The sequence below is a fragment of the Staurois parvus genome, unplaced genomic scaffold, assembly GCF_062004578.1.
Source record: "Staurois parvus isolate SC_StPar_1 unplaced genomic scaffold, SC_StPar_1.0 ptg000184l, whole genome shotgun sequence".
NCBI lineage: Eukaryota > Metazoa > Chordata > Amphibia > Anura > Ranidae > Staurois > Staurois parvus.
The window spans coordinates 650,287-794,465 of record NW_028317980.1 but is presented as its reverse complement, the minus strand read 5'-3'; the positions used below and the strand labels follow the sequence as shown (position 1 = coordinate 794,465).

General features: G+C 44.2%; 2 protein-coding genes and 1 long non-coding RNA gene across 4 annotated transcripts in view; 1 reads left to right on the top strand and 2 right to left on the bottom strand.

Moving 5' to 3' along the window:
* SYT13 (synaptotagmin 13) overlaps positions 1-26,851 on the top strand; it is a 57,922-nt gene extending 31,071 nt beyond the window's left edge. The window contains exons 3-6 of the mRNA XM_089677327.1: positions 7,941-8,075; positions 9,763-10,076; positions 23,272-23,398; positions 25,946-26,851. Of these exons, the coding sequence (XP_089533453.1) occupies positions 7,941-8,075; positions 9,763-10,076; positions 23,272-23,398; positions 25,946-26,253 (884 nt within the window). The 3' untranslated portion in view covers positions 26,254-26,851. The remainder of the gene's footprint in view (positions 1-7,940; positions 8,076-9,762; positions 10,077-23,271; positions 23,399-25,945) is intronic.
* Positions 26,852-59,710: 32,859 nt separating this feature from the next.
* LOC149462142 (uncharacterized) lies at positions 59,711-66,579 on the bottom strand. Its single transcript, XR_016312704.1, has 2 exons — positions 60,770-66,579; positions 59,711-60,689 (listed from the first exon to the last, which is right to left on the bottom strand). It is a non-coding gene; the product is annotated as an uncharacterized LOC149462142 (long non-coding RNA).
* A 2,228-nt stretch (positions 66,580-68,807) lies between these two features.
* Positions 68,808-140,301, bottom strand: PRDM11 (PR/SET domain 11). 2 transcript variants are annotated; one of them, XM_089677325.1, is made up of 8 exons: positions 139,971-140,301; positions 112,461-112,582; positions 106,790-106,893; positions 100,475-100,737; positions 95,083-95,150; positions 89,907-90,094; positions 74,119-74,751; positions 68,808-73,698 (listed from the first exon to the last, which is right to left on the bottom strand). In XM_089677325.1, exons 1-8 carry the CDS (start codon positions 140,274-140,276, stop codon positions 71,537-71,539), a joined length of 3,846 nt encoding a protein of 1,281 aa, XP_089533451.1. In that variant the 5' UTR covers positions 140,277-140,301; the 3' UTR covers positions 68,808-71,536. The 2 variants fall into 2 exon arrangements, with proteins under 2 accessions (XP_089533451.1, XP_089533452.1); XM_089677326.1 differs by lacking the exon at positions 74,119-74,751 and having other exon boundaries at positions 139,971-140,298.
* Between the last annotated feature and the right edge of the window lie 3,878 nt (positions 140,302-144,179).

Sequence of the window (144,179 nt, the reverse complement as noted above, 5' to 3'; positions counted from 1 at the left end):
TATACTTAATGGTATAGAAAGGGGAACATATTCAGATGCAAGAGTCAAGTGTCCAGACGCTACTGCTTTTCCCTTGGTCTACATATTTACTTATATATTTTTTATTATTTACTTATGCATTTTTTATTTACATATATTATATGTTATTATTATTGATATTATTAGTAGTAATATCATTTGTATTTATATATTATTTGTCCTCCTTTTAATTATGTACTTGTTATAGTGCAGTTTTATTTTGGTTGTTTATTTCTTTTTTTCAGTCCATTTTTTTTTGGGGGGGGTGGTTGTTAGTCCTCTTTCGGTTGATAAAGGAATTGATACAAGGTAGGATATATATATATATATATATATATATATATATATATATATATATCTCAAAGTTCAAAATTAATAGGCATGTACACAAATGCTAGAAGTTAAGCAAAACGAAGGATCTGGAGCTGCTGATACACGAGGAGGACTTCGTGGGAATATCAGAAACTTGGTTGTGGTGGTTTCACATGATTGGTCAGCATCTATTCAGGCGTATGCCTTGTATTGGAGGGACAGGGAGGGTAGAAGAGGAGGAGAGGTTTGCCTGTATATCAAAAAATATTTGATAGTTATTATTATTATTATACAGGATTTATATAGCACCAACAATATGCTCAGCGCTTTATATTATAAAGGGAGACAATACAATTACAATACAGTTTAGTACAGGAGGAATAGGAGGGCCCGGCTCATGAAGCTTACATTCTAAAGGAAGGGGGAGGTGGTACAAAGGGTGATAGCTGTAGGGGATGATCTAATGGAGCTGACTCAAGTACAGTTCTTAGGTGGAGGTGGGGAAGGCTTCCCTGAATAAATGAGTTTTCAAAGATCGCCTAAAGGCAGACAGGGTGGGGGCTGACCGAACATACTGGGGTAGGGAGTTCCAGAGGATGGGAGAGGCTCTGGTGTAGTCCTTGAGGCGAGCTTGGGAGGAGGTCATGAGCTAGAGAGCAAGATGTCTTGGGAGGAGTGGAGCGGACATTTGGACGATGTCTGCGAAGTTGGCAATGTAGCTAGGGGCAGTGTTGTAGATGGCTTTGTATGTTGTGGTTAGTAATTTGAATTTTATATGTTGGGTTAGTGTTTGCCAGTGAAGGGATTGGAGGAGAGGGGCAGCAGTCGCTGATCAGTCAGTAAGGTGTATAAGTCTATGAACGTATGCTAGTGAACATAAGGGACAGCATTGCAAATGAGGCACGGAGTGAGGTGGAATCCCTGTGGGTGGAACTCCAAAAGGAAGAGACATGCTGGAAAATAATAGCGGGGGTATGATACAGGCTCCCTAACCTGAGGGATGAGGAGGAGTTGGATCTCCAATCAGTTAGAAATGGCAGCGAGGCAGGGCAATGTCATCACAATGGGGGACTTCCACTATCCAGATATTGACTGGGCAGAAGGAACAGCTCACTCATGTAAGGTTCATCATTTCTTATATGTCTTACAGGAGAACTTCATGTGCCATTTGGTGGATTCCCTGACTAGAAAGAATGCATTACTAGATCTATTAATTACAAGTGTGGGAACTCGCTTCAAATGGTAGAGTTTTTTTAAAGCACGCAGCAACTCGCTTCTTTTTTAAAGGCCTTTTTAGCCCATCTTTATTTAAAGAAAAAAGTTCCATAAAGCTTCCCACGCAGGGGTATCCACCAACCAGCACATGAAACAAAATTCAGCCTCCTGGCTCTCTCAGATAATAACAATCTTCCTCTTCAGGCTTACATCTGTCTCCTACAGACTGTTTCCGAAATGGCTTTTCCGCTAGCCATTAGCACACAGCTAGTCTGGATTCCACCTCTCCTTGGTGAAGCCCTCCTGATTCCAAGGCAGAGACCTCCTGTCTGCCAAGGTGGAGCCCTCTTGACTCCTGTCTGCTGGGATGGAGCCCAGAACCCTGGTCCTGACTCTACAAAAGAGCCATGCACACCTGAGCAATCAGTATCCTGGCCATTCCCAAAACCTGGTCCCAGGATTGGAGATTTCATCCCTCCCAAATCGCTTTGAAATCTCCAGGCTCCAGGTCCCAAAATGAACCTTACAAACAAATGAGGAAAGTGAAAATCCACTTTCCTCTGTATCAAACACATACCCCAGAGCCCCTCAACCTGCCTTGTTGAGAATCCTGGGTAAAATAACCTTTCCACATCGCGACAGATCGCCACACTGTCACACAAGTATAACAGATCTAGTCATAGATGTGGAAATACGGGACAACTTGGGAACCAGTGATCACAGGATAATTTCAATCAGCATAAATTATAGAAAAAGGAGACACGGGGATAGTACAAAAACACTAAACTTCAAAAGAGCCAACTTTTCTAAACTATGCTCAATACTACCAGATAATAAATAGGACCAAATCCTAGACACATTGAATGTTGAAAAATGGTGTTATTCAGTGCATTCCAATGGGCAAAAAATATAAAAGAGCAAAGGTTAAACCTGGGTGGCTAAACGTTAACGTAAAAGGACATATCAAAGACAACAAAATGGCCTTCAAAGAATATAAGGCAGAGGGGTCATTGGCAACATTCCAACACTACAAGGAATGCAATAAAAAGTATAAGAAGGCAATCAGGGCAGCTAAAATAGATTGCGTCGACACATAGCAGAGGAGAGTAAAAATAATCCCAAGACATTTTTATATATATTAATAGTAAAAAAGCGAGGTCAGAATATATTGGCCCCCTAAAGGATGATGAAGGAACGTTGGTTAAAAATGACAAGGAGAAGGCAACTATACTAAATACATTATTCTCCTCAGTTTTTACTAAGGAAAAGGAGGGATATAGTAACCATAACTGTATCTTTAGTAACACATCACAGAATGTACCCTTGTGGCTAACAGAAGACAGTGTCCGAAAAAGACTAGAAAATCTCAACACAAATAAATCACCAGGACCGGATGGCTTACACTTGAGAGTCCTCAAAGAACTCTGCCAGGTTATATCCAGACTGCTATACCTATGGGCAGCATACTGGCAGGAATAGTGCGAGCTAATTGGCGTAGGGCCAACATGGTACCAATATTCAAAAAAGAGCAGAGACATATACCTGGGAACTACAGACCAGTCAGTCTAACATCAATAGTATGTAAACTAATTGAGGGGATAACAAAGGACTATATACAATAATTTGCTGAAGAAAACAAAATATTTAGTAGAAATCAGCATGGATATATGAACGGCTGTTCTTGCCAAATCAATCTGTTAACATTCTACTAGGAAGTGAGCTGCCATCTAGGTAATGGAAGGGCAGTGGATGTGGGTTATCTGGATTTTGCAAAAGCATTCGATACAGTTCCACATAAATGCTTAATTTACAAACTGGGATCTATAGGTATGGACCATAGGGTTTGTTCATGAATAGAAAACTGGTTACAAGGACGCGTCCAATGGGTGTTGATAAATAGTGAGTACTCGGACTGGACTGAAGTGGTAAATGGGGTAGCACAAGACTCTGTCCTAGGACCAATTCTGTTTAATTTTTTTCATAAATGATATAGAGGTTGGTATAAATAGTTGAATTTCAGTGTTCGCTCACAATATAAAGCTATGTAGGGCAAAACATTCACAGCAAGATATAGAAACTTTACAAGAAGTTCTCATTAAAATAATGGGGTAGGCAACTACATGGCAAATTAGGTTTAATGTTGAAAAATACAAAGTAATGCACTTGTGGCTAAAAATATGAACACAAATTACTCGCTAGGCGGAGAACCTATGGGGGAATCCAGGCTGGAAAAAGATCTGGGGGTCCTAATAGATGACAGGCTCAGCAGTGCATGCAATGCCAAGTTGCAGCAAGCAAAGCTAGCAAAGTATTAGCGTGCATTAAAAAGGGAATTTACTCAAGAGCTAAAACTATAATCCAGTCACTTCATAAAACTCTGGTTCGGTCACATCTGGAGTATGCCATTCCAGTTCTGGTCACCAATCCTAAAGATGGAGGTGCTAGAACTGGAGAGAGTCTAATCTGCTTTAAGTCCTCCTCCCACCCTCCTCTACCCAATTTGGCATATTTTTTTTTTTTTGAGGGGGGGGGAGAGCAGGTAACTAGCTTGCCTAGGTGATCCGAGTGAAAGTTATTCTCTCCCCCTCCCTCCCAGCAGTCTTCTAGGACATGTCACAGGTCCCAGAAGACTGCGGGACCATTCACAAAGCATAGTGCTGCTCGCGCATGAGCAGTGGGCAGCCGGCTGTGAAGCCGCAAGCATCCCAGCCAACTGCCCATAGTTAAGATTCCGACACTTGGAACCCAAAGGCTGGTGAAGAACTAGCCCGGGTCAGGACAACGCTGGGTTCTTGGACAGGTAAATGTCCTAAGTGTCTATATTATTATTATTTTTATTTTACAGATTAGAAAACTGCTTTAAGCCTCCTGGCACCTCCTGTGCTCACATACAACTCTGTACCTCTCAGAGCTCCCTGCTGCTCTGACCCACATCCTGGCCTCTGGGTAGGGATCTTCTGTCTCCTGGGTGGAGCCCTGAACTGCAGTTATACCTTGATTATAAAGGGTGTGCATCCCTGTCCACTCAATCTGCTGGTCTCAAAAAGACCTGGACAATGGTTGGAGGTTTTGTCTCTTCCAAGACTCTTAGAAGCCTCTGAACTCCAGAACCCAATCTGAGAATTACAAAATCTAGGGAATGCTTGAGCTGATTGTAGCCATATTAGTGCACTTGCAACAAGAACAATTGAGTCCTGTCTGTGATAATTTTTTATTTGCACTAAAGCAACCCATACACAGAGCGAATTCATTTCCTGCAACCACGGGTTACAGGAAAGAAATTTGCTTGATTCCCATCAAAACAGTCAGTGTTGATAGAGGGATCCCTCCTGCAGATGCAATTGTATTCTCCTGGTGGTGGGGTAAGGGGGTGTGAGAAGAGTCCCACCACTGAGAAGACAGTGATTATTGCTAGCGGCTATAGCTGCTATCAATAATTACATGTAAACTCCATCAGGGTGGTCGTACCCAAGTTGATCAATCAACTTGGTACTTACAGCCTGCCCATATGTAACGTAGAACCTGAAGTGCAGAGGAAGGCCTCCCTTGCAGCTCTTGCTCAGGAGCCCTGGTAGAGTAACAGGGAGTGCTGGAGCACAGATGTGCACGAGTGACTGGTAGGACTTCTGTGGATGGATGTTGACTTGCGTCAGGAATGCAGGAGCAGCTGGTGGATGGCACACTGGCAGAAGTGCAGGAACAGCTTGGCAGATGACTCGCTGGCAGAGGTGCAGGAGCCGACTGGCACATGGCACGCAGGCAGAAGTGCAGGAGCAGGATACTGGCAAGAATAAGGCGGTTCAGGTGCAGGAGCAGAGTAAGGCAAGGTCAGGCAGTCTGGGTCAGCAACTAGCAGGCAGTGTAAGCAGAAACAGCAGGCAGAAGAATAGTCAAGGGGCAAGCCAGGGGTCAGTACAGGCAGCGTTCAAGCAGGGTCAATAACAGATCAGGTCAGCAATGGAATCACAGGTAACAAGATGCACGGGTGCTCAAAAGTATTAGACCAAATGGCACCAATGCAAGGCATTAGCCCAGTCTAAATAGCCTGCCTGGTGCCAATGTGCTGTCGCGCATGCGCACTTGCGAGCATGCGCATTTGCCAATCGGCCATGAGCAGGGCTAACAGGGGTTCTGCGCCTGCGCATTCTCTGACACCATACATTGTTGGAATCTCGGCCGGTTCAGCAGATTTGAACCATCTATGGGCAGCCTAACATCCAAATTTTCAGTACAAGCTCTTGGGATGTGTCTCATTGCTTCAAGGTCCAAAAGTTCTGCTTGGACCTTAAAGTAGAAAACACACCCTAAAAGCTTGTCCTGAAAATTTGGAAAAAACAAAAGACCAATTTTCCCAGCCATTCTGGAGTCTTTCAATCTGTCTAAATATATATATACTGTAAATATATTTGTAGCACCCTCTAGTGTGTTACTAGAGTAGGTCAGGTTACTGTAGGTCAGGCTAGATGACTTAACAGGTTGGGACTCTATCGCCTCTACCTTACTTTGGAGGACCATTGAACCTTCCAGAAACCAGTGGGCTGAAGGGGTGGAGACCTAATCTGCATGTTTATAGGAGTCTAACCAATCCCAGGTTTGAAGGCCCTGGTAAAGTGGTCAGGCCAGACCATAAATACAGTATGGGGGAGTCAGGCTGGAAGATGGAGTGCTGAGGAGGCTGTCGGTGGCCTGGGAGGGTTCCCCTAGGTCTGGTGGGAGGGGCCTCCAGGCTGGGCTCTGGCTGGCTCAGGAGGGTCCATTCAGCAGTGCGGTATGAACAAGATCAAGGCCCGGGAGCATTGGAAGCAAGGAGGACAGAGTGAGTACATCAGCACACCCAGGGAATCACAAGGGGAGAGACTGCCACATGTAGCAAGCTTTCAAAGGACCGTTCTGGGCTCAATCCTTTATCCTTGTCCTGGAAGATCTTCTGAGTAGCCAGCCAGGAGGGTTGGTAGTGTCTGCAGACTATGAAGCTGGGAGCAGTTCTACAGGGGAGAGGAGACATCTCTGTATGTAGTTTGCAACAAGCTAAGCGAAATTTCAGAGGGGCTGCGAGTCCCTAGCCCATAAGGGGCTTTTTCTACTGATACGTAAAGGCTGACCACATTCAAGGAGAAGAACAGTCCAGGATCTGTTTCTGTAAAGAGGAAGTTGTCCCCGTGCATTGATTCAGTCAAGCTGGACATCCCATAATCCCTATTACCCAATACAAGTTATTTCCTCTAATAAAATAACAAAAACAAAGCTCATGGACTGTTCAGAGGCTATGGATGCAAGTGTGGACAATGCGTTATGCCTGGCTGTGTAGAGTTAGGGGGAACGAGAAACACAGCGGCCTACATGAGGGTAGTGCTACATATTCTTTTTCCTAGAGTTGCTGATGGATGATTCAGTTCACTAAAAACATAAAACCCCAGGTCACAGTGGATTTGCAATATAATTGTTGTTTCTATAACAACCTCAATAAAGGATGAAAAAAGCGTAAATCATCATAAGTGTCCTCCACAGTCCTCTTGTTGTGGAGTGTTGGCTGTTTCAGTGTGTTGTATAGTGTCGGTGTGAGAGCAATGACTGTATAATCCGCCTTGACTCATCCCGGAGATGTCTATAGATTGTGTCACATGTAGGACATGCATGTCAGTAAGGGACCGTCATCACACATCATGTGCTGTACACTGGATGACAACTGTCACCGGGACTCATCTGTACCCAGATCATCAGAGGTTCATACCTACAAAATTTATCTATCTATCTACCTATCTATCTACAATCTGATCTAATTTATATCAACTTCTTTCCAATCTATAATCTATTCTTTCATCTTTTTATTGTAATCTATCCATAAATCTATTTATTTTTTATCAATCTATCTATGATCTAATTTATGCCAATTTCTTTCCAATTTATTATCTATCCTTTTATCTTTGTATCAGTATCTATCTATCTATCTATCTATCTATCTATCTATAATCTATCTCAATATCTATCTATCTATCTATCTATCTATCTATCTATCTATCTATCTATCTATCTATCTATCTATCTATCTTTCTATCCATCTATCTATTTATTTATTATTATTATTATTCAGGATTTATATCGCTCCAACAGTTTGCACAGCTATTTACCATATAAAGGGCGACAGTAAAATTACAATACAATTCATAGGAGGGGCTTGCTCATGGAGCATACAATCTACCTATCTATCTATCTATCTATCTATCTATCTATCTATCTATCATCTATCTGTCTGTCTATCTATCTATCTATCTCTCTAATTTATTAATTATTATTATTCAGGATTTATATCGCTCCAACAATTACAATACATTTCAGTACAGAAGAGACAGGAGGGCCCTGCTCATGGAGCATTCTATCTATCTATCTATCTACAGATCATTGTGGGAATACTCCTTCTTCTGACAATGAGGATTCAGAAAAAGCGAACAGCCCACTTCATGTTCCAAAGCTGCGTTACTCCCTCGGATACGACCGGCAGACAGCCGAGCTCTGTGTATCTTTCCTGGAAGGTAAGTCCTTCAAATTTTAAGCTCTGATTAAAGTTCTTATAAAAACTGCTAATACGATAAAAAAAATAGTCTGGAACATTCTTTTTTTCTTAAACCCTAACTGAATGTTAGGCTCCATTCACACTAGGGCATTTTCCAGCTTGACGCCTGAAACGCTCAACAAGCAAAATCCAATTCATTTCTATGGCCCTTGTTCACATATGAGCGTTCTGTCACCTATGGCAAAATGCCTATCGCTCAAAAAACTACTTGAGCTACTTTTCAGGCAGATCTGGGCAATTTGTCCCCATAGACTTGATTGGAAAATGCCTGAACAGTGGGAATGAGCATTTTTAAAGCTTTTTTTCAAGTGTTTTTTCAAGCGTTTTCAGCTCAAATGCAGCTATTTCGATTTCTATTGGCCACAGCAAAAATACCTGAATACAGAATGCCTGAAAAATGCCTATAATATTTGCAAATCTGCAAAAAAAAAAAACGCTCAAAGACACCTGAAAAAAAAATGCTTGAAAAAACGCCTGAAAAACGTTCAGCTCAGTGTGAATGGAGCATTAGGGAACCAAGTCAAATAAACAAGCAGTTCTGGGTGTATATTTAACCAATAGAAGAATTTACAGGGATCAGACAACTATCTCTAAAGTGTATTAGTCTGTCGCTTTATGCATTGACATACTGTACATCCTTAGATCCAGTCTGTCCAGACAGTATGGTCACTTGCTGACTTGACACCAACCACAGGCAGCTTAACTCCTATTTAAGATGCAGAAGTTAAATCCAATGCAATTTTACTTTAGATAATTGTAGTGCCGAGGATTTTTTTTTCTTCCGATCGTTTGAACTGTAAGAAAATGATAACTTTCCTAACCTCTGTCTTTGTGAATAAATTACACTGACTGAGGGAACCTTGAAAAAGTCGCATTTGTAAACAAGTTGCAGTGACCAGAAACCAACATTAGATGTCAGCATACTAGAGAAAAATGATAATCCAATGCAGGGGCGAACTGACCATTTGGAAACTCGGGCATTGCCCGAGGGCCTGGGGTCAGTAGGGGGCCCCATGAGATGCCCCGGTACCTTTTTCATAGGCTTTTTTGAGTTTGGGCAAGGACACAGGGGCCCCATGATCCCCTATTGCCCGGGGGCCCCATGAGTTGTCAGTCCGCCCCTGATCCAATGTAGTTCAATACTAGTGGGGAAGAACAATCAAAAATATAATATATTGTGGCTTACCAGTCTTTAGATGAGGTGGCTGCATGAGTTTTCTCTTTTCAGGCCAAGAATGTTATCAGAAAATGCAGAATATCTGTTGATCCTGCCAGAAATGTTGTGTCCGTGTCACTTCCTGTGAGTTGAAAAAAAAGCGCCAGAAGCTTATCCTTCCGGTGTAAACTACTAGTTCCATCAATCCACCATGTATTGGAGATGAACAAAGCCGGACATTTTTGATGCCCAGCCTGTGTAACCACTTTGGATCCCTCCATAGATACAGTGGAGAATTGAGTGTAGGGACAGGATGTGTGTTATTCTAAGGGCTACCAGGTGAAAATAAGGGGGGAAAAGATGGGGGGAAAAAAAGAAAATTCTTTATTTTGGGGTTTATAGATGCTCAAAAATCTCACAATGATGTAAGTGTAAAAGGTAATGGTGAGAGAACATGAAATAATGAAGAATATTTTGATCTGTGATTAAGCCGTAGGTGTGCTGCTGCCTGGAGAGGAGGATTCTGGGAGTCACTGCTACGTTTTAGGCACACTGAACACTCAGCGCGGACGGACGGAGGGCCAGACCGCCTTGGTGAAAAGATCGGCGCACACTGTCTGGGAGGAAGCCCTGCTGTTCCCTCTGCAGGAGGAGGACCGAGCCCAAACCACGCTGACCCTTACCCTGCGCAACTGCGACCGATTCTCCAGGCACCAGGTGGCCGGGGAGATCACCCTGAGCCTGGCCAATATTGGCATTCCATTTGGTACGGCGCGATGGGTGGACCTCAGGGCACCGGAAAAGGTGAGAGCAACAGCAGAGCGCAAAAGCAAAAAGGTCTTGACCAGTGGTGATCAACTGACTAGGTATGGAGGGTCTTAAGTGTGGCCCCTGATATTACTAAAGGGCCATACATAGTGAATGTAATGCTACAGAAAGCTGTCAGAGACTGCAGACATGATAGAAGAGATGGTCAGGGACTGCAAACATGATACAGAAGATGGTCAGGGACTGTAAACATGATACAGGAGATGGTCAGAGACTGAAGACATGATATAGGAAATGGTCAGAGACTGCAGAAATGATACAGGAGATGCTCAGAGACTGCAGACATGATAGAAGAGATGGTCAAAGACTGCAGACATGATAGAAGAGATGGTCAAAGACTGCAGACATGATACAGGAGATGGTCAGAGACTGCAAACATGATACAGTAGATGGTCAGAGACTGCAGACATGATAGAAGAGATGGTCAGAGACTGCAGACATAATAGAAGAGATGGTCAGAGACTGCAGACATGATATAGGAAATGGTCAGAGACTGCAGATATGTTACAAGAGATGGTCAGAGACTGCAGACATGATACAAGAGATGGTCATAGACTGCAGACATGATACAAGAGATGGTCAGAGACTGCAGACATGATAGAAGAGATAGTCAAAGACTGCAGACATGATGCAAGAGATAGTCAGAGACTGCGGACGTGATAAAGGAGATGTTCAGACTGCAGACATGACATAGGAGATGGTCGGAGACTGCAAACATGATACAGAAGATGGTCAGAGACTGCAAACATGATACAGAAGATGGTCAGAGACTGCAGACATGATAGAGGAGATGGTCAGAGACTGGGGACATGATACAAGAGATGGTCAGAGACTGCAGACATGATAGAGGAGATGGTCAGAGACTGGGGACATGATACAGGAGACGGTCAGAGACTGAAAGCATGATACAGAAGATGGTCAGATACTGCAGACATTATAGAAGAGATGGCCAAAGACTGCAGACATGATACAAGTGATGGTCAGAGACTATACAAATTTACTTGTGTAACAATTTATATTACTTTCAGTAAGATCCATTACAAAAGAATAGAGAAAAAAAACATAAAAAGCTAAGTTAGCGTGGAGGAAATAAACCAACCCGTTTACCTACGAGAAGCTAAGGAATAGTTTTAGCATCAGTCACAGAATGTTGTCTGCAGGGGCACTGAGGGTCACATAGCAAGGGGTCTATATTTAAAAAATTTGGAATGTCTCACACATCACAAATATTCCTTGTTATTTGCTTAAAGTGTCAGTAAACCCCGGACCCTGCATTCACTATATCCGGTCTCCCCAGACCCTGCATTCACTATATCTGGTCTCCCCAGACCCTGCATTCACTATATCCGGTCTCCCCAGACCCTGCATTCACTATATCTGGTCTCCCCGGACCCTGCATTCATTATATCTGGTCTCCCCGGACCCTGCATTCACTATATCTGGTCTCCCCGGACCCTGCATTCATTATATCTGGTCTCCCCGGACCCTGCATTCACTATATCCGGTCTCCCCGGACCCTGCATTCACTATATCTGGTCAACCCGGACCCTGCATTCACTATATCTGGTCTCCCAGGACCCTGCATTCACTATATCTGGTCTCCCCGGACCCTGCATTCACTATATCCGCTCTCCCCGGACCCTGCATTCACTATATCTGGTCTCCCCGGACCCTGCATTCACTATATCCGCTCTCCCCGGACCCTGCATTCACTATATCTGGTCAACCCGGACCCTGCATTCACTATATCCGCTCTCCCCAGACCTTCATTCACTATATCTGGTCTCCCAGGACCCTGCATTCACTATATCCGCTCTCCCCGGACCCTGCATTCATTATATCTGGTCTTCCTGGACCCTGCATTCACTATATCTGGTCTCCCCGGACCCTGCATTTACTATATTTGGTCTCCCAGGACCCTGCATTCACTATATCTGGTCTCCCCGGACCCTGCATTCACTATATCTGGTCTCCCCAGACCCTGCATTCACTATATCCGCTCTCCCCAGACCCTGCATTCACTATATCTGGTCTCCCCGGACCCTGCATTCACTATATCTGGTCTCCCCAGACCCTGCATTAACTATATCTGGTCTCCCCAGACCCTGCATTCACTATATCCGCTCTCCCCAGACCCTGCATTCACTATATCTGGTCTCCCCAGACTCTGCATTCACTATATCTGGTCTCCCCGAACCTTGCATTCACTATATCCGGTCTCCCCGGACCCTGCATTCACTATATCTGGTCTCCCCGGACCCTGCATTCACTATATCTGGTCTCCCACAGTACACAGAACATGGAAATGCAATTATTTTAGTAAATATAAGCTGCTAAATACCTTTTCTCATCAGCAGTATAGAGCAGTCTTGTGACTTCTATCAGTATCCAGCAGAGCACTGGTTAAAGCTTGTAGAAGTTTTTTTTCTCCTGTAGGAGGATGCAGGACCCCTGACCTCTTTCTGGACAGTGCTGGTTGGCTCTGTGCTGATCACATGCACTCTCCCAAGAAAAAAAAAACAAACTCTCTAGCAATACACACAAAACTGAGCATGTGCAGCTTGCCCCCGAGCCTCTGTTCTATCCAGGGGCGGACTGACAACTCATGGGGCCCCCAGGCAATAGGGGATCATGGGGCCCCTGTGTCCTTGCCCAAACTCAAAAAAACCTATGAAAAAGGTGCCAGGGGCATGTCATGGGGCCCCCTACTGACCCCGAGCCCTCGGGCAGTGCCCGAGTTTCCAAATGGTCAGTCCGCCCCTGGTTCTATCAGGAGATATTTAGGAGACACAGGAAGAAGGGGAGAATCAGAAAAGACAGGATCAAACATCCTTTTTACACAACGCAGAGGATTAACCCCTTAGGTCCCACAGTGAGTATAACAAGCATGCTTTACTGCATCTATAGACTGATTGTACTGTTGTGGGTTCAGTAACACTTTAATGTGTGCATTTCCTGTGATTGTCAGCTCCATCTAGTGACCATAATGCAGTACTTTCCTGAAATAACTCAGTGGCTAAATGGTTAGCACTTCCACCTGGCAGTACTAGGGTCGTTAGTTTAAATCCCAACCAGCACACCACCTGCCTGAAGTTTGCATGTTCACCCTGTGCCTGCGTGGGTTTCCTCCGGGTACTCTGGTTTCCTCCTACACTCCAAAGACATGCTGGTAGGTGAATTGGATCCTGTCTAAATTGGCCCTAGTATGTGTATGTATGAATGTGAGTTAGGGACCTTGGATTGTACACCCCTTGAGGGTTAGGGACTGATGTGAATGTACAATATATATGTAAAGTGCTGTGTAAATTGATGGCGCTATATAAGTACCTGAAATAAATAAATAAATCAGGAAAGGACCACATTATGGCCACTAGATGGAGCTGGCAACCATACAAATATTAGGCAAATTAAAGGGATTATTTGTGACAATGGTGCGAATGCTGGAGACATTTGCACAGCAAGGTGTCAATGGGCCACGTATGGTCCCCAGAACGCAGGTTGTGCACAAGGGATCCCGAGTTCCCCATATTATTCTGCATACAGCCTGTGCGGCTGTGATGGAGCGCAGAGATTGGTCACGCGTCATTTGTGAGGCTGTCAGGCTCTGGATTTGGATCAGCATCTCCCTATTGTGTTACATTTGTTGATTTCAGCAGCAAGTTGTTTGAAAACAAGATCCTTTGTTTCGGGGAAAATGAAGCTCTTTGTATTCCGAAGGAACCCGTCCTCATCGGGGAAGAGTTCACAATGGATGGCATATAAGCGTGCGTAGTAAATCCAATCAGCAGAGTTGTCACAGCGGAGAGAGGAGCGAAGGTGCCGCCATCACAGACAATAAAAATTCCGCCGCAGAATAATTACGTCCGATGCCGCCTATATTTAGCAACAGACGTCATTCTAGCAATTCCTAACTCCCAACTGCCATTTGTCACATCCATCTCCCTGCGGGAGACCGACATTTCTAATGCCAGGAACCATAAGGAAGCCATGTTTAAAAAGGAACTTCACCCTTTTATAGAAAGTTGCGTTCCCCGCCTCCTCCCCCCTCCTTTTCAGCGAGAACGCTGGGGAACGCATCTCCAGCACTGAATTTATGTAATGATGCTGGCTGCTGGGGGATTTAATTTTGCACTGTGGGGTCTATTGTTGCTAGTGGGGTATCTATTTATTTATTTTTGCTGGGGGTGGCTCTTATGTTGCTGGGGACCAATCACTCCTGGGAGAGATCTACTATTGAAGGAGGGAGCTATCGTTGCTGGCTGCTGGAGGGTTTTTTGATGCTGGCTGTTGGGAGTTTATTGTTGCTGTGGTGGATATATTGTCACTGGGGGGTTCCATTGTTTTTGGGGGGCCTATTGTTGCTGGGGAGATCTATTATTGCTGGCTGCTGGGTTGTCTATTATTGCTGGAACTAATCTATAGTGATGGGGGTATATTGTTGCTGGTGGGGGATCTATTTATCTGTCTTTGCTGGGAGTGGGTCTCATGTTGCTGGGGACCAATCACTCCTGGAAGGTATCTACTACTGAAGGAGGGATCTATCATTGCTGGCTGCTGGAGGGTCTATTTATGATGGCTGTTGGGAGTCTATTGTTGCTGGGGTGGATCTATTGTCACAGGGGGTTCATTGTTGTTGAGGGGCCTATTGTTGCTGGGGGGTTCCATTGATTTGGGGGGCCTATTGTTGCTGGGGAGGTCTATTGTTGCTAGGTGCTGGGTAATATATTATTGCTAGATAGAATCTCTATTGATGGTTGTCTATTGTTGCTGGTGGGGATATATTTATCTGTTTTTTCTGGGGGTGGGTCTTATGTTGCAGGGGACCAATCATTCCTGGGAGGGATCTACTATTGAATGAGGGATCTATAGTTGCTGGCTGCTGGAGCGTTTATGGATGTTGGCTGTTGGGAGTCTATTGTTGCTGGGGTGGATCTATTGTTACTGGGGGAGAGGGGTCCATTGTTGTTGGAAGGGGCCTATTGTTGCTGGGAGGTCCACTGTTGTTGGGGGGGCCTATTGTTGCTGGGGTGGTCTATTGTTTCTGGCTACTAGAGGATCTATTATGGCTGGAGAGAATCTATATTGATGGGGGGGTCTATTGTTGCTGGTGGGGAATAGATTTATCTGTTTTTGCTGGGGACCAATCATTCCTAGGAGGGATACACTATTGAAGGAGGGAGCTATCGTTGCTGGCCGCTGGGAGTCTATTGTTGCTGGGCTGGATCTATTGCTGATGGGGGTCCATTGTTGTTGGGGGTTCTATTGTTGCTAGGGGGTCATTGTTGTTGGGGGGCCTATTGTTGCTGGGGGGTCCATTGTTGTTGGGGGTTCTATTGTTGCTGGGGGGTCCATTGTTGTTGGGGGGCCTATTGATGTTATAGAGGTCTAATATTGTTGCCTGCTGGGAGATCTATTATTGCTGGAGAGAATCTATATTGATGGTGGGGTCTATTGTTGCGGGAGTGGTCTGTTGTTGTTGGGGGGCCTATTGTTGTTATAGAGGTCTATTTTTGCTGGCTGCTAGGAGATCTATTATTGCTGGAGAGAATCTATATTGATGGAGGGGTCTATTGTTGCGGGAGGGGTCTGTTGTTGTTGGGGGGCCTATTGTTGTTATAGAGGTCTATTATTGCTGTCTGCTGGGAGATCTATTATTGCTGGAGAGAATCTATATTGATGGAGGGGTCTATTGTTGCGGGAGGGGTCTATTGTTGTTATAGAGGTCTATTATTGCTGGCTGCTAGGAGATCTATTATTGCTGGAGAGAAGCTATATTGATGGAGGGGTCTATTGTTGCGGGAGGGGTCTATTGTTGCGGGAGGGGTCTATTGTTGCTGGCTGCAGGGGATATATTTTATTAAGAACTGTTCATAAAGTGACTATCAGTGCTCACAGGAATCCTGCGTTCTTCTATAATTCGGTGCTTGTGCAATCAGGTGTGGGAGAAATGCGCACTCACCGGAACGCATAATAAAATGCGCGTTAATAAATTAAATTGTGATGTCATCAAAATCTGGGCAGGAATGGGATTGAATCCCTCACAGAATGGGTATGGGGGGCCTCTGATGTGAATCGGAAGGGTGCCAGAGATCCCTTTAAGGGATGGATGGGTGCAGCTCACCAGGTATACAGGAGGCTCCCTCTCTGGAAACTGGATTCTGGGTTGCAGTATCTCTCTTTGCTCTACCTGGCGACACCTTCCATGCTCCTCTGTGACTGACCGGTGGGGCAGCAAAACACATGCCCTGAAGCCACCGGTCAGTCAGAGAGGAGCATGGAAGGTGTCCCCAGATAGAGCAAAGAGAGATACTACAACCCAACATCCAGTTTCCAGAGAGGGAGAGGTCGGTGAGTGTAGATCTATACGTTAAAAAAAAGGTTCGGAAACTTTTTGAAGAACCTTCGTATTTTCTTTCCTGAAGTTCTGGGATCCAGTGTGGTGCTTCTGTTCTGTGAATGTCCCCCTGGGATTTCTATGTCACTCATCCCAGTAGGCAGATCGTGGGATCTCGCACGTGGACTTAAACGGCGCGGACATCTGCCAGTTCAGGGGTCCATAATGTGCCTGTCCATGATCAAGGCATTCGGTGCATGGGTAGACATGTCACTGGGATCTACCACGTCCCATAGACCAGGCAAAGATCTTTGCGGCATGACAGCGCATGTGCCGGAAATAAATTAAAGATGGTGGTGCCGGTGAGGAGAAGAGTTGGGAGAACTTTCTGCTACAAAGTCTTCTGGCAGGTATAAAAATAGAAAAAAAATTCAAAGTTTCTTGCACTTCTGCTTCAGGAGGGGAGGGGTGTGAAAATGGAACCAGGGGCGGACTGACAACTCATGGGGCCCCAGGGCAATAGGGGATCATGGGGCCCGTGTCCTCACCCACACTCAAACCACACCCAAAAAAGCCTATGAAAGGTACTAGGGGCATCTCTTGGGGCCCCCTATTGACCCTGGGCCCTCAGGCAGTGCCCGAGTGCACGAATGGTCAGTCCGCCCCTGAATGGAACTAACTCTCTTTTGGGAGTTAAGTTCCACTTTAACTTTTTTTTCCATAGCCTTCTGCTTGGTCATGTGACATGCAGGCCCTCTACAGCTCCCGATCGGGAGGAGGTGTGTGGAACGGCACTCATCTGATAACATCAGCGACACACTCTGTACGAATACACTATGAAATAAGGGAGCCCCTCGGGGGCGGGGCCATGATCGCAATCTGTATTCTCAGTCTTCTGGGTTGGATGAGGCTGGAAGTGACCAATGGTTGTCCTTGAGGTTGCATGATAAGAAGACCGAGGGCATCTTGTGGCAGAACAGAAGTACTGTGGGGGGGGGGGGGTTATAATTGAGGTGAGGAAACTTTTTCAAACTTTTTAACATGGAGGAACCCTTGAAATAACTTCCAGGTCTCAGGGAACCCCTTTCAATGGCTACTATATCATTTTACTACTCTATAGACCAATTTTTTTTATTTAATACCATATTTTTTTACAAATAATATTTGGAAGCAGGGATTTTTTTTTTTGAGGGGGATACCCAGAATTTGACTTGTATCTAAGTGCAGAGTTCTGAGAAAATCAGTGAGCCAATCACACAAGCAGGAAATTATACTTCTGGGGGTAGGGGGGGCATTCTGTACACCATCTGTGTACAAAACACCTCCAGGTAGCCATATTACATTTTACAGAATATGACAGCGGCTGCAGATTGAAACGGAAAGGCCATTTTTAACCACTTGCCCTCCTGACGATTTCCCCCCCTTCCTGACCAGGCCATTTTTTGTGATACGACGCTGTGTTACTTTAACTGACAATTGCGCGGTCATGCAACGCTGCACCCAAATTAAATGTACGTCCTTTTTTTCCCACGAAAAAACACCTAGACGCCGAGAGGCCGCACATTTGCGTTCTATTAAAAAAGGACGTAGGTGCTGAGAGTGTGCGCCCTATGCGCTTCCAGCACACATATCCGGTACTCACGGAAAGGTCTCAATCTTCTCTTTCGATCGGGACCTTTCCCGATCATGTGTCACAGCGGTCACATGACCCTGAACCCCGCCTCCCGGAACCCTTAAAGGGCCGGGAGGCGCTGGTGGGAAGGGGTTAATTGGTTTACGTGAAAGTTACAGTGTTTACAAATGGCGGTATATATACTGGGATTTTTTTTTTACGTTTACTAGTAATGGCGGCAATCAGCGACTTATAGCGGGACTGAGATGGGCATACTGACACTGGGGGGGAACTGACATCCCAATGACACCAATACAGTGAACAGTGCTAAGAAAAAGCACTGACACTATACTAATGACACTGGGCAGGAAGGGGTTAAAATGTGGGGCGATCAAAGGGTTAACTGTGTGCTGTGTGTGACTGTGTGGCTGTGTTTGTGCTTCACTGCAAGCACACTGCTTTGTATGGCTGTGCTGAGCAGAGCCATACAAAGCAGTGTGCTGGAGCTGACCGGAGAGAGATCTGTATTGTTCACGAACAGTGCTCCCCCCGTTGTAGATGTTCGGCAATCAACGGGCGCCGGCGAGTAATCACCTGCCGGGACCCGGTGATTGATAGCCGAGGCCGCGAATGGCGGCGTGGGTAGGGCGTGCGCGCATTTCGTGTGCGCCCCCTACCCGGAAATGTAAAATCACGTATATATATGTGATTTTGCGCACCCGTGCCCCCCTTCTGCTATAGGGCGAGCGGGTTACAACGTGACGCAGTTGTATACGTTATATTATTATTTTTTATATTTGCTATTTTTTTAACCCACAAAAGTGGAGTTACCCTTTAAGTGAAACTGTGCTTTACCCACACATTGCATAACAAAAGGATTACTAACTGCCCTCCCCCATCTGCACATCATCACTTTCCCAGGGGCAGACTGACAACTCATGGGGCCCCCGGGCAATAGGGGATCATGGGGCCCCTGTGTCCTTGCCCAAACTCAAAAAAGCCTATGAAAAAGGTACCAGGGGCATCTCATGGGGACCCTACTGACCCCGGGCCCTCGGGTAGTGCCCGAGTTTCCAAATGGTCAGTCACCTTCCCTTTGTTCCTCCACCACCCTGCTAGGAATGGAAGGTTCCCCTTTGGGGCACAGTTGCCCTGTAATGTTCTGATGACAGGTGCACTTTAATAAGAGCTGTATCTCAGTGGCAGCGTATGAGCTGTGGTTAGAGAGCATAGACCTGCGGCATCTCCTCCCGGATCAGCCTGTCCTAGATTAGAGCGGAGATGGCTGTCTGCGTCATCCAGGACCCTGGAGGAAACGGCTGGTGCGGATCATTCCTGAATCACTTGTAGAGAGAAGGGGGGGGGGGGGGGGGGTTCAGGTGGCTATTTATAGATCCACACACATCACAATCTGTAGCATCCATATCATTCCCCGATTTAATATCCTGCTGGTGGGAGAAATGTCACTGATAACTCCAATCTGGAATTTATTATTGCAGCTCCATTTTAGACATCTAGATTATAGAGATTGATAGCTGGTGAGAAATAAAAAGAATATATTCCATACCTGATGTTTAGTTTCAGGGCCAGTTCACACTATAGAAACGCAGTCCAGATGCATTCCGGATGCGTTTCTGCATGCGCGTGTTTGGTGCGTTTTTGATGCATGCATTCCAGTTCATTTTTCCCTCTCTTTTCCTTCAAATTAAAGTGTTACTAAACCCCGGACCCTGCATTCACTATATCTGGTCTCCCCGGACCCTGCATTCACTATATCTGGTCTCCCCGGACCCTGCATTCACTATATCTGGTCTCCCCGGACCCTGCATTCACTATATCTGGTCTCCCCGGACCCTGCATTCACTATATCTGGTCTCCCCGGACCCTGCATTCACTATATCTGGTCTCCCCAGACCCTGCATTCACTATATCCGGTCTCCCCGGACCCTGCATTCACTATATCCGGTCTCCCCGGACCCTGCATTCACTATATCCGGTCTCCCCGGACCCTGCATTCACTATATCCGGTCTCCCCGGACCCTGCATTCACTATATCCGCTCTCCTAGGACCCTGCATTCACTATATCCGGTCTCCCCGGCCCCCGCATTCACTATATCCGCTCTCCCCGGACCCCGCATTCACTATATCCGGTCTCCCCGGACCCTGCATTCACTATATCCGCTCTCCCCGGACCCCGCATTCACTATATCCGGTCTCCCCGGACCCCGCATTCACTATATCCGGTCTCCCCGGCCCCCGCATTCACTATATCCGGTCTCCCCAGACCCTGCATTCACTATATCCGGTCTCCCCGGACCCCGCATTCACTATATCCGCTCTCCCCAGACCCTGCATTCACTATATCCGCTCTCCCTGGACCCTGCATTCACTATATCTGGTCTCCCCGGACCATGCATTCACTATATCCACTCGCCGAGGACCCTGCATTCACTATATCCGCTCTCCCCGGACCCTGCATTCACTATATCCGCTCTCCCCGGACCCTGCATTCACTATATCCACTCGCCGAGGACCCTGCATTCACTATATCTGGTCTTCCCGGACCCTGCATTTACTATATCTGCTCTCCCCGGACCCTGCATTCACTATATCTGGTCTCCCCGGACCCTGCATTCACTATATCTGGTCTTCCCAGACCCTGCATTCACTATATCCACTCGCCGAGGACCCTGCATTCACTATATCTGCTCTCCCCGGACCCTGCATTCACTATATCTGGTCTCCCCGGACCCGGCATTCACTATATCAGGTCTCCCCGGACCCGGCATTCACTATATCCTATTGCATTCACTACATCACTATTAAAGCTTGTAGGAGGAATTTTCATTCTGATCTAGGAGGATGCAGGACCCCTGATCTCTGTCTGGACAGTGCTGATTTTCCCTGTGCTGATCACATGCACTCTCCAAAGAAAAAAAAAACAACCTTTCTAGCAATACACACCAAACTGAGCATGTGTTAGTGACTACTGGTTCAGTCTGTATCAGGTGGCCATTTCAACAAGAGGAGGGGCAGAGAAGACAGGATCAAACAGGCTTTTTACAAAATGCAGAGGATTAACCCCTTAGGTTCTACAGTGAGTATACCAAGCACGCTTTACTGCATATACAGACTGATTGTACTGTTGTGGGTTTAGTAACACTTTAAATAGGAACATGTGCATTTTTGGTGCATTCCAGTGTGTTCCGGTGTGTTTTTGGTGCTTTTTACTGCATTCCAGTACAGTTCTGTGCAGAAAAAATGCAGCCTGTTCTACTTTTTTTTCTGCCACCGGAACGCACTGGAACTGCAAGCACTGATGTGAACTATGACATTGACGACCATATCACCTACTTTCTGTGCGTTTTGGATGCAGAAAACAAAGCAGCTGAAACGCATGGAGTGTGAACTGGCCCTTAGGGAAACTATAAATATATAGTACATATAGCTGTGATCAGCTGAATAGAAACATAGAAAAGTGCCGGCAGAAAAAAAAAACAAGCGGTCCATCGAGTCTACCCGTTTTTGTTTTTGTTTTTTTGGGTGGGGGGTGTTTGTTTTTGTCTTTTTTGTCGGAGTATAAATCTATGCTTGTCCCACACATATTTGAAGCTATTTACTGTTGCCTGTCTCACTACCTCTGCTGGAAGTTTATTCCAAGCATCAACTACTCCTTCAGTAAAATAATACTTTCTGAGATTAGTGTTGAACTTTCCTCCAGTTAGTTGAAGGTCACGTCCCGTGTTCTTGATTTTGATTTCATGTTGAAAATCCTGCCCTCCTGAACCTTATTGACGTATTTAACCATTAGCCGCCCGGCCAATGGCCGTCTGGCGGCTTCAATTGTGTCCCTGCATTCCGGGTGCACGCCATTATAATACGCCAAATAATTTTTTAAATTTTTTCATTTTCCGAAAAAGTATGACAAAAAAATACAACTTCAAAAAACTCGCCATTCCTCTTATGAAGTACGTCGGACTGTCTACTCTGCAAAAAGGGGTCATTTGGGGGAAATCTGTACTGTTCTGACATTCTTGGACCTCAAGAAATTAGATTGGCCGTCAAGCGGTGATTAAATACCACCAAAAGAAAGCTCTAGTTGTGTGAAGAAAATGATAAAATTTTAGTTTGGGTACAATGTTGTATGACCGCGCAATTGTCATTCAAAGTGTGAGAGCGCTGAAACCTGAAAACTGGCCTGGGCAGGAAGGTGTAAAATTGCCCGGTATTGAAACGGTTAAGTTCCTGAAGTCGTTCTTGATATGTTTTATCCTCCAAACCTTTCACCGTTTTTTTTACCTGTCTCTGGATGCAATATAATCAGTGCGTGATATTGTGTTACTGGAGTGATGGACTTGCTGCTTTTCCCAGAACTCTGAATTAAGATGCAAGTCAGGTTTTGGACATCCCCTGCAACAAAAATGTTATGTTTGGTGAGATGCTCCGAAAGGGAAATTAAGTACCACCCAACACGCACACTCCGCTCCTCACAAGACCTCCTTCTCTCTAGTTCCCTGGTCTCCTCCTCCCATGCCCGCCTCCAGGACTTCTCCAGGGTGTCACCCATCCTCTGGAACTCCTTGCCCCAACCCATCAGATTATCACCTACTCTCCTCTCCTTTAGGCGCACCCTGAAACCCCATCTCTTCAGGGAAGCCTACCCCACCCCCTGCTAACTTGCCGACCTCCTCCACTCTTCCTACCACCCCATCCCCCACAGCTATCTCCTCCTGTGCCACCATCCCTTCCCTCCTAGATTGTAAACTGGAAAGAGCAGGGCCCTCGATCCCCTCATGTTTTGCATTGTATTGTTATTGTTCTGTCACATGTTCTGTCCCCCATTGTAATGTACAGCGCTGAGCAAACTATCGGCGCTTTATAAATACTGTATAATAATAATAATTTCTAAAGGGATGCAGACTCTGCCACTTTCCTCATCAGAGCCCTGCAAGTGCAGCAGCTGACTGATCATTATAAAATCACTCCACAGACAAATAAATAGCTATTTCTTCAGGATAACAAAAGGTAGGAATCTGCAACAGCAATTGTTCAAAATCCTTGCAATGTACAAAGGTTTTAAAAAAAAAAAAATATATATATATTTATTATTGTTATTTTATTTATTTATTTTTAGTTTATTTATTTATTTATTTATTTTACTGTGCATTGAGTTGCTGGTCATCTTGCCTGGAGTTTTTATTACCCGGTGATTTTATATCTTCAGGATGTTGACTCCACCAGTGAAGTTCTCCTGTCTATGAGTTACTTGCCGGCAGCCAATCGTCTTATTGTGGTACTGATCAAAGCCAAGAACATACATTCCAATCAAAACAACAATCTCCTAGGAAAAGGTAAGGTCTATGCAGGAGGAAGAGAAACTATTCGTTATTCTAAAAATGACACAAGCCACTGATTGGCCACTCTCTCCTGCATGCCTGCTGGATTTATCTCTGTTCTCTCTTCCAGCAGTGACTCAGGAGCTCAGCACCCCCTGCTCCCCCCAACTAACAGTGACTCAGGATCTGGGATCACCCAGCTCCCCTTTTCTAGCAGTGACTCAGGAGCTCAGCACACCCTACTCCCCCTCCTAGCAGTTACTGAGGAGCTTGGCTACCCCTGCTCCCCTCTTCTAGCAGTGACTCAGGAGATCAGCTCACCCTGCTTCCTCTTCTAGCAGTGACTCATGAGCTCATCACCCCTGGCTCCTCCACCTAGCAATTACTCAGGAGCTCAGCATGCCCTGCTCCCCCTCCTAGCAGTTACTCAGGAGCTCATCACCCCCTGCTCCCTTCCTAGCTGTGATTCAGGAGCTCAGCACCCCCTGCCCCCCTCTTCTAGAAGTGACTCAGAAGCTCAGCTCCCCTTGCCCCCCTCTTCTAGAAGTGACTCAGGAGCTCAGCATACCTTGCTCTCCCTCCCAGCAGTTACTGAGGTGCTCAGCTCCCCCTGCCCCTCTCTTCTAGAAGTGACTCAGGAGCTCATCACCCCCTGCTCCCCCTCCTAGCAGTGATTCAGGAGCTCAGCACCCCCTGCCCCCCTCTTCTAGAAGTGACTCAGAAGCTCAGCTCCCCCTACCCCCCTCTTCTAGAAGTGACTCAGAAGCTAGCACACTCTGTCCCCGTCTTCTAGAAGTGACTCAGGAGCTCAGCACACCTTGCTCCCCCTCCCAGCAGTTACTGAGGAGCTCAGCTCCCCCCTGCCCCCCTCTTCTAGAAGTGACTCAGAAGCTAGCACACTCTGTCCCCGTCTTCTAGAAGTGACTCAGGAGCTCAGCACACCTTGCTCCCCCTCCCAGCAGTTACTGAGGAGCTCAGCACCCCCTGCTCCCCTCTCCTAGCAGTTACTCAGGATCTCAGCTTATCCTGCTCCCCTCTTCTAGCAGTGACTCAGGAACTTGTCTCACATCGTACCCCCTTTCTAGCAGTGACTCAGGAGCTCAGTTCCCCTCCCCCAGCAATGATATAGGAGCTCAGCTCACCCTGCTCTCCTCTCTTAACAGAGACTCAGCAGCTCAGCTCACCTTGCTCCCCCTTCCCAGCAGTGCATCAACAGCTCAGCTAACCCTGCTCCCGTCTCGTAGCAGTGACTAAGGAGCTCAGATTACCTTGCTCGCCCTTCTCAGCACTGACCCAACAGCTCAGCTCCTGATGTATGTGAATATTCCAGTATAGCAGTGTGTGTCATGTGTTGTCAACTAAGTTTCAGCAGTTCCAGATGAACAAAGTCATGTGAGCTGCTGTGAATCATTGCCCCACCCCCCATGTGTAAACCCACCAATCCACACAAGGTAATTTTGCAGGGCTATTTCACTTGGTGGATGACATTTCAAGACTGAGTTTCTTGTCATGCAGGATATGCAGCCAGCATACGAACAATAAAAGAAAATCCAGAGTGAGTGGAGGAGCAGGGTGAGCTGAGATGCTGAGAGAAAGACTTAAGAACTTCAGTACATCTACCTTGAAGATTAATTACTCCACAACGCCTACAGCTACATAGTTCAGGGATGACTGTCTTAAAGTGCCACCATTAGCGAGTCAACAATGATGGCTTCAATTTGTAACAGAAGTCATCAGTATTTATTGTGTGTGATGTCTTCATCATAATTCAATGGTAGCATGAATGTCAAGATGGACGTCATCTCCACATGGTTCCTATATGTTCTACAACCATGTGATCTAGTTTCACAAGAGACAAAATCACTTTAAAGGTGAATTCCAGGCAAATAATTAAAACAGTTTAGTTCACTTACAGTATGTGTTAAGAAATCATTAAACTAGTATCAGTAAGGAGACCCGACTCTAGTCCCTGCATTCAGTACATCTACCTTGAAGATTAATTACTTCACAGCGCCTACGGCTACATAGTTCAGGTATGACTGTCTTAACGTGCCACCGTTGGCGAGTCAACAACGATGGCTTCAATTTGTAACAGAAGTCATCAGTATTTATTGTGTGTGATGTCTTCATCATATTTCAATGGTAGCATGAATGTCAAGATGGACGTCATCTCCACATGGTTCCTATATGTTCTACAACAATGTGATCTAGTTTCACAAGAGACAAAATCACTTTAAAGGTGAATTCCAGGCAAATAATTAAAACAGTTTAGTTCACTTACAGTATGTGTTAAGAAATCATTAAACTAGTATAAGTAAGGACACCCAACTCTAGTCCCTGCATTCAGTACATCTACCTTGAAGATTAATTACTCCACAGCGCCTACAGCTACATAGTTCAGGGATGACTGTCCTAAAGTTAATTTACTGTTTAAGTACAACATACTTAAAATATACTTGAATGTCCAAAATCTGGCCTTAGGTTTGCTTTAAAGGTGGAATGGCAATCTGCAGAGTAGTATGTGTGCATAATGCATGGATCAATACTTTTGTCTCTCTGTAGATCTCTACATGAAGGTCACTCTCTGGCATAAGTCTCAGAGACTCAAGAAGAAACAAAGCAAAAGGGCAAAGCACAAAATTAATCCTGTCTGGAATGAGATGATCATGTTCGAGGTGCCATCGGAGCTGCTGAAAGAGGTCAGAGTAGAGATGGATATGCTCTGCCAGGAACCTGGTGGGGGCCCAAGTTACTCCCTGGGTACCTGCAGTCTGGGGTCAGATCTGACTGCTACAGGAAAAAGTCATTGGCAAGAGATGATTAACAACCCCAGGAGACAGATAGCCATGTGGCACCGTTTGCTTCCATGAGAGATGTCCTTACTGCCAGTCAGGTTATATCGATTCACAATCAGCACGTCATCCAGGGAGAAACACAGCACAAGCCTTACAGCACTTCACCATCCAAAAGTTTCATCAGCCTACAAATTAGACATGAAGATAACGTGGTAGATGCAGGTGAAAAGGAAAACAAATGCCACATCAGCGAGTCAACAACGATGGCTTCAATTTGTAACAGAAGTCATCAGTATTTATTGTGTGTAATGTCTTCATTATAATTCAATGGCAGCATGAATGTCAAGATGGACGTCATTTCCACATGGTTCCTACGTGTTCTACAACAATGTGATCTAGCTTCACAAGAGACAAAATCACTTTAAAGGTGAATTCCAGGCAAATATTTAAAACAGTTTAGTTCACTTACAGTATGTGTTAAGAACTCATTAAACTAGTATAAGTAAGGAGACCCAGCTCTAGTCCCTCCATGCAAGGTGGCTCCATAGGATGCTGTTGGAGAAAGGAGCCACCTTGAAAGAGCAGTGGTCATGGCTCCAACTTAAACTAGTACATACTAGGATTTACCAGATAAGCTACATACCCAATAAAGTGATTAAATCAGCTGCTGAAAGTGCTTAAACATTGAGGGTTTAATCCTATTTTAATTTATTTTGAAACAGAACTAGTTATTATCTGAAAATGTCTTTATATTATTTTCCTATAAAATGCTTAAGAGCAGCACTCACACTGGAAGAGGGAGGGGTTGCATTCTAAGCCAAGCAGGACTTGCGAAGGGACGATCTGTACTCCATAACTCTCAATTGTCCTCCGTTTGGAGAGTCAGTCTATCTTTTGAAACCGATGTCCTCGTTCCCTTGTTTTTCCTAAGTTGTCGCTCTTTTTGGTCAGATATAAAGACCTCTTGAAAATGTAACTACCAAAAGTTTTATACCATACCAGGGTTTCTCAGCCAAGGTGTCACAGAATCCTAAGGTTCCTGCAGAGGCTGCTAGGGGTTCATTGAGCAACTTCTGCCTCTCAAATAGGTTCCCACTGACACCATTGATCTTTTAGCTCTCGGTAAGGGGGTAATTCTTCCCAAGGACTATAAGTGTAAAGCCTAGTAAACACACGATCAAAAAATCATACAAAAAAATTCCGCTTTCGAAGCAATCGTATGATAACCTAATTGTTAATACAGCTTTCGCCTGAAATTATTGAAAGGGAAAAGCAAAAAAAGTTTTCTCATATGATACCAGATCATACGATTTTTCTTTAATCAGTACAATTTTTGTCCAAAAATACAATTACAATACAATGTATTACATCACTTCCAAATTTTATTTCTGTTCCATAAGAATTTTTGTAACTTTAGTAACCTTTTCATTATTGATATGAGACTAGCATACAAATATAATGTGGACAATCATTTGGCCAATATTCTCATCATCTGTATGGGGCTTTAGGAGCATTCTTCTCATTGACCATCACACTAATATTACCATGAGTTGTAGATATAGTAATTTTTAGCAAGGGTTCCCTGAGACCGAAAAGTTATTTCAAGGGTTCCTCTGTGTTGAAAAGGTTGAACTACACTAAGCCTTCCATCCAACCATGAGTCAAAAGTAGAGGGAGCTCTAGTAGGTATATATTATTTCTTCATGGTCATCATAGCTGGGGCGTGGAAGGGCATTTGTCCTATGCTATTCTTTGGGCTCTTTGTCTCTCTAGCTCTATAGCTCCCAATGACCCAGTCAACTGGAGGTTGTACTTTAACTAAGCTGAATTACTTTACTGCCTTTGAAAAAGTGAGTCCCAGAAAAAATGTGCAGCACTGGACTTTGGTCCTTTGTCCTTCAAGCAAGAGGTGTTGGTTGGGCTTGATGACCTAACCTTGTGGCTCTACCACAAAGCGGGTTCCCTCCAAAGGAGCCATGGCCTCCCAAATTGAGGAATCCCCCAAAAAAAGACAAAAAGAGTGCCAGAGGGTCTTCTAAAGAGTCCATAATCACTTATTAATATATACAGTATCCGGTCACCCTACATATAACAGTGTCAGTCCCTGTGAATATAAATCAATGTTCAATATGTTGGTTATTAATATAGGTCCATGCACCTTATTTAGATCTTCATATAGTCCCCAGCAAACCAATTCATCCTCATCTATTCACAGTACCTCGAAACAAATAGACTCAACATAGTGCATTATCCTTGAATGCAAGTATAATAGGTGCATGTGAATTATAATTCATGTCCCCATGATTAATTAATAAATACCTTCCCTAACCAAAATGAATAACCAATACTTAATACGCCACACTCCTCATACACAGTGAGTATGTGCCACGCCACACTCTAAATAGTGACTGTAATGGAAGCAACCCAGTCTGCACTTGGGTACTTCCATTAGAATACTGCTTCCCCATCTGAAAACTGACAACAGACACCACAGTTGACCATACAAGACTAGACAACACCATTCTTGAAGTAAACCAGGATGCAGACTAGTTTATTTTAACACAGATACAAGATATATACATTCAAGGGAACAATCCCCCCTCCCTGCATAATGACATAGGGCGGGGCAATCTACATTTAGTAACAAGAGACACACCAGCAGACAGTCCTATCAGGAGGGAGGGCTGCTGGAGACACCCCCCCCCCCGCACCAAGCCAATACACATAAACACATACTGTACATCCCATAATGGTTTACTCCCAAGCAAGACACACAATAGAACAATGGGATGCAGCCACATAACACCAAACAATCCACAACCCCCCACCCCACCTATACATATCTACACAATATTAGGACAGATCACCCTGTACCCCTAACAGGCACAGGGTGACTTACACATAAGAGGGATATGGGGAGCTGAGACAGGGGTCTCCCCACGTCTCCAAAGTGAGCTGGATTCCACCCAAAGTGACTCCTGTCACAGTGACCATACAGTGAGTATGTGCCACACCACACTATGAAAAGTGACTCACCTAAGGCAGTGAGTATCTGTGGTCAGAGGTGTACTGGAGTAAAATAACAGGTTGGACAGCTCGGAGCAGCCCTACGAGGACCTGAGGTGAGCATTGGTTATAGTACCCTGTGGAGACTATTGGGTCTGAGTCAAGCTTGCATTACCTGTCTTCTGGTAAGGTATATTGGTTGAGAGGTGCTTTAATAATTAGACCATGGAGGATATTGACCACTTTTTGAAGTTTGGCGTGGCACCAGTTCACATCACAGGAATAATAGCTGACCTTGTAGGGGCAGCAGAGTCCTGAAGCACTGTATTTGACTGACTTAGCCTACACCACCTGTTGATTCGGTAAGGTACATGGATTGACAGGAGATACCCCGGATTGATTGCACTTTATGATCACTTTTCATAGTGTGCTGTGGCACATACTCACTGTATGGTCACTATTTAGAGTGTGGCGTGGCAAATACTCACTGTGTATGAGGAGTTTGGAGCATTAAGTATTGGTTATTAATTTTGGTTAGGGAAGGTATTTATTAATTAATCACGTGGACACGGATTGTAATTCACACGCACCTATTATACTTGCATTTAAGGATAATGCAATGTTGAGTTTATTTGTTTTGAAGTATTGTGAATAGAAGAGGACAAATTGGTTTGCTGTACACAAAGTCTTGATTGAACGCCAAGTACTGGGGACTATACAGTTGCAAGAAAAAGTATGTGAACCCCTTGGGATTACGTGGAGTTTTGCATGAATTGGGCATAAAATGTGCTCTGAATGTCATCTAAGTCACAACAATAGAAGAACACAGTCTGCTGAACATAATACCACACAAACATTAGATGTTGCCATGGTTTAATTGCACATAACATGTAAACATCCACAGTGCAGGGAGGAAAAAGTATGTGAACCTTTGGACTTAATAAGTGGTTGACCCTCCTTTGGCAGCAATAACCTCAACCAAACGTTTCCTGTAGTTGCAGATCAGACCTGCACAATGATCTGGAGTACTTTTGGAAAACTCCTCTTCACAAAACTGTTTCAGTGTAGCAATATTCTTGGGATGTCTGGTGTGAATTGCTCTCTTAAGGTCATGCCACAGCATTTCAATCGGGTTGAGGTCAGGACTCTGACTGGGCCACTCCAGAAGGCGTATTCTGTGCTGTTGCAGCCATTGTTTTGTTGAATTAATTGTATGCTTTGGGTCATTGTCCTGTTGCATCACCCATCCTCTGCGGAGCTTCAGTTGGCGGACAGATGGTCGTACATTTTCCTGCAAAATGTCTTGATAAACTCTGGAATTCATTTTCCCATCAATGACAACAATCCGTCCAGGCCCTGAGGCAGCAAAGCAGCTCCAAACCATGATGCTCCCTCCGCCATGTTTTACAGTGGGGATGAGGTTTTGATGTTGGTGTGCTGTGCCTTTTTTTCTCCACACATAGTGTTGTGTGTTCTTCCCAAACAACTCAATCTTGGTTTCATCTGTCCACAGTATATTCTGCCAGTAGTGCTGTGGAACATCCAGGTGCTCTTTTGCAAACTTCAAACGTGCTGCAAAATTCTGTTTGGACAGCAATGGCTTCATCCGTGGTGTCCTCTAATGTACTCCATTCTTGTTTAATGTTTTCCTTATTGTAGATGTGTCAACAAAAATGTTAGCATGTGCCAGAGATTTCTGTAGGTCTTTAGCTGACACTCTGGGATTCTTCTTTACCTCATGCAGCATTCTGCGCTGTGCTCTTGCAGTAATTTTTACAGGACGACCGCGCCTAGGGAGAGTAGCAACAATGCTAAACTTTCTCCATTTGTAGACAGTCTGTCTTACCGTGGACACATGAACATCAAGGCTTTTGGAGATACTTTGGTAATCCTTTCCAGCTTCATGCAAGTCAACAATTCTTGATCGTAGGTCTTCTGAGAGCTCTTTTCTGCGAGGCATGGTTCACATCAGACAGTGCTTCTCGAAACCAGTAAACCCAAAACAGGTGTGTGTCTTTTAAGGGCAGGACAGCTGTCAGCAACACATCCAATATCATCACACTGATTGGAGTCAAGGTTGGCTCACTCCTGGCTCCAATTAGCTCTGGGAGAAGTCATTAAGCTAGGGCTTCACATACTTTTTCCTCCCTGCACTGTGAATGTTTACATGTTATGTGCAATTACACCATGGCAAAGTCTAATGTTTGTGTAGTATTATGTTCAGCAGACTGTGTTCTTCTATTGTTGTGACTTAGATGATGTTCAGAGCACATTTTATGCCCAATTCATGCAAAACTCCACGTAATCCCAAGGGGTTCACATACTTTTTCTTGCAACTGTATGAAGATCTAAATAAGGCACATGGACCTATATTAACCACTTCAAGTCCAGACACTTTCACCCCCTTCATGTCCAGGCCAATTTTCAGCTTTAAGTGCTGTCGCACTTTGAATGACAATTGCGTGGTCATGCAACACTGAATTCTTTAGCATTTTTTTGAGACAGATAAAACTTTATTTTGGTGGTATTTATTCACCACTGAGATTTTTATTTTTCTGCTATAAATAAAAAAGTCCAAAAATGTTGAAAAAAAGTGTTTTTCTTATAAAATTTTGCAAATAAATAATCTTTCTTCATAAATCTTGGCCAAAATTTATTCAGTTATCTTTTTAGTAAAAAAAAAAAGAACCCAAATTTAGTTTATAACCAAAAATTATAATTTTTTAAAAAAATGTTTACATTTTTAATTTATTTTTTATATATTTATTTATGGGGGGTTTTTTTTTTTACATACTGCCACAATAGCAGTACAGTGTCACCATAGTGACACTGTACTACTTGTGGGGGGTGATGAAGATTTTTTTTTTTTTTTTTACACTGATTGCTTTTACACCCATAAAGGCTGTAAAAGCAATAATTTCTCCTTCTCTCTGGCTGCATTCTTGCAGCCATTGAGAAATACTGTGAAAGCTGTGATTGGTCACAGCTTGTCACATGGTACAAGGCTGTTGTGAATAGCCTTGTACCATGTGACCTCTGTGATCATTCACAGATTTCACACGTAGTAAGCAATGATGTCAGAAGTGACATCTTGCGTACTAATCTTCATGTGATCACTGATTGGTCAATCAGTGATCACATGATTGTGACCTCACAAAGAGGTCCCGTACAGCAATCAGTGTTCTTCTGTGTCCGCGGGCACCGAATCATGGTGCCGCTCGCTCCTGGGGAGCATGCACAATCCAAAGTGGTGGGCGCTGTTTATGAAGGGCAACCCGCCCCTGGACTGCCACTGTCCAGCTGTTTATATACAGTGGCCGGATGGTAAGTGGTTAATAACCAACATATTGAACATTGATTTATATTCACGGGGACTGACACTGTTATATGTAGGGAGACCGGATACTGTATATATTATTGCTGACTTCCAGGATGGAAGGGTATAGTAGATGGTCAGAGGGGCTCTTTGTGTAGGGGTGTGTGGTTTAATACACATAATCATTTATTGTTGATATCAATGTAACAACAAGAAGATACAAGGTATCCAATGTGTTTCGGGGGATAACAATCCTCCTTCATCAGGGCTTGTATGATAATGAAAATGCTTCCTATGGGATTCAACCCAAAGACTCCTGAATGGTGTTCTATATCAGGAAATAACATTGGTAGTCAAAATAGATGAGTGCAGGACAGGGGCGGACTGACAACTCATGGGGCCCCCAGGCAATACCAGACCTGAGGCAACCAGCTCCCTCAGGTCCACCTGCCCTTGATCTATCCATTAAATGCATGTGCCTCTACTATGGGGACTCACAAATTTTAGAGTTAGGACCACAGATGATCAGGGTGCCGTGTCGTGGCTCTGTGGCTTACGTATGTATTTGCCAATGTGTGCTAACTAAACCCCTGTTATAAACGCATACTGTTAGACAGGTTAATTTGGTTGTTAGCAAGCTGGCTGGCAAGTTGTCCAAGAACATTGTTCTCTCCCCCTTTTTTTCACTATGTGATGCCTGTTTATGTGTCCTTGCTTCATAAGCCAGTTATAGACTTGGGCGGGTGGCCACTTTTATGCAAATAGGGGATCATGGGGCCCCTGTGTCCTTGCCCAAACTCAAAAAAGCCTATGAAAAGGGTACCAGGGGCATCTCATGGGACCCCCTACTGACCCCGGGCCCTCGGGCAGTGCCCGAGTTTCCAAATGGTCAGTCCGCCCCTGGTGCAGGAGACACTTGGTACGAAAATTGAGGTCATCAATCCAGCTCTTCTATCTTGGAAGGGTGACTGGATTACAACCAGCACAATAAATATTTTCTCAAAAATATATATTATGTATTTCAGTTGTGTACTTGGATGTCTGCCCGGAGTTCACCTTCAACTCCATCCAGAAGTAAAACTCTGGATCACATATGGATTCACTGTATTTTTGTTTTATGTGTATTTTTGGCGGTTCCTTATGACTTGCTTAAATATTCTCAATGCTGTTATTACTTTTAAAATACTGCTATAAATATCTAAAAACACAAATATTAATTCTAAATTTCAGCTAAAATTATGTTCCGCTGTCCAAGAAAACAAAAAAAAATGCAAAAAAAAGTATTATTTTAGCCAAACAGAAGAAAAGTCAAAAATGTGCTGTTTTTTTTTATCTTGTCTTCTTGATTAGCACAGAAGTGATCAATGTTCCTCCCGTCTCAGGAGACTGCCAGTGTCAGACTGATGTGACCGGTCATGTTTATAGCCCAGGTTTAAATCAGCTAAATACATTCCTGGTGCATAAAACTATTGTAAAAGTCTTGCAATTAATTTTCTTTAAAAAGAAGCCACAGCCTGAGTAGAAATGCCTGTCCAATGCCAACATTTTGTAGAGAAGGAGCCTTTCTGTGTGGAAGCAGTGGTCTCTCTACAGAGGTCTGAACCAGAGTTACAGCTCCAATCACTAGGGTGTAAGCAGGTGCAATTAGCTAGTCTGCCACTAGGTAGCTCTGTTCAAGAATAGTGTCTGGTTACAGAAAGCAGTGTCATCAGGTGCCCCTTTTAGTTAGAGCCCTCCTGTAGTGATGCCATAGATGAGTCGGGGCCCAGTAATAAGCTAGGTTTGGAGGAGCCCTAGTGCAGTTGGGGCATGGGAGCCAACCATCCCACATCTAAGCAGATGTAGCCAGCAAGTGTAGGCCCTGGCTAGGGAGAGGTAGACCTGCACTGTAGACTTCCTGACGCTTATGGAAGTGGGGGCTAGGGAGGGTTGCAAAAGGCCTTTTAGGCCAGGCCAAGAGTTTACTGGTGTGACGCTATCCCCCTGGAGAATTCAGAGAGAATTGTACCAATGGAGAAGGCTACTGCAGATCCCATATCAGTAAGTACTAATGACCCAGGGTGGAGAGAAACTGTTTAGGGGAAGGTGGTTACTGAAAGTGCTGTATGGTGCTTTCACATATGAATACTGCGGACCATCCACTTAATGTGATTGACTATGTACTGTCAAGTGACCCTGGATAGTATGTTCATGTGATATGACTGTTTATGCCATCTTCCAAGTACCACTAGTAAAGTGCAGCAACTCCATTTATGTGTCGATATTCCTTCATTTGGGGATATAAAGGTTAACGGATGTGAATGTCGCAAGGAGGCCTCTGACATGCAGTGGGCACAAAATGGAAGATGGTACAGTCTCAACAGGAGGGTCACTCTAGCATGGAGGGAAGTGGGACAGGGACTTGTATGCTTGGCACCAACATCTAGCCAATTGCATGTCCCCACTTACAAGGGGCTTAGAATTCTGTAGATTGGAGATCTTCAGCTCTGACTTAATAGGGGGTGTGTAGAGAGAGAGCAGGGGCCCTTCTCTGCAGCACGCTGGAAGGGGCAGGCTTGTCTTTGTTCAGACTGTGGCTGCCTTCTAAAGAAAAGTATCTGTAAAACTTAGCACACTTTTTGTTTTGATGGCCTTGGGATGTATTTAGCTGACCTAAACCGAAAGTTTCATTAGGCTGTATTTTGCTGAGCTTTGGTCCCTGTCAAACCGTTTGCCCTGTCAACTGTTTAACTGTTGTCTTCCAGCTTCAGAGTGTGCAGCATGGGAACTTAGGCAGTTGGCAGGTCAAAAAATGTCACACTTCAGATTAAAGGTAAAAATTGTAGATGAAAATTAAATTTTAGACCCACCTAATAGCAAGTTATTCACCAATTTCTAGCAATAAAATATGTAGCAAGGAGTGTTGGAAACCTTTCCTATTGCTCTGGTTCACTCTTATTGGCTTACAGTCTTATAAAAAAAACTCATACTTACATGTTCCAACATGGTTGCAGGTCAGGTCTGTCAGGGGTCACACCAAATACCTGTGGCCCAAATAAATTGAAGGTCATGGGCTACAAGGCATGTGATCCAGATAAAGAACTTGTCATTAACAGGCTGGTCAACCCTCCTTCTCATGGCCACCACCAGTTTCCCATTTGGGCCAGTCCCCATATCTGTTCCAACTATTGGTGACATTAAGATCCACAGGAATAAAAAGACTGAGTCCACCTACTGCTTGAACTCCTCTTTACTGAAGGTAGGTTTGCAACATGGTTACAGACCAGGTCCATTAGGGGTTGCACCAAATACCTGGGCCAAATATCTTGAGGGTCACAGGCTACCAGGCACGTGATTCAGACAACCCTCCTTCTAATGGTCACCAACAGTTTCCTATCTTAGCCAGTGTCTCTGCTTGTCCCAAATATCACCCAGTTTACATATCGGGGCCAACAATATAATATGTAGCAAGGAGTGTTGGAAACCATTTCTATATCTCTTGATCGCTCTTATGATTTTTGTCAAAAAATGGTTGCAGGCCAGGTCCGTCAGGGGTCGAGTCACATACCTGGCCCAAAGAACTTGAGGGTCAGGGCCTACAAGGTACATGTGAAAGTGGAAAACCCAAATACTCCTGAGCTTAGGGATGGACTCTATGTCATAGGGATCACACAACGAATGTCTTGGAAAATGCACGCCTTGCTGTCCTCAAAGAACCGGGGAGTCCAAAAGTACTAATAGAAAAAAACAGAGGGAGCACCGGCCTTGTGCATTACCTTTAAAAGTGTGCTTATTAAATTTAAAAGAAGGTATTCTACTCACAAAAGTACAGTTAGTACACAAAAGCTCAGTTAGGCTCTGAGGAAAAGGCTAGTCCTTGAAACGCGCCAGCCATTTTGGATGTCCATCATTCTCATCACCATTCAGAAACGCAGTGTTAATTAGATAGAGCGGTCTCATATGATGTGCCTTAATTCATGTACTTTTGTGAGTAGAATACCTTCCTACAAGGTACATGGTCCAGGCAAGGGACTCTTCACCATCAGCAAGCTGGCCAACCCTCCTTCTCATGGCCACCACCAGTTTCCTATGCATGCAGTCTTATAGAAAGGCTCACAATTACTTGTCACAACATGGTTGCAGCCCAAGTCTGTCGGGTCAACCCGCATACCTGGCCTAAATACCTTGAGGTTCATGGGCTACAAGGCCCGTGGTCCAAGTGAGGGACTCGTCACTACCACCAGGCTGGTCAATCCTCCTTCTCATGGCAACCACCAGTTTCCTGTTTGAGCCAGCCTCTGTACCTGTTTCAAGTACTGGCCACCCTATGATCTGCAGGAATACAATGATTCAGTTCACCTCCCACTTGAACTCCTCTTTACTCAAGGTAGGTTTGCAATAATCCAGCCTGTTTTCAGTATGGTTAATTTTCTCACCTCCAGTCAAGTCCTGGACTCTTGCCGACCAAAAGGTTTTCTCTCCATTGAGTTCACCAGCTTTCCTGGCAGTACCCATTAGGGAAGATGTAGACACCATTCCCCCAAAGGAAGAAGAACATTTCCCATGTTTTGTAAGATGGGTATTGGAATTAAAGTGGTTGTAAACCCTTACATATACTCACTGAAGTGACTAGCCTTGGGTGATGAAACAAATCTTCCTACATAAGTTGTACCTGTTTATCTAAGGAATTCCTTATCCCCAGCCATTCAAAGGGTAGAGTTTAGAAACCATTTCTGATTGTCAGAAATCTGGGTTGCTGGGAATGCATGTCAAACACAGCACAGCATAGAGCAGAGAGCTGAGTTTAATCTGAGACCTGAGTGTAGGGAGTGGAAACACCTCCCTTCTGCACAGTCTCATCAGGAAACTTCCATACTGAGGCTGACAATTACAGGCTGTGTGCTGGAGCCACCTTCCCCATCACCCTGGACCCATTGGAGTCAGCATAAGCTGTCAGAAGTGACTCATACAGATGGCAGAAGAAGGAGAAAGCAGACAGAAATCACACTAACTGCTTCGAACTGAGACATAAACACACTATAAAAGGACATTCTTTGTTCATTTTTCATTTCAGAGGTATACAACCACTTTAATTTCTTTATCTATTTGCAGTACAAAAAAAAACATTTGCAGTTGCCTGTAAGCAAGTGTCTAAAAAGTCATGGAACTGTGTGGTGCGGAGAGATGTATATAGGTCACATACAGATTGCTGCAGTCTCTGTGCTATGAGGGGAAAGATTGCGCAAATATAGTGTTATGACTTCAACCAAAATCCACTTTACATTGTTCCAGCGCAATAATGCGTGTTATCTTGCGTGTTAACGTGTGTTGCAATAAGGCAGCCTATTCAAAATAAATGGGCTGCCAACACACCCTAATGTGCTTAATGGTCCTTTTTTTTTTTAACACACATCCCTTCAGGCCCTGATCTAGGGGGGTGCTGAGGTGGACTGTGCCCCCTTACATTTTAATTGTGCCCCACTGGTCTCTGAGAGTGCATTCACTGACCCATGATGAGCCAGTCTGATTGGGACAATTGATGTAGAGGGGGACTCTAATGGAGAAATTGATGTACAGGAGACTCTAATGAGGTTATTGATGTAAGAGAGTACCTTGATAGGGCAACTGATGTAGGGGGGAACTCTGATGGGGCAGTTGATCCAAGGGGGCACTCTGATCAAGCAATTGATGTAAGGGGGCACTTTGATGAGGACAGTTAATATAAAGGGGCACTCTGTTGAGGGCAATTGATATAAAGGGGCACTCTGATGGGGACAATTGATATAAAGGGGCACTCTGATGGGGACAATTGATATAAAGAGGCACTCTGATGAGGGCAAATTATATAAAGGGGCACTCTGATTATTATATTATTATATTATACAGTATTTATAAAGCGCCAATAGTTCACTCAGCGCTGTACATTACAAAGGGGGACAGAACAACAACAATACAATGCAAAACATGAGGGGATCAAGGACCCTTACAATCTAGGAGGGAGGGGATGGTAGCACAGGAGGAGATAGCTGTGGGGGATGGGGTGGTAGGAAGAGTGGAGGAGGTTGGCAAGTTAGCAGGGGGTGGGGTAGGCTTCCCTGAAGAGGTGGGTTTTCAGGGTGCGCCGAGAGGAGAGTAGGTGATAATCTGATGGGTTGAGGCAGGGAGTTCCAGAGGATGGGTGACACCCTGGAGAAGTCCTGGAGGCGGGCATGGGAGGAGGAGACCAGGGAACTAGAGAGAAGGAGGTCTTGTGAGGAGCGGAGTGTGCGTGTTGGGTGGTACTTGGATATTAGGTTGGTGATGTAATTTGGGGCAGTATGGTGGACGGCTTTGTACGTCAGTGTTAGGATTTTGAATTTGATCCGGACAATTGATGTAAAGCTCCATTCACACTTATGCAGATGCAACAGAGCGCGCACGTAGTTTTGCACATTGCAATTTGGCCATTCATTTCAATGAGCTGCCCTACGCATTAAAATGCACTAAAGAAGTGCATGACCCTTTTGGAAAATTACAGCACACCAAAACGCATGGGACGGTGTTACTATGTATTTTGGCATGCACATGTTAGCAAGATGCATGGGGGTGCCATTGAGAATTATTGGCACCACTGCGTGTCTGCAAAATGGCCGCACCTTTTTTGAGCGTTGCAGGAAAGCGTGATTTTGCATTCCCACAACATACAAATGTGAACTTAAAATGTGAGCCTAGCGGAAGAGTCTGGTGGAGACAATTAATACAAGCGGGGGACAATGAAGGGGACACCTGACATAAATGAGGACTTCTGATGTAATGGGGGCACAGATTCTGTTGATCATCCTAATGTAATGACAGCTCCGTCCATACTAGTGTTCCCTGTTTACTCCTGCACCACCTGTGCACTACCCGATGATCAGATGTTACATCCGGGTCGTGACTCGTGATACAGAAACACACAGAGTAAACAGGGAATACTGATTCCTTGCATCTCTGTCATACTGTGTGACAATGACTCACATACCATGATGACAATATGGCCCCCTGACTTTTTTTTATGCATCCCCAGATCACACATCAGGGCTCTGTCCACAGCAGAGATACTCGGAGACCTGGCATTCCTGCTAGTACCTTGCATGGCCGCAGAAATGCATGCTGGTGAAAATCTATGCGCATTGGCGCACAGAGGCGAGCCGGAACATGCATGCGCACTGGCGCATAGTTACGCATGCATTAGCTCAGTTTGGCACCAGACGGCCTTTATAAGGAAGCCCATCACTCCCTCAAATTGCTGGTTGATCTCTGGCTCCCCATGACCTTTGTCCGTGTTCCCTTTCTACTGTGATCTGCTGTTACTGATTTGGCTTGTTCCTGGACCTGTCTTCTCTGCCTGACTCCTGATCTGACTCCGGCTTGGCTAATTCTCACCTGCTCTCACCTGCTCTCCTGTGTATAACTCCGGCTATCCTATTGACTACATCTGCTCCAATCTCCACCCGGCATCTGACCTTGGCTTTGAACAGACTACTCTCTGGTCCTCTGCTACCCTGAAGACCTGCATACCTCTCACAGGTTCCACCTGTCTGCAGACACCATTCTAGTGCATCAGCTGTGCTCCTCGGTATACCTCTGACAAGCACTCCTACAGGCGACCCGTACTACTTTGGACCTGACTCCTTCTGTCCCATATCCAGGGGAGTCTGGAACGTAGCCGCAAGGGAAGCCCTCTCTCCATTGGCCTCTAACACCAGGTACGTGATATCACATGGGTTAGATCCAGCCCTGCATCTGTTGCAAGACACTACAAACACAGGTGTGCATTGGGGTGCCATTCGAATGACGTTTGAATCCAGTCTTGGTGATAAAAGTGAAATGGCTGATCAGGGATGGGGAATATAATATTTACTTATTATTACAGGTATTATTAAGATGTACACTGCAACGTTGCTCCGGGATCCCTGTTTCACTTACCTGGTCCTGCTGTCCCACACGATGCCCCCCCTGCAGCGTACCCGACCATGTCCTCTGGCTGATGCCGGCATCTGTCTTCTGGGTTCCGTTCCCTGCGAGTGGCGGGACATATGGGGACGGAATGGCGGGAAATTAAAAAATGCAAAAATGTGACATTCACTAAATACACTAAAATCACATAGTATAACATTCCTGTATCAAACCATTTCACATACATTGTGTCCCGAGTGCTTTGTCCGGAGCCCTGCCTGCATTTTTACTGTTCTTTCTGCCTGGAAACTGAGAAACATCCATGGCGTCCAAAAAGCGTCCCTTTAGGTCAAAAGCGGTTTTAGACCGGCTAGAGAACAGCGATAGTAAATCAGAACCACTTGCAGAATTGAGTGATAATGATTCGTGGGGGAAATTCCTCATCAGACACTGAAAAAGATTTTGCGACTTTGCTCAGCGATGTGCGAACTTGGCGCTCTATTTCAAATTTCAGAGTTTTTGGTTTGATTACATTTTTGAATAAAATGTATTATTATTATATTATTATTTTTTATGATTATATATTATATTATAATTTATGATTTCGTGTTTCAAGTTTTATCGTACCCGGTAGTATGTTTACTAGACTCTTGTTCGGACAGATTTCAGTGAGTTATTCCTAAGAATTACAGGCCTACAATAAAATAACAACATATTTCCATGCAAAAAAATGTATCGCTTTGAGCACAGAAATACTGACATAATCAGACCGCTAGGGAGGTTAAAGAAGAATTCAAGATATGGCATTTTTTGTTCAGCTTGGAGCAATGTAACTATTTATATACCATACCTGTAGGATCCCTCTAGAACAGCCTCTATCAACCTTTTCTACACAGAGGAACCCTTGAAATAACTTTTCAGTCTCAGGGAACTCCTACTAAAAATTACTACATCTACAACTCACAATACATTAGTATGATGGTCAGTGGGAAGAATGAAAAGATCAATGGTGTCATGTCAGTGGGAACTTATCTAAGAGGCAGAAATTGCTCATTTCTTAAGGAACCCCTATCGAACTCTAGAGGAACCCTAGTTGGGAAACTCTGCTCTAAAAGCTGGAAATCTGTGTAGTAGACACTGCTACTCCAGTGACCTCCACTAGCTTCCAGGTCCCATGCCAAGCGGCTGCCAAGAAAGGCCAGAGAAGGTGGCTGCTTGGCATGATGCCATTCAGAAAATGTATTTTCTCAAGGACTGATTGGAGAAAGTTACCTCCCCACCTCGTCCAATCAGAAAACTTTGAGGAGCTCTGGTGGTCTCAGGCACTGTGTCATCATGAAGTACAAACCAAAGCCATTAGCCCTGCACTGTACATAGCATGATGAGGGACTCCCCACAAGCTGTAGTCAGAAAGGAGAAGTGAATGCGACTGCCGGGGAGGGATTAGGTAAGTAAAAGTCCTTGTTACTGCTACCCTAAACAAAGTCACACTTCAAAGGAGGGCTTTTCTTCTTCTCGAAGTTCAGCTTTGATGGACCCTATCACTAGTAGATTCATTTAAACCAAAATCCTCCCATAAGATTTGCTGATCGGCTTGTGCTGTAGCGAATAACAGCACAGCCAGGGTGGTGTTCCCCCCCACACACACACCTGGAAGAGCCGGGTCACGTATCAGATACATCATGTAGTACAGAACGGCTGCCATGTAGCAGAATATTTGTGTGGGGTGGTCTTGAGGAATATTCTTAAGGAATATTAATGAATATTCTTTTCACTGACCACCAATGTAAGAAGCATCGTTCTCACTGACCACCAATGTGAGGGACATTCTTCCCATTAACCACCGATGTAAAGTCAATTCTTCCAACTGACCACCAATGTTAGGAACATTCTTTCAATTGACCATCAATGTAAGGACCATTCTTCCCACTGACGATCAATGTAAGGACCATTCTTCCCACTGACAATCAATGTAAGGACCATTCTTCCCACTGACCATCAATGTAAGGGGCATTCTTCCCACTGACCATCAATGTAAGGACCATTCTTCCCACTGACCATCAATGTAAGGACCATTCTTCCCACTGACCATCAATGTAAGGACCATTCTTCCCACTGACCACCAATATAAGGGACATTCTTCCCACTGACCATCAACGTAAGGAGCATTCTTCCCACTGACCATCAACGTAAGGAGCATTCTTCCCACTGACCATCAATGCAAGGACCATTCTTCCCACTGACCACCAATATAAGGGACATTCTTCCCACTGCCCATCAATGTAAGGACCATTCTTCCCACTGACCATCAATGTAAGGGACATTCTTCCCACTGCCCATCAATGTAAGGAGCATTCTTCCCACTAACCACCAATATAAGGGACATTCTTCCCACTGACCATCAATGTAAGGACAATTCTTCCCACTGACCATCAATGTAAGGAGCATTCTTCCCACTGACCATCAATGTAAGGAGCATTCTTCCCACTGACCACCAATGTAAGGACCATTCTTCCCACTGACCACCAATATAAGGGACATTCTTCCCACTGACCATCAATGTAAGGACCATTCTTCCCACTGACCACCAATGTAAGGACCATTCTTCCCACTGACCATCAATGTAAGGAGCATTCTTCCCACTAATCACCAATATAAGGGACATTCTTCCCACTGACTATCAATGTAAGGACCATTCTTCCCACTGCCCATCAATGTAAGGACCATTCTTCCCACTGACCACCAAAAATAAAGACAGTTCTTCCCACTGACCATCAATGTAAGGGGAAGTCTTCTCATTGAACACCAATGTAATGGAGACCTTCTCCCACTGACCTGATTGTAAAAGGCCCCTTCTTGCAATTCCCACAAATGTAGAAGGGGCAGTTCTATAGTATACTTACTGAAAATGATTGTTGTATAGAATGGGTGTCAAAAAATCATATTATGCCACATTTCCATTTCCTAAATATATTTCTATATAGCAATTTACTGTTCATGCTATTGCACCGTGAGCGGTAGGTAGAGTCATTCTTAGTAGGGTTCCCTGAGACCTGAAGGTCATTTCCAAGGGTCCATTTGTGTTAATGAGCTTGACTAAGGCTGGTCTGCTGACACTCCTGGTATAATCATAGGGCCAGGAGTCCCCAGTATTGGGAAAAACTGATTCTGAAAAGTACAATTTGGTAGACTAATACAGCAAAGATCAATTACTGCGCAAACCGTCACATCTCCAAACCCGACAGCAGCTGTGGTCACAATGACGAAGGAAAACTGGACACAAAATTGCTTAAGCACAAATTAAACCTAACGAGCCAGGTATTCCGAATCACATTGCCTGACCCCTCGCGTACAGTGCAAGCACATAACTAGTGATGGCGATGAAGATTCGCGCCTGCATTGTGGTGAAAGGACGTGTTGCCGCGGTAACCATGATGCAAGCAGCAGCTCATTAAAAAGCCGAGCGCGAGCCATCAGCGCGACTACGGTCTGACTGTGCCCATCGGACTAGAGGTTTCATTAAGGGTCGTCGTTGTCTTTTATGCTCCATGCTGGGCTATTTACCATGAATTTTAAACGCGGCTCTGAAAACTAGGTCAGTCGAGGCGCGATTGTGGGGCTTAAAGTCGTAATTGCGCGGCTCGTTTTATTAAAGCTTAGAAGTGGTTTTACCTTGTTGTTGGTTAACCCTTGAGTCATGGAGCCGAAATGATGCAACAAAAGTACGTGGAGCTACAGCTTCAGGCGTCAACCTTAATTTAGGCCCAAAAAGAACAGGGCGCGCATGGAAAGCAATGGGCTGGTGGGGGGATGTCTCCCCTGATGGGCCCTGCATTCTGCACGCACTGCCTGGACCAGGTGGAGGGATTAATATCAGGCGCTGGGCGGGCAGTCCTAACCTAAGCCTGGTATTCGGCTTCTGTAGTTCTGTGTTAGGCCTCCGTGGCTGCACCCTTCCACCTCACCTCAGGGTGCACGGCCCTTATGGAAGCCAGATGCCGGCATGACAGCTATGAGATACAAAAATTGAATTTTGATTGTGATTCTGCTTGTCCACTTTTGTGATCCTTTTAGAGGAGCTCTAAACCTTGTGGCGATTTGCTGTACCCTTCAGGGGCGGACTGACCATTCGAGCCCTCGGGCACTGCCCGAGGGCCCGGGGATAGCAGGGGGCCCCATGACCCATGAGATGACCCTGGTACCTTTCATTGGCTTTTTCATAGGCTTTTTTGGGTGTGGGCAAGAACACAGGGGCCACATGATCCCCTATTGCCCGGGGGCCCCATGAGTTGTCAGTCCGCCCCTGGTACCCTTATATGTAGTGTATGGTCCTGGAGGCTGCTCACCCACCGCCCCGGGGTGTCCTACTGGACCCTCAAAGGAGACTGCTGGAAAAATTGGAAAGATGGTAGTGACACACTAGTTTGTACAGACCATAAGAGACTTTATTCTGCAAAACCACTTGGTTTCGGGAGGTCAACACCACCTTCATCAGGACTTGTAAAGCAATAACCATAAGGTGAGGGTTACCGCCCTGGACTGTAAGTTGGAACCCAAGTAGGTATGTGCAGAACATACACAGCCAGGGGGGTGACAACAATTCCTTCATTAGAGCTGGGGCCCATTCACACTTGCACTTTCTGGCAATGTGCATAAAATGCATACGTTGATAGACATTGCCAAAAAGCATGGCAACACACCTGCTCTACGGGCATTGCTTTGGAGTAACATTCATTGTGAATGGCACCTCAATACACTGTAAAGTAGAATGCAATGCATGGCACACCGCAGTGTGCCAAAACACATATGTTGTGCGCAGGGGTGGACTGACAACTCATGGGGCCCCCGGGCAATAGGGGATCATGGGGCCCCTGTGTCCTTGCCCAAACTCAAAAAAGCCTATGAAAAAGGTACCAGGTGCATCTCATGGGGCCCCCTACTGACCCCGGGCCCTCGGGCAGTGCCCGAGTTTCCAAATGGTCAGTCCGCCCCTGGTTGTGCGCTTCAATGCTAAGAACCATCCATTGGGGTGCATTGGCAGCCTATTCATAACGAATGGGCAGCCATAATTATTTATTTCAGGTACTTATATAGCATCGTCAATTTACGCAGTACTTTACATATATATATTGTACATTCACATCAGTCCCTAACCCTCAAGGGGTGTACAATCTAAGGTCCCTAACCTACATTCATACATACATATACTAGGGACAATTTAGACAGGATCCAATTAACCTAACAGCATGTCTTTGGAGTGTGGGAGGAAACTGGAGTACCCGGAGGAAACCTATGCAGGCACAGGGAGAACATGCAAACTCCAGGCAGGTGGTGCTGTGGTTGGGATTTGAACCAATGACCCTAATACTGCCAGGTGGAAGTGCTAACCATTTAGCCACTGTGCTGCCCAATGTAATGCTGTTACACAAGTGTTACCATGCATGCGTTATCTCTCTGTAAGAAATCTCCTAAGTACAAACAGGCACTGTTCACTCCTGAGGGATTTGAAGGGCTTTAGTGTCAATGCTCAACACAAGGATTCCTATTGTATCCTATAGTGTCCATTCATACCTGAATGTGGCATAAAGTGTGTTGCTCGAAGCTTGAAAAAGTACAAGAGATTCTTTTGCGCAAAAAGATGCGTTTTTGGTCCCTTTATCTGAAAATTGTGTGTAACATGAGCTTTTTGTGTGATTTCTAGTCTCTTCTTCTCTTAGTAAATAGCTTTCCATTGACACTGACAACAGCCAGTGTTGGTATTCACAGTAGAAGTGGCAGTTGCTGCTTTTACTAAGAAACCAGCACTGACTGTTGGCTCTAAGTATTGTTGAGTCCAATTATCATTTTGCCATTTTACAAACACCTGCTGAAGGGAGATTGTGTGGCCCCTGTGAACAGCAATTTTCAAGTCTTGCCACAGATTCTCAATTGGATTTCAGTCTGGACTTTGACCGACCATTCTAACACATGAATATGCTTTGATCTGAACCATTCCATTGTAGCTCTGGCTGGATATTAAGGGTCGTTGTCCTGCTGGAAGGTGAACCTCTGCCCCAGTCTCAAGTCTTTTGCAGACTCGAACAGGTTTTCTTCTAATTTTGCCCTGGATTTGGCTCCATCCATCTTCCCATCAACTCTTGACAAGCATCCCCACAACATGATGCTGCCACCACCATGTTTCATGGTGGGGATGGTTTATTCAGGGTGATGTGCAGTGTTAGTGTTCCTCATTTGCTTTTTGGCCAAAAAGTTCAACTTTGGTCTCCTCTGACCAGAGCACCATCTTCCACACGTTTGCTGTGTCTTCCACATGGCTTCTCGCAAACTGCAAACGGGACTTCTTATTGCTTTCTTTCAACACTGGCTTTCTTCTTGCCACTCTTGTATAGGAAGGCCAGATTTGTGGAGTGCATGACTAATAGTTGTCCTGTGGACAGATTCTCCCACCTGATCTGTGGATCTCTGCAACTCCTCCAGAGTTACCATGGGCCTCTTGGCTGCTTCTTTGAGGAATGCTCTACTTGCCCGGCCTGTCGGTTTAGGTGGACGGCCATGTCTTGGTAGGTTTACAGTTGTGCCATACTCTTTCCATTTTCGGATGATGGATTGAACAGTGCTCCGTGAGATGTTCAAAGTTGGGATATTTTTTCATAACCTAACCCTGCTTTAAACTTCTCCGCAACTTTATCCCTGACCTGTCTGGTGTATTCCTTGGCCTTCATGATGCTCTTTGTTCACTAATATTCTCTAAAAAGCCTCTGAGGGCTTCACAGATCAGATGTATTTATACTGAAATTAACTTGAAAACAGGTGAACTCTAGCTACTAATTAGGTGACTTCTGAAGGCAATTGGTTCCATTAGATTTTAGTTAGGGGTATCAGAGTAAAGGGGGCTGAATACAAATGCACGCCACACTTTTCACATATTTATTTGTAAAAAATGTTGAAAACCATTTATTATTTTCCTTCCACTTCACAATTATGTTCCTTTTTGTTTTGGTCTATCACATAAAATCCCAATAAAATAAATTGACGTTTTTGGTTGTAACATGACAAACTGTGGAAAATTTCAAGGTGTATGAATACTTTTTCAGGGCATTGTAGAAATTGTTCTGGCGTCACTGGGAGTAAAAAACACATCTTTAGTATTAGCGCGAGGAATAGCCTCCTGTCATTGGTGTCAGTGAGAGGAATAGTGCCCCATCGTTGGTGTCATTGGGAGGAATAGCTCCCCATTGTTGGTGTCAGTGCTGGAAATCATGCCCCATTGGTGTAAGTGGAAGAAATAGTTCCCAATCGTTGGAATTAGTGGGAGGAATAGCTCCCCCATCATTGGTGTCAGCGGGAGGAATAGCTCCCCATTGTTGGTGTCAGAGAAATAGCTCCTCATTGTTGTTGACAATGGGAGAAATAGGTTCCCATTGTTGGTGTCAAAGAAATAACTCCTCATTGTTGTTGACAATGGGAGGAATAGCTCCCCATTGTTGGTGTCAGTGGAGGAAATCATGCCCCATTGGTGTAAGTGGGAGAAATAGTGCCCAATCGTTGGAATTAGTGGGAGGAATAGCTCACTCATCATTGGTGTCAGCAGGAGGAATAGCTCCCCATTGTTGGTGTCAGAGAAATAGCTCCTCATTGTTGTTGACAATGGGAGAAATAGCTTCCCATTGTTGGTGTCAGAGAAATAGCTCCTCATTGTTGTTGACAATGGGAGGAATAGCTCCTCATTGTTTGTGTCAGTGGGGGGAATACTACCCCATCGTTGGTGTTATTGGGAGAAATCGTGCTTCACTGTTGATGTCAGTAGCAGGAATTATGCCCAATTGTTGGTGTCATTTGAAGGAATAGTGTATTGTATAAGTAGCAGACAAAGTGTCACAAGAGCCTGGAAAAAGGAAACCAAAGGGTCACATTCGGCCCCTTAGCTGCAGTTTGGAGGCCACTGCTATAGCTAGGAGCAGTTAGTCGCATTCAGATGGATTTGTTCTTTAATGTTGAAGACATTTGTAGCTTCTCCAGACCACTTCAGTTGCAATTTGAATCAGATCATTAAGGATGCCCATTTTCAAGTCTTTTTGTCCTGTCTAATTCTGGCAGTTCATTACGGCTTTAAAGAAAAATGTTTAACACTTGCTTTAAATATATGCTTTGTGGCTTCATTATTTAATGATAAATCCTCAACGGTGGCTTAGGCACAACGTAGACTTATTAAACATTGACAGCTAGGGGGGGGGGACGGGGTAACTGGTTTCTACAGTAAAGTGTCAACAGCTAAAAACAATTTTAACCTTTATTGGAAACGGAGAGTCAGGGTGGCAGGTATAAATCAAAACTATAGTAATAAAATCCAAATAATGCATCACATAAATCTTGCAGATCTTTAGAAATGACCCAGAAACTACAGCCAATATTCAAAAAAAAGATTACAAACCAATAGAAAGTGGACCAATCTAGTAGACAAATAACTTTAATAAAGATAGAAATCACTAATAAAATGCAATTACAAAGGTAGAGGATACATAGTGCCTATCTGTGGTCCAGAACAGTCCTTCATGTGAAGTCCAGGAACCCTCCTGCCTTGGCCAGTGGTGGGGGATTAACACTGAAGCATATCCAAGAGAAAAAACAAGATGAACAAGGCGTTCTGAACATTATGGCACTAGGTCTTATTTCTTATTCTTGGATGCTGATCCCGCGTGAAGTCCAGGAACCCAACTGCCTAGGCCATGTTGGTTATGTATAAAAATTGGAGTATAACAGCGCTAGGTGTCTAGTAATTAATCAAATAAGTGTATGGATTATAAAGATATTGTTAGTAAAGCTGCTAGCATAGAAAGTAAACCTCAAAACACTTCGGATAATATGTCATAAAATATGCAGCGCTTATAAACAGGTCTCAAGATCCACAGAAACCTGATAACATACAATTGTTCTAAATTGAGTGTACAAATGAATATAAAACATATATAACTCGTGACTTCTGTGGTGCATCCACGGTTGGAGAACCGGAAAAAAGTTCGTGACTCTTGTGTTGGACAAGCTGAAAGAAGTTTGCACTAACCAGATATCTCAGCACATGGAGCATGGAGTAATTAAGACCTACTCCTGGTACTCTGAAAGGAAGCCACTGGAAGGGATGATGTCATCTGATATCTCGCCACTAGATGTCATGTTCCCAGGACAGCAGGACGATGATTCCAGAGATGCACATCAGCCAATAAGGAAATGAATCCAGCAAGCCAGCCAGCAACACACAGGAGACCAAGAGGAACCAGGCACCTTCAAAAAGCCCAGGCTCCCTCCAAAAAAGAGAGCCACAGGCCAGAAGCTTTGATAGTGTAGTATTGCATTTATTATGTAGTAATTCACAATGATAAGAAAAACCACACTTACAAATAAAGGTCACAGGAACAAGGGGCAGCTAACAGATGTGTCCAGACAGTGGGGGGGCACCTTCCTGACGCGTTTCGTGTCACACACACGTTTTCAAAGGGGCTTTGAAAACGTGCCCCTTTGAAAACGTGTGTGTGACACGAAACGCGTCAGGAAGGTGCCCCCCCACTGTCTGGACACATCTGTTAGCTGCCCCTTGTTCCTGTGACCTTTATTTGTAAGTGTGGTTTTTCTTATCATTGTGAATTACTACATAATAAATGCAATACTACACTATCAAAGCTTCTGGCCTGTGGCTCTCTTTTTTGGAGGGAGCCTGGGCTTTTTGAAGGTGCCTGGTTCCTCTTGGTCTCCTGTGTGTTGCTGGCTGGCTTGCTGGATTCATTTCCTTATTGGCTGATGTGCATCTCTGGAATCATCGTCCTGCTGTCCTGGGAACATGACATCTAGTGGCGAGATATCAGATGACATCATCCCTTCCAGTGGCTTCCTTTCAGAGTACCAGGAGTAGGTCTTAATTACTCCATGCTCCATGTGCTGAGATATCTGGTTAGTGCAAACTTCTTTCAGCTTGTCCAACACAAGAGTCACAAACTTTTTTCCGGTTCTCCAACCGTGGATGCACCACAGAAGTCACGAGTTATATATGTTTTATATTCATTTGTACACTCAATTTAGAACAATTGTATGTTATCAGGTTTCTGTGGATCTTGAGACCTGTTTATAAGCGCTGCATATTTTATAACATGTTGGTTATGTGTTAGAGAAGACACTGGTAGCTTGTGATGAGGCAGAACTCTGTTTTACTTGTGTGGCTTAAGTTGCAAATATACAGAACACATTTCAGCAGACATCTTGGTTTTGAAGGGAAGGAAGAACCAACAAGTTTTACACATATGCACAACTAGTAACCTTAGAGTACAGTGCCATCTACTGGTCAAGTGATATTAACACACAATACTATATAGTACATGCTGTTGTATCTCCAACAGACCAGTGGTGGGGATTAGCCCTAGAGCACATCCAAGGCGAAGCTCAAGACCCATTGCGTGAGGCGTTTTAAACTCTTTTTTTTAATCAGATCATTTTTATTAGAAAAACCAACAAGTTTCCATTTTCAACATAACAGTTCTTGTACAAAAATGCGTACAAAAGTAAAAAAAATTAAAAACAAGGCGTTTTAAACTTGATGACACTGGATCTTGTATCTTTTCCCTGGATGTTCTTCAATGCTGGCCAAGGCAGGGTCAGAGGTAAAAATTAATAATAATTTGCACCCAAAAGGTACAAGATAAAGATCACTTATCTGCAGGGGCGGACTGACAACTCATGGGGCCCCTGGGCAATAGGGGATCATGGGGCCCCTGTGTCCTTGCCAAAACTCAAAAAAGCCTATGAAAAAGGTACCAGGGGTATCTCATGGGGCCCCTTACTGACCCCGGGCCCTCGGGCAGTGCCCGAGTTTCCAAATGGTCAGTCCACCCCTGCTTATCTGTGACCCAGAGCAATTTAAAATGTTAAGTCCCAGAACACTCCTGCCTTAGCCAGTGATGTGAGTTGACCCTCAAGCACATCCAAGAACAAGAGACAGGGCTCGCTGAATAGGGCCTTCCAAATATCATGACAGCTGGTCTTGTATCATCTTCTTGGGTGTGTTTCAGTGCTAAGTCCCACCACTGGCTAAGGAAGGAGGGTTCCTGGACTTCTCAAGAAAGATTGTTCTGGACCACAGATGAATGGTCTTTAGACTTTTGGTTGGCCTCCCCTCTGATGATGTGCTCTGCACGAAAAGCCTAAGGAGGAGCCAACAGAGCGTGACATCACAGCCGCCCGGAGCCACAAGGAGGCCCGGCGGCCATCTTTATTAAGGGGTCAGTGCTACTCTTCACCAATACAGGCTTTTTTTAGAGTGCATACTACCCTGTTTTATTTGTGCATACTTCGAATAAAGTGTTTTTTAAAATACTACACTATGGGCATCTTTTTGGCTCTCATTTGGAGCTAATTGATTTCCAGGACATCTGATTGCAATCCACTACCACCAGAGGGAGGGAGCTCTGTACCCAGGTTGTGCACCCATCTAACCTTAAGGGGACCTCTGTCCCCAGCAGTTTTATTTCACCAAGACAAGATTACCTACCTGTAGATGGGAACTCACGTACTCCGCCTTCCTAAGTGATCCGGGTTGATATTGATTACATGCGCAATATATATGCGCATCCGGTGAGTGCGCACTTTTATCACTTGTTCCTGTCACAACTTGCCTTGGTATACTGCTACAACAAGTGGATCATATTTTAAGAACAGTTTATTTGTGCTTCCAGTTATTTTATGGGACATTTATTATTCATTCATCATTCATTTATACTTCTCACATCCATTGCTATTATTTAAGCGCTGCACTTTACTTTATTTATGGTCTTTAGACTTTACCCTTGAGGGTGCATCCTATTAATACTTTTTATCTTTAATTTGTTGCACTAGATCAGTGATCTCTTCTTTGTTTTCGTCTAACTGGTTTCTATGTGCAGAGAAGTGTGAGGAGGCTTCCAGCTGCCTCAACGAAGGCTTTCAGTATCTCCATGCACTGCAAGACCTTAGGGGACTTCTCATACTCAGAATGAGGTCATCTCAGTACCAGCACGCCCAGAAGAAAACATTTCTCATTGTAGACCTCTCTTTCCATTTTGGCAGGCAGAGTATAATACAAGGAGGACTATATTCAATTAAACTAAACCTGGCAAATTGGATTTTGTGAGCTGCAGTAATGTGATGTTCCTTATTGTATTCCAAAGATAATACACATTTTACTGGGTAAATTTGATATTTCTTTCATATATTGCACTTGCAACACTAATAGGAAGTGTCAAGTTAAAAAAAAAAGAATAAAATTACCTTTAAAGTGTGTGCGGAATATTCCTGAAGGAGAAGAGGTACTATACTCAACTTTTTGGCAGTCCATGTCTCCTACCTTCCCTCCATTTCAGCGCTTCTGCCCATGACTACTACCTTCCTCCCAGCACATGACACTAAGCCCTGGTTCACACTGATGCGAATTCTCATGTGATATGACCATTCAAATCGCATGGCAAATCACGTGCAATGATCGTCAAAGGACTTTGTCGACGTCGCACCGATTAGAAAAGTAGTCACTGCACTACTTTTGCCGGTTTGGGATACGACTGCATGAAGTCGCACAGATGTCTATCAAGTCACACCCCAAGTCGCACGACTTCAAAGTCGAGCCGGTGTGAACCAGAGATAGGGAAGTGTTTAATTCCAGGTTCCTTCCTCTCATCCCTTCAGCACTATAGGGTTCAGCAGGGTCACAGGGGTTTAAGGATGATACCGCAGCACATGGTGAGGGACATTGATGGAAAACACAATGCTGGGATGGAGGACAAGTTGGAGACATGAAGTGCTGAGAGGTAACACTTCTTCCTCTTCCCCATTATTTACAGTAATTCAAATGTGGATATAACTTTTTTTTTTTTTAACCCCTTTGCGCCGGCGCCTCCTGGCCCTTTAAGAGTTTCAGAAGCAGGGCAGTGTTTTAGGGTCATGTGACCGCCGTGATTCGCAGTCACGGCGGTCACATGATCGAAAAAGATCCTGATCGAAAGGGGAGATCGGGACCATTCCGTCAGTCATGGACAAATGTGCTGGGAGCGCACAGGGTGCTGGGAGCGCCCCCCAAAGGTGCCAATCCTTAATGAGGAGCGGGGGAGCAGTCCTTAAAGCGGAACTTACCCTTTTGAGTGGAGCTCCGCTTTAAGGAAAGGTTGGCACATGCATACATTAGGCAGCCCATACAGTATTAATGGGGTTTTTTTTCCTGATTAACCAGCGGGTTAATCCGAACTTAAAAAAAAAAATGACTGATTCCACTGAGTTATTGTATTCTGACAACAAGGGGACTTCCCCGCCATCAGAACACATTGATAAGTGTTGCTGACTATAGCCGTTGGTGCTGATCGATCAGTAAGAAGCCAACAGGGTGGTTGTTCAGAAGTCGATTGGCAGATGTATGGCTGGTTGAAGTCTCACATTTAAGAAAAAAAAATATTCTCTGTGTCACATCTCCAGCACTTGGCTTGCAGTGCTATGTACAGTACAGTATATCCAACACATAGTAAGATCCTGCCATCTAGTAGTCATTTTTAGGTATTGCAACTTGGATTTTTGTGCTCATTGTCTGCCATCATCCCATCAATGTAGACTGCAGTCAGGGGCGGACTGACAATTTGGGAACTTGGGCACTGCCCGAGGGCCTGGGTTCAGTAGGGGGCCCCATGAGATACCCCTGGTACCTTTTACAGGCTTTTTTGGGTGTGGTTTGAATGTGAGCGAGGACACAGGAGCCCCATGATCCCCTATCGCCCGGGGGCCCCATGAGTTGTTAGTCTACACCTTGACTGCAGTATATAAAGTTCACCTATATTTTTGCTAAGACAACCTTTAATACATTCTTGCCTTCTTTTTTTTTTTTCGAGATCCTGATGTAAGCCTTGTCAGCTATCACTTTGATTGCTGAGTCGGAGCGTCCGCCTTCATTATGATCACCCATCAGTCTCAGTGCCGTCATTAGAAGTTTAAGCATCCCTTCCAGGGGTCTCCAAACTATGGCCCTCCAGGTGTTGAGGAACTGCAAGTCCCATGAGGCCTTGCAAGACTCTCAATCTCCAAATGTTTGCATTAGTGCTTAGCCGCGATAGCGTTTTTTAGTTGTTTTACAGACAAAACAAAAAAATAAAATTTTAGCTCAGAAAATGCTCAAAAACGCCAGTTTGCCAGCATTTGAGCATTTTTACAGTTAAAAACTCCACTTGAAACCATGGGCGGACTGACAACTCATGGGGCCCCCGGGCAATAGGGGATCATGGGGCCCCTGTGTCCTTGCCCAAACTCAAAAAAGCCTATGAAAAAGGTACCAGGGGCATCTCATGGGGCCCCCTACTGACCCCGGGCCCTCGGGCAGTGCCCAAGTTTCCAAATGGTCAGTCCACCCCTGCTTGAAACCGACTAGTTCTGGGGTTTTTACCAGCCAGAAAATGCCCCTGCCACAAAATGCTGATTACAGCCTATGTGTGCATGGACACATAGGATTACATGCTGGGGAGTTTACTGGCTGTAGAAAAAAATGCCAGGAGCAAAAAAAAAAAAAACAGCCGTTGTAAAAACGCCCATGAGGTCTAAAAGTAATTTGATAAAAAAAACTCCACGTCTCAGGATATATGAATCCCCCTCATCAGGGCTCAAAAAGTGCTTCCGTAAATGAATTCTAGATCAACAGAGCTGGAATGATCCCGGTGCAGTCAAGTTGGTAGTTGCAGCGCAGCACCATTTAGGTGAATAGGTCATATTCGGTGGTCAGTACTGCCAGCTGTGAGTTTGGGGAGGGGGGGGGTCATTTTTCCTGCACTGAGACACAACCACAGCATGTGCACGCCCCATCTGCTGCATTTGCAACTTAAACTACAAATTACATCACCGATCTTGTCTCTAAATATCACCCAAACTGTACTCTCCGCTCCTTGCAAGACCTCCTGCTCTCTAGCTCCCTTGTCTCCTCCTCCCATGCTTGTCTCCAGGACTTTTCCAGAGCTTCCCCCATCCTCTGGAACTCTCTACCCCAATTTATCAGACTATCGCCTACTCTGCTCACTTTTAGGTGATCTCTGAAAACCTATCTCTTCAGGAAAGCCTATCCTGCCCTCAGCTAAGAATGGCATCTTCCACTCTTCCTACCAGTCCATCCCCCACAGTTATTACCTTTTGTACCACTAGCCCCTCCCTCCTAGATTGTAAGCTCCAAGGATCAGGGTCCTCCTAACCCTCTTGTATTGAACTGTATTGATGCTGTATTGTCTCCCGTTATATTGTAAAGCGCTGAGCAAACTGTTGGCGCTATATAAATCCTGTATAATAATAATAAAATTAGGGTAGTTAAGGGGAAGTAAAAACGCAGCTCAACCATGTGTTTTTACTGCTCCACCACAAGTGTGACTGAGCCCTAAGGATCCAATCGCTGATTTTGAATCGCTGACAGAAATAAAAACTCAATAAAGTCCTTCATCTTCCAACGTCTGATCGAAAAACGTACAATTGCGCTGGAAGCCTCAGTTCACATTATTGCCACCTGCTTGTAGGCAGCCCATTCATTTCAACAAGCTGCCCTACCCTCAGAAATGCGGGAAAAGTCTGTGACCCTTTTTTTTTTTTTTTTTTTTTAAAATCCAGTTTGGAGCATGTGAAAATACGCTGTTTGCTGATGCTTGGGGTGCTCCCACGTCTGCCAAAGTTCAGTGCATTTCTCTGCAGCTGGGGAATGCGCTTGATTTTGTGTGCATTTCCCACCCGCAGATGTCTTTTTGTTTTTTGATGCGTTACTTTTCATATATATTTTTTCTGCTGTTTTGCTATATTTCTGTCTGAATATGTATGGTTTTTGTGATTTTTTGTACTTTATCCTACATTGCCCAACGGATAAAATTCAAAATGCTAACACTGACGTACAAAGCTGTTCATAATACTGCCCCGAACTACATCACCGACCTGGTATCCAAATACCACCCAAAACGTACTCTCCGCTCCTCACAAGACCTCCTACTCTCTAGTTCCCTGGTCTCCTCCTCCCATGCCCATCTCCAGGACTTCTCCAGGGCTTCCCACATCCTCTGGAACTCCCTGCCCCAATCCATCAGACTGTCACCTACTCTCCTCTCCTTTAGGCGCACCCTGAAAACCCATCTCTTCAGGGAAGCCTACCCCGCCCTCAGCTAATTGCCGATCTCCTCCACTCTTCCTACCACTCCATCCCCCACAGCTATTCCTCCCGTACTACTATCCCCTCCCTCCTAGATTGTAAGCTCCAAGGAGCAGGGCCCTCGATCCCCTCATGTATTGTATTTGTTACTGTACTGTCTCCCATTATATGTACAGCGCTGAGCAAACTGTTGGCGCTATATAAATCCTGTATAATAATAATAATAATAACATAGACATGTTTTTTGTATATATTATTATTTAAATTTTGATTATTTACAAATGTGGCTTCTCAGCCCATATCTTCTTCGGATCTTTACTTGCTTTTATCTGTGTTTGTCATTTCATTTTTTATTTTACTTGTCATTTATAATTTTTTCATAATTATTTTTATTCATTATTCTTTTTCTCTTTCTTTGTTTCTTTTTATTCTACTTCGTTTTTCTTTTCTTCCTTCCTTGTTGTTCTCTGATATCACTGTTTTTGATACAATGGTTTTATGTGATTTGTTACAATGTATTAGTAGGCGTATCCTCAGGATTCAGGTGTGCTGATTAGGACAGGTGTTCTTTATTAACTAATGCCGGCCATAGATGGTTCCAAAATCGGCCAATTTTTCGGCAGAAAAAAAAAAAAAATCGCACTGTTAGTGGGTTAATTGGTCGGCCGTTTTTCGCAGTTATTTTATCGGTCATGTGTGAAAATTTGCGGCTGATTTTGATGATCTTACGGCAATGATGGGCAAATCGGCTGATCGTTTTACTGATAAAAGATCCATGCATGAGCCGTGACCTGCATGGGGTGAACTTTATGATTTAGTCGGCCGATTTTTTTTATCGTTGGTGGTAACATCGGCCGAACAAACGACTTTTCGTTTTTTTGTTTTTTTTTATGACAAATCAACCCGTCTATGGCCTGCATTACTCCTATATAACGGTTCGTTCACACTTGACTTTATTTCTAATACAGGCCACACATGGTTCGAATGCCGAACGATTTTTCGTCCGAAAATCGAAACATCGTTTGTTCTGTAATCCGATGGTGCCACCAATGATTTAGAAAATCGGTTGTTTTTCACTAATTTTCCAGCATGCCCGATGAACGAAATGGGGAGGAACCGCGGAAATCAGCCAGTGCCATTGCCCCACTAACAGAGCAAAAATCGTCCGATTATTCTTAGGTGCGATTTTCATACAAAAATTGTTCGGAATTCGAACCATGTATGGCCAGCATAATTCTTACCAAGCGCCTCTATAGCGTTTGACAGGAGACAGGTGTTTGTGAAGCGTTTTTAAAGCTCCCCAAATGCCCTATGCGCGGGTTTGAGGCGTTTGATAGGCGATTGCCAAGTGTTAAAACTGCACCACAAACGCCTATAATGAAGTTAAATGGTCTTAATGCTCCGCAAACGCCTCGCAAACGCGTCGCAAATGCCTGCCAGGCGTTTACGGACTGGCACCATAGACTTGAATGGGTTAAAAACGCTTCCCAAACGCCTGCTGACAAAGCTAGTGTGAACGGAGCCTAAATCAGCATTTTTGTTGTTTTCTTTGTTATGATCAAGCAGGAGATCCTGTGAAATGCGTTAACCACTTCCAGTCCGGACACTTTCACCCCGTTCCAGTCCAGGCTAATTTTCAGCTTTCAGCGCTATCACACTTTGAATGACAATTGCGCGGTCATGCAACACTGTACCCATATGCATTTTTTTACATTTTTTGAGATGTATAAAGATTTATTTTGGTGGAATTTATTCACTGCAGGGATTTTTATTTTTTCGCTATGTAAATGAAAAAGTCCAAAAATCTTTTTAAAAAGTGTTTTTCTTATAAAATTTTGCAAATAAATAATATTTCATCATAAATTTTGGCCAAAATTTATTCCGTTATCTTTTTAGTAAAAACAAAAACCCAAATTAGTTTATAACCAAAAATTATAATTTTTAACATTTTTCTTTCATTTTTTTATATTATTATTTTTAAAAAAATTTTTTACATACCGTCACCCTAGCAGTACAGTGTCACCATGGTGACACTGTACTACTTGTGGGGGGGGGGGGGTGATGATTTTTTTTTTATTCTTTTTTACACGGATTGCTTTTACACCCATAAAGGCTGTAACAGCAATCATTTCTCCTTCTCTCTGGCTGCATTCTTGCAGCCATTGAGAAATACTGTGTGAGCTGTGATTGGTCACAGCTTGTCACATGGTACAAGGCTGTAGTGAATAGCCTTGTACCATGTGACGTTTGTGATCATTCACAGATTTCACTAGTAGTAACTCCAAAGACATGCTGGTAGGTGAATTGGCTCCTGTCTACATTGGCCCTAGCATGTGTATGTATGAATGTGAGTTAGGGACCTTAGATTGTACACCCCTTGAGGGTTAGGGACTGATGTGAATGTACAATATATATGTGTAAAGCGCGGCGCAAATTGACAGAGCTATATAAGTACCTGAAATAAATAAATAGTAAGCAATGATGTCACTGATTTACACTGATTACACCATGGTGACACTGTACTACTTGTGGGGGGTGATGAAGATTTTTTTTTTTTTTTTACACTGATTGCTTTTACACCCATAAAGGCTGTAAAAGCAATCATTTCTCCTTCTCTCTGGCTGCATTCTTGCAGCCATTGAGAAATACTGTGAGAGTTGTGATTGGTCACAGCTTGTCACATGGTACAAGGTTGTTGTGAATAGCCCTGTACCATGTGACCTCTGTGATCATTCACAGGTTTCACACGTAGTAAGCAATGATGTCAGAAGTGACATCTTTGCTTACTACTCACATGATCGGGATCTCGCACAGAGGTCCCGTACAACGATCGGTGTTCCACTGTGTCCGGAGGCCGTTTATAAATGGCCACACGACCCTGCACTGCCACCGTCCGTCCGTTTATATACAATGGCCGGACGGGAGGTGGTTAACAGGTCCTGTATTCATGTCCTGGTGTTCTGTGTGTCCTATGGATCAATAAATATACAGTATATTCATCAATCCTCCGGAGTGCGGCTGACCCTTCTTCCTGCTGATATGTGGAACGAGCAAACATGTTTGAAGAGCTTGCTACTTACCAAAACGCAGGCAGGCTTGGGTGTCCCGGACTAAATGTCCAATCAGGGTGACTAACCAGAAAACACTCAACAGAGTTAAAAACGTCAATTAACTTTAATAAAGAGAGAATTTCCTCTTACAATGCATTTCTAGATATAGAGAAGTGCCAGACAAGAGACATGTATTCAGGATAATAAGGTACAAGAATTTTATCATAGTGGGAATTAAGGAAACCCAGACTGAGAAGGCGACCATTAATGAACTCCTCTATAGACAATGCCCAGTCATTGGTTGTTAAAAGTGTATCTCCAGACAATTTTTTTTTATGTGGATAGAATGGAGAAGGGTTAGACCCTATGTCACGTTTTTATTGCTGTGTCCCCATTGGGGAGATTTAACCTTCTATTTGTACTGGTGACCATTGCCACCGAAAAATGAAGAGGGGACATCCAAAGTTTTGGAGTTGTCCGCAAAACAAAAAGGTAAGGGGAACAAATCTTTCAATGGGGACACCTGTACCGAAGAGAGTCAAAGAGAGGAATTCCCCTCACTTTCGAAAACTTCCTCTACCTTCCTTTTGTGTCTTTGGGAAGAGACGTTTGCCCAATAGTACACAGATAGCAAAAAAAAACCCCAAAAAAACTGGCAATACCCAAGTTTTTCCTTTCTGCCACTAGATGTCACCAGTCTACCAGAATTAATGACAGCCAGAGGCTTCAATCCACTTCATGGGTCCAGGATGTCATGGACCCACCCACAAGGTTCGATATGTCATTACATGAGCACCATTCAGTGCAGCAGTAACGACTAAAAAAAGAAGAGGGAAAACAAAAAACAAAAACTCCCCAGCAGATAGAGGCTTCAACTTACTTCCTAAGACTAGGCTGTCTTGGACCCACCCCCGAGGTTCCATATGTCATGTGAAAAAAGGAGGGAAACCAAAAAAAGTTCCCATTGGGAGATTGATCTCTCTATTTGTACGGGTGACCATTGTCACTAAAAAAGAAAAGAATTCCACCATTCTAGAGTTGTCCCTATAACAAGAGGTAAGGGGAAATCTTCCAATTTGGACACCTGTGTCAAGGACAATCTCAGAGGGGAATCACCCTCATTTAAGGAGATTTTCTCTAGCTTCCTGTTGTATCTTTGGACACCTGTTTCAAGGACAATGAGGGGAATCACCCTCATTTAGGGAGATTTTCTCTAGCTTCCTGTTGTATCTTTGGACACCTGTGTCAAGGACAATGAGGGGAATCACCCTCATTTAAGGAAATTTTCTCTAGCTTCCTGTTGTATCTTTGGACACCTGTTTCAAGGACAATGAGGGGAATCACCCTCATTTAGGGAGATTTTCTCTAGCTTCCTGTTGTATCTTTGGACACCTGTGTCAAGGACAATGAGGGGAATCACCCTCATTTAGGGAGAGTTTCTCTAGCTTCCTGTTGTATCTTTGGGACAGGAGGTGAAAGTAAGTTTACCTAATGGTACACAGGTAGCAAAGAAACAAACAAATGGCAATACCCCTGAGTATTTCCTTTCTGCCACTAGATGTCACCAGTTTTCCAAAATTAATGACAGCCAGAGGCTTCAATCCACTTCATGGGTCCAGGATGTCATCGACCCACCCCCGAGGTTCGATATGTCATTACATGAGCACCATTCAGTGCAGCAGTAAAGACTAAAAAAGAAGAGGGAAAACCAAAAAAAAAAAGTCCCCATTAGAGAGATTCATCCCTCTATTTGTACTGGTGGCCATTGTCACTGAAAAAGAAGAGGGGAAATCCAAAATGTTAGAGCTGTCCCCATAACAAGAGATAAGGGTTTGTGTCTTTGGGATGTGAAAGGAAGTTTTACCTAATGGTATACAGATGGCAAAAAAAAACATGACAGGGGTATTAACCTCTCCCTACTCCATCCAAAACATTTAAAAAAATGGCTATCTACTCCAAGGGGTGTATTTATGAAACATATACAAAGCTATTCAACCTTTGAAACTTCTTAAAGTGAATCAAGAAAATACCACATTATGGCCCAGGGGAGGACTGACCACTTGGAAACTCGGGCACTGCCCGAGGGCCCGGGGTTAGTAGGGGGCCCCATGAGATGCCCCTGGTACCTTTTTCATAGGCTTTTTTGAGTTTGGGCAAGGACACAGGGGCCCCATGATCCCCTATTGCCTGGGGGCCCCATGAGTTCTCAGTTCGCCCCTGTTATGGCCACTAATTAGAGCCAATGATCAAAGGACATAGACACATAATTATCAATGTCACCTAGTGACCATAATGTGGTATTTTCATGATTCACTCTATGAAGACCATTCAACCTGGAGAGAAAATAGCCTAACATCCGATTAGTCTGCATTGACACAGAGCGAACAACATGCATGCAGTTTCATAGGATGAATAGCTCTGCTATTTTTTGTTATAAATACACCTCTAAGTTGATACAATGGATTTAATACTTCCTTTGTCACTGAACCAGATAGACCGGTAGGCCATACTTTCTCAGGGCCAGCAACTCAAAGTAGAGTGGCCAGAGACAGCCAGGCAATTAGCATTTTGATAAGAAGGGCATTAATGGCCGCCTTCGTCATTCTCTCAGTGCAGGTTCCCTCTAAAGCAAGGCTATGGCTTTATAATATGTAGGATAACATAATCAAATTTATGCCAGGCTTGGTATTTTAGATCAGCTATAGGGTATTTCACGAGCCACGGATACTAGGATGCGCTAATCTGCAAATAGCGACCAGCTCCTGCAGTTGCTGGCTCTGGCCTAGCACCTCCTTAGTAGTTAGTGATGTCGCCCATAATGGGTCAACGGGGAGTCCAGGATGCCAATCCAGAGCCAGCAAACACTGCCTATCAGTATTTGCCTATCAGGGCAGCCCAGCATTTGGAGCGCTTCACCATCTACAGCCAATTGGCACACAGGTCCCTTGAAGTGTCCGATTTACGATAAGTAGAGGGTTCCCATGTATTGTAAAGCCACAGGTACACTTTATAACAGTACAGATCACCTTCTATCCAATGTGCAAACTCCATGGTACAAACACCATCAAAATATTGCATCGCAATGATATAAGACTCGCACAATCTCTTTCAGAATGAGGCTGGCATAGGCAGTCAGGGGGTATACAGATCGGAATTCTGAAAGGTTTCAGCAAAGGGAAACAAAAGTCAGGTTTAACGTGATAAAATGATAACTAAGAGGAAAAAAAAAATGGAGGACACATTTGTGAATCTTTCAGTAACATTAAAGTTTTCACTAATTTTCTTTTGAAAAGTTTGCAGATTTATTAACAAATGTTTATAAATGATAGGGTCATTCAGCTGTGTGTATAACATGATCTCTCCTGCTATTCCAGAGGAGAGATCACTTACAGAGCAGAAGAGACCACTGATTGCCATGTCTAATAGAGCAGGAGAGATCACATTATAGGCATGGCCAAGTAAACAGAAGGTTTTATGAACAGCAGCAGGCTAATTCCATTTGGTTTTGGTCATCTGCTTACCTCAAGTGCTATTACTCTGGATCAGTGGCATCCAAACTGAGGCCCTTTCCCTGCTTTTATCTGGCCCTTGGGGCATTATCCCCCCCATCAGCAACAGTGGGGCATAGTTCCCACCGCTAACACAAACAATGGGGCACTATTCCTTCCACTAACACCAATGATGGGGCATTATTCCTCCCACTGACACCAATGATGGGGCACTGTTCTTCACACTAACAACAATAATAGGGCATTATTCCTCCCACTGACACCAATGATGGGGAATTATTCCTTCCACTGATAACAATACTGGGGCATTATTCCTCCCACTGACACCAACGATGGGGCACTATTCCTCCCAATGACACCAATGATGGGGCACTATTCCTCCCAATGACAACAATAATGAAGCATTATTCCTCCCACTGACACCAATGATAGGGCACTATTCCTCCCACTGACACCAATGATGGGGCACTATTCCTCCCACTGACAGCAATAATGGGGCATTATTCCTCCTACTGACAACAATGATAGGGCACAATTTCTCCTACTGGCACCAATGATAGGGCAGTATTCCTCCCACTGACACCAATGATGGGGCACTGTTCCTTCCACTGACACCAAAGATGGGGAACTATTCCTTCCACTGACACCAATAATGGGGCATTATTCCTCCCACTGAAACCAATAATGGGGCATTATTCCTCCCACTGAAACCAATGATAGGGCACTATTCCTTCCACTGACACCAAAGATGGGGAACTATTCCTTCCACTGACGACAATGATGGGACACTATTCCTCCCACTGACACCAATGATGGGGCACTATTCCAACCACTGACACCAATGATGGGGCACTATTCCTCCCACTGACACCAATGATGGGGCACTATTCCTCCCACTGACACCAATGATGGGGCACTATTCCTCCTACAGACGCCAACAAAGGGACACTATTCCTCCCACTGACACCAGCAATGGGAAACTTCCTCCCATTCATACCAGTGATGGGGCACTATATCTCCTGTTAATACCAATGATGAGGCATTATTTACTCTCATTGATGCCAGGACATTTTCTTCTCCCACTGGCCACAGTCTGGCCCCCCGAAAGTCTAAAAGGACAGTAAATTAGCCCTTCATTTATAAAGTCTGGAGACTCCTGCTCTGGATCATTCAGCAGTGTGCATAACCTGATCTCTCTTCCGCTTCCAGAGTATGGGAGATCACTTACTGGTCGTGCCTATAATGTGTCCTCTCATGCTCTTTCAGAGTAGGAGAGATCACATTATAGGCATGGCCAAGTAAGGTGAGGCATTTTTTGAGTGGCAACAGGCTTGGACCATTTGGTTTTGGCCATCTGCTTGTCTTAAGTGCTATTCCTCTGGTTCATTCACCTGTGTGTATAACATGATCTCTCCTTCTCTTTCAGGAGAGATCACATTATAGACATGGCCAAGTAAGGTGAGACATTTTATGAGTGGCAACAGGCTTGGACCATTTGGTTTTGGCCACCTGCTTGCCTTAAGTGCTAATCCTCTGGTTCATTCAGCTGTGTTTATAACATGATCTCTCCTTCTCATTCAGGAGAGATCACATTATAGGCATGGCCAAGTAAGGTGAGACATTTTATGAGTGGCAACAGGCTTGGACCATTTGGTTTTGGCCACCTGCTTGCCTTAAGTGCTATTCCTCTGGTTCATTCAGCTGTGTGAAAACCATGATCTCCCTTCTTCCAGAGCAGGAGAGATCACATTATAGGCGTGGCCAAGCAAGTCAATAGACACGTGCCATTTGGTTTTGGTCATCTGCTTGCCTTAAGTGCTATACATGAAATATTCATAGTTCATATTCTCTCAATAGGCTATGGACATAATGGGAAAATGTAAACTGAAAAAAAAATCCCTTTTGGACAGATCCTCAATGGTGGCCTTCAGCAAGAAAAAAAAATATTTAAAAGAAGTAGCCCAGTATTGGTAAAACATAATTAGCAGCTGCAATACTCATCTTCAAATATCTCCTTCCTGCCACTAAGTCACCAGTCTTCCATTAAACCCACTCCTTATGAAGCCAAGCTGTCGTGGACCCACCCATGAGGTCCCACATGTCATTACTTGAGCACCGTTCAATGCAGCAGACTACCCGCTACAGAAACGGAAGGACCTGTGATGTCAGCAGACCGGCCTGAAGCCCCAATCCTTAACTTTAAAATGATGAATCTATTAGTACCAGGGGCGGACTGACCATTTGGAAACTCGGACACTGCCCGAGGGCCTGGGGTCAGTAGGGGGCCCCATGAGATGCCCCTGGTACCTTTTTCATAGGCTTTTTTGAGTTTGGGCAAGGACACAGGGGCCCCATGATCCCCTATTGCCCGGGGGCCCCATGAGTTGTCAGTCCGCCCCTGATTAGTACAGTTAACCTAAGATCATTGCAGGGGATGAAATATACCATAAAGCAGGTGTGGCCCTTGTGCACACATCTAGGAGAGGCAGAATTACAGGAGCAGGGGAATGAAAACCTTCCCTTGAATGGAAGCAGTTATAGAAAATCATTGTGGGCTGTCTATTGAAATCAAAAGCTAATTCTTAGAAATGATAAATTACAAACTGTCTAGTCTTGCTACAATTGACAAAATGTAAATTTTCCATTGAAAAAGTAATAAATGTTTATAGCTTAGTGAATGAAGTCTATCACAGAAAACTGAATGTATCTGATCAGACAACTACTTTTTAAAGATTTGCATAATAAACAAGATACAGGAGCCTGTTGAACCAATTTAGGAACTTTTAAAGGGAAACCATCAGTAAATTTTAGGGCCACACCATGGAAAAGCAGTCCAGATGCATAACGCATCAAAAACGCACATGCGGAAACGCATTTTTGATGCATTCCAGTATGTTTTTCCCCTCTCTTTTTCTTCAATTTAAACATGGACATATGCATTCCAGTGCATTGTTTATGCGTTTTACTGCGTTCCAGTACAGTTATGTGCAGGAAAAATGCAGCCCGTTCTACTTTTTTTTTTCCGGAACGCACTGGAAGTGTAAGCACTGATGATAATAATAATAATGTGAACTATGACATTGACAACGATATAATCTATTTCCTGTGCTTTTTGGATGCAGAAAGAAAGCAACTGAAACGCAGTAGTGTGAACTGGCTCTTAAAAGTTTGTGTGAATTCTTGACATGCCATAGTATATAACCAACAGTATATTCAAGAAGTACCTTTTTACTTAAAAAAAAGTACATTAACTAACTGCAACTAGGCGCAGTCAATAAAGATCTACCAGAAAAGAGTATTCTGGAAGAATCATGTCATCTGGGTTAGCTACAAGCAGGAGGAAAGCATTTGGTGGTGATCACTTGTGCTGTTCATTGGAATTTTCTGGTTAGTCACAGAGTGGATGGCAGCAGAAATGGGTAGAGTTGTGCAAAATTATATATATATATATATTTTTTTTTTAATTATATATATATATATATATATATATACACACAGTATATATATATATATATATTAAAAAATTATATATATTTTTATATATATATATATATATATATATAAAAAGATGTTTAATATACTAATAAAAAAAATTATTTATATATATATATAAAAAAAAAAAAAAAAAAAAAATATATATATATATATATATATATATATATCAATCAAATGATGGTGTCATCGCTGGGCCTTCATCTCAATCGGATGATACCTGAACAGGGATGGCAGCAGAAATGGATAGAGTCGTGCAAAATTATATATATATATATTTTTTTTTAATTATATATATATATATATATATATATATATATATATATAAAAAATTATATTATATCTATTTTTTTATATATATATATATATATATATAAAAAGATGTTTAATATACTAATAAAAAAAATTATTTATATATAAAAAAAAATATATATATATATATATATATCTCAATCAAATGATGGTGTCATCTCTGGGCCTTCATCTCAATCCGGGTATACCTGCTGCATACCTGAACAGGGATGGTGCTGTCCTTCTGGAGAGAAAAGCAGTTGGAAGGCTTTGTCAAGGGGAGTACTGTGTGATCTCTGTGACGGATAATAATTATCTGGAATTGTTTTAAATATACAATACTTAGCATGCATGTACTTACTATACAAAATATATATCTGATGCAAGGACTGCTTTAAGAAGACAGGACGAGTGATTTAGTTAAGAAGAGGATACAAAGCTCAAAAACAGAGGCCAGCTTTAAATTTTTGGTTTTGCATTGACTACCTGGCTCCCAGGATCATATATATATATATATATATATATATATATATATGTATTTTTTTTTTTAATCTTGACTTTCACATTTTACTGAAAGATTCACTTTTAAGGGGAGGTCCAGTGAGCAGGGATCGGTGGAGTGAATGTAGGATGTCAGTGGCACTGACCTCCATGCCCTGCTTTTATAACTTAGTTTTTTTTTATATTATTATTTCCATAGTGCTGGAGTCTATGGGGACACAAAGCACTTTATCTGCTGTTGGGGCAGATGGTGAGGACACCATACTGGGCATGATCAGGACAGTATCGTACTAGGGACAAATTTAAACAGAAGCCAATTAAGCTAGCAGCATGTCTTTGGAGTGTGGGAGGAAACCCACACAAGCAGAAGGAACACACAAACTCCATGCAGATAGTGTCCTCAAACTAAGGATCCCAGTGTTACATGGCAGAAGTGCTAACCAGTAAGCCACCGTGCTGGTCTGTTCAACCTCTCTGATAACCATCAGTCCCTATGGACAATAACGGGGTCTTTGTGCTCAGTGGAGTATCATACTAGGGGCAGTTTTAGACAGAAGCCAATTAACCTACTAGCATGTCTTTGGATTGTGGAAGGAAACCCATACAAGCACGGGGTGAATGTGCAAACGCCATGCAAATGGTGTTCTCGAACTGAGGACCCCAGTGCTCCATGGCAGAAGTGCTAACCACTAAACCCCCATGTTGGCTTCTTCAACCCCATGGAAAAAATCAGAGTCCTTGTGTTCAGGTCAAAAGTTTGAGGATACAATTACAACCTACACACTTCGATCCCTTCTCATTGGATATCGCCTTTTTTCCCCCATAAGCCACAATACTTAAAGCCCAACTCTGGGCAAATTTTATTTTCTCCCGCACTGCATGAATTAACTGCACGTTTTGTCTAGGGGTGAACAGAGAGCCTATATTCACCCAATCCTTAAAAAAATTGCGCTCCCCCACATCCAGTGTTGGACTGTTCCTGCTGTCCTTGCATCCAGAGCTGGTCTATGGGCGCGATGACGTCAGGAACAGTCCACCGCACAAGACCACTAAACCGTGGAGGGGGGGGCAGAAGCTGCAGGGACCGATCTTGCACTAGGAGGATTGGAGGATAATTTGAGTATATCTTGGCTCTCCAGTCCCCTAGGCAAAAATGAGCAGTTAACCCATGCAGTGCCGGCAAAGCCCCACTGCAAGTGGGAAAAAAAAATTTGTCCGGAGTTCAGCTTTAATTCCACAGAATGGCATCTTCAACCAAGAAATTGTCATAAACACAGTCTGACTGTTCTGGTTCTCTACAGTGCTAATATTTTTTGGGGTTACAAAACAGAATCCTCACATTTCTCCAACCAGAAAGCACCAATCATTGACTAGCTTATTCCTTTTCAGAAATGACATTATCTTAGCAATAAAAGAAAAAGACAATTTTATCCTCTTGCAGATAACAAAACAAAGACAGACAAAAAATACACAGGTGTATCCAAAAAATGTTCTGCAACACAAAATCTGTCAATAGAAAAAAATAAAATAAAAACAAAAAAAACCCCAGAAAAGTAAAGATTATGTGTGATTACTATAACCATTAGGTATCAGGAAAAAAAGTGATTTAGCTAAAATATTGAGCAACCTCTACAGTGTATGTCCTGGGTCTTCAAATTTAAAAATACAAGGCTTCCCCCATTAAGGTGCTGCAAGCCAGCCTTGGACCCTATGGACACGGCTTTGCTCTTGAATTTTTCCGTCATGCTACTATGCAGGAAAAAAATTGCCAACGGATGCTCTTGGAATAGTCCACTATCGTCTATTATTAGGGCTCGTTTACACTTGCTTCAAAATTTGGCTTCAGACACGCTTTTTTAAAGCACTCTGAATGCCCGTCACTAAATAAAATGGCAAGCTTACAGTCCTGTTCACACCTTGCATTGTTTCAAAAATGATACCCATTGGTTCTTCAACTCATTCCCAAAGCCTCCATAGAAGTCTATGACAAAGTTCGCTTAAAGCACCTGCAGCTTTTGAGGGGCTTTTAATCAGAAATAGCTTCTTTGTTCTGAAGGTATTGCAGGTATGAGATATCCCAGGATGCACTGGGAAACCAACAAGCAAAACAGAAAGACGTCATCAGCAGTCACTTCCGGTTCATGTGTATATACTCTGGAAGTGCAGAGGTGCAGACATCACATTAGGTGTTCAACGGGGAACAGGAAGGTGAGTGAGCGGGGTCTGGACCGGAGCGGAGCAACTAACACACATGGTGTACAACATGGGAGCGCTATAGCTGAAGATGAGTGGGGACTGGAGAGAGGGAGAGAGATCTGAGCGACAGAGGATCAGCAGAGCTGGCATACCGGAGGAGAAACTAGCACATGTGGTGCACAGCGTGGAAGCAATATCGTTGGAGGTGGGCAGGAACCAGAAAGAGAGGAGGATCGGCAAACCAGAGGATCAGCAGAGCTGGGGGTACTGCTGAGAGGGGGATCATCAGAGCTGGGGGTTACTACAGAGCAGGGATCAGCAAAGCTGGGGGTACTACTGAGTGGGGCATTAGGAGAGCTGGGGATACTACTGAGCAGGGGATCTGCTGAACAAGGGTACTAATAAGCTGGGGATCTGCTGAACAGGGGTACTAATGAGCTGGGAATCTGCTGAACAAGGGTATTAATGAGCTGGGGATCTGCTGAACAGGGGTACTAATGAGCTAGGGATCTGCTGAACAGGGGTAGTAATGAGCTGGGGATCTGCTGAACAGGGGTACTAATGAGCTGGGGATCTGCTGAACAGGAGTACTATTGAGCTGTGGATCTGCTGAACAAGGGTATTAATGAGCTGGGGATCTGCTGAACAGGGGTACTAATGAGCTGGGGATCTGCTGAACAGGGGTACTAATGAGCTGGGGATCTGCTGAACAAGGGTATTAATGAGCTGGGGATCTGCTGAACAGGGGTACTAATGAGCTGGGGATCGGCTGAACAGGGGTATTAATGAGCTGGGGATCTGCTGAACAGGGGTACTAATGAGCTAGGGATCTGCTGAACAGGGGTATTAATGAGCTAGGGATCTGCTGAACAGGTGTACTAATAAGCTAGGGATCTGCTGAACAGGGGTACTAATGAACTGGGGATCTGCTCAACAGGGGTAATAATGAGCTGGGGTTCTGCTGGATGGGGGTACTACTGGTCCACAATAAAAACAAATAAAAAATCAATAGGCACACAGGGCATTTGACAAGCTTCAATAAAGCTTCAAAAAAAGATATTGAAGCGGTAGGCGATTTGATGTTTGTTAAAGACAAAGCAAGTGTAAATGAGCCCTTACTGGAAGAAGGAGCATTTGTGTGACCTGCACCACAGTGTTGAATACCCGCTAATAATTGTGCTCATTTGTGTAATATCTCCGGTGCAGGTACCATGTATCAAAACATATATCAAAACACTTGTGTATCAACACAAGTGTCACCATGTATCAAAATAGCATTACACAACAGTGAACAATTCCATAATCAGTCACGGGTAATTTCCAACTGGACAGTAGAACAAAGGAAAATAGTCATGTGTAGCCGTGCCCTAATGCACCTCAGTGTACCCTGGATTGAGAGGCAGTGAAAACAAAAAAAAAAAAGTTAACTTATTCTGTGAATCTTAGCTTAAAATGGATATTGTTCATATATTTTTTTTTCGAAACATAAAATGATTTAAGAGCGATAATACAAATTAGAAAACATAAAGATTAAATAAAAATCCGCACTGGTTATTGGGAGTTTTCACGTAGGTCCCAAAACTTATTTTCTGGCCTAGAAAGAAAAAAAAAATGAAAAATAAAAAAAAAAAAGTACCTGGTTGACTTATACATGCTTTGGGGTGGGGGGAAGAGGAGGTCTGGAGAATGGGGGGTTCATCCTATTCTGGCTGTAAGGAATCCATGCTCCTTAATCCCAGCTGCCATAAAATAATAAATTTGTTACCTTTTGTGAGGTTTCCAAAAAAAGGCTCAGTCATTTGTAAATATTTAGTGGGATTTTTTTTCTATTAATATATATAATATATATATATTTATTTTTATATTTTTCTTATAATATACCAAAACTTGAGTATAGATAGAAAAAAAAAAAAACATCCGACAGTTTCAGACTTGTCGAATCCTAAATGTCTTGGTAATACTCTGATCCAAGTTCCATAGAGTGTAGCATTGGCTTCTGGTCAAGAGAGGACATCTTGTTAAGCATATCAGCAGATAGCGAGTAGCTGTTGCCTGACTTCTCCTCAAACCAGCTGTCCAAAGCTCTTTTGGCATCGAAACTGCCGATGTGCGGCCCGTTCACCCCTATGGTTAAGAGATCGCTCAGCTGATCCAACGTCAATCGCGAACGATTGTTTTTGCGTAGCCTTTGAAGTGCGTTACGTCCTTTCTCGCAGCAAGTCGTCGATGTAGGAAGGACTTTCAAGATCTGAACGATCTTGTTTAAGAGGATAAACCGTTGTTTGTACTTGCAGATATGGCCGATCAAGTCCTTGAAACCATTTTTGGTACAGTAGTCTGCTTTGAGCTCTCGCCACTCCATCAGCAAGCTGCCCCTGGCATCAGCTCCTTCCCTGCAAACATCGGAAATAAAGGAAGGAACGCTACTCAGATGTTCATAGATTTGTAGCATGTCCTCCTCTCCGTAGGTTATAAGCTCCTCCGTACTCCTCGGCCAAAAAGACAAATCAAAAACCTGGCAAGCTTTAACGAACATTCGAGTACGGGAATCAAACCTTTGGGCTAGGGTGAGTTGGGTCTTCTGGCAAATCTTCTCACGGATTGACTGAAATTTAGCTTCTGCCACACGTAGGTTTTTTAAGGAGATGCCATTGAAGCTTTCCCGAAAGTTTTCTTCAAATTCTTGAAGATATTCTCCAGGAGAATCTGTTAATCGGCTAATTTCTTGAATAGCTTCCTCTATTTTTTCGTCCACCTGGGACACCAAGAGATATTCTCCTTGGAAGACATAAGCAAGGCGGGACAAGACGGCGATCACATCCAACAGGAAGTAGATAAGCTTAATTGACTGATAGTCCATAAGGAACTGAAGGAGGGCCAATGCTATTGCAGAGGCATCCGCCCTTTGCGTCTGCCCACTGACATCTTTCAAATGGGCTACTACTTCTAGGTAGTCCTTAATCAAAGCGTTCAACACGTTTTGCTCACCGATTATCCATTTCACTGCCCGGATGTCACCCAAGAATTCCGTCTCCTCACAAAGGGTTGCAGCTGTGAGTCGAAGCTCACACATCAAACGGGGGGAGTACCGGTAGAAGCTAAGTAACTGTTTTAGATTGTTTTCTAATTCTTCTAGACATGGAAGTTCTTTTCCACTTATTGCATCCAAGATTTCTAAGTGAGGTCTGTGTACCATAAAAGGTAAACACAGTATCCAAGGCAAGGTTTTCCTGATTGTCATGTACAAATTTGCTCTTAGTCCAGCTGTTATGTTGACGCCATCAACGCCCAACCCAACGGTTGGTCTCTCGTCCTGCAGTCTGATCCCAAGGGCAGAGAAAGCTCTGTCGATTCCTTGGAGATAACTTTCAGTCGTAGGCAAGGCCAACTCCTGGAGAGAGAGAAACTCTGTTGCAGGGGGTCCATCATTGCTTGTATATTGGACATAGACTGCTACAGTATCGGCAAGAAGATCTTCGCTTTGCCCATCCAAGATGATGCTTAAAAAAGGAGATTGTCGGATACGCTCTATCAAGTCTTCTCTAAGTGCTCTGGCAATGTGATGGATCAAGATCTGACAATCACCTTCATTCATGTACTGGTCAACCACACGAAGTTCACACTTTCTCAGTAGTTCCGCTAGAGGTCGGAAGTCATAATAAGGCCTGCCTTCCATAGCCAAGTGGTATGCAGTGTTGAAGAGAAGAGTCATGTTTCGACACATCTCCTCAGTCTTTTCTGGGTGCATCCTGAGCTTATAGAGCTGCAAGCATTTCTTGTGGAGGTTACTTTGGCTGTGGAGCTTTATAGTATGAATCTTAAACTGTTTAGAACCAATAATGAAGGCTGAAGTCCTAGAGGACTGAACCGTGTATTGCCTGCAAACGTGACACCACATCTCGTTCAACGTTGAGGAGTACCTCAAAAACCAGAACTTTTTGAGCCACTCTTGCTTGAACCGGCGAATTCTTCTGCCAGAGGCAACTGACATCTTGGAAGGCTCATCAGTTACTGCCAGCATCTCATTGGAAACCGATTCATCAGCAGAGTCCACCTCCTGTTCATCATCCTCCATGGTGGGAGCAATGGACATGTTCTCTGGGGCTGAAAACAGGAAAATCAACATGTTAATATCAGTTGGCCAAAATTAAAAGCAAAACAAAAAATACATCTAATAGAAAATAGATAACAACAGTAAAGAGAAAGAGGGATGCTGGGATTACTTATGCACCATGTGACCCTAGATAGTACTATATTGGTCCGAGAAAAAAAAATGAAAAATATGAAAAAACAAACCACTAACAAGAAAACTAGGGACTCTAATAAAACCTAACAAACCTAAAAATTAAAACCATCTCAACCAAGCATTAAAAGCTACTTTCCAAAGGGTCTATCATTTTCATACAAGAGTGTATGAGGTGACTTTACCTACCATTAACTGTGTGAAGCTAACTACATTGAGCACTGCTAAGTGGTAACAAAAGAATCATGTACATAAGTGCCGCTTTCCATGACTGGTCTTACCTGAGGTATCTGAAAATTCTGGCACCTCGTTTTTCTGAGGCAAAAACTGCGGAACGTCAGGAACCTTTCCAGACCTTAGCATCTCCACCTCAGCCTGAAGCTCTCTGATCTTCTTCTTTAACCTAATACAGTTGGGGCAGAAAGAGGTGGTGGGAATCTCCTCAGTGTCTCCAAGGGTGGAGAATTCGTCAGGACTTTCTATTTTTATGGAGGAGTGATCTTCTACTTCATCCTCCTGAAGGCCGGTCTCCCTGTCTAAGACTTTGTTGGAACAATGAGGCACCTTCCACTCCATCAATGTTCTGGTTTGGTTATGGGCAGGAGAACACTTTTGATTGGCTTTGCATCTATCCTCAAGGTCGTCTAATTGATATTTGGGAACTTTTTTCCCCAGTTTCGGGCTGCTTGTCATCGGAGAATGCTCCTCCATTTTGGCAGACTCCAGAGAAGCCTCCAGGACATCCTTGAAGATGAGATCTATTTTTTTCTTCTTGGCATGAGGGTTCAAGTCCCCCTCCTCAGAGCTGCGCTTGTAGAGGCTCTTCCCTTGTTTAAGGGCAGTAAGTGGGCCTTTCAGGTCTTCTTGGTTTTTCAAGAGTCTGTCATTGTTTTCCCTTAACAAACCTCTTTCTCCTAGAAGGGAAAATTAGCTGTGTTACCAGTATGGCACATGTTCCTGAGTAAAAGCATGAGGAACAAATCATATAGTGCAGGGTCCATTAATTTAAAGTGTATTTAAAGCAATATTTCCTTTTAAAATATAGTGGTGAAGATTAAGAACCTCATTTTTTCTTGCATTATGTGCCCCCACTGCGATGACCATTCCTGGTAACCATTATCACGGAGATTTAAAGCGCAACTAAACTCAACTAATCAACATTAACTATTTTTAAGCCTTAGTAATCAATCAGTAAATAGGAAAGTATCTTACATTTACGTGTTTTAAACTTTTCTTTTGTTGATTTCTGGTTTCTGCCCTAGGCTAAAATGATGCCATACATCCCAGAAGTCTTCAAGCGGAACTAAACTCTCTCAGTCAACATTAACTATTTTTAATCCTTTGCAATCTATTAATAAATAGATAGGACGGTATATTATATTTACTTGTTTTATTTTCTATTTATTTATTTTTTTAACATTTCTTTAGTTCCTCCCTGGTTTCTGGCCTAGGCCAAAATAATATACATCTCAGGAGTCTTCATGGAATTGTTTTTTCTGTCATCTGGTCTTCTGGAGGAGGAGCTTTCTCTGCTAATAACCCTGCTGTCTGCATGCTTGAGCTAAGGGCAGATAGATTAAAGGAAGTAAATGCTACACGAATCATCTGCCCTTACTCAAGATGACTGCAGCTAGAAATTCTGGTGGGGGGGTTCAAATTGATTTCTCAACAAAATAAAGCATGGAGACATAGATAGATGGGGGAGTTTGTATTGAATATTAACCCCTAGCCTACAGGGCACTTATACCCCATTCCTGCCCAGGCCAATTTTCAGCTTTCAGCGCTGTCGCACTTTGATAATTGCGCGGTCATGCAACACTGTACCCATATGAAATTTTTATAATTTGTTTGAGACAGATAGAGCTTTCTTTTGGTGGTATTTAATCACCTCTGGGATTTTTATTTTTTGCTAAACAAGCCAAAAACAACTGAAACTTTTGAAAAATAAAAATGTTTTCCTTAGTTTTTGTTATAAAATTTTGTAAATAAGTGATTTTTCTCCTTCGCTGATGTGCGCTAATGAGGCTGCAGTGATGGGCACTGATAGGCTGCACTGATGGGCACTGATAGGTGGCACTGATGAGGAGGCACTGGTAGGTGGCACTGATGGGCATTGACAGGCATCACTGATGGGCACTGAAAGGCAGCACTGATAGGTGGCACTGACTAGCACTGTTAATTGGCACTGTTAGGTGGCACTGATAAGCAGCACGGATAGGCGGCACTGATAGGTGGCACTGAAAGGCAGCTCAGATGGACACTGATATGTGGCATTAATGTGAACTGGTAGGCACTGATATGTGGCATTGATGTGGCACTGATGGGCACTGACAGCTGGCACTGATGGACACTGACAGGTGGCACTGCTGGGGCTACACTGATCATCATGGAACACTGATCATCAGTGCCCTGATGATCAGTGTACATGTCCCCTCTGAGGAATGCCTCTGTCAGTGTGACAGCTCGAGAGGAAAGAAATTCCGATAACCGGCATTTCCTTATTTACACGCGGTCAGCTGTGATTTGACACAGCTGATCACATGACCGAGCCGACATCTTCTGCTCTTTCCGTTGATGCGCTGGGATCCGAGGGACACAGCGCACCACCGATCGCTGTGCTACGCGCCACCAGAGCTGCGCATGCGCGGTTAGATTGGGAAGACGTCATATGACGTCCCCCCAGAACGAGAGAACCACCTTGCGCCCATCATTACCTTATATGGCAGGCGGGAGGCAGTTAAAAACGGATTAAATATCGTTTTCAGTTTGTGGTGCTCAGATACAGTTAAGCTCCGTTTTAAAGAAAGGGAAAATTCCAAATTGTGAGCTGTCACTTTAATAGAAAGATAACGTCTTTGCTGTTGTATCGCTAAAAAGGAAGAGAAAAAAAATCTCCCCACAATGAGACACGGACAGAAAAAAAAAAAGGACAGGGGTTTTTACCACCCACCCTTTAATCACCCTTACTAAAAAGTTTTGACCTTAAATAACTCTAATTTCTCCCAATTTACAGCCAATTTGGATAACGATTGGTTCAGATTTGTCTATATATCTGTGTTTACTGTTACGGACTTCAAGTGATATTAAACACTCTGGTTTTTTTAAGCACTTTCAGCAGCTGAATCATTTGCTGAATATGAAGCTTCTTTATCTTTTAACCCCTGCATAGATTAAAGTTTAAGCTGGTGTCATGATCACTGCTCTGGGTTTTCTGTTTCAGGGTGGCTCCTTTCTCTTGCAGCATCCTAAGGAGCCACCCTTGCAAGCAGGGACTTGAGTTGTGCCTCCCTACACTCTGTGCATCAATAGAAACACACAGCCCCACAGCCAAAGATGGCAAGGTCCTCCCCTGCTCCTCCCCCAAACTATTAGACTGCTGGAGACTGCGTTGTCCGCTGTTAACCATTTCCTGTGAAGACCAGACTTTCAGGGAAGCTACACTGATAGAGCAGGAGCCAGACACATTGAAAGTTGTAAATTGCAAGTGCTGGAGTAAGAATTTTAACAAATAGATTACTGGGGAATGTTTAAAGCAGATACAAACACTGCAGCTGCTGACTTTTAATATAAGGGCACTTACCTGTCCAGGGATCCAGCAATGTCTTCACCCCGAGCCGATTCTTTAATCGGCTTCAGGTTCTAACGCTGGCATCTTCAGTAAGAGAAACCGGAAGTGAAGCTTTGTGGATTTACAGCCACTTTCCTACTGCGCATGCGCAAAATGCTTTGTGAATGGGCTGCAGTCTTCTGTGAAGTGTCCCAGAAGGCTGCAGGGGGTTAGGGGGTGAACTTGCAGCTCAAATCACCTTGGCAATCTGACCCGAAAGTAGGAGCATTACCTGTCAAAAGCAAAGTACTTTTTTTTTTTTTTGTAAAACACTTTTTGTGTTTACAATTTCGTACTTTTTTTTTTTAAATACTTTTTGTGTTTAAAAAAAAAGTACTAAATTTTAAACACTTTTTGTGTTTTTTTAAAAAAAAGTACTAAATTGTAAACACAAAAAGTGTTTACAATTTAGTACTTTTTTTTTAATTTAAACACTTTTTGTGTTTAAAAAAAAAAGCACTAAATTTTAAACACTTTTTGTGCTAAAAAAAAAAGTACTAAATTGTAAATACAAAAAGTGTTTACAATTAAGTACTTTTTTTTTTTTTAAACACTTTTTGTGTTTACAATTTAGTACTTTTTTTTTAAAAAAAAACAAAAACGTTTTGTGTTTACAATTTAGTACTTTTTTTTTAAACACAAAAAGTGTTTAAAAAAAAAAGTACTAAATTGTAAACACAAAAAGTGTTTTAAAGAAAAAAAAAGTACTAAATTGTAAACACTTTTTGTGTTTCCAATTTAGTACTTTTTTAAAAACTCTTTGTGTTTAAAAAAAAAGTACTAAATTGTAAACACAAAAAGTGTTTAAAAAAAAAAAAAGTACTAAATTGTAAACACTTTTTGTGTTAAAAAAAAAAAGTACTAAGTTGTAAACGCAAAAAGTGTTTACAATTTAGTACTTTTTTTTTTATTTAAACACTTTTTGTGTTTGAAAAAAAAGTACTAAATTGTAAACACAAAAAGTGTTTTAAAGAAAAAAAAAAGTACTAAATTGTAAACACAAAAAGTGTTTTAAAGAAAAAAAAAAGTACTAAATTGTAAACACAAAAAGTGTTTTAAAGAAAAAAAAAAGTACTAAATTGTAAACACTTTTTGTGTTTCCAATTTAGTACTTTTTTTTTAAACACTTTGTGTTTACAATTTTTATTAATCTGGTTAATTTGAGTCTTTCCAGGAAGTCTCGGTGTTTACCACCCTTCTGCTTTTTTTCCTTCATATCTATGCAGATGTTTTGCTCAGGGTATGCAGACCTTTCTCAAGAATTATTTGGCAATACACAGACATCCCCTTTCCTGAGTCGCAGCACCGGTATGGTTATTAAAGAATAGAACATGAGTTAAAGGCTACTTCCTCTTTCCTCAGCTGAATGCCACCTTTTTGAAGCAATTCTGTGTTCTGATTTCAGAAATGTTCCTGCAAACTGGAAAATGTATAGGAAAAGTTTCCCAAATGTATTCCAGGTGTATTATCCCGTGTTTTCTACTCACATCTAATATTGTTTTAGGTGGTGTATTGGGATAAAGGTCATGCAATGTAGGAGTCCATTCAATGCAGGCTATGTACATCACAATGATGAGGACAGATCTACCTTCACAAGGTATTAAATTGGTTTGCAAAGGCAGCTGATTCACACAATGTGAGTTTACATCCTTTGTTAGGGAATACAGGCGTACCTCGGTTTACGAACGCCTCGGTTAACGTAATTTTCGGTTTACAAATGAAAATCCATTGAAAATAATGCCTCCGTTTACGGATTAATTGGTTTTCAATGCATTTACAATTTTTTTTTTAATCATGTCCCTGTACAGTATTTATGCCTTTAACCACTTCAAGTCCTGACGCTTTTACCCCCTTCCTGTCCAGGCCAATTTTCAGCATTCAGTGCTATCGCACTTTGAATGACAATTGCGCGGTCATGCAACACTGTACCCATATGAATTGTTTAGCTTTTTTTGAGACAGAAAAAACTTTATTTTGGTGGTATTTATTCACCGCTGGGATTTAAATTTTTTTGCTATATAAATGAAAAAGTCCAAACATTTTTTAAAAAAAGTGTTTTTCTTATAAAAGTTTGCAAATAAATAAACTTTCTTCATAAATCTTAGCCAAAATTTATTCAGTTATCTTTTTAGAGAAAAAAAAAGAACCCAAATTAGTTTATAACCAAAAATTATAAATTTCCACTTTTTTTTTAAATTTTGTTTTTATATTATTTATGTTTTGTTTTTGTTTTTTTTACATACTGTCACCCTAGCAGTACAGTGTCACCATAGTGACACTGTACTACTTGTAGGGGGCGATGAAGATTTTTTTTTTTTTACATTGATTACACCCATAAAGGCTGTAAAAGCAATCATTTCTCCTTCTCTCTGGCTGCATTCTTGCAGCCATTGAGAAATACTGTGAGAGTTGTGATTGGTCACAGCTTGTCACATGGTACAAGGCTGTTGTGAATAGCCTTGTACCATGTGATCTCTGTGATCATTCACAGATTTCACACGTAGTAAGCAATGATGTCAGAAGTGACATCTTGCTTACTACTCTTTATGTGATCACTGATTGGCCAATCAGTGATCACATGATCGGGACCTCACACAGAGATCCCATACAATGATCGGTGTTCCACTATGTCCGGAGGACACAGCGGGCACCCAATCGTGGTGCTACGTGCTCCCAGGGAGCGCGCACAAGCAGGGAGCGGGGAGGCCATTTATAAATGGCCACCCAATCCTGCACTGCTCCCATCCAGCTGTTTATATACATGGGCCAGACGGGAAGTGGATAAAGTGCACTTTATAAAGAGTTTTGAACAGTTAAACTTTTTTTTTACTTTTTTCTGACATCCGGAACGGATTAATTGGTTTTCGATGCATTTACAAATTAATTTTTAATCATGTCCCTGTACAATATTTATGCCTTTAAAGTGCACATTATAAAGAGTTTTGAACAGATAACATACTTTTTTTTTAACTTTTTTCTGACCTCCGGAACGGATTAATTGGTTTTCAATGCATTCCTATGGGAAAAAACTTTTAGTTTCTGAATTTTTCGCAATACGAAAAGTCCTGCAGAACAAATAATACCTCGTAAACCGAGGTGCGCCTGTATATTTAAATGAAACATTTGCTACCTGGAGTTCAGTTTTAAATCTTGTTAGAATGGAATAAAACTTCCAATGCATTTCAGGTATGTAGACCCTCTCCCTTCTTCGTGGCTTTGATGTTGTATAACCGCAATAACTGGACTCTATAGAATAACTGTGGTACTTGGATTGTACAATCAGAAGGTGGTAGCAGCAGATGGCACAGAAACAAACGACTTTCTTTGCTAACTGATGCGGCCGCTGTCAGTGCTCTATACTCTCTATGTAGTCTCTGGTATGTACAACAGGGCTCGAAAAAATCCCAGGCCCCCAAGGCAACTAAAAATTGCATCCTGGTGCCTGGGCTTTTGTCAGCCCATTCCCTGTTGGTCTGAATAATGTGTCCACCTGAAACCCGGACACATTATTCAGACAGGAATATGGCTTGGAGCAGGGCCTGGATGAGGGGAAAGGAAGAGGAGGAGGAGGCAGCGGCGGTGACACTTAACCTGTGCAGTCAGGGGCGGAATAAGCCAGGGGACAGGACAGCGACTGAGCATGAGAGGACTCACCTCAATGAGCTCCCACTGCTGATCTTTTTAATTTTCCTTCCAGCGGCTGCATTACTGTCAGCATCGGCTCCTGCTTCCACCCACAGCTGCCTGTGTCCCTGCAGAGCCCTCTGGCAGAACAGAGAGGAAGGAGTGGGACTGAATCTCCAACATGGTGCCAACTTGGCTCTTCCACAGAGAACCCACAAGGTGCTAGAAAAAGAACTACAGTGCCCTTACAGTAGTAAACAGGGTAAGCCTGCAAAGCAGCCAGCTAAGGAGCCTACCAGGGAAGGACATGTTGCTTTGTGCCCACATGCTGCCCTTTGTGTCCACTCTGCTCTCAGACACTGCTGGAGAGGATGCACAGGACATGCGGGAGCAGGGGATTGCATTACTGTCCTACACCCTGAACCCCATGCCCTGCATTCTGCACCCCATGTCTTGCGTTCTGCACCCCATGTCGTGTGGTGACCTGCACCCCATGCTCTGCATTCTCCACCCCGCACCCCATGTCCTGCGTTTTGCACACTTCTCTTCCCATGTTCTGCGGTGATCTGTACCCTATTGTCCAGAGTTCTTCACCCCATGCCCTGCATTCTGCACCCCAAGTCCTGCACTCTTCTCCTGCACCCCATGTTCTGCGGTGACCTGCATTCTGCACACTGCACACCATGTCCTGCGTTCTGCACCCTTCTCCTGCACCCCATGTCCTGCGGTGACCTGCGCTCTATTGTCCTGAGTTCTGCGGTCCATGTCCTGCACCCCATGTACTGAGTTCTGCACCCCATGCCCTGCACCTCATGTACTGAGTTCTGCACCCCATGCCCTGCATTTTGCACCCTGCACACCATGTCCTGCATTCTGCACCCTTCTCCTGCACCCCATGTCCTGCGGTGACCTGCACCCTGCACTACATATCCTGCACACTGCACCCTACACCTCACAAATTACTTGCCTTTCCCCGGACACTGACAACCCACGCTAAGAAAATTTTGGCAAATTTGTCAAGCCCTGATGTACAATATACAGCTGTGTTCCAGCAGAGGTGCAGAAACTTCCTGTATGTTTACAGAACAAAAGTGAGTCTAACTGATCGCTTCTCAGCCATTCACAGGAAGCCTTGTATTTTTATCAACGAATAGAAGGCTTCTTCTGATTAGGCGAGGTAGAGAAGCGGGCGGATGATGTGAACGTTTATAAAGCACTGACCATGACTGCAATTATTAGTTTAGAAAATAGTTTTATATTATCTGCCCATCCTGAAACTGCCCCCTCTTCTACTCTGCCTCTGTGTGCTCCACGCTGGCTTTTTCAGCCACCCTACACCTGCAGCTGATTCCTGGTGTTACTCTGCAGTGCCTGGCTGTTACCCTGCTGAACTCTGCATGCAGCCATCCACCTTGAACCTTCCCAGCATTTATCCTTTATGGGGGGTGTTCTGCCTGTCAATTGTAACTACATGTGTGTGCATATATGGTTTAAATTTAGGTTTTCATAAATTGCTACACTTAGATGGTCGCACTCTCTGCCTGCTTTTGTTTAAAGTGAAAGAAAACCTGGAGTTTGCCTTTCTGAAATGGTTTCCGGACACCAAATTCGTGAGGTGCTTTTAATGCTTTGCTTACATTTTAGATTTTTGCGGATTTTCCTTCATTTTCTGTCTGGTGAAAGGAAAGAAGCATAAACCTCTCCAACAGAGAGGCACCACCTGCCTGGAGTTTGCATGTTCTCCCTGTGCCTGTGTGGGTTTCCTCCGGGTACTCCGGTTTCCTTCCACACTCCAAAGACATGCTGGTATGTTAATTGGCTCCTGTCTAAATTGGCCCTAGTATGTGTATGAATGTGAGTTAGGGACCTTAGATTGTACGCCCCTTGAGGGTTAGGGACTGATGTGAATGTACAATATATATGTAAAGCGCTGTGTAAATTGACAGCACTATATAAGTACCTGAAATAAATAAATAATAAAAATATATAATGACAAACGCGTTTCGGCCTCCCTTATAGCTTTGGCCGAAACGCGTTAGCATTCCATGGCTTTATATCATCTGTTGTGTACCAATAAAGGGGTTCTTCTTCATGTAAAGTCTCTATTGGGACACAACAGATGATACAAATCCATGGAATGCTAACGCGTTTCGGACAAAGCTATGAGGAAGGATTTGGCCGAAACGCATTGGTTTCATGGATTTGTATCATCTGGCCAAGCTAAACAAACTCCTAAATGCACTAACAGGTTGCTTCACTTGCTGGGCGAACGCTAAGGCTAAGTGATGGAAAACATTCAGTCTGATGAACTACCTACATCATTTGAACTGTGGAAACTCTTCCTCCCTATTGCCGTTCCCAGGTGATCAGTGGGAATTGTTGGAGCTACGCTGTAATTAGCTCTTTTATATACTTTGTTGCAAGTATTGTCTGCAGTGTGCACAGGTCAGGACAAGGTGATTTTTTTTTTTTTTTGTGATGCACTTTGGGTCTCTTGCACACAGGACCGCCTAGCTGCAGTGCATCCCTCCTGGTGATTCAGTGCACCGGGGAGGGACAAGTGAAGCATCCAGCCCCTCTGCCTTCAGCGTGTCAACGTCTATGGCAGGCTGCAGCTGGACGTGTTGAAAGCTCTACCAAGCGGTACCGGAGTTTAGGGCCCTGTGCATTCAGTAACCGATGAACAGAACGCAGAAGACCTACCGCTCGTTACAGCATTTAGCCCCATCCAGTCGCAGGCAGCAGGGCTGAGCGTTGCATCTGTCCCTGCCGGACGCACTAAAGCACCAAGACGGGTGCAAGGCTCCTGGATGGCCCCATGTGCAAGGGGCCTCAAGCTGTGTAGCTCGGTTTTAGACTGACACACAGGTGATTTTTTTTCATGAAGGAATGACCCTAGGTTCACATCTGTGCGGGTGGTGCCGCTGCGGATCTGCACGAAAATCCGTGCAGCCGCAGCAGAGAAATGCGGACCCGCGGGCGGGTGCCTTTAATTCTAATGGCACACCGCCCGCACTGGAAAACGCAACCGTATTGGGAACCGAGGTTCCCGTGTGGGCTACGTTTTCCAAAAAAGTGCAGTGAGTGTCACGGGCATGGGAGTCCATTCAAATGAATGGGGTCTCGTGCCCGTGCAAAACACGGCCCGCACAGAGATGTGAACCAGGGGTGAATTATTCTCTAATGACAGAGAGAAACAGCAACATGCAGCTAGCGATTTAATCACGAGAGCAATTCCCTACGGCATTGGATTGTGCTCTGCTCTCCTTCAACAAATGTGAAGTCAAGCACAGCGACTGCTGCAACCTTCCATAGAAAAGCATTAGGAACGATTGTCACTAGTGATTTTGCCACGAAGCTGAAATGCTGATCGGGGAGCTACAAGTCACTTTGAAATCGCTGTTAGCGTTCCCATAGGAAACCATTCTGAAAAATTGCTGTAACAAATCTGGGGGGGGCACTGCTGCAAGAAAATCACCTATGCGTCATCAGCATAATGCTAACAAATTTCCCAGGGGGGGGGCCCTGGCTCACTAACCATAAACAGATTTGTAACTTCTTGCCGACCAGCCACTGTAGAAATACAGTGGCAGGTCGGCACGGCTGGGCAAAACCACGTTTTAAAACGCGCGTTTGCAAAATAGGTAGGGGGCGCGCGCCCGCCCTACCTGTCCCACTAATCGCGGCCGCAGGTGTCAGTCGCCGGGTCACGGCCGGTCATTACCAACCGTGTCCCGGTGATTAGCGGCAATCACTGACAGAGAGCAGGGCTGCAGTAGCTGTGCTTTCTGTCAGTCCCCTGTCAGCTCCTGACATGCTTATCCGGAGAGAAGAGTTTATCTCTCCGGATCAGCGTGTTCCCCTGCAGTACACACCCCCACCCCCTAGTAAAACACTCCCCTCACACAGTTAACCCTTTCAGTAAATAAAAAAGTTAACCCCTTCCGCCCCAGTGCCATTAGTAGTGTCAGTGGTTTTTTTTGGCACTGATCACTGTATTGGTGTTACTGGGGATGTCAGTAACCCCAAGTCAGTTCCCCCCCAGTGTCAGAATGTCCGCCGCAGTCCCGCCATAAGTCACTGATCGCCGCCATTATTAGTATAAAAAAATTAAAAATCCCAGTATCTTTCCCGCCATTTGTAAACGCTATAACTTTCACGTAAACCAATTAATTTACACGTATTTGGTTTTCTTTTTTAGCAAAGACATGTCGCAGAATGCATTTTGGCAGAAATTTATGACTAAATTTGATTTTTCCATTTTTTTTTACTGGACATGTTTTATAGCAAAAAGTCCAAAATATAGTTATTTTTTCCTCAAAATTGTCAGCCTTTTTTTTATAGCGCAAAAAATAAAAAACGCACGGCGATCAAATACCACCGAAAGAAAGCTCAATTTGTGGGAAAAAAAAGGATGTAAATTTAATTTATGTACCATATTGCATGACCGCGCAATTGTCTGTTAAACTAGCGCAGCGCTGAATAGCAAAAAAATGTCGTAAATTGCAGTATCTATCCCATAGTTTGTAGACGCTATAACTTCCACACAAAGTAATCAATATACACTTATTGGGATTTTTTTTACCAAAAACATGGAGCAGAATACATTTTGGCCTAAATTTATAACTAACTTTGAGTTTACTATATATTTTTTATAGCTGAAAGTAAAAAAATATCGTTTTTCTTCAAAATTTTTGGTCTTTTTTTGTTTATAGTGTGAAAAATAAAAAGCGCACAGGTGATCAAATACCACCGAAAGAAATCGGTGTGAAAAAAAGGACGTAAATTTCATTTGGGTGCAGCATTGCATGACCGCGCAATTCTCAGTTGAATTATTGCAGCGCCGAGTAGCAAAAAGAGGCCTGGTCATTAAGGGGGGTAAATCCTCAGGAGGGCAAGTGGTTAAAATACAAGGAGATAAAGTAAATCCTATAAATACAGGTCAGTAAGAAACAAATCAAAGCATTGGGTACACATGGTGCATAAACAGTAAGGAGAGGAACAGTGAAATGTAAGGCAGAGCTCTGACAATACTCCGGGAAACATGGAAAAGGAACCTGTCATGTCTGTCTGTTACACACATTTTGCATGACACGCATGACCTGTTTGCATATGTGCAGAAAATATAAAAAAAAAGCACAAAACTGTCAGCGAAGGTTGTAATTTAGGCCTCATTTACATACAACAGTCCCACGTGGATGTACACTCGAGGTCTGTGCAGGTCCATGCAGCCCGTCATTGATTTGAACAAGCTGCCTGTACAGACCTCCTGTACATCCCGCATGGGTGAGAACGGCCCTTCGCGTGGATCAGTCAAGAGGCCTTATCCAGGTCATGGCAAAACTAGTCACATTCAACTGAACTTGTTCTGAGATGATGAAGAGGTTTTGGAGCTTCTCCAAGCCACTTCTTCAGTTCTAACAGTGGTGAAACAATAGCCGTGGCAGTCCGTGCAGTTGCTATGGGGCCCGTGTTAGGAAAGGGGGCCCTTTAGAGAGGCATAAGGAAGACTAATCTGTGATGTTTCCAGTTATAGAAGGGCTTAAGTCAGATTAATAGTCACAGTTTCCCGTTGAGATCCCCTTTGATCAGCTCTGAGGACAGGGACTCGTCCCCGAAACGCGTCAGCAGCCAACCATACTAACAGTCACACCCCGCCATTGTTAAGGCCATCTCCACCGTTCTACCAAGCTGTACATTTATGCTATGTTTGCGAGTATTTTTTCATCCCTTTTTATACTATAATAAACCTTGGATAATGCACCTGGGGTGTGCACCTCCTGTTTGCTCTTTTTTTTCAGTATGAAGCATCTGATTGGCTGTCTTAGTAGACCTTTTGCCCTCTGAACGTCTGCTATAGACTGAACCCTGAATACCTAATGCATTGACAGATCTTACAGCTTGTATATAGGACAGCTGAGGTTTGTAGTTCCACAAAGCCCATACTTCTTTTTAAAAGACCAAATCCAGTTTGATTAACTAATACTAGAAACAATGCAGAAAGAAAAAAAAAAAAAAATGAGATGTTGCGCAATAAAATCTTTTCAAGGATAAGTTCACCTTTTGTAACATGCTACAAGTTACATCCATGTTCAGTGTGTAACATGTTACAAATACACCTGCCCCTCCCAAACTACCAGCCCCATCCTCCCTGCACCCCTCCCGAGTCCCCATTTTCACAACTAGAAGGGAATATTCTTCCCACACTAGTTGTCAAAATTTTTAAAAAATGAGGCCTTGCGGGGCTCTGTCTGCTCAGCCATGTCATTCACTTCGTGGCAAGCATTCAGCAAAAATAAATAGCGACTGCACTGCCTGCCATACAAACCACCAATAGAGGGAGCACCTGCTAAACTGAACATGAACTATGAGTTGCCAAAAATACAGACGGAACAGGTAAATATTTGAATTTGCAAGGTTTTTTTTTTTTTCCCAGGTAAATATTCAGATAATGGCAGTGCGTGACTTTTTCCTTTAGTCATTAAACACCTTTGGTTAAAGTTGATCTATGGGCAAAATGTAAAAAATAACATATACATTAGAACAGCAGTTTTTGTTTTTTTGAATCCCCATCATTTTATTTCCTGTTGATCCGGCAAGTAGATCTGTTATAGTTCCTCTTCCATGCGCAGCTCGGTGTACATTCCTCAGAGGATTGCGAATAGGCACGTGTGTGCACTTGATTGCATAAGAGACATTGCCTGTCTCTTCTGCAATAAAAAGCCGGCCTGTTCGCAATGATTTCATTTTTACATTTTGTTCCACTTTAACCACTAGTAATAAGCAATCATGTCAGAAGTGACACCTTGTTTACTACTATTCTTGTGATCACTGATTGGTCAATTAGTGATCACATGATCGGGACCTCACACAGAGGTCCCGTATAGCGATCGGTATCCCGCTGTGTCCGGAGTACACAGCGGGCACCAGATTGCGGCGCCACGTGCTCCCAGGGAGCGCGCACAAGCAGGGAAGCAGGAGGACATTTATAAATGGCTACCCGACCCTGTACTGCTCCCGTCCAGCCGTTTATGTACATGGGCCGGACGGGAGCAGTACAGGGTCGGGTGGCCGTTTATGCTCCCTGGGAGCACGTGGCACCGCAATCTGGTGCCCGCTGTGTACTCCGGACACAGCGGAACACCGATTGCTATACGGGACCTCTGTGTGAGGTCCCGATCATGTTATCACTGATTGGCCAATCAGTGATCACTTGCAGAGTAGTAAGCACAATGTCACTACTCCGGACACAGCGGAACACCGTTCGCTATACGGGACCTCTGTGTGAGGTCCCGATCATGTTATCACTGATTGGCCAATCAGTGATCACATGAAGAGTAGTAAGCAAGATGTCACTTCTGACATGATTGCTTACTACGTGTGAAATCTGTGACTGATCACAGAGATCACATGGTACAGGGCTATTCACAACAGCCTTGTACCATGTGACAAGCTGTGACCAATCACAGCTCTCACAGTATTTCTCAATGGCTGCAAGAATGCAGCCACAGAGGAGAAATGATTGCTTTTACAGCCTGCATGGATGTAAAAGCAATCAGTGTAAAAAAAAAAAAAAATCTTCATCACCCCCCACAAGTAGTACAGTGTCACCATGGTACAGTGACACTGTACTGCTAGGGTGACGGTATGTAAAAAAAAATACATAAATAATAATATAAAAAAATAAAATAAAAATGTAAGAAAAATGTTAAAAATTATAATTTTTGGTTATACTGCTAGGGTGACAGTATGTTAAAAGAAAAAAAAAAAAAACATAAATAATATGAAAAAAAAATAGTAAAAATGTAAAAAATATTTTTGAAAAATTATAACTTTTGGTTATAAACCAATTTGTTTTGTTTTTTTTTTCTACTAAAAAGATACCGGAATAAATTTTGGCCAAGATTTATGAAGAAAGATTATTTATTTGCAAAATGTTATAAGAAAAACACTATTTTTCAAAATGTTTGGACTTTTTCATTTATACAGCAAACAAAATAAAAATCCCAGCGGTGAATAAATACCATCAAAATAAAGTTTTATCTGTCTCAAAAAAATGCTAAAAAAATTAATATGGGTACAGTGTTGCATGACCGCGCAATTGTCATTCAAATTGTGACAGCTGAAAATTGGCCTGGACAGGAAGGGGGTGAAAGTGTCCGGACATGAAGTGGTTAAATGATGAATGTTGTAAGCATTCCTTTAAATAGTTTGTCCCAACCGCAATAATTTCCAATTTTGCTGGATAGCTTGTCCTGTTAAGGGAAGTGGAAACAAAAACGGATCTACTGGCAGGATCAACAGCTAATCACACTGTAACAGGAACACTCTACACACTGATGTGTTCATGCTATTGACAGACTGCATTATACTTGTAATTTATATATTTTGCACACAGCAATCATAACTTGTCTAAAAAGTGTGTATGCCAGAAATGCTTATAATGCCTTATCTTCAACGGATTTCCTGTTATGTCCGGGAGAGACCCTGAAAACAGGACTACATGGCCAAGTCAGTACCAAGCCCCAACTCCACCATTTAACCACTCAATCCATCTAGAGTGGGAGCCAACAGAGGGTCTGGCATTTGGCTGTTGAACAGCGGGGGTGGTACTTAGCTCCAGGAGGGCGGGGTTTAATGTTGGCTTGGCTAGAAGTCCAGGCAGTGGGATCCAGCACCCCATCCATGTACAGAGGGACCTGTTTGAAGATAAACACTGGCACTTGCACCACAAACATTGCTAGTTCAGACAGTTTGGGGAGAGGAACATGACAGGTTCACTTTAAAATTATGAATCAGAAAAAGAAATCAGAAAATGACGAGGCTTTGTGCGATTACCTCTGGTGAGGTTGCGGATGATTGTCTCTTGAGACATGCTGTGGAGTCTCTTCATGTATTCATCACTGTACCAGACTCTCAGCTTCTCCCCGGGCTGGATGTCCCGACACGCTCGGAAATAGATCTTCTCGCTGTGCTGGAAGGCCATCAGGTTTTGCTCGCGTTCTTCTCGTGATATCACTACGTACCTGAGGAACAGGAGAGACGTCAGTACTAAACACTGCTAAACTGGAGATAGAAGGATGAAACATTTGACCATAAGACATTTGAAGAACAATGTCTAGAGCTGCGGGAATAAAGTGGAACTAAACTTACCTTACCTCCAATGATTCCATCCTTCTCTGGGGCAGAGTCCGGGCTGGTGGGGGAAAGCAGAGCTGTGCATGTGCAGCTCAGTTTACACGCAGGAGAAGACAGCGAGCAGGCAGGAAGGTGCACTTTAGTGCAAAAAAAAAGACTTTTCTGCAATAAAGAGCCTGCCTTCTCTTTTTTTTGGCAGAGGACCTTTAGTTTTCTTTTAACCTCCCTAGCGGTCTGATTGTGTCCATATTTCTGGGCTCAAAACGGTACTTTTTTTTGCATGGAAATATGTAGTTTTTTTATTGTAGGCCTGTAATTTTTAGGAATAACTCACTGAAATCTGTCCGAACAAGAGTCTAGTAAACATCCCGGGTAGGATATAACTTGAAACACGAAATCATAAATTATAATGTAATAAATAATCATAAAAAATAATAATAATAAATTTAATTCAATAATATAATCAAACCAAAAACACTGAAATTTGAAATAGAGCGTCAAGTTTGCACATCGCTGAGCAAAGTCGCAGAATCGTTTTCAGTGTCTGATGAGGAATTTCCCCCATGAATCATTATCACTCAATTCTGCAAGTGGTTCTGATTTACTATCGCTGTTCTCTAGCCGGTCTAAAACCGCTTTTGACCTAAAGGGACGCTTTTTGGACGCCATGGACGTTTCTCAGTTTCCAGGCAGAAAGAACAGTAAAAATGCAGGCAGGGCGCCGGACAAAGCACTCGGGACAAAATGTATGTGAAATGGTTTGATACAGGAATGTTATACTATGTGATTTTAGTTTATTAGAAAATGTCAGTTTTTAAAATTTTCAAATTTGCCGCCGGTTCTGGCCCCTGTATGTCCCGAAGCTAGCAGGGACTGGAACACGGAAGCCGGATGCCGGCATTGGCCGGAGGAGATGGCCGGGGACGCTGCGGGGGGGACATCGCGGGAGCGCAGGACAAGGTAAATGCTGCAGGGAATCCCAGAGCAACGCTGCAGTGTATTCCCGAGTGTAGCTCGGGGTTACCGCTTTTGGTACTGAAACTTTTCCCCGAGCTACACTCGGGAATACCGCCAGGGGGGTTAAAATAGGCAACAGTAAGACTCAGATATTCATCTCCTGGTAACCTCTGGATATTAGCGTGAAGAAGGTGCAAGGCATGTGTTGAGTAGTTAGAAGGCTCTCCACAGTTTAGAAAGCACACTGGGGAAGATTTACTAAAACTGGAGCACTCCGAATCTGGTGCATGGGAGCCAATCAGCTTCTAACTTCAGCTTGTTCTATTAACCCCTTGATACCGACATCACACAAATATGCGGCCTCACAGAACTGGGCTTTTTTCCATGGGGGCCGCATATTTTCTTACCTGTCTTTCTGCTGGAAGTGCGCCACACTGCGCGCTCCCAGCACAAAGACCAGGATATCACTGAGAGCCCCGGGTCCCGTTCTAACGATCGGGACTCCAGATTCTGGGTCACGTGATCGCTGTGATAGGCTCTGATTAGCTATCACAGTGATTAGTCACTGTACAGCCCAGCCCCCTTGTTTTTTTTTTTTTCTTTCTATGAATAGAGGCAAGAGATACATTGTATCTCTCTAACTCCTGGCATAGAGGGAAAAAAAATGTTTGTTAAAAAAAAAAAAAGATAAATAAATACAGGTAAATATAAAAAAATAAAGAAAACATACCTAGATCAAGATTTGATCTAGTTTAGTGCCAGGGTAAGTGTTTAGGTCAAGGTCAAGGTTAGGGTCAAAGGTTAAAGTCATAAGGTCAGGATTAAAAAAAATGGTATTAGTGTCAGTTAGTGTCAGTGTGTTTTAGGTAAACAAAAAACGAATTGCGCACTATTGTTTCTGGGCTGTACTACGGGTACAAATAACATACACATATATGGTATCGCTGCGATCGTCAAGAGCTGGAGAATGTATTTTGGGTTGTTCTTTGGTGGTAGTTTATGGTAGTAACAAGAAACACACAGCTAAATTAAAAAAAAATATTTTTATTTACTATTTTGGGCCAGTTTTAATTTGATAATAAAAAAAAAATCAGGAGATAGCCATTACCATTTACCACCAAATGAAAGCCCAATTTGTCCTGAAAAAAAAAATGCGGTATAATCCACCTGGATGTACAAAGTAGTTGTGATGATACGGACAGTTTTACTAACACATGTCAACGTTGCAAAATTGTGCTTAGGCATTTAGATTTAGTTTGACTCTGAGGCGAGAAGGGGTTAAGCTTTGACAATAAAACCTTATAGTAGGTTATTATGCAGAGCTGCACCAGATTCTGTGTACACAACTTTTAATAAATCGCCCCCCCAATATCTCCCTTGTTTTCTCATGTTGGTGGTCTACACAGTTATGAAGTAGCTCTGCGCACAAAGCACTTTGCTTCCAACTATCTGGCATTCAATTTCACTAAAATAACCATGCAAGCTTTTGAAGGCGATCACTTAAAATGGACTTCCACTCAAGCCCAGCACTTTTAATCCCTACGATCCTCCCTTTTGTTTATTTATTTATTTGCAAACAAGAAGAGAAAAAAAGTGAGGAGAGGGGGATAGGGAAGAAGAAAAGGAAGGAAGGAAGGAGAGAGAGAGGAAGACGGAGAGAAAAGATGAGAGCTATAAAGAAAGAAAAGAAGGGACAGAGGAAGAAGATGAAGAAAGACAGAAAAAAGAAAGACAGAGTATAGAAGAGAAGTAGGATAAGAAGGAAGGGTTATTACACATTATTGCTCATTCAAGGACTAATACTTACAGATCCATATTCTCTGTAAGGTGCCGCAAAAGAAGAAATAGATATTATAGATGAAGTGGTAAAAGGAGAAAGATAGAGAAGAGGGAGAAAGAGAAAGATAGAGAAGAGGGAGAAAGATAGAGGAGAGAGAGAAAGGGAGGGGGGAGAGAAGGGAGAGGGAGGAGAGAGGGGAGAGAGAGAGAGAGAAAGAGAGAGAGAGAGAGAGAGAGAGAGAGAGAGAGAGAGAGAGAGAGAGAAGAGCAAGCATACCAGAAGAAAGACAGGTATGGAAAGAAAGTGAAGAGATAGAGAGGGAAGAAAAAAAAAGTGAAGAAAGAGAGACTTAGAAAAGAGACAGATAAGAATAAGAAATAAAAATACAAGAATAAAACAAAAGAAAAGAGAACGAAAAGAAAAAGAAAAGAGAGAAAGAAAATAAAGAAAGACAAGAGAGAAAGCAAGAAAAAGACAAGTATTAAAAAATACAAGAATAAAACAAAAGAAAAAAGAACAAACAGAAAAGAGAGAAAGAAAAAAAAGACAAGAGAGAAAGAAAAGAAAGAAAGACAAGAGAGAAAGAAAAGAAAGAAAGACAAGAGAGAAAGAAAAGAAAAAGACAAGAAATGAAAAATACAAGAATAAAACAAAAGAAAAAAGAATGACCAGAAAAGAGAGAAAGAAAAGAAAGACAAGAGAGAAAGAAGAGAAAGAAAGACAAGAGAGAAAGAAAAGAAAGAAAGAAAAGAAAGAAAGACAAGAGAGAAAGAAAAGAAAAGAAAGAAAGACAAGAGAGAAAGAAAAGAAAAAGACAAAGATAAGAAATGAAAAATTCAAGAATAAAACAAAAGAAAAAAGAACAAACAGAAAAGAGAGAAAGAAAAAAAAGACAAGAGAGAAAGAAAAGAAAGAAAGAAAAGAAAGAAAGACAAGAGAGAAAGAAAAGAAAAAGACAAGAAATGAAAAATACAAGAATAAAACAAAAGAAAAAAAAACGACCAGAAAAGAGAGAAAGAAAAGAAAGACAAGAGAGAAAGAAGAGAAAGAAAGACAAGAGAGAAAGAAAAGAAAGAAAGACAAGAGAGAAAGAAAAGAAAAGAAAGAAAGACAAGAGAGAATGAAACGAAAAAGAGAAAGAAAAGAAAAGAAAGACGAGAGAGAAAGCAAGAAAAAGACAAGAATTAAAAAATACAAGAATAAAACAAAAGAAAAAAGAACGAACAGAAAAGAAAGAAAAGAAAGACAAGAGAGAAAGAAAAGAAAGACAAGAGAGAAAGAAAAGAAAAGAAAGAAAGACAAGAGAGAAAGAAAAGAAAGAAAGACAAGAGAGAAAGAAAAGAAAAAGACAAGAAATGAAAAATTCAAGAATAAAACAAAAGAAAAGAGAATGAAAAGAAAAAGAAAAGAAAAGCAAGAAAGACAAGAGAGAAAGAAAAGAAAAAGACAAGAAATAAAAAATACAAGAATAAAACAAAAGATAAAAGAACGAACAGAAAAGAGAGAAAGAAAAGGAAGACAAGAGAGCAAGAAAAGAAAAGAAAGAAAGACAAGAGAGGAAGAAAAGAAAAAGACAAGAAATGAAAAATACAAGAATAAAACATAAGAAAAGCAAATGAAAAGAAAAAGAAAAAGAGAAAGAAAAGAAAGAAAGTCAAGAGAGAAAGAAAAGAAAAAGACAAGAAATAAAAAATACAAGAATAAAACAAAAGAAAGAGAACGAAAAGAGAACAAAAAGAAATAGAAAAAAGAGAAAGACAAGAGAGAAAGACAAGAGAAAGAAAGGAAAAGAGAAAGAAAAAGAAGGCCTTCCCATGCATTCTGCGTAACCTGCGGCACGTTCAGACCCGTGTAGCCAGTGTGAATTGAATACTCATTTTCTTTTTTGCAATCACTTATTTATTGTACAAGGCCAAAGACAACATTTTCAGTCTGCTATCATATGGCAAAGTACTCATATATTCTAAACTATATCCAGGAACTTTCACACTGGTCAGTTTTTATTGGCTGTCAATGGAAAGGTTCTTCATCATGAAATGTCACTCCACTGCAACCAATCAGATGCTTGCTTTTGTTAGCACTAAGTAGTTTAAAACACAATCTGTCTTCTCTAGCTTGCTCCAATTTTCAAGATCTCACCTCATCCAGTTGGAGGTGGTTTCATCAGTTCCATCGATGGACTTATACCGGTTGTTATTATCCACGACCTGCAAGGAGAAGAATAAACAAGAAGAAGTTTTAGGTTGTGCTAATCTTTTCCAGATCTTCTGAACACATACACTACATGGCCAAGTGTGTGGACCCCGGACCATTAACCCTATATGAGCTTGTTAGTCTTTTCATTCCAAAACATAACTATTCTTCTAGAGTTGTCCTCCTCTCTGCTTCTGGCTAGGCTTTCCACAAGATTTTGGAGTGCATTTGTGGGAATGTCTGCCCATTCAGGCAAAAAAGTATTTGTGAGGTCAGGTACTGATGTTGGATGAGAAGGCCTGGCTGGCAATCGACATTCCAATTCATCGCAAACAGGGTTGGGCCACTTAATTGTAACAAGAATGCAGATCAGGCATTTTGATGTCACTTGCTTTATGCCTGTTCCAGATCAGTGACTCTGCCATATGCATTTTAAATATGACGTGGCTCCATGTACTTGAATGGGTCGTGGTTGGTGGGTGGTACTGCCTGTCGAATGCAACAGGAGGTATCATTCTTGCCATGGCGCGAAGCAAAGCATCATGACTACAGCACGTATAAAATCCACCTGGCTGCCTTTGCAGCTTGAGGGAGGTGGTAAAAACGAAGCTCAACCAACTGCAAATGTAAACTTAGCCTAAAAGGCTTCCACAGCGACCTTGGGTTGTGGCACAGATAAAGTCAGTGTGGGTTCACACAGCTGCAGTGTGGATTGAAGCTCAGGTTCCACAGCTATTGATCAGCAGTTCAGGTCAGGTTTACATCAGGTTCAGGATAGGATTTTATCCTGTTCAAAACTGATGATGTGAGGTTTAGAAACAGTTTCCATATACGTCAATTATTATTAGTATTATACAGTATTTATAAAGCGCCAATAGTTCGCTCAGCCCTGTACATTACAAAGGGGGACAGAACAATACCAATACAATGCCAAACATGAGGGGATTGAGGGCCCTGCTCTTTCGAGCTTACAATCTAGGAGGGAGGGGATGGTGGCACAGGAGGAGATAGCTGTGGGGGATGGAGTGGTAGGAAGAGTGGAGGAGGTCGGCAAGTTAGCAGGGGGTGGGGTAGGCTTCCCTGAAGAGATGGGTTTTTAGGCTGCGCCTAAAGGAGAGGAGAATAGGTGATAATCTGATGGGTTGGGGCAGGGAGTTCCAGAGGATGGGTGACACCCTGGAGAAGTCCTGGAGGTGGGCATGGGAGGAGGAGACCAGGGAACTAGAGAGAAGGAGGTCTTGTGAGGAGCGGAGTGTGTGTGCTGGGTGGTACTTGGATATTAGGTCAGTGATGTAGTTCGGGGCAGTATGGTGGACGGCTTTGTACGTCAGTGTTAGGATTTTGAATTTGATCGCGCAATCGGAAGCCAGTGGAGGGATTGGCAGAGGGGGGTGGCGGAGATGGAGCGGTTGGAAAGGTGAATGAGTCTGGCAGCCGTATTCAGGATCAACTGAAGCGGGGATAGCCAGCGGCGAGGCAGGCCAGTGAGGAGGGAGTTGCAGTCGTCGAGTCGTGATATGCATCTGAACTGGACCACACTGCTCAGAAATCATACGAGACTCTTTTTCAATCCACAAGGAGTCCCCGGTCACACTGGATGCAACTTGGCATACAATTTCCATGCCATGTGACTTGCAAATCGCATGCCAAGTCGCACCCTATTCTCTGCAATTAGAGCGGTCATAATGTGGACTCAGTGAATTGTATATAGTTGGATTTTGTTAGAGTACTTAGAATTAGCACTGCATGTGTCAGCAGCTGCTGACTGTGTATAAGACAAAGATATAATATAATTTGATACAATTTTGGGGCAGCACAGTGGCTAAATGGTTAGCACTTCCGCCTGGCAGTACTAGGGTCGTTGGTTCGAATCCCAGCCACGGCACCACCTGCCTGGAGTTTGCATGTTCTCCCTGTGCCTGTGTGGGTTTCCTCCGGGTACTCCGGATTCCTCCCACACTCCTAAGACATGCTGGTAGGTTAATTGGATCCTGTCCAAATTGGCCCTAGTATGTGTATGTATGAATGTAAGTTAGGAAACTTAGATTGTACACCCCTTGAGGGTTAGGGACTGATGTGAATGTACAATATATATGTAAAGCGCTGTGTAAATTGATGGCGCTATATAAGTACCTGAAATAAATAAAATATAATGCACATTATCTCACGGAAGTGAGTACACCCCTCACATTTTTGTAAATATTTTATTCTATCTTTTATATACGTCAATAGCCTGTAATCCGCATCTGAACTGGACCACACTGCTCAGAAATCGTACAGGACTCTTTTTCAATCCAAACTGAGTCCCCCGGCACACTGGATGCAACTTGACATGCGATTTGCATGCCATGTGACTTGCCAATCATATGCCTAATTGCACCCTATTGTCCGTAATTAGAGCAGCCATATCAATGCGGTTCTGACTTGGTCAGAGCCGCACCGATTTCTAAAGTAGTGCATGCACTACTTTTGGTGCGATTTGCATAGACATGTGTGTCAGATCTTTGCACCTGAAATAGGCATGTCGTGCGACTTTGAAATCGTGCAACTTCACTGTCAGTCACACGATTTCAAACTCGGAATCGGAGTGTTCAATCCGCATATATATGTGAACCACACTTGATGCGCCACACCATATTATTCAAGTACAAACACAAATTTGCTCCAATGATTTAACCATTTCAATACCGGGCAATTTTACACCTTCCTGCCCAGGCCAGTTTTCAGGTTTCAGCGCTCTCACACTTTGAATGACAATTGCGCGGTCATACAACATTGTACCCAAACTAAAATTTTATCATTTTCTTCACACAACTAGAGCTTTCTTTTTTCAGTATGAAAAAAAAAATATATATATATTTTTTTTTTTGTTTATTATTTTTTTTTTTTAATAAATTTTTTTTCTTTTTTTTAAGATTTTTTTTTCATATTTCACTATGACCAAAGTAGTACAATGTTACCATAGTAACATTGTACTACTTTGGGGAAGTGATCAGTATTTTTTTTTTTTTTTACACAATTTGCTTATAGCAAAGAATTACTTTGCTATAAGCAAGCATTTACCAGAATGAAATCGATTCATTCAGGGTTTTTTTTTTTTTTTGTGCTTAGCTGTGATTTGGCCACAGCTAATCACATGACATGTGCATGTGATTAGCTGTGACCATTCACAGCTAGACACTAGTATACAATGGATGGCATGAATGAAGCCATCCATTGTATACAACTGTCATGTGACCTGCTGTGATTGGTCACAGCAGGTCACATGGTACCGGCAACGGGGGGCCGATACTCAGATCTGTCATCGACCGTGTCCAAGGTACACGGCCGGTGACAGATCGCGCCGCGCAGGAGCGCAATCTGCGCATGTGCGGGAGGACGCCATATGGCGTCCACCCGGAACGCTGATGACTTTTGCCGGCCGCCATTCGGCCATAGGGTGGGTGGCAAATGGTTAAGCCAAAATACTTCGATGGCTGCAGTTCTGCCCCCTTCATCATGGCTTAAAAAAAATATAGCAAAGGTGCAGTCAATGTGAACTCGGTGAATTGACTATAGTTGGATTTTGTTGGGAGTACTGACAATTAGCACTGCATCTATCAGCAGCTGCTGACTGTGTATACGACAAAGATACAATATATGTGCATGTTGCAGTCTTTGAAACCCTGATGAAGGAGGTGGAATTACAGCACACATGCCTAAATGCATTGAGTTGTTGCCATGTAATTGGCTGATTAGCAATTTGTGTAACCAAGCAACTGAACAGGTGTACCTAATAAAGTGTCAAATGAGTGTACAATCTGATTGTACAATCTCCTTTACATCTATTATGTCAACTATGCATTGCAGCCTGCTTGATTTGATACCGAATGAATGAATTTGTTTAGGTCTGTCTATTACATAGCTTTAGTAGATATAAAGTAGATTGTACCTTGTTTGTAAACTGTATGGCCAACTTAAAAGACACGATTGCAGAGATTTTTTGTGGCGTCTACAGGGCAGGAAGTTAAAGCGATTCTAAATGTAATTTTTTTTTAAATTTAAAATAACAAACATGTCATACTTGCCTGCTCTGTACAATAGTTTTGCACAGAGAAGCCCAGATTCTCCTCCTCTCAGGTTCCCCACCGGCACTCCTGGGTCCTCCCCTCTGGTAAGTGCCACCCACAGCAAGCCATTTGCTATGGGGGCACTTATGCAGGCTCACCCAAGAGCTTCACTGTCCGAGTCTATTGACACTGACAACAGGACTCTGCACTGCCCCCCGTCCCTGGCTGTGACTGAAAGCAGCAGGAGCCAATGAGGAGGGAGAGAGCAGATAGAGCATCTGCTCTCATGCACAATGCTGGATCGAGATCGGGCACACACGTTCGGTACTCACGGAAAGGTCCCGATCTCCTCTTTCGATCAGGGCCGTTCCCGATCATGTGACCGCCGTGACAGCAAATCAGGACAGTCACGTGACCATAAAACCCACCCCGCCTCCGGGCTTTGGGAACCCTTAAATGGCCAGGAGGCGCCAGCTCCAAGGGGTTAAGACATAAAAGCCTTTAAGATAAAAAAAAGCCTTCTGCCTTCAGAGCAATCTTAAATCTCCTAAATGGAAAAAAGATGGCTTTATAAACGAGGACAAGCCGATGAATGAAAGGTCGGCTTCCTCCATTCATAGAACACTATTAATTGAGGGAAGTGATAGTACGGCTTCTATGAATGGAGGAGGTGGGTGGAATGGGTGGGCATAGCGGACCCTTTTGATGAATGCCTGTGACAGGTCCAGCAGCTCATATTAACCCCCATGGCAATGGAGGATCACTACTGCAGGACTTTGGAAAGGGACAGAGAAATGAGGATTTCAACAAGTACAGCAGCCACCAGCACAAGGGACAAAAGTGCTATCCCTGGTGCCCATTTGAAAAAAAAAAAAAAAAAAAAGATTTAAAGTGGAACTTAACTCTGCTATAGTTACCACTGCATCAACAATCCGACTCCCATGAGGCCACTCACCGGCGCCAGCATCTTCTTCCCGGCATCTTCAGGGGGACCTGTCTTTGGCCAGCGCAGGATGAAGTCACTCACGTACATGTGCAGGGCAGCAGTCATCCCAGCACACAGGCACTGTGCCGGAATGTAAACTGAGATGCGCATGCACAGCTCAGTGCACATTCTACAGAAGACTGCAAGCAGGCAGGTAGGTTTGCATGTCGTACCTGCAATAAAGAGCACGCCTGCTCCCAGTTTTGTTTTTTGTTTTTTCTAATATCAGGCTTTAGTTCTGTTCTAAGAAAACTTCAGCCTTAAGTTAGTTTTTAAGGCAGTTTCACTATGAACAAGCACATACCAGCCAGGAGAAGAAGCCCGATGATTTGTCCTGCAGAGAGATCTGTCCTTCGTACGGTCCGTAGACGTGACCTCTGGGGATGACCTTGTTGATGCAGCGCACTTCGCTCTCTCCGCTGCCGTCCTTTACCACCTCAATCCCGCACGGTGCCGTCAGCGCTGCCCGATCGGGGGTTCCCATGGGGACTTGCGTATCCGGCACCAAGACAGGGGGTCCGTGGCTGGGACATTCATCTACAAAGTACTCCTGGCAGGACTCACAGACTGAAGAGGGAGAAAAAAAAATAAAATAATTACTACAGGCAGTTTACAAAAATCAGAAAGCTGAACTCCAGGCCGATATTGAAAATAATATTCATTATATTGCCAGTGGCGACGTGCTTTACACCACGGCATACGACATTTTGCATTGCACTTGGTGATGGAAGGCTTGGATGCAGCTGCTGCTCAGCCATGGAAACCCATTCTATGAAGCTCTCTACGCACTGTTGTTGTGCTAATCTGAAGGCCACACCAAGTTTGGAGGTCTTTAGCTATTGACTTTGTAGACAGTTGGCGACTTCTGCGCACTGTGCACTTCAGCATGCGCTGACCCCGCCCTGTCATGTGACGTGGCCTACCATTTGGTGGCTGAGTTGCTGTTGTTCCCAGTTGCTTCCACTTTGTTATAATCCCACTAACAGTTGAGCGTGGAATATTTAGCAGCCAGGAAATGTCACGGATGGACTTATTGCACAGGAGGCCACCCATCACTGGACCACGCTTGGAGTCACTGAGCTCCTGAGAGCGACCCATTCTTTCACAAATGTTTGTAGAAACAGTCTGCATGCCTAGTTGATGATTTTATACACTTGTGGCCATGAAGGTGATTGGAACACCTGAATCCAATGATTTGGAGGGCTGGCCCAATACTTTTGGCAATATAGTGTATTATCCCCTACTGCAGTCATTTAAAAAGCATTAAACCCTGGACCCTGCATCCTCTATTTCTGGTCCCCCACAGGACACAGAACATGAAATGCAATTATTTTAGTAAATATAAACTGCTAAATACCTATTTTTTTTTTCAGCAGTTAGAGCAGTCTTGTGACTTCTATCAGTGTCCAGTAGAGCACTGGTTAATCTTGTAGGAGGGGTCTTCATTCCGTCCTATGAGGCTGCATATCCCCTGACCCTGTGTGGACAACGTGGATTGGCCATGCGCCATTCACATGTACATTCCCAAGAGTCAGAGTTACAAATCCCCTGGTATATATATATATATATATATATCTTTATCAGGGGCGGACTGACCATTTGGAAACTCGGGCACTGTCCGAAGGCCCGGGGTCAGTAGGGGGCCCCATGAGGTGCCCCTGGTACCTTTTTCATAGGTTTTTTCTAGTTTGGGCAAGGACACAGGAGCCCCATGATCCCCTATTGCCCGGGGGCCCCATGAGTTGTCAGTCCGCCCCTGATATATATATATATTCCATCCAAATGATGGACGAGACTCCATATATAGCTTACATGTTTCAAGGGCTGTGCCCTCTTCATCAGAGCTCTGATGAAGACGTCACAGCCCTTGAAATGCATAGGCTATATCTTTGTGGATGGACGTGATTCCAGAGCTGTCAGAAGAGCAGAGTTACAAATCCCTTGGCATATATATATATATTTTTTTTTTGGGGGGGGGGCATATTAAGCTTGTTGCCTATAGTTCATCTTTGAAGTGTATCTAATCCCCAAAACAAAAATGTAAAACTCATCTGGTAAACCTGCACATACCCAACTTCCTGTTCCTGAGTGGCTACTTTCATTCCTCCACTGCATCTATGGAGGAAGCCGTGACTGCCTCCCAGGCTGGAATTCAAACATATCTGCCTTTCTTTGTCTCTATTACACAGGGAATGGGGGAGATTCATAGTTTAAAATATAACTAAAGGCAAAACATTTTTACTTTTTTTTTTTTGTTTTTTTGTGGATAGAGTGTAGAGGGATAAGAATGGTTGTCAGTTTTTATTGCTGTCTGTGTTCCAGTTATTTTTATTATTATACAGGACTTATACAGCGCCGACAGTTTGCTCAGCACTTTACATGTTGGAGGGAGACAATACAGTAACAATACAGTTCAATACAAGAGGGATTAGAGGGCCCTGCTCCTTGGAGATAACAATCTAGGAGGGAGGGGATAGTGGTACAAGAGGTAATTAGCTGTGGGGGATGGAGTGGTTGGAGGAGTAGGGGATTCCAGTAGTTAGCCGGGGTCAGGGTAGGCGTCCCTGAAGAGATGGGTTTTCAGAGTGCACCTGAAGGTGAGCAGGGTAGGAGATAGCCTGATAGCTCGAAGGTTAGGAGTTCCAGAGGATGGGTGAAGCCCGTGAGAAATCCTGGAGACGAGCATGGGAGGAGGAGACAAGGGAGCTAGAGAGTAGGAGGTCTTGCGAGGAGCGGAGAGGACGGTTTGGGTGGTATTTAGAGACAAGGTCGGTGATGTAATTTGGGGCAGAGTTATAAATGGCTTTATACGTCAGTGTTAGTGTTTTGAATTTTATCCGCTGTGCAATTGGAAGCCAGTGGAGGGATTGGCAGAGAGGGGTGAAGGACACTGAGTGGAGGCCAGTGGAGAGATTGGCAGAGAGGGGTGAGGGACACTGAGTGGAGGCCAGTGGAGGGATTGGCAGAGAGGGGTGGAGGACACTGAGTGGAGGCCAGTGGAGGGTTTGGCAGAGAGGGGTGGAGGACACTGAGTGGAGGCCAGTGGAGGGATTGGCAGAGAGGAGTGGAGGACACTGAGTGGAGGCCAGTGGAGGGATTGGCAGAGAGGGGTGGAGGACACTGAGTGGAGGCCAGTGGAGGGATTGGCAGAGAGGGGTGGAGGACACTGAGTGGAGGCCAGTGGAGGGATTGGCAGAGAGGGGTGGAGGACACTGATTGGAGGCCAGTGGAGGGATTGGCAGAGAGGGGTGGCAGATATAGAGCGGTTAGTAAGGTGAATGAGTCTGGCAGCAGCATTCATGGACTGGAGGGGGGATAGCCTGCGATGAGGTCGGCCAGTGAGGAGGGAGTTACAATAATCAAGGTGTGATATAATAAGGGAGTGGATGAGTTGCTTAGTGGTTTCCGAGGTTGGGAACGGGTGTATCTTGGAGATGTTGTGGAGGTGAAGTCTACACGAGTTTGTCAGTGATTGGACAGTTAAGGAGATTCATCCTGTCTATTTGTCCTGTTTACAATTATCAGTGAAATAAAAGAAAATCCAACATTTTGGGTTGAGCACAGAAAAGTAATAGAGGAGAAATCTTCCAATGGAGACCTGAGAGTCCCCAAGAAATTCCGTTAATTTTAAGGTATTTCCTCTCACTTCCTGTTTGTCTATAGGACAGGAAGTGAAGGGAAATCTCCGCAATGGGACACAGATGACGAAAAAAAAAAAAAAAATCTGACCGGGGTTATAACCCTCCCTTACTCTGTCCAAAATAGAAAAAAAAGTTTTGCCTAAAGTTCTACTTTAAGATAATGTTTTATGATTCCAGATCAGCTCAGAGGAGGGGACAAAAGACCTTGCATTTCCGTCAGGATCAACAGGTATTTTCTGAATTGCATTGCAATAAAACAAAATGCAGCAAACACATCTAAGGGCAAGCCTCCAATATTGGGCCCCATTCACAGTAGGGTGTTTTAGATCTCGGGCAGAATCAAGGCGAGTAATCACTGGCCGGGACACAGTGATTGATAGCCGAGGCCGCGAATAGCGGCGCGGGTAGGGTGCACACCCCCTACCCGGAACTGCAAAATCACGTATATATACACGTGATTTTGCACAGCCCTGCTGCCCTGTAGCAGTATTTCTGCTATAGGGCGGACAGGAAGCGGTTAACATTGACAACCGCACCAGATCGCATGAACACCATGCGATTGCAATGCAGAACGGGAAACACACAGGATTCGTAGAGTTTCCCACACCGCATCAATGTGAACCAAGACTAAACCACATTTTTTTCTTTAAACCAGAGCTTAAAGGGTAACTCCACTTTCGAGGATAAAAAAAAAAGCACATCCCAGAAATGTAATTTCCTGCTTGTGTGATTGGCTCACTGATTTTCTCAGAAGTCTGCACTAAGATACAAGTCAGATTTTGAGCATCCCCTGCAACAAAAAAAATTATTTTAGTGAGATACTCCCAAAGAGAAATCATGTCTACAGGGATGCAGACCCTGCCACTTTCCTCATTAGAATTCTGCAAGTGCAACAGCTGATTGATAATTATAGAATCACTCCCATACAGATCAGATTTAGTCTGCACATGGAGACAAACAAACAAATTATTTCTTCAGAGTAACAAAAGGTAAGAATCTGCAACAAAGTTTGGTAAAGTCCCTGCAAAGCACATACAGTGGGGATCGAAAGTTTGGGCACCCCAGCTAAAAATGTGTATTAATGTGCATAAAGAAGCCAAGGAAAGATGGGAAAATCTCCAAAAGGCATCAAATTACAGATTAGACATTCTTATAATAAGTCAACAAAAGTTAGATTTTATTTCCATCATTTACACTTTCAAAATAACAGAAAACAAAAAAATGGCGTCTGCAAAAGTTTGGGCACCCTGCAGAGTTAATATCTTGTACTGCCCCCTTTGGCAAGTATCACAGCTTGTAAATGCTTTTTGTAGCCAGCCAAGAGTCTTTCAATTCTTGTCTGAGGTATCTTTGCCCATTCTTCCTTACAAAAGTCTTCCAGTTCTTTGAGATTTCTGGGCTGTCTGTCACACACTGCTCTTCTAAGGTCTATGCATAGATTTTCAATTATGTTGAGGTCAGGAGATTGTGAAGGCCATGGCAAAACCTTCAGTTTACGCCTCTTGATGTAATCCCCCATGGATTTCGAGGTGTGTTTAGGATCATTATCCATTTGTAGAAGCCATCCTCTCTCAAGTTACCATCCAAAATTTGCTGAAATTTTATTGAATCCATTTTTCCTTCTACTCGTGAGATGTTCCCTGTGCCACTGGCTGCAACACAACCCCAAAGCATGATTGATCCAACCCCATGCTTAACAGTTGGACAGAGGTTCTTTTCATTAAATTCTGTGCCCCTTCTTCTCCAAACGTACCTTTGCTCATTCCGGCCAAAAAGTTCAATTTTAACCTCATCGGTCCACAGAACTTGTTTCCAAAATGCATCAGGCTTGTCTATACGTTCATTTGCAAAGTTCAAACGATGATTTTTGTGGTGAGGACGTAGAAGAGGTTTTCTTCTGATGACTCTTCCATGAAGACCATATTTGTACAAATATCTCTTTATAGTGGAATAGTGTACCACAACTCCAGTGTCTGCCAGATCTTTCTGGAGGGATCGTGCAGTCAACATGGGTTTTGAATTGTTTTTCTCACAATCCTGTGAGCTGTTCTGTCTGATATTTTTCTTGGTCTTCCAGATCTTGCTTTAACTTCCACTGTTCCTGATGACTGCCATTTCTTAATTACATTCCGAACAAAGGATATTGACATCTGAAAATGCTTTGCTATCTTCTTATAGCCTTCTCCAGCTTTGTGAGCGTCAACTATTTTCAGTTTCAGTTTTCTAGACAACTGCTTAGAAGAACCCATGGTGCTGATTGTTGGGGCAAGGTCAGATGAGTCTGGGCATTTAAAACCTTTGAGATTGACATCACCTGGTCTTCCCAGATGATGATTGAGAACAATCCATGACACTGGCAGGTCTCAGCTTTGCAAAGGGGGCAGTGCATGCTATAAATTCTGCAGGGGGCCCAAACTTTTGCAGACGCCATTTTTTTGTTTTCTGTTATTTTGAAAGTGTAAATGATGGAAATAAAATCTAACTTTTGTTGACATATTATAAGAATGTCTAATCTGTAATTTGATGCCTTTTGGAGATTTTTCCATCTTTCCTTGGCTTCTTTATGCACATTAATACAAATTTTTAGCTGGGGTGCCCAAACTTTCGATCCCCACTGTAGATCACTCAGAGGGGAATTTTTTTTCTCAACAAAAGTGGAGTTACTCTTTAATGTCACTTTAAAGCAGATTTTGCAGGAAATCCAAGTCCACTTTTTAGTTCCAGGACCCTCCTTCCATAAAAAAAAATCGCTACATGTTAGTACTCAAAAAAAGGTAAACACGTAATCCAAACTTTTTTTCCTTACAGATACATTTATGTAATTATGTTTGCAGAAGGTGAGTGCCCAATCCCAGTAAGCAGATCATGCATTGATCCTCAAGATCTGCTTTAACTATCCACATTGGACCTGTGTGCAGTCACCCTCCACCAACAGTATGTCATGGCTGACCAAGCAGCTGCACTTGTCCCCTACTTACACCAAAAGTCCACCTGCTGGAGACTCTTGGTCACTGCAGCCTCCCGCTTCTCTTTTGATCTCTTGGGTTCCAGGTCCATGCAGCGAGAATTGGAGCCGGCAGAGCTGAGGAAATAGAAAAACATTGAACAGTTACAACCATCGAAACCAGTCAGTTAATCATCTTTCTGTCTTTTAGACTTCAATGAAACACTTGTCAATAGACTGATGGGGTGCGGATGAACTAGCAGAGACAGCAATGCGTTCGATCTCCCAGACATACATCTATGAGGGTACAGAAGGGTGCCTAGGCTCAGAAAGAAAGAAGGGATTCAAGACACAAGACATTCTACGGGGTACATATTAGGCACAATTCACATATTAAGATTACAAATCTTCCTTTTTATTAGTTCAGATGCACTGCGGCATAGATTACCTTTTCTTTGCTCCCCTGCTAATCCATTCAGCCTCCATAAGTGAAGAAAGCACACAGTACTTATAAGTATGGAGGGGCATGTGACCCACTCCTCCTACTCTCCTGTGACAGTGCTGGTGCTCTGTGATTGCTGCAGAGCTGTCACATAGGGGCGGGACAGACTTCTGGGGCAGGGACAGACTTCTGGGGCGGGGACAGACTGCAGGGGCGGGGACAGGCTGCAGGGGTGGGGACAGACTGCAGGGGCGGGGATAGACTTTAGCCCTGTGTAACCTCCAACTAGAAAGACTTGATACTTTACTTGGTTAGCTCAGTGAAGGAAAAAATATTTATTTGCTGGGTTTATATCGGTTACATTAGTTTAGGTTGGTTGGTTGGTTAGGTTGAAAAATGACAGAGGACCATCTAGTTCACCTGTGTCAAACACAAGGCCCTCGGGCCAAATCGGGCCCACCAGGCCTTGTCATGTGGCCCCCACCCTGTTTCAGCATTTGGGAGCAGAGAGGAGGACAGAACTCCTCCTACAGATCCTGCGTTTCTCTGTGTAGCTGTGGAGAGGCTTATCTCTGCCAACCCATCTCAGCAGTCGGCAGCAAAGAGGAGGACAGAACTCCTTCTACAAACCCTATGCTTCTCTGTGCAGACAGAACTCCTCCTACAACCCTACCCTTCTCTGTGCAGACAGAACTCCTCCTACAAATCCTACGCTTCTCTGTGCAGACAGAACTCCTCCTACAAACCCTACGCTTCTCTGTGCAGACAGAACTCCTCCTACAAACCCTACGCTTCTCTGTGCAGACAGAACTCCTCCTACAAACCGTACGCTTCTCTGTGCAGACAGAACTCCTCCTACAAACCTTACCCTTCTCTGTGCAGACAGAACTCCTCCTACAAACCCTACGCTTCTCTGTGCAGACAGAACTCCTCCTACAAACCCTACGCTTCTCTGTGCAGACAGAACTCCTCCTACAAACCCTACACTTCTCTGTGCAGACAGAACTCCTCCTACAAACCTTACCCTTCTCTGTGCAGACAGAACTCCTCCTACAAACCCTACACTTCTCTGTGCAGCCATGGGGAGGCTCATCTCTACCCCCTCTAAACCTCCTGTCTCAGGAGTTGGCAGCAGAGAGAAGGACAGAACTGCTGGTGCTGTCATGCTGACAAAAACTCCCCAGGACAGAAGGACAGAACTCCCCGGCCAGGTCCTATGCTTCTCTGTGCAGCAGTGGAAAGGCTCGTCTCTGCCCACTACCCCCCCCCCCCCCCCACACACACAATTTCAGGAGTCGGAAGCAGAGGAGGACAGAACTCCTCCTACAGATCCTGCGTTTCTCTGTGTAGCTGTGGAGAGGCTCATCTCTGCCAACCCATCTCAGCAGTCGGCAGCAAAGAGGAGGACAGAACTCCTCCTACAAATCCTACGCCTCTCTGTGCAGCCATGGAGAGGCTCATCTATGCGCCCTCTAAACCTCCTCGGCAGCAGAGAGGACAGAACTGCTGACAAGAACTCCCCAGGACAGAAGGACAGAACTCCCCAGCCATATCCTTTGCTTCTCTGTGAAGCAGTGGAGAGGCTCGTCTCTGCCCACCCCCCATTTCAGGAGTCGGAAGCAGAGAGGACAGAACTCTTCCTACAGATCCTGCACCTCTCTGTGCAGCCGCAGCAACCCCTCGCCTCTGCTTCCCCTGGTCTCATCAGTCAGCAGACTCCAGCCGCTAACTCTAGCTCTCCTCTGATCCTCCTCCAGACCCTGCACTTTCTGCTTTCCAACTCTGCCCAGCTTTTTCCAGGCAGCAGCACAAGGTAAGGGGAGTGCACTGTGATATAAAGAAGGGTGGGAGGAATTGACTTCTGATGGTGAAGGGGCGCTAGACATCTGATGGTGGAGGGGGTGGAATGCTCTGGACATCTAGTCTTATAGATACAACCAGCCATTTGAGGGCAACCATAATGCTGATGTGGCCCATGATGAAATGGGGTTTGACACCCTTCATCTAGTTCAACCAATAAAAACAAATAGAAAGCCTCCATATACCCAAAGTTGACCCAGAGGAAGGCAAAAAAAAAGGATCGGGGGCTCTATCTGCAGGATCCCTCTTTCCCCAGCTCTGTCCACTAAAATGTTTCATTTCTCTGATTACAGAACGAGAAGTTACACTTCTCATGCTGCATTCTCTGTAATGCCAAAGAAAAAAGAAATAAAACGGGAACACAATCCTGAGTGCGGTAAGTTGGCCAAGCAGACAGCTTAGGTGCAAAGACCTCCAAGGTTACAACCATCCCTGAGAGAAATAAGACGCAGAGGAGGATCTATCAAACCAGCAACCAAAAAAACAAAAAACAAACAGTTGCAGATGGATTGATGCTTTAAATAACACCTGAGCAGGGTTGGTAATGAAAACTTGACTTATTTTATCTAAAATGGATCCTTCAGCTTGAGAGTCAGGGTTCAAAGGTCACTGCAAGTCTGCAACGTCAGCTGCCTAGGACTTCATACACTGGGGTTGATTTACTAAAGGGAAATAGACTAAGCACTCTGCAAATGCAGTTGCTCGAGAGCTTAAAAATGGGGTAGAACAAAAAATGTCCAAGAAAAATAAATAAAAAAACAGCATTTTTGCCTGCAGGTGATTGGATCATTGGACGATCATTTACTAAGCTCTAGTCTAGAGCAACTGCACTTCCAAAGTGCACAGTCTAATTGCCTTTAGTAAATCAAACCCACTGTCTTGCAAAATTTCAGTAATATCAATAATTGAGACCTGTCTCTACATCAAACTTCACTCTCTATCAATAAAAAAATCAACTATTTTGCATACTTTTACTCCTAGCATTAGTAAATAGATAGGAAAGTATATCAAATGGACTTGTTTTATCATTTTTTTTTACATTTCTTCAATTACTTCCTGGTTTCCCTGCCTAGGTAAATGATATCCTATATCCCAGGACTCTCCTGGAGGAGTTTTCTCAGCTAAGAACACCCCCCTGCCTGCATGCCTGAGGTAAGGGCAGATGGATTCCAAGAAGTAAATGTTACATGAGTCATCTGCCCTTACTCAAGATGGCCACGGCCAGCAATGTTGCAGGAGTGTTTTCCTAATTGATTTCTCAGCAAAATAACTGGAGACACGGATGGATGGGGGAGTTTGCACTGAATATTAAAAATGAATTAGCTCTTTTGGTTTGTGCTGAGATGCAGTGTAGTTCCACTGAGCTCTGTTATTTTCACTGTTATGCACACTCAGGAGCTGGAAGATAGTATACTAGGTCAGGCAATTGACAAGGCAGCATCTGTGGGACTTCAGGTGACCTCTGACCCCTGGCTCTCAAGCTGAAGAGATGGGAGTCAACCAGAGCAAGCTACAGTAATGTTTCACTATGTGATTTTAGTGATTTTAGTGAATGTCACTTTTTGTCATTTTCAAATTTCCCGCCGTTCCGTCCCCCGTACGTCCCGATGCTCGTAGGGGACGGAACCCAGATGACAGATGCCGGCATCCGCCAGATTACATTGCCGGGGACACTGAAGGAGGGACATCGCGGGAGCGAAGGACAAGGTAAGTGATCGAGGGATCCTGGAGCAGCGCCGCATGATAAGCCCGAGTGTAGCTCGGGGTTACCGCTTCTGGTACTGAAACTTTACCCCGAGCTACACTCGGGAATACCGCCAGGGGGGTTACGGCCTCATTCAGATGGGCGCTGTCAGGAGCAGATGCATGGCCCTGAACGCACGCTGTCTACAATCAGGGCCACACACCCATTCCTGCATAGTTAAATAGTTAGTCTGGCTGAAAAAAAAAGGGACAAAAGTCCATCCAGCTCAACCATAAAAAAAAAAAAAGTTATAATCCTACACCCACAGTTGATCCAGAGGAAGGAAGAAAACCAGCAAAGCATGATCCAATTTGCTCCTGCAGGGGAAAAAATCCTTCCTGATCTCCCCCCCCCCCCCACCCTGGGAAAGGAGGACCCACCTATCTATGCATTCACTCTGTATTCAATCAGGCAGTCCCTTGCACTACATTAGGGGTGTCCAGCCCGTGGGACTGCATGCAGCCCCGGAGAGTTTAGCATGCAGCCAGGTCCTGTCTGGAGGAATGCGGTGCAAACATAGTTGATGGGTGCAGGGTGTATGTGCTAATGAGGTCAGCTGGTAAACTGCTTTCTGTGTCTTACTGGCTTTCACGTCCCAAATCTGCATACCAGGAAGTCATGAAGTTTACTATGGAACACAGCAGGGGCCAAGGTAAGCCCTTGTTCTACAAATCAAGGAAAGCTTTTTATTTTTCTGCAACAGAGGCCAATGCAGCTGCATGTCAACATTTGACAGTGAACACGTTGTAGAGTTATTCACCCTTAGGTCATCACAGAGGAGAAGGTGGCACTTTTTACATAATCTAATTTCCAAACACGGAAAGGTTTCTTCACAGTAAGAGCTGTGAAAATGTGGAATAGACTCCCTCAAGAGTTGGTTCTGACCAGCTCATTGGATTGCTTTAAAAAAGTCCTGGATTCTTTCTTGGATACACAGAATATAACTGGATACTAACATTTATAGGTAAAGTTGATTCAGGGAATATCTGATTGCCTCTCGGGGGATCAGGAAGGAATTTATTTATTATTTAGGTACATGAATGTTATACTGGTACATAGGGGAGTTTGAATTCAGGAAAAAAAAAGGTGAACTTAGCCTTTAACCCCTTCGCGCCGACGCCTTCTGGCCCTTTAAAGGGTATCTGACGTCGGGGGGTAGGGCGGAGTTTAGGGTCATGTGACCGACGAAGCGGTCACATGATCGGAAAGGTCCTGGTCGCAAGGAGCGATCAGGACCTTTCCGCGGGACACCGACACACGTGCTAGGAGAATACAGGGCCCAGCCGCCGAAAGGCCACATATTTGCGCAGATGTGAAGAGGTTAACCCCTTCACGCCGGCGCCTCCCGACCCTTTAAGAGCTTCAGAAGCCGGGACGGCAGGGTTTAGGGATCACGTGACCACCGTGATGCGTTGTCACGGCGGTCACATGATCGGAAAAGATCCCGATCGAAAGAGCAGACCGGGACCTTTCCGTGAGTACCGGACATGTGTGCTGGGAGCGGGCAGGGCACGTTCTCAGCAGATATGTATTTTGTATATTGAACGCAAACATGCGGCCGCTCAGCGTCTAGGCCCAGACGCCGGGAGGCCGGCGTAAAGGGGTTAAGGACACTTCAATGACAGAATAACAAAAAAAAAAAAAAACAGGAATGCTTACCATTGCTGGCTATAAGTCCGCTCCTCAGATGGGGTCCCTACTTCGGACTTCACCCTCATGATTTCCCCGAGTTTGGGGCTGAACGCCACCCGGCACTCCTTGGCACTTTCACTCATGGTGACCTAAAAGAACAGAAGTATAAGTCAGCCCACAAGATAATGACATTTGTATCCTTGTAAATATTTAGGTGTGTGGATAAAGGTGTACGGAGGCATATAAACTATTAAAATGATCATCTGTCGTCCCATTACTTTCATACATCACCACCATACCGCAGTAGGTTAGCATTGTCATGCAGACTTTGTATACGGTCAATGAACCAGACATGAAGAGGGGTTACCGCTAAAGTCTGGTATGTGACATGTAGCAGCACAGCCCGTTTTCCTCTCCACAAAGCCCAGGAATGCAGCTTTAGGCTTCTCCCCACCAAGGACAGTTCTCAACTTGTCCCTCTGCACTTCCAAGTCTTCTGTAGGCCTGGTTAACATTGGGTGACCGCAGCCGCCGGAACAAAAGCATTTCTCTTCTCTACAAACTACGGCACAGCATTCCACCAAGAATTCTAAACACCAGACAAGGGAGCCGTGCCTCAAACCGATCCGTCACCAACAACAGCACGCGCGGACGCACAGCAGTTCTCTAGTTTAAAGGAAATAAAAACTCTAATAGAATTGTTTGCTAAAGTCCCTATGTACTGTAAACTTACTTAGGGCTCATGCACACGACCATACAAGGTCTGTGTTTGGGGTATACGTCCAAGCGTGCGTTGTACACAATTACCAGAGCATACAGCCACATCTTGTAATTGAAGATTATGGGTGGCTGTACACAGTAGCTGTGGGTCCTGGGGAAGGTTTTAGAGGTTCTGGGCACTCATGCACGCTATGCTCCCCCCCTCACAGCCATGTGCATGAGCCCTTACAAGCCCAGTCAATCTTCAACGGTCCTCCCCCAGTCTTCTATTGCCCATCCCTTGCCATCATCTTTGTTTGCTTCGTCATCAGGAGCCAGCTATCTCTTCCTGATTCTTGCAGCTGCCCCCCCAAAGATGCAGTACTAGATCTTGTGCATGTGCAGACAGAGAGTTGGCACCACATCCCATCCACCATCTCATTGGGAGCCAGTTGTCTCTTCCTGGTTCATGCAACCCTCGACCTAATGGCATAGTGCTATATCTCATTCATATGCAGACAGAGATGTGGCACCACATCCCATCCGCCATCTCATTGGGAGCCAGTTGTCTCTTCCTGGTTCATGCAACCCCCAACCTAATGGCATAGTGCTATATCTCATTTATATACAGACAGAGATGTGGCCCCACATCCTATCCGCCATCTTAGTTTTCTGCGTCATTGGGAGCCAGTTGTCTCTTCCTGGTTTATGCAACCCCCGACCCAATGGCATAGTTCTATATCTTTCATATGAAGACAGAGATGTGGCACCACATCCTATTCCACCATCTTTGTTTTCTTCATCATTGGGAGTCACCTGTCTCTTCCTGGTTCTTGTAGCCATCCAATGATGACATGGCTCCATATTTTACACAAAGATCTGGCACAACATCTTGTCCTATGCTGCCATCCTTGTTTTATTCGTCATCGGGAGCCGGCTGTCTTTTTCCTGATACTTGCAACCTCCCCAATGATATAGTGCTGAATTTTGTGCATGTGTAGATATGGCACCACACCTCATCCCCTGCCACCATCTTTGTTTTCTTCATTATCGGGAGGATGCTGTCTCTTCCTGGTACTTGCAACCCCCTCTCCCAATGACATAGTGCTGGATTTTGTGCATGCGTAGATATGGCACCACACCCCATCCCGTGCCACCCTCTTTGTTTTCTTCATTATCGGGAGGCAGCTGTCTCTTCCTGGCTCTTGCAACCCCCCTACTGATGTGATGCTAGTTCTTGTAGATGTGCACACGGAGATCTGGCAACACTCCATCCCACCATGTTTTTGTCGTCATCAGGAGCCGGCTGTCTCCACCTGGTTCTTGCAGCCCTTTTCCCTACCAAATTGACGTGGTGCTAGATCTCGCACATGCACACTCCCCACCCCTACACCTTTGTTTTGTCACAAGAGCTGGATGTCTCTTCCTGCTTCTTGCAGTTGGTCCCTTAATGGCACCAGATCTTGCACATGCGCATATGGCGATTTAGCGCTGTCTTTTACATGTTTCCATAGTCTCGGGAGATCTCTGCTTCAGCCTTCTGGAATACATGATCATGAAATCCCACAAGGGGAATCCCACGGCCGTAGGTGCCACACTCTTGTGAGATCTCCCAACACTAAGGTATCATGTAATGTGAAAGGCATTGCACCAGATCTTTTCTTGTAAATGCCAGAAATCTGGCGCCTCATCATTGAGAACTTGGTTGCAAGAAACAGGAAGAGACAGCCAGCTCCCAATCATGAAGAAAACAAAGATGGCGGCACAGGAAAAGATGTGGCACCAGATCTCTGTCTGCATATGCAGGAGTTCTAACTCCAAGTATTGGGAGATCTTGTGAGACTTTGGCAACTATGGCCCTACAGCCTTCTGGGATGCATGACGCATATCTCAGGAGGCTGGAGATACAGATAGGTTACGTTACCCTCGCCTAGGTGAGAAACAAAGATGTAATATCATGCAGCACACATAAAAAGTATTTACAAAAGAGAGAAAAAATAAAAGTAGGAATTTAGTTAAAATGGGGGGAGGGGGAAATCTATCGTAAGGGTCACCTTCATTTAAAATTTTTACATATCTCAGTGCTGCGGATCTTCCAGCAGTTTCTTTCAAACACTTCCTGTCTACATATACTTGCTCCTGCGTTGGCTGCACATCATTGTTTGGTTTGGTTTTAGGAAAGTATGGGGCCATGCAAGGTTTTAGAACACTCTGGTAACCAACAATTGGTCAAATGGCATGCACCCTACCTACTGGAGCTCCTAGTTACATATATCCTCTGTTAAACCCATATTACTCCAACCAAATCACAAATTTCTATCAATATCAGTCACATGTGCAAGGCTTTGTCCTCAGATCCTTTCTATTCTCACTCTACACCTCTTCCCTGTGCCAGTTGGTAACCTCCCATGACTTCCAATACCATCTCTAAGTCAAAGACGACCAGATCAATCTCTCGACTCCTCAGCTCCGCCTTTCAATCTCCTCATACAGGTGAAACTCGAAAAATAAGAATATCATGCAAAAGTTAATTTATTTCAGTAATGCAACTTAAAAGGTGAAACTAAGATATGAGATAGACTCATTACATGCAAAGCAAGATAGTTCAAGCCGTGATTTGTCATCATTGTGATGATTATGGCTTACAGCTCATGAAAACCCCAAATCCACAATCTCAGAAAATGAGAATATTACATGCAATCAATAAAACAAGGATTGTACATAGAACAATATCGGACCTCTGAAAAGTAGAAGCATGCATATGTACTCAGTACTTGGTTTGGGCCCCTTTTGCAGCAATTACTGCCTCAATGCGGCGTGGCATGGAAGCTATCAGCCTGTGGCACTGCTGAGGTGTTATGGAAGACCAGGATGCTTCAATAGCGGCCTTCAGCTCTTCTGCATTGTTCGGTCTCATGTCTCTCATCTTTCTCTTGGCAATGCCCCATAGATTCTCTGTGGGGTTCAGGTCAGGCGAGTTTGCTGGCCAATCAAGCACAGTAATCTCACGGTCACTGAACCAGGTTTTGGTGCTTTTGGCAGTGTGGGCAGGTGCTGGAAAATGAAGTCAGCATCCCCATAAAGCTCATCTGCGGAAGGAAGCATGAAGTGCTCCAAAATCTCCTGGTAGACGGCTGCGTTGACCCTGGACTTAATGAAGCACAGTGGACCAACACCAGCAGATGACATGGCTCCCCAAATCAACACAGACTGTGGAAACTTCACACTGGACTTCAAGCATCTTGCAGTGTGTGCCTCTCCATTCTTCCTCCATACTCGGGGTCCTTGGTTTCCAAATGAGATGCAAAAGTTGCTCTCATCAGAAAACAGGACTTTGGACCACTGAGCAACAGACCAGGTCTGTTTTCTTTAGCCCAGGTAAGACGCTTCTGACGTTGTTTGTTGTTCAGGAGCGGCTTGACAAGAATACGACATTTGAAGCCCATGTCCAGGATCCGTCTGTGTGTGGTGGCTCTTGATGCACTGACTCCAGCCTCAGTCCACTCCTTGTGAAAGTCCCCAACACTTTTGAATGGCCTTTTCCTGACAATCCGCTCCAGGCTGCGGTCATCCCTGCTCTTGTGCACCTTTTTCTTCCACACTTTTCCCTTCCACATAACTTTCTATTAATGTACTTTGATACAGCACTTTGGGAACATCCAACTTCTTTTGCAATTACCTTTTGAGGCTTTCCCTCCTTAAGGAGGGTGTCAATGATGGTTTTCTGCACAACTGTCAGGTCAGCAGTCTTTCCCATGATTGTGATTCCTACTGAACCAGACTGAGAGACCATTTAAAGGCTCAGGAACCCTTTGCAGGTGTTATGGCTTAATTATCTGATTAGAGTGGGACACTTTGAGCCGAGAATATTGCACCTTTTCACAATATTCTCATTTTCTGAGATTGTGGATTTGGGGTTTTCATGAGCTGTAAGCCATAATCATCACAATGATGACAAATCACGGCTTGAACTATCTTGCTTTGCATGTAATGAGTCTATCTCATATATTAGTTTCACCTTTTAAGTTGCATTACTGAAACAAATGAACTTTTGCACGATATTTTGAGTTTCACCTGTATATCACTAACTTACTGATTCACATATCTCTGTGGATGTCATACCACTTCCTCAAACTCAATCTGTCAAGAACTGAAAACAATATTTCCACCGCACCCCCTCTTCTAACTTTACTATCGATATCAGTAGCACAACCATCAGTTTCCTCCCTAAACATTGCTGCCTTAACCTCTAACATTTCAAAATTGTGCCCCTTCCTAATTAATGACACCACAAAGCAACCAATCCACTCCCTAGTTATCTCTCAACATGACTACTGAACTCCTTCATAGTTGGCTAACCTATACACAGGCTATCCACACTTCAGTCTATCATGAATGCTGTTGTCAGATTCATCCACCATACCAGCCGGTCAGTGTCCACCAACCCTCTCTGCCAATCCCTCCACTGGCTTCTGCTCATCAAGCGAATACAATCCATAACACTAACTACAACATAAAAAGCCTTCCATAATTCTGTCCCAAGCTACCCCACCAACCTAATATAAAATATCACCCAACCTGTCCTCTCTGCTGCTTCCAAGACCTTCTGCTCTCTAGCTCCCTTCCATGCTCCTCTCCAGGACTTCACCAGAGCCTTTCCCATCCTCTGGAATTCCCTACCCTACCCTGTCTGGACATTTCCTACTCTGTCCAACTAAGTCAATACCTGAAAACTCATCTCTTCTGGGAGGCCTATCGCACCTCCACCTAAAACCTGTACTTCGACCTTCTCCATCAACTCATCCCAAAATAGTTAATGTAAAATAATTAAAAGACAGAGGGCACCACCATCTAAGTGTAGACTTTATTACCAACACATTTAAAAATTAAAATTGCATTCACATATTAAAATGCGTAAAAGGCACATCGGATAGGCATGTGCAGAGTTTGGCAGGAGGGTAACCAGTTATTGCAGAGTAGCGCTATGGAACCTCTGCAGAGTTCATCATGGAAGTGTTGCTGGGTGATGCAGAGTAGTTGCAGGAAGAGTCTGAGAGTAGATACGCTAACGGAAACCAGTGCATAACGCAACAGCGCCCCGGAACCATGATTATGTCAGAGCGTGGCAACAAAATTACACCAGTGGCAGGGGCGTGGCTACGCGTTTTGGGGCATTGAAGTATGAGTGCAATTTTAATTTTTATATGTGTTGGTAATAAAGTCTACACTTAGGTGCTGGTGCCCCATCTTTTAATCTATTTGCTGGCTACAAGTATGGAGGCAAAATCCTATACTCTGACCAGATGAGCTGCAGCCATCCAAGAGTAAATTTTTAATTTACGGATAACATATTGGGACTTTATAGACATTTATACTCCTGCGTTGGTGCAGCGGGGGGGAATTATGCTCTTGCATTGGTGTCAGTGGTTGGAATTATGCCCCAGTTAGTATCAATGGATGAAATACAAGTGAAACTCGAAAAATTTGAATATCGTGCAAAAGTTCCTTTATTTCAGTAATGCAACTTAAAAGGTGAAACTAATATATGAGATAGACTCATTACATGCAAAGCAAGATAGTTCAAGCCGTGATTTGTCATCATTGTGATGATTATGGCTTACAGCTCATGAAAACCCCAAATCCACAATCTCAGAAAATGAGAATATTCCATGCAATCAATAAAACAAGGATTGTACATAGAACAATATCGGACCTCTGAAAAGTAGAAGCATGCATATGTACTCAGTACTTGGTTTGGGCCCCTTTTGCAGCAATTACTGCCTCAATGCGGAGTGGCATGGAAGCCATCAGCCTGTGGCACTGCTGAGGTGTTATGGAAGACCAGGATGCTTCAATAGCGGCCTTCAGCTCTTCTGCATTGTTCGGTCTCATGTCTCATCTTTCTCTTGGCAATGCCCCATAGATTCTCTATGGGGTTCAGAGATTGTGGATTTGGGGTTTTCATGAGCTGTAAGCCATAATCATCACAATTATGACAAATCAAGGCTGAACCCCCATGACTACGAGCAGTAGCTCGAAACGCGTCAGTAAGAGCTACAGCAGGTGTAACGCCACGCCGCCGGCGCCACGAGGGGCCCTGGCGGCCATCTTACCTATGTTTATGGTCAGTAACTATTATCTCTACTCCTATGTGTACCACTTAAATATTAATGAAATAAACCACCTAAAAGATACTGCACTATGTGGGCTCCTTTGTTCTTTTGAGCTCCTTGGGAGCTAACTACACCCACAGAACAAGCTACATCCATTGCAAGGTGACCCTCAGGTGTGGCAGTGTCGCCAGGGAGTGTGGTATACAGTGACCAGATCTGACCAACAATCAATTAAAGTGATCATGTGCAAATAAATATATAAGCCACTAATCCATGGCTAATAGTGTTGAAGATGGTGAAATTCAATATAAAAAGTTCATAAAAGAGGTGATGGTGAGATCCCAAGTGATCTAAGGATGTCCTATGGCGGAGACCGTGAGTCTCCGTGAGATCCTTTTGATGAGATTGGATGACCTGTGATTTCTACAATTAATGCACATTTGATTTGCGTATCTGGTGAGTGCGCAATCAGAATATATCACCTGACTCACGGTCTCCGTCATAGGACATCCTTAGATCACTTGGGATCTCACCATCACCTCTTTTATGAACTTTTTATATTGAATTTCACTATCTTCAACACTATTAGCCATGGATTAGTGGCTTATATATTTATTTGCACATGATCACTTTAATTGATTGTTGGTTTATAAGTCTTATGCATTTTTAGATTTTAGCGCTGCACCCCTCTATACTATACTTATGACAAATCAAGGCTTGAACTTGAATTTTTCAAGTTTCACCTGTAGCGCCCCAAAAGCTGGATAAAAGCAAGCAAAAGGCCGCAGATTGGAGACCACTGTTGTATACGAAAAAAAAAAATCTACTGTACTTCTACTGATACTATTGTGCTTTCATCCTTTCTAAATTTCTCAGACTACTCTGTGGACCCTAGAGGACACCCTAGGTAACTAAAAGCTTCCTCCTACCTTTTGAGCCCGGCTTCACACTAATGCGGTGCAGGACACCACATGTAATTTGCACGGGAATAGCACCGCATTCCTGTGTGAATCACATGCAAAATGTCTGTGCGGTGCAATTTGAACCATACAATTTGTATGGCTCAAAACACATCGCATTCTCACCAAAAAGGTGCGGGGCCCATTTGATGCAATTTCTGGCAATCGGGTTTCTGTTTCGGGGTGTCAATAATTTCTCCACACCCACACCAGATGACATGAACATTATGTGATTGCAATGCGGTGTGGGAAACGTGCTGGATTTGCAGGGTTTCCCACACCGCATTGGTGAAAACCTGGGCTGAATCTCAACCTCCACCTGCCTCCAGGTTTCTGCTCCAGTGCTCTACTAAAACATTTTCTGTGGTTAGAAGCAACTGCACATCATACAATTTTCATTGCTTTTCGGTTTCCTCTGAAAGAGTTGCAGTTTTGTTATCCCTGTATTAAAAACAGCCTTTAAGGCTCCGTTCACATATATGCATTTTGCGTTTAATGCTTTCTCCAGTGCATTTTGCAGTTTGTGTTGCGTTTTTTACCTGGTGACGTGTTTTGGAGCATGAGCAGACTTGGTGTTGAAGGAGCTCTGCTCATGCTTTGAAACACGTCACCACTCCATGCTCATGTCACTTCCGGTCAGTGGACAGCATGCGTTCCAGCGGTCCGAACACTGCGGCGGCCATCTTTAACCACTTCAAGTCCGGACCAGGGGCGGACTGACAGCTCATGGGGCCCCCCGGGCAATAGGGGATCATGGTGCCCCTGTGTCCTTGCCCAAACTCAAAAAAGCCTATGAAAAAGGTACCAGGGGCATCTCATGGGGCCCCCTACTGACCCCGGGCCCTCAGGCAGTGCCCGAGTTTCCAAATGGTCAGTCTGCCCCTGGTCCGCACACTTTTACCCCCTTCCTGTCCAGGCCAATTTTCAGCTTTCAGCGCTATCACACTTTGAATGACAATTGCGCAGTCATGCAACACTGTACCCATAGGAACTTTTTAGCTTTTTTTTGAGACAGATAAAGCTTTATTTTGTTGGTATTTATTCACCACTGGGAATTTTATTTTTTTTGCTATATAAATGAAAAATTCCCCAAATTTTGAAAGAAAGTGTTTTTCTTATAAAATTTTGCAAATAAATAATATTTCATCATAAATCTTGGCCACAATTTATTCCGTTATCTTTTTAGTGAAAAAAACAAAAACAACAAATCAGTTTATAACCAAAAATCATATTAATAATAAAAAAAAATTTAATTTAGTTTTAATTATATTTTTTTATATTATAATTTTTTTTTATACATACTGTCACCCTAGCAGCACAGTGTCACCATGGTGACACTGTACTACTTGTAGGAGGTGATGAAGATTTTTTTTTTTTTTTTTTTACACTGCCATAAAGGCTGCAAAAGCAACAAATTCCTTCTCTCTGGCTGCATTCTTGCAGCCATTGAGAAATACTGTGTGAGCTGTGATTGGTCACAGCTTGTCACATGGTACAAGGCTGTTGTGAACAGCCTTGTACCATGTGACCTCTGTGATCATTCACAGATTTCACACGTAGTAAGCGATGATGTCAGAAGTGACATCTTGCTTACTACTCTGCATGTGATCACTGATTGGCCAATCAGTGATCACATGATCGGGACCTCGCACAGAGGTCCCTTACGTCGGTCAGTGTTCCACTGTGTCTGTAGGACACAGCAGGAACCGGATCATGGTGCTGCGCGCTCCCAGGGAGCACACAGTCCAAAATGGCGGGCGCCGTTTATGAATGGCCGCCCGACCCTGCACTGCCACCGTCTGGCCATTTATATACAGCGGCCGGACGGCAAGTGGTTAACACCTCTCAAGCTCCCCCTGCAGCTGCTGGCTGGCACAACGGCTCCATCGCTCAGAGGACAGCCCCCTGCTACTGACGAATTACATTAGAGCCCATTTGTACTACTACATTGTAAGTGTTTTTAACTGATTTTTATTAAAGTTGACCTGGAATACTGCACTTAGAAGCGCCCTCCTGTTTCACCATCTTCTGCGCAGTTTGTCTCCGCTCTTTAGAAGTGCTGCTCAGTACCGGTTTCCCTACCACCATCCATCGTCAGCTGCCATACTTCCACAGCATCATCCACCAACGCACCCTACTACCTACCTTGCACTATGATGATGTTAGCAGCTTCTCCGTTTAACTCTATTGTAGCAAAAACGTTGATTTTTGCTTTTAAAAAAAGTCCCTGACCCTTTCCAAAAACGCAGCAGCTCAAAAAAGCATTGATGTGAACGTGTTCCATAGGAAACCATGTTAAATGGACTGTAGTGCGTTTCTGCAAAAAGCACTAAAAAACACATAGGTGTGAACGGAGCCTATGGCCACATGTACACGAGATGTTTCTGAACGAGGGAAACTGACTGCTGGAAAACGTAGGTTAAAAAACATCTGTCTAGCCGCGTTTATGCGCATTTGCGTTTAGAAGCGTTTTTTAAAGACAAGCACAGGAGAACCTCCCAAATTTCCAGAATGCACTGAAAAGTAAAGCGCTGAGCAAACTGTTGGCGCTATATAAATCCTGTATAATAATAAAAGTGGTAAATTATTAACTATTTCAGACTGTTTCAGAGAAATACAGAGAGTAGAAGCAGAGACAGCAGTATGTGTTGAGATTAGCTTAGGTGTGAGTTGCTCATTAACATTTCTTTTGTTTCGAAGGGTGGGAAAGGTGCCTGGTGGAGGGAGTCATTAAGGCCACCTGGCAGGGGGTCATCATGAGGAATTCGAGGTGTGAATGGTCATTAACATACAGTCAGGTCCATAAATATTGGGACATCGACACAATTCTAACATTTTTGGCTCTATACACCACCACAATGGATTTGAAATGAAACAAACAAAATGTGCTTTAACTGCAGACTGTCAGCTTTAATTTGAGGGTATTTACATCCAAATCAGGTGAACGGTGTAGGAATTACAACAGTTTGCATCAGTGCCTCCCACTTGTTAAGGGACCAAAAGTAATGGAACAATTGGCTTCTCAGCTGTTCCATGTCCAGGTGTGTGTTATTCCCTCATTATCTCAATTACAATGAGCAGATAAAAGGTCCAGAGTTCATTTCAAGAGTGCTATTTGCATTTGGAATCTGTTGCTGTCAACTCTTAAGATGAGATCCAAAGAGCTGTCACTATCAGTGAAGCCATCATTAGGCTGAAAAAACAAAACAAACCCATCAGAGAGATAGCAAAAACATTAGGCGTGGCCAAAACAACTGTTTGCAACATTCTTAAAAAGAAGGAACGCACCGGTGAGCTCAGCAACACCAAAAGACCCGGAAGACCACGGAAAACAACTGTGGTGGATGACCGAAGAATTCTTTCCCTGGTGAAGAAAACACCCTTCACAACAGTTGGCCAGATCAAGAACACTCTCCAGGAGGTAGGTGTATGTGTGTCAAAGTCAACAATCAAGAGAAGACTTCACCAGAGTGAATACAGAGGGTTCACCACAAGATGTAAACCATTGGTGAGCCTCAAAAACAGGAAGGCCAGATTAGAGTTTGCCAAACGACATCTAAAAAAGCCTTCAAAGTTCTGGAACAACATCCTATGGACAGATGAGACCAACATCAACTTGTACCAGAGTGATGGGAAGAGAAGAGTATGGAGAAGGAAAGCAACTGCTCATGATCCTAAGCATACCACCTCATCAGTGAAGCATGGTGGTGGTAGTGTCATGGCGAGGGCATGTATGGCTGCCAATGGAACTGGTTCTCTTGTATTTATTGATGATGTGACTGCTGACAAAAGCAGCCGGATGAATTCTGAAGTGTTTCGGGCAATATTATCTGCTCATATTCAGCCAAATGCTTCACAACTCATTGGACGCTTCACAGTGCAGATGGACAATGACCCAAAGCAGACTGCAAAAGCAACCAAAGAGTTTTTTAAGGGAAAGAAGTGGAATGTTATGCAATGGCCAAGTCAATCACCTGACCTGAAGCCGATTGAGCATGCATTTCACTTGCTGAAGACAAAACTGAAGGGAAAATGCCCCAAGAACAAGCAGGAACTGAAGACAGTTGTAGTAGAGGCCTGGCAGAGCATCACCAGGGATGACACCCAGCGCCTGGTGAGGTCTATGCGTTCCAGACTTCAGGCTGTAATTGACTGCAAAGGATTTGCAACCAAGTATTAAAAAGTGAAAGTTTGATTTATGATTATTATTCTGTCCCATTACTTTTGGTCCCTTAACAAGTGGGAGGCACATATGCAAACTGTTGTAATTCCAACACCGTTCACCTGATTTGGATGTAAATACCCTCAAATTAAAGCTGACAGTCTGCAGTTAAAGCACATCTTGTTCGTTTCATTTCAAATCCATTGTGGTGGTGTATAGAGCCAAAAATGTTAGAATTGTGTCAATGTCCCAATATTTATGGACCTGACTGTATCTTTTGTTTCAAAGGGTGGCAGATGTCTGAGGTGTGAATTGGTCATTACAATGTGTGACAAGCTTGGTAGGAACATCCTGTGTTCAGTGTTTGGTCCTTCTGAGCACCTTGAAAACTCTTTGCATGCATTTTTCATGTTAAAAAAAAGGCTCTGGACAGCATTGGGAACTGGAAGAGTTAAAAAAAAATTAAAGCTTATAAATGCGATTGCCGCGTTTACAAGCGTTTTGCGTTTGAAACACTGATAAAATCGACGTCTGAATGCAATTTTGTTGCGTTCAAAAAAACGACTGCAAACTCAACTGCCTGTAAACAATGTACATGGATCCATAGGAAAACATTAGGGTGAGTTCAGGGGCTGCTAAAAAAACCACGAGTTTATCAGCTGCAGTGTACATGAGCCCTAAAGGAAACCTTCAAAAAGCAATATTTGCACTTTGCTCCTCCCCCTCCCTCAATTAGGGGCAGCACAGTGGCTAAATGGTTAGCACTTCCGCCTGGCAGTACTAGGGTTGTTGGTTTGAATCTCAGCCACAGCACCACCTGCCTGGAGTTTGCATGTTCTCCCTGTGCCTGCGTGGGTTTCCTCTGGGTACTCTGGTTTCCTGCCACACTCCAGAGACATTCTGGTAGGTTAATTGGCTCCTGTCTAAATTGTCCCTAGTATGTGTATGTATGAATGCGAGTTAGGGACCTTAGATTGTACACCCCTTGAGGGTTAGGGACTGATGTGAATGTACAATATATATGTAAAGTGCTGCGTACAGTGACGGCGCTATATAAGTACCTGAAATAAATAAAAAATAAAATAAAATTACATATTTTAGCATTTCTGGCCCCTATGGCTGCTACTGCCAGGGGCGGACTGACCATTTGGAAACTCGGGCACTGCCCGAGGGCCTGGGGTCAGTAGGGGGACCCATGAGATGCCCTGGTACCTTTTTCATAGGCTTTTTTGAGTTTGGGCAAGGACACAGGGGCCCCATGATCCCCTATTGCCCAGGGGCCCCATGAGTTGTCAATCCGCCCCTGGCTACTGCTGACCTCCTTCTTGAATCAATTGTTGCTTTTCATGCCAATGCTTCTACTTGAACACTTTCTAATTCGCTGATCCAGGGCAAGCATGCAGCCAGCAAAGTCAAAGTGAACAGCTTTGCATACTCGCTCAATGAAAACACTAAAGCAAAAGCATCAGTATGACAGCCAGGGACCTAGCATTTTCAGAAGGGGACATCAGCAATGAAAGTCTATGTATTCCTTACTTTTTCCTGGTCCGGGACATGAGTTATTCTGGTTCTGATTGGTCCTCCTAGTTTTAGGGATTCCAGCCACAAAGCCTAAATTGTTCATCGGCAATAACTAGACCCCCTCGGCCATTACAGCCGACAGAAAGAAAAAAGATTTTTCTGCTCAGCCCGGAGTTCTGTAAAAACACTTAACATGGTCTCAGTTTACACCTCCAAACTCACCACATTACGGTTTCCTCTATCTAGCCCGCTTCAACCTCTCGGGGTTTACCACATCACTACAGCCTACACCCCGAGCGACCATCCGGTGAACTTGCTTCAAAGCTGAACTCCAGACAAACAGCTAAAACACACAAATTAAATATATAGATGGGGGATGTTTTACCGCAAAATCTGTAATTCTGTCCATCCAATCCTGAAATTTACCCAGCTCTGCTATGCAGTGCAACCCTGTCTGGCATGGCAGACTTGATTTTTCTCTGCTGCAGCTCTTGACTCTCCCTCAGGCTGTGATCAGACAGTGGGCAGCACAGTGGCTAAATGGTTAGCATTTCTGCCTGGCAGTACTAGGGTCGCTGGTTCAAATCCCAACCATGGCACCACCTGCCTGGAGTTTTCATGTTCTCCCTGTGCCTGCGTGGGTTTCCTCCCACACTCCAAAGACATGCTGGTAGGTGAATTGGCTCCTGTCTAAATTGTCCCAAGTATGTGTATGTATGAATGTAGGTTAGGGACCTTAGATTGTACACCCCTTAAGGGTTAGGGACCTTAGATTGCACGCCCCTTGAGGGTTGGGGACCTTAGATTGTACGCCCCTTGAGGGTTAGGGACCTTAGATTGTATGCCCCTTGAGGGTTGGGGACCTTAGATTGTACGCCCCTTGAGGGTTTGGGACCTTAGATTGCACGCCCTTTGAGGGTTAGGGACCTTAGATTGTACGCCCCTTGAGGGTTAGGGACCTTAGATTGCATGCACCTTGAGGGTTAGGGACCTTAGATTGTACGCCCCTTGAGGGTTGGGGACCTTAGATTGTACGCCCCTTAAGGTTAGGGACCTTAGATTGCACGCCCCTTGAGGGTTGGGGACCTTAGATTGTACATCCCTTGAGGGTTGGGGACCTTAGATTGTACGCCCCTTGAGGGTTTGGGACCTTAGATTGCACGCCCCTTGAGGGTTAGGGACTGATGTGAATGTACAATATATATGTAAAGTGCTGTGTAAATTGATGGCTCTATATAAGTACCTGAAATAAAATCGACACTGATGAGCTCATCTCCCTTCTCTTCCCTCCTATTAGCATAGCTCTGTATTGCAGCACAACTGATTGACTCGATGTGCTGCTCCTCTCTGCTCTAGTCTGCGCTCTGCTGCACAGGGATTGAAAGAGACACGCCATGTTTAGCAGATGTAGCTGGAAACTCCATTGCTCCTTCATGGGACGTATTTATTGGTACATAATAAATGATACATGGTTAGCACTTCCTCCTGGCAGTACTAGGGTCGTTGGTTTAAATCCCAACCACGGTACAACATTAGGGTGAGTTCAGGGGCTGCTAAAAAAAAACACGAATTTATCAGCTGCAGTGTACATGAGCCCTAAAGGAAACCTTCAAAAAGCATTATTTGCACTTTGCTCCTCCCCCTCCCTCAATTAGGGGCAGCACAGCGGCTAAATGGTTAGCACTTCCGCCTGGCAGTACTAGGGTCACTGGTTCGACTCTCAGCCACGGCACCACCTGCCTGGAGTCTGCGTGTTCTCCCTGTGCCTGCGTGGGTTTCCTCCGTGTACTCCAGTTTTACTCCCAAATAATGACAGATTTGGGCTGATTTACTAAAGGAGTTGGGAATCTTCACTTCCGCCTGGCAGTACTAGGGTCATTGGTTCGAATCCCAACCACTGCACCTTCTGCCTGGAGTTTGCATGTTCCCCCTGTGCCTGCGTGGGTTTCCTCTGGGTGCTCCGGTTTCCAAAGACATGCTGGTAAGTTAATTGACTCCTGTCTAAATTGGCCCTAATATGTGTATGTATGAATATAAGTTAGGGACCTTAGATTGTACCCCCCTTGAGGGTTAGGGACTGATGTGAATGTACAGTATATATATGTAAAGTGCTGTGTAAATTGACGGCGCTATATAAGTACTTGTAATAAATAAATAAATAATACAAATATATGACTAACGCGTTTCGGCCTCCCTTATAGCTTTGGCCGAAACGTGTTAGAATTCCATGGATATGTATCATCTGTTGTGTACCAATAAAGGGGTTCTTCTTCATGTAAAGTCTCTATTGGGACACAACAGATGATACAAATCCATGAAATACTAAATGTGTTTCAAACAAAGCTATGAGGAAGGATTTGGCCGAAACGCGTTACTTTTCATGGATTTGTATCATCTGTTGAGAACCAATAAAAAAAACCATACGCTATGATGAAGGATTTGGCCAAAACGTGTTAGATTCCATGGATATGTGTCATCTATTGTGTACCAATAAAGGGGTTCTTCTTCATGTAAAGTCTCTATTGGGACACAGCAGATGATACAAATCTATGAAATGTGAACGTGTTTCAGACAAAACTATGATGAAGGATTTGGCCGAAACGCGTTAGTTTCATGCATTGGTATCATGTGTTGAGTACCAATAAAGGGGTTCTTCTTGATGTAAAGTCTCTATTGGGATACAACAGATGATACAAATCCATGAAAACTAACGCGTTTCGGACAAAGCTATGAGGATTTGGCCGAAACGCGTTACATTTCATGGATATGTATCATCTGTTGTGTACCAATAACGGAGGTTCTTCTTCATGTAAAGTCTCTATTGGGACACAACAGATGATACAAATCCATGAAATGCTAACGTGTTTCGGACAAAGCTATGAGGAAGAATTTGGCCGAAACGCGTTGGTTTTATGGATTTGTATCATCTGTTGTGTACCATTAATGACGTTACATGAAGAAGCAAGCGAGTTGCCGGTTATATCTTCCAAAGACTTGAAGTGAACGTTCCAGCCTGATCTTCGGCTTTCTGCTCTCATTTCTCTCATTTCTGAGCTTGGGTGAGTTTTTTCATGGGCCAGATTTAGGTAAATCATATTCTAAGCAGACCTCAACACAAACTAGATCAGTAATTCATTATTAAATGCAAGAAATATAAGTACTGAGTACCCGCATTTCATCTGCTACAAGCCTCTTGGAGTAACATTACAGCAGAGCTGGTGCGTCAGTACAAGAAGCAGTACAAGTAGCCAATTAGTTCATGTGCTGGCAAGAAGCATGCTGATAGAAGGAGAGAGCAGTGTGACAGATGAGCTCAATCACTGTGCTGCTTCTCCTCTCACTGTCCAGTCTCTGTATGGCGTTGGGACCAGGACAACCTGGGTTCAGAGGAAGTAGGTTGAATGGTGCTGGCCATCGACAGATTCACCCTATTTGTCCTGTTTGTTACCGAAAGTAAAAAAAAATTTCAATGTTTGGGTTGTTCAAAGAACAGGAAAAAAAGAGGAAATGTTCCAATGGAGAAGGGCCCTCTGATCCCTCCGGTATTAATTTGTGTTGTAATTGTACTGTCTGCCCTTATGTTGTACAGCACTGTGTAAACTGTTGGTGCTATATAAATCCTGTATAATAATGATAATGGGGACACTAGTTCTGGTGACAACCTGGGATTTCCCTCACTTTGAAGGAATTTCCTATCACTTCCTGTTTTGGCTATGGGACAGAAAGTGAAGTCTCCCCAATAGTGAAAAAATAGCCTGACATGAGGTAAGACATGACTCTTCCAGACTCTATCAAAAATGAAAAAAAAAAAAAAAAAACACGGTTTTGCCTTTACTTTTGATTAAAATGTTACTAAACCCCGGACCCCGCGTTCACTATATCCGGTCTCCCCGGACCCTGCGTTCACTATATCCGGTCTCCCCGGACCCCGCGTTCACTATATCCGGTCTCCCCGGACCCCGCGTTCACTATATCCGGTCTCCCCGGACCCCGCGTTCACTATATCCGGTCTCCCCGGACCCCGCGTTCACTATATCCGGTCTCCCCGGACCCCGCGTTCACTATATCCGGTCTCCCCGGACCCCGCGTTCACTATATCCGGTCTCCCCGGACCCCGCGTTCACTATATCCGGTCTCCCCGGACCCCGCGTTCACTATATCCGGTCTCCCCGGACCCCGCGTTCACTATATCCGGTCTCCCCGGACCCCGCGTTCACCACATCCGGTCTCCCCGGACCCAGCGTTCACCACATCCGGTCTCCCCGGGCCCTGCGTTCACCACATCCGGTCTCCCCGGGCCCTATATCCGGTCTCCCCGGACCCCGCGTTCACTATATCCGGTCTCCCCGGACCCCGCGTTCACTATATCCGGTCTCCCCGGACCCCGCGTTCACTATATCCGGTCTCCCCGGACCCCGCGTTCACTATATCCGGTCTCCCCGGACCCCGCGTTCACTATATCCGGTCTCCCCGGACCCCGCGTTCACTATATCCGGTCTCCCCGGACCCCGCGTTCACTATATCCGGTCTCCCCGGACCCCGCGTTCACTATATCCGGTCTCCCCGGACCCCGCGTTCACTATATCCGGTCTCCCCGGACCCCGCGTTCACCACATCCGGTCTCCCCGGACCCAGCGTTCACCACATCCGGTCTCCCCGGGCCCTGCGTTCACCACATCCGGTCTCCCCGGGCCCTGCGTTCACTATATCCGCTCTCCCCGGGCCCTGCGTTCACCATATCCGCTCTCCCCGGACCCTGCATTCACTATATCCGCTCTCCCCGGACCCTGCATTCACTATATCTGGTCTCCCCGGACCCTGCATTCACTATATCTGGTCTCCCCGGACCCTGCATTCACTATATCTGGTCTCCCCGGACCCTGCATTCACTATATCTGGTCTCCCCGGACCCCGCATTCACTATATCTGGTCTCCCCGGACCCCGCATTCACTATGCTCGGTCTCCCTGGACCCCGCATTCACTATGCTCGGTCTCCCTGGACCCTGCATTCACTATATCCGCTCTCCCCGGACCCTGCATTCACTATATCTGGTCTCCCCGGACCCTGCATTCACTATATCTGGTCTCCCCGGACCCTGCATTCACTATATCTGGTCTCCCCGGACCCTGCATTCACTATATCTGGTCTCCCCGGACCCTGCATTCACTATATCTGGTCTCCCCGGACCCCGCATTCACTATGCTCGGTCTCCCCGGACCCTGCATTCACTATATCTGGTACTGTGCAAAATCTGGTGCAGCTGGGCATGCAGCTTCTACCGTCAGCTTGTTCAGCTAAGCTTTGACAATAAAACCTGGAAGCTGATTGGCTACCATGCACAGCTTTACCAGATTCTGATTGCACCAGTTTTAGTAACTCTCCCCCAATGTGTAGCTGGCTCATTACCAGAGCTACCCATGTACATATACACACACACAGATAAATATATATATATATACACACACACACATATATATACACATACATACACACATACATTATATACATACACATACAAACATAAGTATATATATATATATATATATATATATATGTACAAGGCAGACTGACAACTCATGGGGCCCCCGGGCAATAGGGGATCATGGGGCCCCTGTGTCCTTGCCCAAACTCAAAAAAAGCCTTTGAAAAAGGTACCAGGGGCATCTCATGGGGCCCCCTACTGACCCCGGGCCCTCGGGCAGTGCCTGAGTTTCCAAATGGTCAGTCCACCCCTGTATATGTACAACCATGGTCTATACTTCTAGATTACCATCGCAGTTATATTGTAGGTATCCGCTCCCCTGTATATACTGTGTACATATATAGGCTCAAACAGCCAAATCTAGAACTGACGACGCATGGCAGAGGGATCACACCGACTACAACATGTCATACTTGTCAGAGTATATCTTCAACCATGACGGTCATATCTCGGGTTCTAGGTACATCCGCTAGGCACACAGGTTAGGAGTGCACACGGTGGTGTACAGAGGAGTGCGCACTGAGGCCCCGGTCACACATGTATATTTTAGGTGCCTTACCTGCATTACCACCAGACTCCATGCAATGTGCGTTTTGCTAACAAAAAACAAATCAGAGATGCGGCGTGCTGGACTTTAACGCATCACCACACAACTAAAACATACAGATGTGAATGGGGCTTGACAAGGCAAGGATGCACAGGGTGAGCGCACACAGGAGTGGTACATGACGTGAGAACTGCACACTGCCGATGAGCAATTACACAACAGGATAGGAGAATCTCCAATTGTGAGGATAGAAAGCAGTTTGTGCAACACAGTCTACACTACACACACAATGCCGTGTACCAGCAGGATGTGTGCAGCTTAGAGTGTGTAGTACACAGCAGTGTGTGTGTGTAGAGTAGACTGTGGTAGTACATGGCACGGTCTAAGTAGCGTAGATGGTGGAGGACACGGCAGGGCGGGTAGCGCAGATGGTGGAGGACGCGGCAGGGCGGGTAGCGCAAATGGTGGAGGACGCGTCAGGGAGAGTAGCGTAGATGATGGAGGACGCGGCAGGGCGGGTAGCGTAGATGGTGGAGGACGCGGCAGGGCGGGTAGCGTAGATGGTGGAGGACGCGGCAGGGCGGGTAGCGTAGATGGTGGAGTACGCGTCAGGGCGGGTAGCGTAGATGGTGGAGTACGCGTCAGGGCGGGTAGCGTAGATGGTGGAGTACGCGTCAGGGCGGGTAGCGTAGATGGTGGAGTACGCGTCAGGGCGGGTAGCGTAGATGGTGGAGTACGCGTCAGGGCGGGTAGCGTAGATGGTGGAGTACGCGTCAGGGCGGGTAGCGTAGATGGTGGAGTACGCGTCAGGGCGGGTAGCGTAGAAGGTGGAGTACGCGGCAGGGCGAGTACCGTAGATGGTGTAGTACGCGGCAGGGCGAGTACCGTAGATGGTGTAGGACGCGGCAGGGCGAGTAGCGTAGATGGTGTAGGACGCGGCAGGGCGGGTAGCGTAGATGGTGGAGGACGTGGCAGGGCGGGTAGCGTAGATGGTGGAGGACGCGGCAGGGCGGGTAGCGTAGATGGTGGAGGACGCGGCAGGGCGGGTAGCGTAGATGGTGGAGGACGCGGCAGGGCGGGTAGCGTAGATGGTGTAGTACGCGTCAGGGCGAGTAGCGTAGAAGGTGGAGTACGCGGCAGGGCGAGTACCGTAGATGGTGTAGTACGCGGCAGGGCGAGTACCGTAGATGGTGTAGTACGCGGCAGGGCGAGTAGCGTAGATGGTGTAGTACGCGTCAGGGCGAGTAGCGTAGATGGTGTAGTACGCGTCAGGGCGAGTAGCGTAGATGGTGTAGTACGCGGCAGGGCGGGTAGCGTAGATGGTGTAGTACGCGGCAGGGCGGGTAGCGTAGATGGTGTAGTACACGGCAGGACGGGTAGCGTAGATGGTGGAGGACGCGGCAGGGCGGGTAGCGTAGATGGCGTAGTATGTGGCAGGGCGAGTAGCGTAGATGGTGTAGTACGCGGCAGGGCGAGTAGTGTAGATGGTGTAGTACACGGCAGGGCGAGTAGCGTAGATGGTGGAGTACGTGGCAGGGCGGGTAGCGTAGATGGTGTAGTACGCGGCAGGGCGGGTAGCGTAGATGGTGTAGTACGCGGCAGGGCGGGTAGCGTAGATGGTGGAGTACGCGTCAGGGCGGGTAGCGTAGATGGTGGAGGACGCGGCAGGGCGGGTAGCGTAGATGGCGTAGTACGCGGCAGGGCGAGTAGCGTAGATGGTGTAGTACGCGGCAGGGCGAGTAGCGTAGATGGTGTAGTACGCGGCAGGGCGAGTAGCGTAGATGGTGTAGTACGCGGCAGGGCGAGTAGCGTAGATGGTGTAGTACGCGGTAGGGCGAGTAGCGTAGATGGTGTAGTACGCGGCAGGGCGAGTAGCGTAGATGGTGGAGTACGCGGCAGGGCGAGTAGCGTAGATGGTGTAGTACGCGGCAGGGCGAGTAGCGTAGATGGTGTAGTACACCTCAGGGCGAGTAGCGTAGATGGTGTAGTACGAGGCAGGGCGAGTAGTGTAGATGGTGGAGTACACAGTAGGGCGAGTAGTGTAGATGGTGGAGTACACAGCAGGGTATGTATTGTGTTAGTTGTGTAGTAAAAAACAGGGTAGCTGTAGTACAGATTGTGGTAGTACACAGCAGGGAGTATAGAGTCTGATTTTACACAACAAGGTGTGTAGGTTGTGTAGTAGCCAGCAAGGTAGGTGTAGTGTATATTTTGCAGTACATGACAGGGTGTGCAGATTGTAGTAGTGTAGTATTCAGCATTGTTTGCAGGGTGTGTTGGTGATAAAGTGTACATTGTGCAGGGAGTGTGTAGACTAGGTTGTGTTGTCTACAACAGCGTTTGCAGGCTGTGTAGTATACAGTACACAGAAGGGTATTTATAGAGTGTACATTGTGTAAGTATGTAGGCTGTGTAGTGTATAGTAGTACAGAGTAGAGTGTGTAGTGTACAATGTGTAGGTTGTATAGTGTACATTGTGCAGGGTGTTTGTAGCGCAAGTTGTATTGTAAATAGGGTGCATACTGTGCACTGTGTAGGGTGTGTAGTGCACAGTGTATAGGTTTGTGGGGTGTAGAGTACACAGCAGAGCATGTGTAGTTTACAATGTGTAGGTTTGAAGGGTATGTAGCTTATGTATTGTATAGAACACAGCAGAGTTTGTAGGTTGGGTAATGTATAGTTGTACATTGTGCAGGGTATGTGTACACAGTAGGGTGTGTTTAGATTGTTTATTGTATCGTACACAGAAGGCTGTGTGTTGTGTAGTAATGCACTGTGCAAGGTGTACTGTATAGTACACAGCTGGTTGTGTGGTGTATAGTAGCACACAGCAGGGTGTGTGTGGATTGTGCATTGTATAGTACTTTGCGCATTGTGTGTACATCTTTCAGTGTATAGGCCGTGTAGTAGTACTCTGTGCAGGGAGTGTAGGTTGATTAGTGTTAAGTTCAAGGGAGGACTGACAACTCATGGGGCCCCCGGGCAATAGGGGATCATGGGGCCCCTGTGTCCTTTCCCAAACTCAAAAAAGCCTATGAAAAAGGTACCAGGGGCATCTCATGGGGCCCCCTAATGACCCTGGGCCCTCGGGCAGTGCCCGAGTTTCCAAATGGTCATTCCGCCCCTGGGTAAGTTGTATAGTACACAGCAGGGTGTGTAGTGTTGTAGAGTGTATAGTACACTGTGTAGTGTGTGTTATGTATAGGAGTACATTGTGCACTGTAGAGTACACTGTGCAGGGGGTGTAGTTGTACAGTGCATAGGGTGTGTAAGTGGAGTATTGTGTTGTACACTGTGTAGGTTGTGTGGTGTAGTACACAGCTGGGTGTGTAAGCGAAGTACTGTGTTGTACACTGTGTAGGTTGTGTGGTGTAGTACACAGCTGGGTGTGTAAGCGAAGTACTGTGTAGTACACTGTGTAGGTTGTGTGGTGTAGTACACAGCTGGGTGTGTAAGCGAAGTATTGTGTAGTACACTGTGTAGGTTGTGTGGTGTAGTACACAGCTGGGTGTGTAAGCGAAGTATTGTGTAGTACACTGTGTAGGTTGTGTGGTGTAGTACACAGCTGGGTGTGTAAGCGAAGTATTGTGTAGTACACTGTGTAGGTTGTGTGGTGTAGTACACAGCTGGGTGTGTAAGCGAAGTATTGTGTAGTACACTGTGTAGGTTGTGTGGTGTAGTACACAGCTGGGTGTGTAAGCGAAGTATTGTGTAGTACACTGTGTAGGTTGTGTGGTGTAGTACACAGCTGGGTGTGTAAGCGAAGTATTGTGTAGTACACTGTGTAGGTTGTGTGGTGTAGTACACAGCTGGGTGTGTGAGCGAAGTATTGTGTAGTACACTGTGTAGGTTGTGTGGTGTAGTACACAGCTGGGTGTGTGAGCGAAGTATTGTGTAGTACACTATGTAGGTTGTGTGGTGTAGTACACAGCTGGGTGTGTAGGTTGTTTCTTGTGCAGTTTAGTTGTACTCTGTAGTACACATCAGTGTGCAACGTAGATGATATGGTACACTGTGCAGTACTATGTGTAGCTGTGTTGTGTATAGTGATACACAGCAGGGTATGTAGGCTGTGTATTGTGTAGTATCCTGTGTAGGTTATATAGTAGGTTGTCTATTGTGTAGTAGTAGTAGTAGTACTCTGTGTAAGTTGTATATATGCAGTGTGTAGTGTATATACAGTGAGACTACTCTGTATAGGGTGTTTAATGGTACACAGTGTCACATTTTAGGGTGTGCACTGAGTAGTTGTACTTTGTATAGCATGTGTGTAGGCTGTGTATTGTTTAATAGTAGTACTTAGTGTGTAGGTAGCGTATTTGTACACTCTGTGTAAGTCTGTGGGTCGTATGTTGTACAGTGTGCAGCAGTACTGTGTGTAGTTGTGTATTGTACAGTAGTACACCGGGTGTGTATAGTGTAAGAGTACTGTGTGTAGTACTCTGTGTATTGTGTAGTAGTAGTCAGTGTGTAGGGTATGTATTAGTACACTGCGTGTATCGTATAATTGTAGACAGGTTGTGTAGTACTCTGTGTGTAAGCTGTGTATTATGTAGTAGTAGTAGCACTCTGTGTGTAGGGTGTGTATCTGTACACTGTGTGTAGTCCTCTGTGTCCCGGATATTGCACAGTGTGGTGTGTGTAGTAGTAGTAGTCTGTGTGTAGTAGCGTGTATAGCGGTGTGTGTAGTAGTAGTAGACTGTATTGTGTATCTTTGTGTGTAGAAGTAGTAGTGTGTGTAGTATGGTGTGTATAGTGATGTGTGTGTAGTAGTACTAGACTGTATTGTGTAGCAGTGTGTGTGTACTAGGGTGTGTATAGCGGTGTGTGTACAGTAGTGTGTGTGTAGTAGTAGTGTGTGTGCAGTAGGGTGTGTATAGTAGCAGACTGTATTGTGTATCTGTGTGTGTAGAAGTAGTAGTCTGTGTGTAATAGGGTGTGTATAGTGGTGTGTGTAGTAGTAGTAGTCTGTGTGTAGTAGGGTGTGTATAGTGGTGTGTGTAGTAGTCTGTGTGTTGTAGGGTGTGTATAGTGATGTTTGTGTAGTAGTTGTAGTAGACTGTATTGTGTGTGTAGTAGTAGTGTGTGCGAGTGTAGTAGCAGTCTGTCTGTAGTAGGGTGTGTATAGGTGTGTGTAGCAGTAGTCTGTGTGTGTAGTAGGGTGTGTATAGTGGTGTGTGTGTAGTAGTCTGTGTGTAGTAGGGTGTGTAGCAGTAGTAGACTGTATTGTGTATCTGCGTGTGTGTAGTAGCAGTCTGTGTGTAGTAGGGTGTGTGTAGTAGTAAACGTCTGTGTGTAGCAGTAGTACACTGTATTGTGTATATGTGTGCAGTATGGTGTGTATAGTGGATTCTGTGTGTAGTAGGGTTTGTGTAGTGGAGTGTGTAGTAGGGTGTGTGTAGCAGTAGTTGACTGTATTGTGTAGTAGGGTGTGTGTAGTAGTAGACTGTATTGTGTAGTAGAGTGTGTGTAGTAGTAGTAGACTGTATTGTGTAGTAGGGTGTGTGTAGTAGTAGTAGACTGTATTGTGTAGTAGGGTGTGTGTAGTAGTAGTAGACTGTATTGTGTAGTAGTAGACTGTATTGTGTAGTAGGGTGTGTGTAGTAGTAGACTGTATTGTGTAGTAGGGTGTGTGTAGTAGTAGTAGTAGACTGTATTGTGTAGTAGGGTGTGTATAGTAGTAGTAGACTGTATTGTGTAGTAGGGTGTGTGTAGTAGTAGACTGTATTGTGTAGTAGGGTGTGTGTAGTAGTAGACTGTATTGTGTAGTAGGGTGTGTGTAGTAGTAGTAGACTGTATTGTGTAGTAGGGTGTGTGTAGTAGTAGACTGTATTGTGTAGTAGGGTGTGTGTAGTAGTAGTAGACTGTATTGTGTAGTAGGGTGTGTGTAGTAGTAGTAGACTGTATTGTGTAGTAGGGTGTGTATAGTAGTAGTAGACTGTATTGTGTAGTAGGGTGTGTGTAGTAGTAGTAGACTGTATTGTGTAGTAGGGTGTGTATAGTAGTAGTAGACTGTATTGTGTAGTAGGGTGTGTGTAGTGGTGTGTGTGGTGTAGTAGTCTGTGTGTAGCAGTAGTACACTGTATTGTGTATCTGTGTGTAGTAGGGAGTGTGTAGTGGTGGTGTGTCTAGCAGTAGTAGACGGTATTGTGTAGTAGTGGAGTGTGTAGCAGTAGTAGACGGTATTGTGTGTGTATAGTGGTGTGTGTCTGTGTAGTAGTAGGGTGTGTAGTAGCAGTAGTAGACTATATTGTGCATCTGTATGTGTGTGTAGTAGTCGGTGTGTAGCAGTAGACTGTGTATGTAGTAGTAGTCTGTGTGGAGTGTGTAGTAGTGGAGTAGCAGTAGACCGTATTGTGTATCTGTGTGTGTAGTAGTCGGAGTATAGTAATAGTAGACTGTATCTCTGTATGTATGTATATGTGTGTAGTAGTAGACCGTATTGTGTATCTCTGTATGTATGTGAGTAGTAGTCGGTGTGTAGTAGTAGACCGTATGGTGTATCTCTGTATGTATGTATCTCTGTATGTATGTGTATCTCTCTGTATATGTGTGTGGGTAGTAGTCGGTGTGTAGTAGTAGACTGTATGTGTGTAGTAGTAGACCATATTGTGTATCTCTCTGTTTCTGTATGTGTGTTGTAGTAGACTGTATTGTGTATCTCTGTATCTATCTGTGTGTGTAGTAGTCGGTGTGTAGTAGTAGACCGTATTGTGTGTAGTAGTAGACTATCTCTGTCAGTGTGTAGTAGCAGTAGTAGACCGTATTGTGTATCTCTGTATCTGTGTGTGTATAGTAGTCGGTGTGTAGTAGTAGACTGTATTATGTGTGTATCACTGTATGTATCTCTGTATCTGTGTGTGTAGTAGACTGTATGTAGTAGTAGACTGTATTGTGTATCTCTGTATGTATCTCTGTATATGTGTGTGTAGTAGTTGGTGTGTAGTAGTAGACTGTATGTGTGTAGTAGTAGACTGTATTATGTGTGTATCATTGTATGTATGTATGTGTGTGAGTGTGTGTGTGTGTAGTAGTCGATGTGTAGTAGTAGACCGTATTGTGTGTAGTAGTAGACTATCTCTGTCAGTGTGTAGTAGCAGTAGTAGACCGTATTGTGCATCTCTGTATCTGTGTGTGTAGTAGTTGGTGTGTAGTAGTAGACCGTATTGTGTATCTCTGTATGTATGTATCTCTGTATGTATGTGTATCTCTCTGTATATGTGTGTGGGTAGTAGTCGGTGTGTAGTAGTAGACCGTATTGTGTATCTCTGTATGTATCTGTGTGTGTAGTAGTCGGTGTGTAGTAGTAGACCGTATTGTGTGTAGTAGTAGACTATCTCTGTCAGTGTGTAGTAGCAGTAGTAGACCGTATTGTGTATCTCTGTATATCTGTGTGTGTAGTAGTAGACTGTATGTGTGTAGTAGTTGGTGTGTAGTAGTAGACCGTACTGTGTATCTCTGTGTGTGTAGTAGTAGACCGTACTGTGTATCACTGTATGTATGTGTATGTAGTAGTAGACTGTATTATGTATGTATCTCTGTATATCTGTGTGTGTAGTAGTAGACTTTATCTGTGTGTGGGTCTTTGGGCCGGAAGTTGCACACACAGCAGGAATATGACACCCTGACCTCACAGGGCCTCTCCAGCTGCACCCTGAGCCCACCTGGCCTGTAACCCCGCCCTTTCCTTCCTCCGCTCCCGCCCACCCTCATAGACCGCTGTCACGTTCCGCCCCGCCCCTCCCGCACCCGATTGGCCTCCTCGCCTGTCATTCGCGGCCCACGGGCGTAACCGGCGAGTGATACAATGTAACAAGAGAGAAACAGTGGCGGGAGCGCGCCTGTGTAAGAAGCGATGCGCGCTCCCGCCTCTACCTGCACCCACATATTCCCCCCAATCCCTTCCAGGACTTGTCACCCCACCGCACCCCCGGTCAGTGTTCGGCCCTCCCCGTCGGTCCAGCCCGGCCCTCCTTCCCCGGGTCAGACGGGTGTGGGCCCTTCAGTCGCCCGCCCGGCCAGTCGCCACATTGGCTAGTGCCGGGGACTCACCTGTCCGGGGGCCGCTCCCGGCTGGGGGTGTCCCCTCCGGGCCGCGCACGGGGCTCTCAGAGCGGCCGGCTCCTCCTCTCCCCTCCGCCGCCGCCGCCGCTGCTGCTGCCAGCTGTGACCACCATCTTCTCCCAGCACAGGAAATGACGGAGGAACCGGCAGAGCCGGACCCCCGAGCAACGGGCCCGGCCCACCCCCGCCCAGACACAGGGGCCCCAACCTGCCATCACAGGGGCCCCTCCACTGGCCGCCGGATAACCCTTCCTGTGCCGGCTCCCGGGGTGACTCCGGACTGCTGTGCAGCATTAACCCTCCCAGTGCTGAACCCACACTGGCCACATGCTTGTCCCATAATGATCACACTGAGCATGCGCTGTGCTGTTAACCCTTCCTTTTCTGGGGTGATGCCTGCTGTCACACTGGCCACATGCTTGCTCACCGGCTTTAACCCTTCGTGTGCTGCACACATGTATGACCCCTTTCCCTGCCGCCAACCTGCTCTGTCCTGGAGGGGTGTCAGCGGTCACACTGGCCACATGCTGGCCAATAATAATCTGATGCCACATTCTTAAAGCTGAACTCCGGGGGGACAAAACTTTTTTATTTTCATTTTGGATAGAGCAGGGGAGGGTTCTAACCCGTCAGATTTTTTTTTTTATTGCCATCTGTGTCCCCTTTGAGGAGATTTCTCTTCACTTCCTGTCCCATAGCCAAAACAGGAAGTGGGAGGGGCTACCTTCAGAGTGACGGTGTCACCAGAACTAGTGTCCCTATTGGACGATTTCCCCTTTATTCCTGTTCAGGGGACAACCCCAAAATGTGGGACACATAGAGAGGGGGAGAATCTCCCTAACGGGGGCACAGACGGCAATACAAACCTGACGGGGGGTCCAATCCCTCTCCATCCACAAATGGAAAAAAAATTGCCGTAAGTTCCAGTTCATGGTGAATCCAACTTTGAAATCGTGCGACTTCACTTGAAGCAGCAGGAGCTTTTTTTTTCTCTTTAAAGTCAGAGCTGCACCAGTGTGAACGGTTCCATTGTCGCCAATAGGGCGCTACTTGTCATGCAGTTTGGAACCGTCAAATCACATGACAAGTCACACCCGTGTGAACCACGGCTTAGGTGTACTTCAACCACTCGACCTCCGGAAGGGTTTGTCCCCCTTCGTGACCAAGGCATTTTTTTGCTATACAGCACTGTGCTACTTTGACAATTGTGCGGTCATGCAACGCTGCACCCAAATGACATTTAGGGCCGGTTCACACCATAGAAACGCAGTCCAGATGCATTCTGGGTGCATTTCTGCATACTGTTTTTTGGGGGGGTTTATGTGTTTTTTTGGACATCTGGTGCGTTTTTAATGCTTTCCAGTTAATCCCCCCCCCCTCTCTTTTTCTTCAACGTAAACAAGGACATGTGCGTTCCGGCGCTTTTTTTTGGTGCCTTTTTTTTTGTGTGGTCTTTGCACATCTGGTGCGTTTTTAATGCTTTTGGTTCATATTTTCCCCCCTCTCTCTTTTTCTTCAATTCATATAGGTACATGTGCGTTCCGGTGCTTTTTTTTTTTTTTGGTGCGTATTTTTTGTGGTTTTTGCACATCTGGTGCGTTTTTAAGGCTTTCCAGTTAATTCCCCCCCCCCCTCTTTTTCTTCAATGTAAACAGGGACATGTACGTTCCAGCGCTTTTTTTGTGTGTGTTTTTTGCACATCTGGTGCGTTTTTAATGCTTCCGGTTCATTTTTTTCCCCCCTCTCTTTTTCTTCAATTCAAATAGGTATATGTGCGTTCCGGTGCTTTTTTTTTGGTGCGTTTTTTTTTTTTTTTTGCACATCTGGTTTTTAATGCTTTCCGGTTCATTTTTTTCCCCCTCTCTCTTCTTTAATTAAAATAGGGACATGTGCGTTCCAGTGCTTTTTTTTTTTTTGGTGCTTTTTTTTTTGTGTTTTTTGCACATCTGGTGCGTTTTTAATGATTTCCGGTTCATTCCCCCCCCTTTTTCTTTAATTTAAATAGGGAAATGTGAGTTCCAGTGCTTTTTTTGGTGCGTTTTTAATGCTATGTGGTTCATTTTTTCCCCCTCTCTTTTTTTCAATTTAAATAGGGACATGTGCGTTCCAGTGCTTTTTTGGTGCATTTTTTGTGTTTTTTTGCACATCTGGTGCATTTTTAATGCTTTCTGGTTAATTTTTCCCCCCTCTTTTTTCTTCTTCAATTTAAATAGGGACATGTGCGTTCCAGCGCTTTTATAATGCATTTTTTATGTGTTTTACCATCTTCCAGTAGAGTTCTGTACAGGAAAAATGTCGCCCGTTCTACTTTTTTTTTTTTTTTTTCCTGCTTTTTTTTTGGTGCATTTTCCCGAGTCATCTTCTAGGACAGCTCACTTGAGAGATAGGCTCCTCCCAGGAAACACCCGCTCCACCTTTTTCCTCTATAAGTAGCCTCTCTCCCAGGGGACCCTCAGTATTAGTGTTTCCTCAGGCCAGGAGTGAGCTACGCCCATTTTGTTATTTTTCTAGGGCCACCTGGCGAGGTACAGAGGCCCCCTGGCTGAGGCCCCCCTTTCCTCCTTTTCTAAGCAAGGCAGGGGCCTTGTGAGGGGGTTTCAGTCAGGTCCCCTTCGTGTAAACCCCTCTGGGGTGGGGGTGGACTAGACACTCCAGATTTGACCTAATCGGCAGCAAGGACCAGGTGTTCGGCAGGAAGGTCCTACGAACAAAGGGCCCACCCTAGAGCATGTATTTCTATTCTACTCCTCTCAAGTGAGCTGTCCTAGAAGATGACTCGGGAAAACGCAGTTATTTACCTGTTAACTGTATTTCCAGGAATCTTCTAGGACAGCGTAACTCCCTCCCGATTGCTGTGTGATTATGTACTAGGGTTTCGTCATGCTTGAAATCGTCATTGTGTCTCTACTACCATTTTTATGCTTTCTCCTAGGCCTTCGGTCATATTCTTATACTGAGGGTCCCCTGGGAGAGAGGCTACTTATAGAGGAAAAAGGTGGAGCGGGTGTTTCCTGGGAGGAGCCTATCTCTCAAGTGAGCTGTCCTAGAAGATTCCTGGAAATACAGTTAACAGGTAAATAACTGCGTTTTTTTTGTGTTTTTTGCACATCTGGTGCATTTTTAATGCTTTCCGGTTAATTTTTTCCCCCCTCTTTTTTCTTCTTCAATTTAAATAGGGACATGTGCGTTCCAGCGCTTTTTTAATGCGTTTTTTTATGTGTTTTACCACCTTACAGTGGAGTTCTGTGCAGGAAGAATGCCGCCTGTTCTACTTTTTTTTTTTTTTCCTACACCCAGAATGCACTGGAACTGCAAGCGCTGATGTGAACTATGACATTGACAACCATATAACCTACTTTCTGTGCGTTTTGGAAGCAGAAAAAAGCAAATGAAACGCATGTAGTGTGAGCTGGCCCTTATACCTTTTTAGAGATTTCTTTTGGTGGTATTTGATCACCGCTGGGTTTGTCTTTTTATTGAAAAACAATAATTTTTTTACTTTCTGCTATAAAACATCCAATCAAAAAAAAAAATAAAAAAAATTTCATAAATTTTGCTACATATTTTCGGTAAAAAAAAAAAAAACCCCAACAAGCGTATATTGATTGGTTCAGGCAAACGTGATGGCGCCTACAAACTGTGATATATGTACACCTACCTCCTGGAGAGCGTTCTTGATCTGGCCAACTGTTGTGAAGGGTATTTTCTTTGAGGGTATTTACATCCAAATCAGGTGAACGGTGTAGGAATGACAACAGTTTGCATATGTGCCTCCCACTTGTTAAGGGACCAAAAGTAATGGGACAGGATAATAATCATAAATCAAACTTTCACTTTTTAATACTTGGTTGCAAATCCTTTGCACTCAATTACAGCCTGAAGTGTGGAATGCATAGACATCACCAGACGCTGGGTGTCATCCCTGGTGATGCTCTGCCAGGCCTCTACTGCAACTGTCTTCAGTTCCTGCTTGTTCTTGGGGCATTTTCCCTTCAGTTTTGTCTTCAGCAAGTGAAATGCATGCTCAATCGGATTCAGGTCAGGTGATTGACTTGGCCATTGCATAACATTCCACTTCTTTCCCTTAAAAAACTCTTTGGTTGCTTTTGCAGTCTGCTTTGGGTCATTGTCCATCTGCACTGTGAAGCGTCCAATGAGTTGTGAAGCATTTGGCTGAATATGAGCAGATAATATTCC

Excerpts from the sequence above, each read along its gene's own strand:
- PRDM11 (XM_089677325.1), bottom strand. The coding sequence starts at position 140,276 with ATGCTGCACAGCAGTCCGGAGTCACCCCGGGAGCCGGCACAGGAAGGG. Across the intron at positions 90,095-95,082 it reads ACCACCTCCAACTGGATGAG|GTACGTAGTGATATCACGAG; the intron begins GTGAGATCTTGA and ends CCTGTTCCTCAG. Across the intron at positions 73,699-74,118 it reads AGAATTTTCAGATACCTCAG|CCCCAGAGAACATGTCCATT; the intron begins GTAAGACCAGTC and ends TCCTGTTTTCAG.